The sequence below is a fragment of the Pseudoliparis swirei genome, chromosome 7, assembly GCF_029220125.1.
Source record: "Pseudoliparis swirei isolate HS2019 ecotype Mariana Trench chromosome 7, NWPU_hadal_v1, whole genome shotgun sequence".
Lineage (NCBI taxonomy): Eukaryota > Metazoa > Chordata > Actinopteri > Perciformes > Liparidae > Pseudoliparis > Pseudoliparis swirei.
In genome coordinates, this window is record NC_079394.1 from 5,167,879 (window position 1) to 5,312,057 (window position 144,179).

General features: G+C 42.7%; 7 protein-coding genes across 17 annotated transcripts in view; 3 read left to right on the top strand and 4 right to left on the bottom strand.

The window, feature by feature from the left end:
- The window catches only part of adrb3a (adrenoceptor beta 3a), a 13,009-nt gene extending 9,025 nt beyond the window's left edge, over positions 1–3,984 (top strand). The window contains exons 2-4 of one of the 2 annotated variants that reach the window (XR_008832331.1): positions 1–804; positions 2,388–2,462; positions 3,814–3,984. The exon at positions 1–804 is cut by the window's left edge and continues 673 nt beyond it. The gene's annotated coding sequence lies outside the window, so the exon portion shown is untranslated. Of the gene's footprint in view, positions 1,166–2,387; positions 2,463–3,813 lie in introns of those variants that run through there. The other variant, XM_056419234.1, reaches the window with a different exon arrangement.
- Positions 3,985–6,582: 2,598 nt separating this feature from the next.
- On the top strand, positions 6,583–16,145 carry got1l1 (glutamic-oxaloacetic transaminase 1 like 1). The gene is made up of 8 exons (XM_056419235.1): positions 6,583–6,757; positions 8,109–8,290; positions 8,910–9,033; positions 9,713–9,930; positions 10,036–10,186; positions 11,784–11,949; positions 12,204–12,346; positions 12,617–16,145. The coding sequence occupies exons 1-8, from the start codon at positions 6,583–6,585 to the stop codon at positions 12,754–12,756; spliced, it is 1,299 nt and encodes a 432-aa protein (XP_056275210.1). The 3' UTR covers positions 12,757–16,145.
- A 3,201-nt stretch (positions 16,146–19,346) lies between these two features.
- prlhr2a (prolactin releasing hormone receptor 2a) lies at positions 19,347–26,917 on the top strand. Its single transcript, XM_056419172.1, has 3 exons — positions 19,347–19,458; positions 21,972–22,452; positions 24,690–26,917. The coding sequence occupies exons 2-3, from the start codon at positions 21,992–21,994 to the stop codon at positions 25,315–25,317; spliced, it is 1,089 nt and encodes a 362-aa protein (XP_056275147.1). The 5' UTR covers positions 19,347–19,458; positions 21,972–21,991; the 3' UTR covers positions 25,318–26,917.
- A 1,595-nt stretch (positions 26,918–28,512) lies between these two features.
- rab11fip1a (RAB11 family interacting protein 1 (class I) a) lies at positions 28,513–47,008 on the bottom strand. Of its 3 annotated transcripts, none has more exons than XM_056418149.1 (5): positions 46,352–47,008; positions 38,408–38,844; positions 37,404–38,274; positions 32,647–32,749; positions 28,513–28,719 (listed from the first exon to the last, which is right to left on the bottom strand). In XM_056418149.1, the coding sequence occupies exons 1-5, from the start codon at positions 46,699–46,701 to the stop codon at positions 28,525–28,527; spliced, it is 1,956 nt and encodes a 651-aa protein (XP_056274124.1). In that variant the 5' UTR covers positions 46,702–47,008; the 3' UTR covers positions 28,513–28,524. The 3 variants fall into 3 exon arrangements, with proteins under 3 accessions (XP_056274124.1, XP_056274123.1, XP_056274122.1); XM_056418148.1 differs by lacking the exon at positions 28,513–28,719 and adding an exon at positions 30,494–32,201; XM_056418147.1 differs by lacking the exons at positions 28,513–28,719; positions 32,647–32,749 and adding an exon at positions 33,643–35,363.
- A 3,057-nt stretch (positions 47,009–50,065) lies between these two features.
- Positions 50,066–92,785, bottom strand: adgra2 (adhesion G protein-coupled receptor A2). Its single transcript, XM_056418146.1, has 19 exons — positions 91,802–92,785; positions 75,374–75,445; positions 62,122–62,193; positions 60,524–60,595; positions 60,368–60,439; positions 59,356–59,519; positions 58,766–58,979; positions 58,408–58,572; positions 58,134–58,329; positions 56,168–56,317; positions 55,904–56,065; positions 55,016–55,216; positions 54,692–54,881; positions 53,956–54,164; positions 53,735–53,862; positions 53,521–53,644; positions 53,050–53,198; positions 52,242–52,331; positions 50,066–52,122 (listed from the first exon to the last, which is right to left on the bottom strand). Exons 1-19 carry the CDS (start codon positions 92,104–92,106, stop codon positions 50,715–50,717), a joined length of 4,143 nt encoding a protein of 1,380 aa, XP_056274121.1. The 5' UTR covers positions 92,107–92,785; the 3' UTR covers positions 50,066–50,714.
- A 6,074-nt stretch (positions 92,786–98,859) lies between these two features.
- Positions 98,860–128,799, bottom strand: pdlim2 (PDZ and LIM domain 2 (mystique)). The gene is made up of 10 exons (XM_056419820.1): positions 128,549–128,799; positions 122,694–122,820; positions 120,967–121,118; positions 118,568–118,637; positions 117,957–118,108; positions 116,570–116,633; positions 106,257–106,375; positions 101,150–101,298; positions 100,408–100,519; positions 98,860–99,938 (listed from the first exon to the last, which is right to left on the bottom strand). The coding sequence occupies exons 2-10, from the start codon at positions 122,784–122,786 to the stop codon at positions 99,746–99,748; spliced, it is 1,104 nt and encodes a 367-aa protein (XP_056275795.1). The 5' UTR covers positions 122,787–122,820; positions 128,549–128,799; the 3' UTR covers positions 98,860–99,745.
- Positions 128,800–132,101: 3,302 nt separating this feature from the next.
- The window catches only part of sorbs3 (sorbin and SH3 domain containing 3), a 24,135-nt gene continuing 12,057 nt past the window's right edge, over positions 132,102–144,179 (bottom strand). For 5 of the 8 annotated variants that reach the window (XM_056419347.1, XM_056419348.1, XM_056419344.1 and 2 more), the window contains 17 exons: positions 143,870–144,003; positions 143,623–143,686; positions 142,565–142,603; positions 142,391–142,478; positions 141,544–141,652; positions 140,029–140,082; positions 139,760–139,867; positions 139,036–139,091; positions 137,105–137,175; positions 136,458–136,519; positions 136,246–136,292; positions 135,938–136,052; positions 135,728–135,853; positions 134,368–134,913; positions 134,141–134,244; positions 133,925–134,031; positions 132,102–133,413 (listed from right to left, as the gene is read on the bottom strand). In XM_056419347.1, coding sequence (XP_056275322.1) covers positions 133,352–133,413; positions 133,925–134,031; positions 134,141–134,244; positions 134,368–134,913; positions 135,728–135,853; positions 135,938–136,052; positions 136,246–136,292; positions 136,458–136,519; positions 137,105–137,175; positions 139,036–139,091; positions 139,760–139,867; positions 140,029–140,082; positions 141,544–141,652; positions 142,391–142,478; positions 142,565–142,603; positions 143,623–143,686; positions 143,870–144,003 — 1,892 coding nt within the window. In that variant the 3' untranslated portion in view covers positions 132,102–133,351. The remainder of the gene's footprint in view (positions 133,414–133,924; positions 134,032–134,140; positions 134,245–134,367; positions 134,914–135,727; positions 135,854–135,937; positions 136,053–136,245; positions 136,293–136,457; positions 136,520–137,104; positions 137,176–139,035; positions 139,092–139,759; positions 139,868–140,028; positions 140,083–141,543; positions 141,653–142,390; positions 142,479–142,564; positions 142,604–143,622; positions 143,687–143,869; positions 144,004–144,179) is intronic. The other 3 variants (XM_056419351.1, XM_056419349.1, XM_056419350.1) reach the window with 3 other exon arrangements.

The window sequence follows — 144,179 nt, forward strand, 5'->3', positions numbered from 1 at the left end:
ATAAGATCAATCACACACTCTCACATGTCCTAATCAACATCAACAGCCTCAACATCATCATCTGTTGCATTGAGAAATAAACTATTATAAAACTGTGGAACATTGGTCAGGTGTGCTCTGTGTGCAAACTCAGCACTATGACATACACAAAGTCCGTAATGATGTAAATCATATTAAAAACTGAGTCCACAATGTTGGAATGTAAAGGCCAAAGAGTTTATCGCATTGCATTATTCTGCTTTGAACTATCGCTGAGAGAGGACACGGAGAGCAACAGTTCGCTCTCAACAGCAATGGCGGTTGCTGGAGAGGTTAAGGTCGATGTTGCAAAATAATTCATTATTTCAGAACCAGACTTTTTTTTTTTAAAGAAGAGCAAAAAATGTCAGAACCAAAAATTACGCTGGCGGCTTTTCTCAGTGGAAAATATATCTCTGTTCTTCTCCCAGACTGTGACAAGCGTTTGATAGATTGATAATTAGTGTGCAATCAATTACCAATCCAATGTATTTTTGGAAAGTGCATGTCCTTTTTTAAATATCATCCAACAAGGGGTGGAAACAATTATTCTGTCTGAGGTAAAGACACTTTTCAAAGTAACTTTACCCCGGATAACCACACGCCTGATATCAACCCTTGTGACTGTTATGTCTCTGTACGTGTGTTTCTGGATTCAACGTGTTGTTTGCCTGTAAAGGACGACTGGGCAAACACAGATGACTGGGCACGCCGCAGATAATTCAACTGCAGACATAATGCAGTGTGATGGGAGGAAAACAGATCCTGCAGTCGACAGAGTGGAAGGTACATGTTTTAAAAAGCACTTTTGTAGACACTGTTGTGTATTTTCCATGACACAGGATGCCAGTTATCAGAATCTGTAGGTCGGAGGAAGTGCTGAGCCCAGAGGGTTACAAGGTCTCTGTGGTGAGGGGCTTGTGTGTGGAAAGTGATCATGTGAGGAGGGGGCTAGAAGCCCGCTCCAAGCCCTCCCAACTGAGGTGGCCGGCCTATAGATTTGAACATAAACGCCTCTTTCCTTTGTCTATATAACATGTAGCAAAATGCCATATCGTCAGATTTTCTCAATTCGGTTCCTGAAAGTCTCCAGTTGTTCTAGGCGTCTGTTTTTGACCTGGATCTTGTAGAATAAACTTTGTATTCTTATCAAGTGCTGAGTCGCTCGAACTTTTCTTCTCCATCATCATCTCATCACGATTTGCCGGTCAACAAAGAAGAGACAACAACACTCATCATTCAGTACTGAAGTTTAACAACCACCCACGGAAAGCCTAATCTCTGAAAGCTGCACTGTGAGAAGTAACACAGAGGATGAGGAGAGCTGAGAAAAATATTTTTTCTTGAATTAATCTTTCCTAATTTACTTCTGGTCGGCTAATTGACAGGACGAACTGCACGGATTGGTCAGCTACTGCCATCTAGTGCAGTCATTTGTGACTACCAGCGAGTGGACTACAGACCTTATATCATGTGATAGCTGCTAGAAGATTCCCTTGATTCTGGTTTGTAATAACTGGGAGAGTCTCTGCTACTTCTTCATCCACATGAAATTGCTGTTCTTTAATTATCATCCCCAGGGGAACATCTCTATTTCCCAGAAGTCTGATCAAAAATAGTGTTTTTTTGAAACCGAAGGATCATTACTCTGTCTGGTTGTATCTTTTCCTTGGCATCTGAGTAAGGAAGTGCAATTTGGTGCACATGCACATACAGAATAAACTCTGCACGCATTTGTTTGATCTCTACACATTCTAGGAGGTAAAAAAATAAAAATACTCTATCAGTACATACATGTAGCCTAATTGGTCAGTGAAATCCTTTCCAAAATATGCAGAAGTATGGCCAGCCCATGTTGATTCTCCACACACAAGTGAACCTGCACCTAACTGTGTAAGTTAATGGTCCTTCATTAATGTAAGGAGGCTACAGGTCTTTTGTAGAACCAGCAACTCGACCCGTAATGAGGAGCAGACGGAGCTCGCTGAGCTGATGTGTTGTCAGTGTTAAAGACTGAAGCCAACACATTGGGGACTGGACTCGCCTTCCCCGAGACTCATCCCTTCATGTTCTCACTGGCTATGGTCTGTTTGATGATAGATCACAATGATGGTAAAAGTAAACTCACCAGACCCACAAATTAGGGAGTGATAAACTCATCCATCACCGTTGCCAGGGTGACAGTCTCCAACTACGTGCTGTAGCTTGGTAACAGTGCCCAAACAAAAGGATTGCAGCTTGGTGGCTGATTTGCCTGGCTGGGTTCAAGATGAGCGGACCCGGCTGCAGCCCAAATGATAAAGTGGTCAAGCACAATGGAGCCCCAGGAGAACCCCTCTCTGAGTTTACCAATCCCCACGTATCCGCAGGGAGTCCTGCAACAAGGCTATTGTCCGCCTTCAAGAACGACACTCACACCAAGAAGGCTTACCTGGCCGGGAGAGGTAAGTCTGCTTGTACATTTATCATGATTAAAAAAACCTAACATAACAGAGGAAGAGGGAAGGGTTTTTCTTACAATTTGCATATTATGTTTTAATTAATTGTGACTTTGTTATCTAATGTTAGTTGGACTGTTGACTTATGCAGAAATTATATTGTGCAGTCAAATTCCTCTCTTGGAAGGGTATCTAAATGTATGCTAGATATAGTTTTCATGGTGCAAGAGGAGAAAGGAATAGGAGGCTATCTTCTCATCTTTAAATCAGAGCGACAGTGGACACAAGTTAGTACATTTATATAATTACAGACTCAATCTGGGGGTCCATAGAAATGTTTATCCTTGTTTTAACATCCTGTTCTTTGTTTGTTTACTATATTTTATTGTACATTTTCATATTTTCTATTTTTAATTATGTCGCATTGTTGCTGTGCAACATCCACCCTGCCAAATTGCTCGTATGTGTAACATAATGAGCAATAAACTAAAAAACTAAAACCTAAATATTTCAACCCTAAGGAACTGGAGCAGCTCAGAGCTGTGAGGACCTGAGTGCTCTTGAAATACCTGAAAGCAAACTCAATCCTAAAATCAGCCATCTTTACATGTATAGGAAAAGCCTCTTTGAGATAAAAAAATCTCCTTTACAAGAGTAAATCTTCACATTTCATTATCTTCTTAATAGTTCTATAATGTTCAAACTCTTTACCTTGACATATGCAATAAACTAAGACAATGACAAGCATATTGTCAGCCGAGGGCTTGACGGCCTGATACCACTTTCAAACCTTTAACCTGATTTGTGCCACCTACAAATCACACATTGAAACTGAAAAAGCATATATTTTACCCTCCTGTTACCTTCAAATTTACTAACATCTTTTACCCCTGGGGTCAATTTGACCCCAGCAATTAAAACCTCCAGAAAAAATTATTAGAATTTATATTGTTTCCCAAGTTTGAGTGTGAGGTATGTTTGTTTGTTTGTTGACTAACTAAATAGCCCTTTAAATAAATAAAAAAGTTGATCTTTCTTATATGTTTTACACAGTGAAAAACAGCCTGGGGTCAAATTGTACAGGACATTGAAAACATATCATCATGTGAATGTTATGTTTACTCAGTTGTCCCCAATAAATTAGGAAAAGTCCTGAAATATGAATTTAAAAAAATTATGTCAATCATTTTTTTAGAGACGTTAAACATTGAATGGGGTCAAATTGACCCCAAAGGTAATAGGAGGGTTAAGAAGTGGTCCTTTAAATTCCATTTCATGGTGTGAGTATATGATTTTTCACAGCTTGAGAAAGTTTCTTGTTGGATGAAAAAACGTTTGCAATAACTGTCTCCTGCAGAGTGTTACAGCGAGGAAGGAAAGACCTTTGAACTGCGACTTGTTCGAAAGATAAAACAACAGCAAAGCACTGATCCCACTTCTCGTCCGGAGTATCCATCCTCTCTCGGTTTGACAGAATTCACCAGGCGAGCCACGGAGGTAGCTCTGGGGAAGAGCTCTCGCGCTATCATGGAGGATCGGGTAATATCAGCTGTACACGAGCCCTGTCCCAGTGTTGCCAGGTCCGCGGATTTCCCGCGGAATTGGGCTACTTTTGAAGTGTTGCCGGGTTGAATTTTTTGTCCGCTGGTTCGGGTAGACCTATTTTGCATGCAAATTACATGAATATCTTTAAATAAAAATCCATATTTTAAATGAAATAATTTATTTATACCCAAATCCTACCAAACTGACTCCAGATCAGCACGTACACACATGGACATGGACTTTAAAAGCAGTGTATATGGTTTGGCACGGGCATATTTTGAGTTCTGATATTGGTCTGGTTTTGATTGGCCATTGGGCTGGTTTTGTCACACAGACCTGGCAACCCTGCCTGTCATTGATTGTAGCGTAGCTTTTCACCCAAGCCTGAGTTCAATTCAATTCAATTCAGTTTATTTGTATAGCCCAATTTCACAAATTACAAATTTGTCTCGGAGTGCTTTACAATCTGTACACATAGACATCCCTGCCCCAAAACCTCACATCGGACCAGGAAAAACTCCCAAATAACCCTTCAGGGGGAAAAAAAGGGAAGAAACCTGGAGGAGAGCAACAGAGGAGGATCCCTCTCCTAGGATGGACAGATGCAATAGATGTAATGTGTACAGAAGGACAGATTTAGAGTTAAAATACATTCAATGAATATGACAGAGTGTATGAATAGTTCATAGTAGGCATATTCCACGATGGAGACCTCCACGATCCATCAGGCAGATGGCGGTGGGGAGGAGGAGTGGGCGGAGTCACAACAGGACAGTGGCGTAGTCATGAGCAGGAATTCCACGACCCAGACGATCCATCAGGCAGATAGGATTATGCCGTCTCATAGGGTCCGATGACCCCATGAGACGAAAGTCAAAAGGACTTCCGGGAGAAAGCAGAGTTAGTAACGTGTGATTGAGAGATGAAAATTCATCCTTAAGGAGAGAAAAAGAGGAGATAGGTACTCAGTGCATCCTAAAACGTCCCCGGCAGCTATAAGCCTATAGCAGCATATCAAGGGGCTGGACCAGGGCAAACCTGATTCAGCCCTAACTATAAGCTCTGTCAAAGAGGAAGGTCTTAAGTCTACTCTTAAACGAGGTGACTGTGTCTGCCTCCCGGACTGAAATTGGAAGCTGGTTCCATAAAAGAGGAGCTTGATAACTAAAGGCTCTGGCTCCCATTCTACTTTTTAAGACTCTAGGAACTACAAGTAGTCCCGCATTTAGTGAGCGAGCTCTCTAGTGGGGCAATATGGTACGACAAGCTCCTTAAGATATGATGGAGCATCACCAATCAAGGCTTTGTAGGTTAAGAGAAGAATTTTAAAAGTGATTCTTGATTTTACTGGGAGCCAGTGCAGAGCAGCTAGTGCAGGAGTGATGTGATCTCTTTCTTAGTTTTAGTGAGAACACGAGCTGCAGCATTCTGGATCAACTGGAGAGACCTAAGAGATTTATTAGAGCAGCCTGCTAATAAGGAGTTGCAGTAATCCAGTCTCAAGTAACGAACGCTGAACCAATTTTTCTGCATCTTTTTGAGACAAGATGTGCCTGATTTTGAAATATTACGAGATGAAAGAATGCAGTCCTTGAGATTTGCTTTACGTGGGAGTTAAAGGACAAGTCCCGATCAAAGATAACGCCAAGATTCTTTACAGTGGTGTTGGATGCCAGGGCAATGCCGTCTACAGAATCCACATCACCAGATAATTGATCTCTGAGGTGCTCAGGGCCGATTAAAATTACTTCAGTTTTGTCTGAGTTTAACATCAAGAAGTTGCAGGTCATCCATGTTTTTATGTCTTTAAGACATGCTTGAATTTTACAGAGTTGGTTGCTCTCCTCTGGTTTTATCGATAAATATAGTTGAGTGTCATCTGCATAACAATGAAAGTTTATGGAGTGTTTCCTGATAATATTGCCCAAAGGAAGCATGTATAAGGTAAATAAAATTGGTCCAAGCACAGAACCTTGTGGAACTCCGTGATTAACGTTGGTGGTTATCGAGGCGTCATCGTCTACAAATACAAACTGAGATCGATCTGATAAATAGGATTTAAACCAAATTAGTGCCGTGCCTGAAATGCCAATCGACTGCTCCAGTCTCTGTAGCCTAATTGGTCAGTGAAACCTTTCCAAAATATGCAGAAGTATGGCCAGCCCATGTTGATTCTCCACACACAAGTGAACCTGCACCTAACTGTGTAAGTTAATGGTCCTTCATTAATGTAAGGAGGCTACAGGTCTTATGTAGAACCAGCAACTCGACCCGTAATGAGGAGCAGACGGAGCTCGCTGAGCTGATGTGTTGTCAGTGTTAAAGACTGAAGCCAACACATTGGGGACTGGACTCGCCTTCCCCGAGACTCATCCCTTCATGTTCTCACTGGCTATGGTCTGTTTGATGATAGATCACAATGATGGTAAAGTAAACTCACCAGACCCACAAATTAGGGAGTGATAAACTCATCCATCACCGTTGCCAGGGTGACAGTCTCCAACTACGTGCTGTAGCTTGGTAACAGTGCCCAAACAAAAGGATTGCAGCTTGGTGGCTGATTTGCCTGGCTGGGTTCAAGATGAGCGGACCCGGCTGCAGCCCAAATGATAAAGTGGTCAAGCACAATGGAGCCCCAGGAGAACCCCTCTCTGAGTTTACCAATCCCCACGTATCCGCAGGGAGTCCTGCAACAAGGCTATTGTCCGCCTTCAAGAACGACACTCACACCAAGAAGGCTTACCTGGCCGGGAGAGGTAAGTCTGCTTGTACATTTATCATGATTAAAAAAACCTAACATAACAGAGGAAGAGGGAAGGGTTTTTCTTACAATTTGCATATTATGTTTTAATTAATTGTGACTTTGTTATCTAATGTTAGTTGGACTGTTGACTTATGCAGAAATTATATTGTGCAGTCAAATTCCTCTCTTGGAAGGGTATCTAAATGTATGCTAGATATAGTTTTCATGGTGCAAGAGGAGAAAGGAATAGGAGGCTATCTTCTCATCTTTAAATCAGAGCGACAGTGGACACAAGTTAGTACATTTATATAATTACAGACTCAATCTGGGGGTCCATAGAAATGTTTATCCTTGTTTTAACATCCTGTTCTTTGTTTGTTTACTATATTTTATTGTACATTTTCATATTTTCTATTTTTAATTATGTCGCATTGTTGCTGTGCAACATCCACCCCGCCAAATTGCTCGTATGTGTAACATAATGAGCAATAAACTAAAAAACTAAAACCTAAATATTTCAACCCTAAGGAACTGGAGCAGCTCAGAGCTGTGAGGACCTGAGTGCTCTTGAAATACCTGAAAGCAAACTCAATCCTAAAATCAGCCATCTTTACATGTATAGGAAAAGCCTCTTTGAGATAAAAAAAATCTCCTTTACAAGAGTAAATCTTCACATTTCATTATCTTCTTAATAGTTCTATAATGTTCAAACTCTTTACCTTGACATATGCAATAAACTAAGACAATGACAAGCATATTGTCAGCCGAGGGCTTGACGGCCTGATACCACTTTCAAACCTTTAACCTGATTTGTGCCACCTACAAATCACACATTGAAACTGAAAAAGCATATATTTTACCCTCCTGTTACCTTCAAATTTACTAACATCTTTTACCCCTGGGGTCAATTTGACCCCAGCAATTAAAACCTCCAGAAAAAATTATTAGAATTTATATTGTTTCCCAAGTTTGAGTGTGAGGTATGTTTGTTTGTTTGTTGACTAACTAAATAGCCCTTTAAATAAATAAAAAAGTTGATCTTTCTTATATGTTTTACACAGTGAAAAACAGCCTGGGGTCAAATTGTACAGGACATTGAAAACATATCATCATGTGAATGTTATGTTTACTCAGTTGTCCCCAATAAATTAGGAAAAGTCCTGAAATATGAATAAAAAAAATTATGTCAATCATTTTTTTAGAGACGTTAAACATTGAATGGGGTCAAATTGACCCCAAAGGTAATAGGAGGGTTAAGAAGTGGTCCTTTAAATTCCATTTCATGGTGTGAGTATATGATTTTTCACAGCTTGAGAAAGTTTCTTGTTGGATGAAAAAACGTTTGCAATAACTGTCTCCTGCAGAGTGTTACAGCGAGGAAGGAAAGACCTTTGAACTGCGACTTGTTCGAAAGATAAAACAACAGCAAAGCACTGATCCCACTTCTCGTCCGGAGTATCCATCCTCTCTCGGTTTGACAGAATTCACCAGGCGAGCCACGGAGGTAGCTCTGGGGAAGAGCTCTCGCGCTATCATGGAGGATCGGGTAATATCAGCTGTACACGAGCCCTGTCACCAGTGTTGCCAGGTCCGCGGATTTCCCGCGGAATTGGGCTACTTTTGAAGTGTTGCCGCGGGTTGAATTTTTTGTCCGCTGGTTCGGGTAGACCTATTTTGCATGCAAATTACATGAATATCTTTAAATAAAAATCCATATTTTAAATGAAATAATTTATTTATACCCAAATCCTACCAAACTGACTCCAGATCAGCACGTACACACATGGACATGGACTTTAAAAGCAGTGTATATGGTTTGGCACGGGCATATTTTGAGTTCTGATATTGGTCTGGTTTTGATTGGCCATTGGGCTGGTTTTGTCACACAGACCTGGCAACCCTGCCTGTCACTGATTGTAGCGTAGCTTTTCACCCAAGCCTGAGTTGGGTTTAGTTTGAACAGCAGCGAACGCAAACAGATGCAGGAGTAGCCTGGACTTCGTCATCCGATCAATCAGCATTGTGCAGAGAAATATAATCATACAGTCATGGATTTATGTCCACCTTCATCCTCAGAATAAAATCAGTACAAGATTAGTTCTCAAATGTTTTCTCTTTAGTCATATTAATACTAAACTCTTGGTGTTTTGGGACTTTGGTCGCAGGTGCTAGGAGTCCAAACTCCTGGTTTCACTGCTGCTGTGCGTCTCGGGGCTGAAGTCCTGAGACGCTGGTGTGATGTCCGTGCTGCTTGGAGCGGGCCGGTCTACCTCTCCTCCCCCTGTGATGGTGAGCAACACCTCACCTCCTCGTCTTGCCAGATTAGATTATGCTCTTGAAACATAAATACCACACAGCATGTAGCTAATAATCCCGATGCGGCGACTGCAACTGCATACATGACTCGTTTCATCCTGGGTGTATTATTATGACTAGAGGACTTATATTATATTTTTGCCAAAAGTTCATGAATGAATCGCTAACAATGGACAGAAGCTGTGTCCATAGCGACATATACTGTCAAATAGGTACCAAAAAGACTGTATGCAGCTCAGACTAGAGGTTAAAATGTAAAATAATTCAATCATTAAAGAAAAAAAGAACCATACCATAAAAAATATCACAAGATTGGGCATTGAATTATGAACATGTTGGCATTAGTTGCATGCCAATTGATACAAATTGAAAGAAGATTTGACCTTTCCATGACCTTTGACCTTTGACCCGATTGATCCCAAAATCTAATCAAATGGTCCCCGGATAATAACCAATCATCCCACCAAATTTCATGCGATTCGGTTTAAACTTTTTTGTTATGCTAATAACGCATACAAATAAATAAATAAATAAACGGCGATCAAAACATAACCTTCCGCATTTTCAATGCAAAGGTAAAAAGGTGTTTTCCCTCACGTTGGTGACTAAAATGACACACTTTGGAGTTTAAATGTTTTGATCCCTCCTGCAGACTCATTGGCTGGTATCTTCCAGGCAGCAGGGATCCAAGATATCCGTGAGTATTATTACTGGGATGACGAGCAGCGGAACGTTTGCTTGGAGAAGCTTCTGGAGGATCTGGCGAAGGCTCCGCAGCAAAGTGTTGTTGTTCTGTCGGCATCTGCCCACTATCCTACCGGAGCAGACCTCTCTCAGGATCAATGGACCGCGATTGCAAATCTCATCATGGTAACATATGTGTCCAGCTCTGCTCTCCAACAGGCCCTACACTACAAACAAGTCGCTCCTCACTCCGACTTGAGATCATTTGTTGTCTTGTCCTTCTTTCGACAGAGGCGGAGGCTTTTCCCTTTTTTCTTGCTGCCTCCTCAGGCGCTCTGCTCTGGAGATTTAGAGCAGGGCGCCTGGCCTGTTCGGTACTGTGCATCGCAGGGGATGGAGCTCCTCTGTGCTCAGTCCTTCTCCCACTGCTTTGGACTTTATGGTGAGTAAGAGACGTTAGGAATACCACTCAATTCATCGATATATATGTTTCAACCCGCGAGTCCAACCAAACATGATCTGTGATGTTGTATCTGTACAGCTCAGAGCTGTTTGAATGTTAAAAGAAAACACAGAACGTCAATTTGAATTTGTATGCCAGAAAACATATGCTGAGTTTCGATGGAGTCACAGCTGCCTTTCAGTTTGGAGCTTTATACAGAGGAGCCCTCTTAAAGTGATCACGGCTGGCCGGATCACTGGTGATCACTATCATCCGTTTCTACTGGATTATCAACACGTCAGGCAGATTGTTATTGTGATCGTGGAGATAGATCATGTGGGGCAAGACAGTCGGGGAATGACATGCAGACGGTCTTTCAATTCAATTCAATTCAGTTTATTTGTATAACCCATTTTCAAAAATTACAAATTTGTCTCGGAGTGCTTTATAATCTGTACACATAGACATCCCTGACCTTTGACCTCACATCGGATCAGGAAAAACTCCCAAACAACCCTTCAGGGGAAAAAAAGGGAGGAAACCTTCAGGAGAGCAACAGAGGAGGATTCAATTCAATTCAATTCAGTTTATTTGTATAGCCCAATTTCACAAATTACAAATTTGTCTCGGAGTGCTTTACAATCTGTACAGGATCCCTCTCCAGGATGGACAGAACAATAGATGTCATGTACAGAAGGAATCATTACACACAAATGAAAACACAGTAACAACACATTCAATGAATACGACGGAGTGTATGAATAGGTCTTGCTAGCAAGCCGGAAATTGGACCGGAGACTCGGTCCTCGGGGCCTTTGAGCCCTCACCACTCGCCCCATATTGTGAGTGACATGAGCTTGCTTCTGTAAGACTTGGGGAAGAGAATCGAACTGCTGTATTTCAATTTCAGACTTCTTCAACTTCATTTTAATATCAGAAACATCAGAGAAAGTGAGTGTAATATTACACTGCTTTAGCTGCAACACAGCGTTTCTTGTGTCCTACTGCACACCTGAAAAGATATTATATAATGTGAGAGGGAAGCAGGCAGCCTTTGGAAAAATCTGGGGCCCCTTCATAGATATTCTGCCATCTCTGGACTCGGCTGATTGTGGTGGTGTGAGACCGGCGTCAAATTAAGTCAGCTGCAGGTTATTTATTTTTTATTTTGGTTTTATTTTGTTGTGAGTGCTGTATTGGTTTGTGTAGATATAAATGTGTACGGATGGGTGTAGGTAAACTGTGTAGAGACTGTGTAGATGTATAAATGAAAGGAAACTGAGAGCCATACAAGGGGAGGGGTGGGATGGGGAAAAGTTTGTGTAATGTTTTTGTTTTGTTTTGTCTTGTTTTGTTGTTGTTGTTTTTTCTCCTTGTTTTCATCTTATGTTAAAAAAAAAACCATCATCCTTGTGTGGTGATTTCTACAAGGTTATACATTTGTATATTTTCTTTTTGTAAAATAATATTTTCAGCATAACAAACTGTAAATGCTATTTCACTACAATTTTTTTTGTTAATAAAAAAAAAATCTTTAAAAAAAACAACCCACAGCGTTTCTTCACATCACACTCATCTTCTGCTTCCTTTCCCAAAGGTGAGGCTGTCGGGCACCTTCTGTGCGTCTTGAAGCAGAACTCCCTCTTGTTTTCCATGGAGTCTCAAGCTGACAAAATAGTGAGGTCGCTCTGGGCTCAGCCATCCGCAGGAGGAGCACGTGTTGTTGCCACAGTGCTCAGTAACCCAGGCCATCTTGCTGAATGGTGAGTAACGCTCCATTTGCATGTATAATCTAGTATGTAAAGAACGCTACTGTTTCAGTAGATGTCCATGTAGTTTAGTGATGGCTGGACTGTTCCAGGCCTTCCCACAGGCATGCAATGCCTAACAAACTGGTGATGAAATCCTTCATTTACAAAAATGAACCTTTTTGCTCACCAGATTTTTTTTTGCAAATCCTGAATTATTAACTTTAGGTATCGTTTCCCAATTTCTGCCTACTTTTTCTGTTTCCCAGGAAAGAAGAAGTAAAGTGCATTGTGGAGAGATGTATGCTGATCAGAGAACTTTTGAGAGAACGGCTGAGGCTTCTGGGAACTCCAGGGTGCTGGGACCATCTGACTCAGCAAGGTGGACTCTACTGTTTTATAGGCTTGAATGGTGAGTAGCCGACCGCACCGTTTCTGCCATGTTGGACTGGAATTAATTTTTAAAAATTGTTGGTGTTCACACTATACTTGATTAGATAACAATAGAGATGACTGTTAATGATACTAATTTACATGGATTACTGTAATGATTTTTTTGCATGAACATTTTGATTAAATACTTCCATTTTCTTATTTTTCGTGACATTAAAAGAAACACGAAGGCCATGATATCTACAGATGTGCTTTCAAAATATTTCTTGTTTTTTTTGTTTTATTTTAGGTGAGCAGTTAGAATTTGTGTCCAAGAAGAGACACGTGTATCTGTTCGCCAGTGGCTGTTTAAACGTGAGCGCAATCAACGGTCGTAACTTGGACTATATCGCAGAGTCCATTCACCTGGCTGTGACCACTTCATTCTAACCATGTGGCGTTCGGTCAAGCACAAAAAATCAGTCAAAGTGGCTTTTCAGTCGGACTGACATTCAATTTAAATCAATAACTTTCATGTGTCACAGTTTCAATATTACTGTTATTACAAATGTTGGTTCAGCTTTGCAAAGTAAATCTGGTAAACATCAAGAAAGCATGTCGAACATCATATGATTCCTTATTATTATTGAATTGCCCCAGTCTTTTCATGACAGAGTCTATCAGCTCACCTGATCGTCTTCACGTTTGGAGGGAGTTTAGCTGGGGACCCAAATGTAGTGCAATAATGTAGTGCAATAATGTAGTGCAATAATGTGGTGCAATTTTTGACTTGCGACACGTTGCAGTTTTCAAGGCCCCTGTAGCGGCTCCCTTGTTGATGATCACAGAGATTTACAAACAGGCATTGTTTGGATAAACCAACCACATATTGGGAATCAAAAGGGTTAGTTTCTCTCATGGAAACACATGATAGACTAATAAAGTGACATTAACAGGACTCAAATCGTTCTTTCTAAAACTTCTTCAGTCAAAATTCTACATTCATTTGCGAGTGAAGAGTGAAAGAGAAGAATCAGCACAGTGTACAAGATAGAGCTTTCAATTTATAATGCTGGATAGTTAAATTAATATGAATTCCTGATATTTTAATTCCTATATATTGTGTTAGTAAAATCTAGTAACATGTGTCTGTCAGGTAAATGAGTTAGTAGATAAATACACCAAAGAAGTAGGTGAGTTGCATATTTTGCTTTGGGAGCCTTTTGTGAGTTATTTTGGGGTACAATAAATTAGTATTTTAACAGACTTAAAATATTTTTCATATCCAAACAGTTTGATATATTTACAATTTAGTTGTTTACACTTTGACTCATATTGTTTCATCCACACACACACAAATGTTAAATGAAATGCAAAAATATGAATTTGTTGTTTTACAGGTGTAAAAAAAGTGTTTGTTTTTATATGGATTAATGGTTACATTACATTCGTACAATCTGGCCACATACACCAAAGAAGCAGCGGGCAGCATTTCTCCTCTATATGTGGCTCCTTACAATCTAAAGTAACTGTCATCGGCTATTTATTAAAAAGCCTACGAACTTATAGCTTGGCAAGAATATGCAAAACTCAATGACACTGTTGAAACTCTGAGAGCTGGTCAAAATAACCCTGCTGTCTTATGATATGTACATTGTGGCTGTGGCCTATAGTGGATATTGGATGGCATCCTAAGTGTCGAGAGAAGAACAAGCCAAGTGACTCACTCCCGCCTCTCGATGAACAAGTGGTATTATAATTCCACCGGGGCCAGCTGGTTAGCATGCTCATGTCAGGAGATGTTTCATGTCTTTGACACAACGCTATTCCTTTACATTCTGTTGATAATGCTAGTTAATTTTTTTTAATGTTTGAGAAATGCCCGCCACGTTTTACGCAGTGCACCTTTAAACATGTTAGAATGGTATCGCATTTCTCACTGAACTCTTGGCAAGAGTATGAATACGTGTATTTCCCAAAATGTCAAACTATGATTTTACGTATGCATGTAATCTACACTACCGCTCAAAAGTTTGGGGTCATCCAGACAATTTCGTGTCTTCCATGAAAACTCACTTTTATTTATCAAATGAATTGAAAATTGAATAGAAAATATAGTCAAGACATTGACAAGGTTAGAAATTATGATTAATATTTGAAGTATTAATTTTGTTCTTCAAACTTCAAGCTCAAAGGAAGGCCAGTTGTATAGCTTATATCACCAGCATAACTGTTTTCAGCTGTGCTAACATAATTGCACAAGGGTTTTCTAATCAGACATTAGTCTTCTAAGGCGATTAGCAAACACAATGTACCATTAGAACACTGGAGTGATAGTTGATGGAAATGGGCCTCTATACACCGATGGAGATATTTCATTAGAAACCAGACGTTTCCACCTAGAATAGTCATTTACCACATTAACAATGTATAGTGTGTATTTTTGATTAATGTTATCTTTATTGAAAAAACAGTGCTTTTCTTTGAAAAATAAAGACATTTCTAAGTGACCCCAAACTTTTGAACGGTAGTGTGTATGTTAATGTCATGAAGGGGTGTGAGTAATTCAAGTTCACTGAGTTGTTCTATAGTTTGCATTTTGTAAATAAAGGTATATTATAATCTTTGTGTGGCTATATACTGCACTCCAGACATTACTCACCAGATATATTCAATATAAGGGGAATCAAAAGCTTTTCAGTGCCCATGGAAAATCTTCAGAATGACTGGCCTTATATAAACAGCATGTATTTGTGACTGAATTCAAAGAAGAGGATTAAAAAAGGTTGCTATAAATTGAAACCCATGCTGAGTACACAGCAGAGCTCCGCTGCCTTTGTGATGCAACCGGGTTGGAGGCCACTGCTTATCTAATGCACCCAGAAGCTCATTCAAGGAGCGAGGAAGGACGCTTCACTCGGAAGGTCTTTGGTTACAGCACCAGCCGGGTTTTTTAATCAATTTTTAGATTTAGCATCTCTCTGATGTAATATATGTTTCAAATGGCATTTTATGGAGTTATTGATCAGATGTAATGTGTTTTCTGTCTGTTGTGCACTGTGGGAACTATGTCTATTGTTTGTATGAGTTGATTTGGTGGCAAGTGAGTTTCCCCTCGAACGCTTTCTCATCTAGTCGACAACCTTGACCTAAACAATGTCACAAACATTTGCGCTTATTGTGTGAAATATATGTTTGATGTATGTCAGTTCCTGATTGTATCCAAGTATAAAAAAAGGCAGGGCTGGGCAATATCAATATTATATTGATATTATGATTTGAAACTAAATATTGTCTTTGATTTTGAATATGGTAATATGTCATATGTGTTGGATTTTCTTGGTTTTAAAGGCTCAATTACAGTAAGAGATGTTGTTTACTGAATTTACCAGACTGTCCTTGATGTGCTATTATTTGCCGACTTAGTCATTATCCACAATACTGATGATGATGTGTAAATATGTGGTGAAAGCACCAATGGTCAACACAACAATATTGTTGCAAATTCAAATCAAAAATGTTGTGTCATCAATAACGACCATCATATATGAATGGTGGAAGAATAATCAAATTAGAGAAATGAGAAGATAAAGGATTTTAATTTTAATAATGTAAAAAATGATATGCTTGATGCTGCATTTCCGAGGTTGGGTGCTTCCCAAAGAGTAACCGTCCTTCTAAAAAGAGTTGTATTTGTATTGGACTACTTGGGTTTTATTCTGCAAAATAATATTATTATTAGCATTTCCTTTCAACTGAGAGGCATTTTCAAATGATGTGAACATATAATAAAGCAAGTCACTGCTCATGTGGAAACATCAATGAGTAATTCCCTCCTCTATCATGCACGTCTTTGTGGAGACACCTTTTCGGAAAACATACTGCTTTTATCAAACTAACTTCAGACCCTCTTTTCTTTTGAGAGATATGCCATTACTGTACTGGATAATGTGTCGTTCTGAGAAACAGATTATCACCAGGTATTTAATGGAGGTAGAGATCTCATTCTTTTCATTTCAGTGACCCTGGAAACAACGAGGATAATCAACATCCACCATCATGCAGAGTGTCAGCCATTAAATGCTGTTCGGAGCCCTTTGATTTGCACTTACTGACTGTTGCAGAAACTCGTCCACAGTTTTTAAATGTACGATAAGTTGCTTACATGCATCCTAATATTCCACAAAAGGAGTCATTTTTGACTACTTTGATTAATTTTGGAGGGGTCAACTTTTTTTAACATTTGCACTAAAAAGTATCAACCCAAAATGTGTGCAACAACTGTTGATACACAAGTTCTATAAGTTTACTTTCATCATAATGTTCTTCTAGCTAACACTTTAAACATTTAGAAAAGCGCCAAACCAAATGACAATGTTTATCACACACACACTTGACACACAGACACTTTCAAATTGATTTGTTATACAAACTATAATTATATCATCTGGCCGCATAGTCAGAGGGCACTGGTTGAGTTCCATGGTGCTGCTGATTGTGTGTCATCCATTTTGTGTTCAGGTGTGTGTCCTGGCCTGCAGGTGCTTCAACACAACACCCACGTGCTTTGCATTCACTGGACAGATTACCGGTGTGTGTCGTCGGAGACCTTGTTTGGATGCTTTCAGTCGCATCTTGCATGAAGCAGTAACCAGGGAAACTAAAACTATGATGTATACTCAATTTAATTTTTTTGGTGAAACATTTTCAAACTTTATAAATGTTGAATACCCAATACACAATTTAAATTCACCTTACAAATTGATGTTAGTATAGAATAAATACATTTAGAACCATGACATATCAAATTCAGTCGCTATAATTCAAAGTAAAAAGTAACTCGAAGTCAAAACCACACAAAGGGTTCATATAATTAAAATTCCGGGTAGTTGTAACTACAAATACATCCAATAGCACGAATCAGGAGACAGAACTGCACATAATGATCTTTACTCTGAGAATAATCAGGAACAGAACATTCAGAAATATACCAACAGAATATGTAACGCACGAGAGCTTGGGCTGGAAAACACAAGACAATCTGGCAGAGGACAAGAGCAAGTGAGGGGACGTAAGTAGACAGGGACTAACGAGGGAATGGGCAACAGGTGAGACGGGCATGAGGACCAGGTGAAGGGAATGAGGGACTAACGAGGTGGGAGTGGTCAGAGGCAGGTAAGAGAACAGGTGAAGGGAGTTGAACTAACGAGGTGGGAAGCAGGATCTGGAACGACGTGATAGTTGGTGAAACAGGATGGAAACAACAAATAAAAGGAAGGTGTGGAGCTAAACTGTTGCACGCGGCGATAGTGTGCAATGTGCCATTGTCAGATGTATCTGTTGCAATAAGTTGAATGAATGAACAAAAACATGCTTGTAAGTGTGCCGTAACATAGATTACACCTGAATGAAGTACACAGTAAACACTTTGATAAATATCTGACGGATGACAGGAGATGTTACGGTTCCACTACACTGAAGCTCACCATAAAAACCCGAAGAGAGCATGTCTTTTTTCAACAATAATAGGGTATAATTTCAAATTTCTCTTCTGGTTATCTTCATCTTCTCTTCTTTTGCTGAGAAAAAAATATCCTTTTCTGCCACTAATACCAAGTTTCTAAAAGAGCTCCTTGGTTATGAGAGACAGGAGATGACTAGTTTGTGCTGGTTCTTTCCAAATAAATCACATTCAACAGTTACACAAACATGTCAGTCGTATTTTCGTCTCAAAGTTGAGTGTGAACTGTAATTTAGTTGTGATTGTAATGCTGTATTTTTAACAGTTTTGACATCTTCTAAAGAGCTTAAGAAGAAGTGATGGCTTATTCTCGTCTTAACAGATCCCGCTGACAGAGCACCGAGTAAAATGATTAGCTGCATGCCGGAGGAAGAGTGAGGAGAGTTAACCTCTCCCGATTACAACAAATGTCTTATAGCTTCAAATGAATGTGGCGAAGGCGCAGGCACACCGAGTACGACTTTCACTGTGAACGTCACCGTCGGGATCTCCTCGAACCGGCTCGGTCATTTGGCTTCACACCAGGCTATCGATCCACGACCATCCCGGCGTATCACTGGTGGTGTTGTCTCTCTCTACCCTGACTGGTTTAGGAGGAACTGAGAGTCAGTTTGCACAAATTAAACACGATGCCTCCATGGCTGCAGCTCGGATTGTCCTCCTCACAAAGGACTCTCAACATGCAGACATCACATCACGTCACCTCCTTATCAGTCTGCCTCTTGGCCTCTTCTACAAATATTTGTGACCGGTGAAGGATGATAGTTCAAACATGAGAGCCACAGCGAGCTCAGATAGCACCGTGACCTGTTGAGCAAGTGTGCCTTCATTAATTCAATTCAATTCAGTTTATATAGTTTGTATAAACTGGGAGTTTTTCACAAATTACAAATTTGTCTCAGAGTGCTTTACAATCTGTACACATAGACATCCCTGTCTCAAAACCTCACATCGGATCAGGAAAAACTCCCAAATAACCCTTCACGTGGGAAAAAAAGGTAAGAAACCTTCAGGAGAGAACAGAGGAGGATCCCTCTCCAGGATGGACAGGTGCAATAGATGTAATCTGTACAGAAGGACATATTTAGAGTTAAAACACATTCAATGAATATGACAGCATCCCTAACTCATATTAGAATAGTCACAATTTCTCAATATGACAATAGTAATAGTCATAATGTTTATCAGATTGTCAGACACTGTGCACTATGTCATACAGTCCCTAGTGAAGAATAGATAGTTGAGACCCTAAAATGTAGAAATGTAAAAACCTCCAACCTAAATAGATTTCGTGTATGGATGGTTTCCAGTTGATTCTATGGAGACTCTATGTCTTCCACGTGCGTCAGACTTCAGTCATCAGAGCCGTCCGTCTATTTTAAAGGCAGATATAAAAGAGAGCCATCCCCGGCAGCCACGTGTTGATCGCCAGGGAAACACGCGATTAACACCGAGAAACATTGGCACACAAGTCCTCGCGATCCAGATCGATACTGATGCGCGCGCGCGTTCCGGCTCCAACCAGAGCACCTCAGCGCACCACGCGAAGCCGACATGCGCGAGGAGCGCACCGGGCTGCGTGCGTCATCTCTCCGGTATTCATATCCTGCATCTGAAAGGACCAACACTCGGTAGGTGTGATACTTTTTTTCTCTCCAATTCCAAACGCAAAATGCGGCGCATGTTATCCAGCCCACATCGAGGCTGTAACTTCAAGTCAGAGCAGCACGTATGATTTAAAAAAAAAAACGCTTTTCTTATTCGAGGATGCTTGAGTTGAGAGGATCGATATGTTCGATAGAGACTTTTTAGTTTATTATTCTTATTGCAACGCAGCATTCCAAGTCTGCTTGTCTTTTTGAGATAACCAAGATACAGTGAATGTCTTTTAATGTCTCGATGGTTGTTCAACTAAACAGTTAAAATAAGATTATATCACTATTTAGTCTGCTTGGCAGAAGCATAAACCAATCATACTGTATATCTTTTTTTTATAACCATATTTAATATTTTCAGTATTATTATATTCTGTGAATAAAAAGTGACAGTTTTCCTCTGCCTTATGATGTATACAGGACTGTCTCAGAAAATTAGAATATTGTGATGAAGTTCTTTATTTTCTGTAATGCAATTCAAAAAACAAAAATGTCATGCATTCTGGATTCATTACAAATCAACTGAAATATTGCAAGCCTTTTATTCTTTTAATATTGCTGATTATGACACAGCTTGAAAAAAACTCATCTATCTCTCTAAATAAAGAATATGTGAAAAAGTAATTAAACAAATCACTTGAATTGTTCAATTAACTCTGAAACACTGCAAGGGTTTCCCTTTGACAAACACTCAGCTGTTATAAATCTTTTTTTACTTGGTCTGAGGAAATATTAAAATTTTATGAGATAGGTTTTTAGTTTTTTTAACTGTGGCTTCCATAATCAGCAATATTAAAAGAATAAAAGGATGTAATATCATAGTTGATTTGTAATGAATCCAGAATGCCCATGTTTTTTTTTTTTTGCAGGTTGCAATATTTCAGTTGATTGTGACTGAATCAAGAATGCATGATTGACAAAATAAAGAACTTTATCACAATATTCTAATTTTCTGAGACAGTCCTGTACATGCATTGTGTGTGTATCTTTATCCGATATTGTCCGTAGCTGCTGAGCATCCTGCGCGACGATATAATATCTGAAAGTGATTTTAGACTTCAATTATCGTGATCAATCAGAGGGAGCTTATAGAGACAATAGTTTAGAGATAACATAAGAAATATCCACAAAAAACATCTTTACAAAACTGCACATGTGGTCCTGAGTCGGTTGTTAGTCGAAAAAGAAACACCATTTATACTGTAACGATTGAATTCATCTTCAGTTTTAATTATGATTGTAATATATCTTCTACTGGTAACTTCAGGGCTGTGTATTTACTGCCATCTGGTGAATATTGTGCCCATTTCTGTAATTTTTTTCTTCGTTTTTTTTGGGTCAATTCTCACAAACATATAGTCTCGACCTGAAATTCAAAATGCAACAAGTCTTTGCAGATTGCGTCACTGCTGAGTGAATTCATTATTCCTCTGCTCAACATGTATGCATTAATCTAAATGTGTTCATACATTCAAGCTGCCACAAGCTAAATATTATTGCATTGAAATAATGTAAGGTGCAGACCATACCCTGTGTGCGATAAACACTCCACACAGGCTATATGGGGAGATAATAGCCCGACGGAGCACAATTTGCTATACATATTCATCGTTTTTTGTAACTTCCAAAAACTCTAATAAAATAGCTGAAAGGCATTTTCTATGCGTCTCACTGAGGAAGACGATGTAATAATCACATTTCTAATTTTAGACTTCAAACTCATCAATTAGTTCACCATGGGAGACTGTACAATACAAGTGTTTCCCCTTTGGAGCTACAAGACTAAAACAAGAACTAGAAGAAGAAATTGTTCACTAATCTGTAGATCTTATATCAGCACTCAAAAGGGACATTTACATTGAAGACAATTAATCGACTGTAGATAGATAGATAAATACTTTATTAATCCCCAAGGGGAAATTTGTCGAAGCAGTAGCAGCACCAATAAACTAAACACACGAGAATACAAAATAAAATATAAAATATAAAAAACAGTGATGAAAGATAGAAATGTATACAAGTGAAAGATATAGATGTATACAAGTATACAAGTAAAATATGAAATAAAATATATATGTATATATACAACAGAAATGTGTCTATACAGTATCATTTATTCAATTCAATTCATTTTATTTTATTTGTATAGCCCATTTTCACAAATTACAAATTTGTCTCAGAGTGCTTTACAATCTGTACACAGACATCCCTGACCTTTGACCTCACATCGGATCAGGAACAACTCCCAAACAACCCTTCACGGGGAAGAAAGGGAAGAAACCTTCAGGAGAGCAACAGAGGAGGATCCCTCTCCAGGATGGACAGGTGTAAGAGATGTCATGTGACCAGAAGGACAGATTAGAGTTAAAACACATTCAATGAATATGCTCATCAGTCATTCAGTGTATTCGTGGACTGACGGAGAGTTCCCCGCGTGTGGTTAAATACCTGCTTTGTATTTTATTATAATCATAACTTCCCCCTCCAAGGTTGACGTCAGCCCTTTGCGATGGAGGACGCAGGCAGCGGCTGGGCAGCCGAGCTCACCTCCACGTGCGCGATGCACGAGGTCCATGGAAACGACACGGGTCCGGCCTTTGAGGTGGCGCTGCAGAACGCCTCCTCCGGGCGCAGCCCCCAGTTCGTGGACGTGGAGCTGTTGCAGTCCTTCAAGCTGCTCATCATTCCCTGCTACACTCTGGTGGCTCTGGTGGGCGTCTTCGGCAACTACCTGCTCCTCTATGTCATATGCCGCACCCGTAAGATGCACAACGTCACCAACTTTTTTCTCGGAAACCTGGCCTTCTCGGACATGCTGATGTGTGCCACATGTGTCCCCTTCACACTGGCCTACGCCTTCAACCCACGCGGCTGGGTGTTCGGCCGCTTCATGTGCTACCTGGTGTACCTCATCCAGCCGGTGACGGTCTACGTGTCGGTCTTCACTCTCACCGCTATCGGTGTGGACAGGTAAGACCTATACGGACAGACTGGGAACATGCCTCATACCGCCGGAGCCCCCCGTGTTGTGAACCAATAGAAAAACTAGAACGGGCACTCGGTAGAGCGCATACCTTCGCATATCACAAGATTGGGCATTGAATTATGAACATTTTGGCAATAGTTGTAAAGGAGATTTTTAATCTCAATGAGGCATTTCCTGGTTAAATAAATGTAAAATAAAATAATAAAAAAATTGGGAATTTATTGCTTTCTATGGAGGTTTTTGAGGAAACAGCCCAGCAAGCAATATTCATTAATTCACTTGTGTTTGACTGTATTTTTCTCCCAACAGCTGAAAAAGAGAATACAATCAAACTCTGTGTAGTGGCACTCCGTATAGTTCTGGGTCTTCTGTACCACAATTTTGAGTTCAGTCTTAGAAACTATATATTGACATGCGAGTGAGACGAGTAGTTCTTCCATAAAAAATGTTTACGAGAAAACGTAAAGTTACATGTTCCCACGGTCAAAAAACTATGTCGCTTCCAACATCTGAGCTCAAATCTGGACCGACAGTCCAACACGCAGGTGTTATACTGACCAGTGGCGGCTGGTGAAATTTTTTTTTGGGGGGGCGCAGTTGGGCGGCGCGGTTTAAATAGCACTCCACAATGAGAAGAAAAGAGGTTTTGAGTAGAATATTGTAACAAAGCTTTATTTCAAGAACACAGTGCTCAACACTGTCCACAACAACGAAACAAACGAAACATTGGATTCAGAAAGAGATGAATCACATTGTACATTGGCCCCACTACTTGTAAAGAAATTTAGCCCGCCTCTCTTTCAAGTTGGCAAACAAAACAAAAATATGCCCGTGCCAAACCATATACACTGCTTTTAAAGTCCAACAGCATTGCTATCATTGCCAAATGTATTGTAATATCTACAAAGTAACAACATATGTTTAGTTTGCCAGCATTAAAAGCAGTTTTCCCTCAAGTTATTTCACCTAGGTCCTAAAATGGCCTTGTGTAATTAGATACAGTATATTATCATAAATAAAATGTGTGTACGCTGATCTGGAGTCAGTTTGGTAGGATTTGGGTATGAATAAATTATTTCATTTAAAATATGGATTTTTATTTAAAGATATTCATGTAATTTGCATGCAAAATAGGTCTACCCGAACCAAGGACAACAAATTCAACCCGCGCAACACTTCAAAAGTGGCCCGATTCTGCAGGAAAACCGCGGACCTGGCAACACTGCTCTATGGGCTGAGGGAACATACGGGTCTCTGATCTGCCGAATAATCCAATCGCGTGCGCACATTTGTGCGCACCAAGATTCCCGGTTTCATCCGCCAATGTGAAGCCGGTCATTGCCAAAACGACTGAAATGTTGTATCGATGCCGTACACACACGTTAGACCAGCGCCCCGAAAAAGGGGAGGGGCTTCTCTCCGTGATAATGGCGATATATTATATTTTTTCACATTAACTTAAGTGGTTGTTGACAGGGGCTTACGGTCTCCCACACACATTTAGCGCGTCAACACGGTATATTTACTATTTAAATGATTTGGCATATAATGTTTTTTGACAGGATTTTTTTTTTTTTTTTTTTTTTTCATCTCCAAATTTTAAGAGGGGCGGCGCACTAGCGCCCCCTATGGACGAGCCGCCACTGATACTGACGTAACGTCATCTGATGGGAAGCTTATATTCTGACAAGTTATTCAGCTTTTAAATACAATACTAAATTATATATGTTAACCTCAATATTCTTTCAAATCATAATGAAAAAGATTTATCTTCAATTACCTTTTTTAATCTTTTTAAACTAAATTATTATAACAAATGAAACTAGAATGGGCACTCGGTAGAGCGCATACCTTCGCATATCACAAGATTGGGCATTGAATTATGAACATGTTGGCATTAGTTGCATGCCAATTGGATAAAAATTGACCGCGCTATGGTAAAAAGAAGATTTTGACCTTTTCGTGACCTTGACCTTTGACCCGATTGATCCCAAAATCTAATCGAATGGTCCCCGGATAATAACCAATCAGCCCACTAAATTTCATGCGATTCGGTTTAATACTTTTTTAGTTATGCGAGGAACACTCATACAAATAAATAAATAAATACACGGCGATCAAAACATAACCTTCCGCATTTTCAATGCGACGGTAACGATGCATTTGGCTCTTACACTCTGGTAAAAACGAATGCAGGCCGATCTCTTCCGTCTCTCCATAGATACTACGCCACGGTCCATCCTCTGAAGAAGCGCATCTCGATCTCGGCGTGCACCTACCTTCTGTCTGCCATCTGGCTGCTGTCCTGTGGTCTGGTGGCTCCGGCCGTGGCGCACACGTACCACGTGGCGTTTAAGAACGAGGGCTTCACCATCTGCGAGGAGTTCTGGATGGGCCAGGAGCGCGAGCGGCTGGCCTACGCGTACAGCACCCTCTTCATCACGTACGTCCTGCCGCTGTCGGCCCTCTGCATCTCGTACCTGTGCATCTCCGTCAAGCTGCGGAACTGCGTGGCCCCCGGCCACCGCACCCAGAGCCAGGCGCAGGCCCAGCGCGTGCGCAAACGCAAGACCTTCCGGCTGGTGAGCCTGGTGGTGGCGGCGTTCGGCGTCTGCTGGATGCCGATCAGCGTGTTCAACGTGCTGCGCGACATCGACATCGACCTGATCGACAAGCGCTACTTTCTGCTCATCCAGCTGCTGTGTCACCTGTGCGCGATGAGCTCGTCCTGCTGCAATCCTTTCCTCTACGCCTGGCTACACGACCGCTTCCGCGCCGAGCTCCGCAAAATGTTCACGTGCCGCCGCCGTCGCATCGGATTGTCGGCCAATCACTGCGCCACGTTGTGAAGCTGCCGTGTTTCGGGCGACTTGCATAACTGCCGCCGCTTTGGACAGAAAGGCAACGCAGAGTTGTTGAGTTGAATAATGATCACACTTCAAGCAAGGTAGCCACATTATGAGGACCATAATTCAGTATCGCCCAGTATTAAAAAAACATATTTTAACTAACACTAACTCATTTAACCCTCCTGTTACCTTCAAATTTACTCACATATTTTACCCTCGGGGTCAATTTGACCCCAGCAATTAAAACCTCCAAAAAATTATTAAAATTAATATTGTTTCCCAAGTTTAAGTGTCACTTTATGTTTGTTTGTTTATTACCTAAATAGCCCTTTAAATAAATAAAAAAAGTTGATATTTCATATGTTTTACAGTGAAAAACAGCCTGGGGTCAAATTTACAAGTCGTGTACAGGACATTGAAAACATATCATTTGAATTTTAGGTTTTCTCAGTTGTCCCCAATAAATTAGGAAAAGTCATGAAATATGAAGCAAAAGAAATGATGTCAATCATTTTTTTAGAGACGTTAAACATTGAATGGGGTCAAATTGACCCAAAAGGTAACAGGAGGGTTAACAGTGCACAGTTTGAAATGATTATGATCAATGACTTTCTTTTTTTCTTTTTACACACATTCTTCTCGTCAAAAGCTGGCATCTACATTACCCACAATGCAGCTCAACCTCAGTTAGGTTGGAGTTTCAGGTGTTACTTGTTATGACAAATGATCCCTTCAATGGCACGCCTCAAGCAGAGGTTACGAGCGGGCCAGAGAGGTCGGCTAACTTCTTTCTTTATCCTCTCTTACTTTTATTTATTGTTCAAACTTGTAGTCTTCAGCACCAACCAGCGTTGCCTCGAGTGACAACACTGGAGCAATATCAGATTACGAGCAGCTTCCTCTGGAGCCAGAGCAATCGTAACATTCTTTCATCAATGCATATGTAATATTAATAATAATATTTTAGATTTATATAGCGCTTTATAAAAATCTCAAAGACGCTTGTGTACTCTCCAAGAACTATAAACTCGCATAGATGTGTAACATTGTTGGCGTTCTCCTTTAAGCCTGAACGGACTGCCATGTGGTTGTACTGATACGATTGCATTGAGTAGCCTCACATTTGTAAATTATTAGTTCAACTTGTATATTATGAAACATATTTGTTAATGCACTTCAAGGATGAGGCTCGTAACCATGATTTATATTGTTATTTGTCAAGAGATACCATGAAAAGATCTTACCAATCATCACGTTCATGTCTTATATTACTTTTAAAATACAACGCAATCAGTTAATTGCTTCTCTCCCCCCTTCATTTCTCATAGAATATAGCCAGACATATTCTATAAAAAAAAAACTATAGTGTGTTCTGTATTTGTATTTCCATTTTTGACATGTCTGTCCTAATTAATTTTTTAATTGGAAGTTTAGATTTTTTTTTTTTATAATGATTAATTCTTGATAACATTTACGAGACACAAAGTTCCATTTGTTTTAATCACCATAAAAAACAAACACGCTCTCTTTCCATGGCAACATATTCGTAATATATTATGTGAGAGCCACTGGTTTGCTTACTTGATAGATAAAGTGAAAACTGTTGTAAAGCATGATGTAACTTGTTAGAGTGCTTGTAAAATGACAATTATGGTCAATACTAATGAAACTATGTATTTAGTTACCTATATTTCCAACTGTACAAATAATAATAATCACAGATACAAACAATTTAAATAATGAGTGTCTTTATTTAAAATAAAACCACATTTTTCTCAGTGTCACATTCTTCAGAGGTTTTACATCGACTGTAGAATTATTATTACATCAGGCTGCATGTGAGACTACAGACGCTCGTGCATCAAGCTGCACATTATTTGAGCTCTCGCTCCGGTACAAGAAGAGGAGGAGCCATCAACTGTCCATCCAGACACACGACTCATTAAGACATTTTGAAGGCACAACATGTACATTCTCAGGATTAATATTGCTATGACTGCCAAAAGATCAAATAATATTGTCATATAAAAAAATATATATATGTTCATTTATTAGTTTGATTCAGTTACAAAGACAAGGCTGGTTGGTTATTACTGATACAGAGTCAATTACAGTGTCTCTGATCATTTCCTTTTGATTATCTTTTGGTTTTCAATCAACAATCACAACACAAAGACTACAGTGATCATCAAGCTCACATTATTATCTACTTGCATAATATTTTCAACAATGTGCACAGGCTTCATGCAATCACATGTATGAAAAGCCGATATACCTGCCGCGTGCATTTCAATCTATGCACAACACATAGCAGCTGCTTGCTTTATTTATTGCTGGTATTCTGAAAAACACCTCTCAGAAACAGAAGGAGCCACATTATTTTTTAGGGACTGGACGACCAGCTCATTAGGTCTGTGGTGAGTTCTAATGTGCAGGAATGTTTTTTAATGAAGTCAAAAGGTTCAGCGAAGGAAACACAACAAAAAGAGTTCAGTGGTAAAAGTCGACGTGCCCCTGTTACACAAACAATCTTAATCTTGAATTAGGATGGTCGTTTAAGGTTATGTATATCATTCATTGCACAGAAATAAGTTAAAGACCAGTGTAAAGAGATAAAAAGGCCAGATAATAATAATAAAAGTAATAATATTTGAAAAAATAAAAAAATGGTATCTACATCATTAGTACATAAAATAAAGCTCCACCCAAGTAGAACGATTTTAAAAGCAAATCCCAGTACCATAGTGTCAAAACAAATACATTCACTTGCTCAGATAAAGATGTGTTGCTTGTTATTAAAGATGCACCGATACCGATGATGATATCCGATATCGGTCCGATACAGACTCAAATAGCTGGATCTGTCATCTGTGACCATGGGCCAGTCTGCTACCGGGTACCATTATTTGAATACATAAAAACACACTACATTTATATCTATGTATTAATTTACAGCTTGTTCATTTAACACTGGTATCTGACCGGTACTGCACGGGCATACCCAAAGATATCGGTACTGAAAAAGTTACATCTGTGCTTCCCAGCGGTTAAGTGTTATTAAACATCCAGCATTCTCCAAAAAATGTGACCGAAGCTAAGAAAGTGCATTCGCTTTAAGATGAGCTACATTGCTCGGCGACAACAGGACGTCACACAACAGCCACGCCCGCGTCCTTGAGAGCGACTCCGCCCGCAGCAGCCGTTACCTTACGCCGGTTTATCAAACTGCAGGATGCCCGGCTGCTCGTCGATGACGCGGACCAGCAGGTTGTCAATGTACTCCTCGAGCTCCACGATCTGAGATTCCTTCTTGGACAGGTCGGCTTGCTGCCTCACCACCATTGTGATCAACTCCTCCTGGGTCAGCTGAGTGAAAGGACCAGTATTCACCGGGTTGGCCACCTGGAGGGGATGAGGAAAAGAGAATTCAGTCCGAGCGTTCTATGAAAACATATTGATCGATTCGATACATATTCGACCTTCAAAGGGATGGTTTGACCTTCCTGACTTTGAGCAAAACTTCCCTTGCCGAGTGAAAAAGGCAAGAGGACCTTGTGGTAAGAATCATTTCTCATATTTCTATTTCCACGGTCAATAATTAAACTTCCAAGTCAATATTTAATTATAGTTTCAGAATCGACAGCAGAGAAGAAGAAAAAACATTGACGCTGCCTGTAATTTTTCTTCATGAAGTTGGCCCCAACCGTGGTCAGTCAGTGCCCAACACAGCCATGAGGGCGTTGAATGACTCTCAGTGAGCCTGAAGTCCACCCTCATGTCACTGTGGCCATCACAGTAACGCCAGCAGTGGCATTGCAACATTGATACGGCAGGCGCCGCCTGGGACTGGGTGGCTGCTGTAGAGTGTGTGGAGGAAGGAAGGAAGATTATATTAATATGTAAGTCATTTTATCAATAAAATGTTGTCATTGAGGTTTTGTAGTCTTTTATTGCGTTTTCTGATTTATATTAGAATTGATGCATGTTTGTAACAATAATTAATATGCCTGTGTGTTCAATTGCTCATTGATTCCTGTATCAGGGTAAACTTCACTACAACAGAGATGTGTATAAAGTACAGTCAGTCAAAGTAGGCCTATTACTGTGTGAATTCACCCAGATGATGCCTATCATTTCAGTGGATAATTCTTAAAACTAATTGGAATCTAAAGACAAACATGTACAGAGTTGTCATGTTTTATTTCCATATGGTGTGTATGTGGATTGCAAAGAAGAAGGCTACTTCTGACAAAGATAATTGAGAATTTAGCATACCTAGCGAGGAGAATTTAATTGCAACTACTACATGAAGCTATGCTGTGAAGGTAAGGCAAAATCACAATTAAATGTACATATACCATCTCGACTTCAGCCAGAAGGCGGAGGCTCCTGCCGCGATTGTGGAGGTATCGCAGTTTCCACATGGGGTGGAGAAAGGGGTAAGAAGTGCATTCATTTTGTCACTTTAAGGGTTACGGGATCGCAAGAAGATTTGCATATGTCACTCCCGGCTTAATTTCGCGGGTGCCGTGAACAGATTTGCGTCCGTCACTTCCGCCAAGTGGTTAACGGTTAAGTGTTCCATTTGAGACAGCACTTCATCAGCGACGCAGTGCACTGCAATGCAGTGCACTGAATTGCAGTGCACTGCATTGCAGTGTACTTCGTTAAGTGCGCGGTAGTAGACACAGCCATCACGTTCATGTCTTATATTACTTTTAAAATACAACGCAATCAGTTAATTGCTTCTCTCCCCCCTTCATTTCTCATAGAATATAGCCAGACATATTCTATTAAAAAAAAACTATAGTGTGTTCTGTATTTGTATTTCCATTTTTGACATGTCTGTCCTAATTAATTTTTTAATTGGAAGTTTAGATTTTTTTTTTTAATAATGATTAATTCTTGATAACATTTACGAGACACAAAGTTCCATTTGTTTTAATCACCATAAAAAACAAACACGCTCTCTTTCCATGGCAACATATTCGTAATATATTATGTGAGAGCCACTGGTTTGCTTACTTGATAGATAAAGTGAAAACTGTTGTAAAAGCATTATGTAACTTGTTTGAGTGCTTATAAAATGACAATTATGGTCATTACTAATGAAACTATGTATTTAGTTATTTTTATTTCCAATTGTACAAATAATAATAATCACAGATACAAACAATTTAAATAATGAGTGTCTTTATTTAAAATAAAACCACATTTTTCTCAGTGTCACATTCTTCAGAGGTTTTACATCGACTGTAGAATTATTATTACATCAGGCTGCATGTGAGACTACAGACGCTCGTGCATCAAGCTGCACATTATTTGAGCTCTCGCTCCGGTACAAGAAGAGGAGGAGCCATCAACTGTCCATCCAGACACACGACTCATTAAGACATTTTGAAGGCACAACATGTACATTCTCAGGATTAATATTGCTATGACTGCCAAAAGATCAAATAATATTGTCATATAAAAAAATATATATATGTTCATTTATTAGTTTGATTCAGTTACAAAGACAAGGCTGGTTGGTTATTACTGATACAGAGTCAATTACAGTGTCTCTGATCATTTCCTTTTGATTATCTTTTGGTTTTCAATCAACAATCACAACACAAAGACTACAGTGATCATCAAGCTCACATTATTATCTACTTGCATAATATTTTCAACAATGTGCACAGGCTTCATAACAATCACATGTATGAAAAACCGATATACCTGCCGCCGTGCATTTCAATCTATGCACAACACATAGCAGCTGCTTGCTTTTATTTATTGCTGGTATTCTGAATAACAACTCTCAGAAACAGAAAGAGGCACATTATGTTTTAAGGACTGGACGACCAGCTCACATTCGTCTGTGGTGAGTTCTAATGTGCAGGAATGTTTTTTAATGAAGTCAAAAGGTTCAGCGAAGGAAACACAACAAAAAGAGTTCAGTGGTAAAAGTCGACGTGCCCCTGTTACACAAACAATCTTAATCTTGAATTAGGATGGTCGTTTAAGGTTATGTATATCATTCATTGCACAGAAATAAGTTAAAGACCAGTGTAAAGAGTTAAAAAGGCCAGATAATAATAATAAAAATAATAATAAAAGTAATAATATTTGAAAAAAATTTAAAAAATTGTATCTACATCATTAGTACATAAAATAAAGCTCCACCCAAGTAGAACGATTTTAAAAGCAAATCCCAGTACCATAGTGTTAAAACAAATACATTCACTTGCTCAGATAAAGATGTGTTACTTGCTTGTTATTAAAGATGCACCGATACCGATGATGATATCCGATATCGGTCCAATACCGACTCAAATAGCTGGATCTGTCCTCTGTGACCATGGGCCAGTCTGCTACCGGGTACCATTATTTGAATACATAAAAATACACTACATTTATATCTATGTATTAATTTACAGCTTGTTCATTTAACACTGGTATCTGACCGGTACTCGCCACCGGGCAATACCCAAAGATATCGGTACTGAAAAAAAGTTACATCTGTGCTTCCCAGCGAGTTATTAAGTGTTATTAAAACATCCAGCATTCTCCAAAAAAAAATGTGACCGAAGCTAAGAAAGTGCATTCGCTTTAAGATGAGCTCGCATTGCTCGGCGACAACAGGACGTCACACAACGGCCACGCCGCGTCCTTGAGAGCGACTCCGGCCCGCAGCAGCCGTTACCTTACGCCGGTTTATCAAACTGCAGGATGCCCGGCTGCTCGTCGATGACGCGGACCAGCAGGTTGTCAATGTACTCCTCGAGCTCCACGATCTGAGATTCCTTCTTGGACAGGTCGGCTTGCTGCCTCACCACCATTGTGATCAACTCCTCCTGGGTCAGCTGAGTGAAAGGACCAGTATCCACCAGGTTGGCCACCTGGAGGGGATGAGGAAAAGAGAATTCAGTCCGAGCGTTCTATGAAAACATATTGATCGATTCAATACATATTCGACCTTCAAAGGGATGGTTTGACCTTCCTTACTTTGAGCAAAACTTCCCTTGCCGAGTGAAAAAGGCAAGAGGACCTTGTGGTAAGAATCATTTCTCAAATTTCTATTTCCACGGTCAAACATTAAACTTCCAAGTCAATATTTAATAATAGTTTCAGAATCGACAGCAGCGAAGAAGAAAAAACATTGACGCTGCCTGTAATTTTTCTTCATGAAGTTAATAATCTAAATCCATGAATCATTTACGAGTAACTCAATTATGATATAGAGTAAAATGAGAGTTTATGTATCGTGTCCCAGAGTTCCTCCAGTGGGGGCCTATGCGGATGTTTTTTGGTCCCAGTTTGTGATAAATGTCAAGAGAACTGTACCTGAACCTTCCCTGGCGCGCTCTTGCGGACCTTTTTCTCTTTCACAACAGAGCTGCCGATTGGCTGCTGGTTCTCTGAGTTCATGGGCTTCACAGGATGAGGCCTGTAAAGAGAGCACACCAATTATTGTAACACCCTTAAAGGGATTACTGCAAATATGTACAACAGTCACTTCACAGATTTTGTTTTCCCCTTCATTTTCCACATCATTCCATTTTAATCCAGGTGCAACATTGAGAATTAAACTCGAAACGAAAAAAGTTGCCTGAAAACCACCAGCTTTCCAAATAGTCTCACCCAAGGCAAATCCCAACACCGTATTAGCTTCCCCATCCAACCGCAGCAAGCCAGACGCCATATCCAAAAGCCAAGATAAACAGTCCACAAATGCATTCTTTGTAAATTGCCTGTTCAATCTCACCTGCGTAGAGTTAAGGCTAGCCCACCTCCATTGCTATTCTGAGCACTGACAGGCTGAACATCCGAAGGGGAGACCCATGCCTGCAAAGACGCCTTTCCCCCAGAATAACCTCCCGTGGGAGAATCTGGTTCCACTTCCTCCACATGCACCTCGAGGGGTTCCTTCAACGTAGAGCGCAACGGTTCAGCTCCACATTGATCTTTGCTTCCATAAAATGCATTATGTGTTCTCACGTCATCTGAAGACTTCTGTGTTCTGGACCCATTCCTCGCACTTTTTGCGGAGTGGAATGGATTAGCTTCCGTTATGGTTTTTTCTTCTTCCTGTACGGGTTCTTGTGGAGACCTGGAAGTCTTGTTATCCAAGAGAGTTGAGGACGGTATACTTTGTCGTCGTCTCTGTGAATTTGCATGGAAAACAGGACTGACATTAGTTGGGTCTTCATCTTTGTTCATATCCTCGGTGTGTTTGTTTGATTCGCTGCTATTAAAATCAGAAAATAAACCTGTCTGTTTCTTTTGACTAAAAATGGTGTCTAGATCGTCGGGGGTCATTCCGCGATCCTCAACTGTCTGCTCTTTGTGTACACTGCCAGAGGAAAAGGGATCTACTTCCTGGTTTGGCTTCAGCTGTGCCAATGGGTTTTTTGAGAGAAGCTCAGAACTGGGGAATGGGTCAAGCTCCGCCTGCCTGCCTCCTGTGACCATGCTGCCTGCTGATACCTGAACTAGGTGATGATTGGATGGTTCTCTCATCATCTGAAGACTTCTGTGTTCTGGACCCATTCCTGACACTTTTTGCGGAGTGGAATGGATTAGCTTCCGTTATGGTTTTTTCTTCTTCCTGTACTGGCTCTTGTGGAGACCTGGAAGTCTTTCTATCAAAGAGAGTTGAGGACGGTATACTTTGTCGTCGTCTCTGTGAATTCGCATGGAAAACAGGACTGACATTAGTTGGATCTGCATCTTTGTTCATATCCTCGGTGTGTTTGTCTGACTCGCTGCTCTTAAAATCAGAAAATAAACCCGTCTGTTTCTCTTGACTAAAAATGCGATCAAGATCGTCGGGGGTCATTCCGCGATACTCAACTGTCTGCTCTTTGTGTACACTGCCAGAGGAAAAGGGATCTACTTCCTGGTTTGGCTTCAGCTGTGCCAATGGGTCTTTTGAGAGAAGCTCAGTACTGGGGAATGGGTCAAGCTCTGCCTGCCTGCCTCCTGTGACCATGCTGTTCATACCTGAACTAGGTAATGATTGGATGGTACTGTTCATATATTTGTCTGAGACCACTGGTGTCACAGAAGAGTCTTCTTGCTTTGCTGGCTCTTTTAAACTCGCCCTCTGTCTGGGTTTAGCTGTGGGTGCCTCTATATTTACATTGACTTGGGCTTCTCTTTCATCATGTGGTGTTGTTGTTGTTTTCAAGTCCATTTGGCTAGCTGGTCTGGCTTCATGTGTTGCTCCAGTTGGTGGGCGTAACGCCCTCTTTGGTCCAACCCTGGAAAACTCTGAGAGACTTTCTCTTCTTGCGTTTACAGGTCCTGGGACCGTGGGCAGATTAGACCTCAAGAGAGATTGGCTGGCAGTATTCTGGCTCTGTGCTGGACTGGAATCAGCTACCGATGGAGGGTCTGGACGCGCTACTGATTTCGGGGGAGCTGGGGCTGGTGCTTTTTTTGATGACGCAGGAGTGGTTTGCTGTAATTGTGATTGGTAATGCTTCGGTAATTGCATAGCAGGACTCTCGTGTGGGAGTGAAAACCCGGGTTTATTCTCCTCTGGGTCATCCACACTCATCTCTGCAAAGTCCCTGTGTTTCTGATTGACCTCAGCAATGATATGGTCCCATCGAGTGTGGCCTTTCACTCCGTGTCTCTTATCAGGAAATAGGCTGTTGTAATCAGGAAGCGGTAGAGACATTTTTCTGACTGGTTTTGAGTCATCTTTCTCTACATATGCAGGGTTAGTGATCTCTCCGATAGGACCGGTATTTCCTCCAGTTTTGGGCCCATGTGGTGTGTACAAGTGTGGTACGGAGGATCTTCTATTCTTCTGTGCCATGAGTGAAGATTCCACGGATCCGGATCCTGTGGACAAATCCTCTATGCTGCCACGAGGAGAACCGGACGGGCTTTGACTTGTGTTTGGTGAAGCCAGAGATGAGTTGAGACTGGAGAAAGTGTCAGGGGAGTCAAACTGGACACTAGCGAGGTTGGATTCAGAGGTGGTTGGGGGAGGACACAGCTGACTGGGGGTTTGGCACTCAGCAGGCTCAGACTCCAAAGATTGAGTATATCTGCCAAGGAGTGAAAACAAGGCCTACAGGTCAGTATGACCGTCACATTATCTAAAGTCATTTCCATCAATGTACAACCCATCACCAACTTGACTAGCATCTCGCATGGCAATAAAAACTATGAAATAACCATCTATAAAGACACATAATTTAGCCCTTGGACAGTTCACATATAGTCTTAACTACTTTCCTAAACACTGTTATTGGTTATGAAGAAGATGTACACTACCGTTCAAAAGTTTGGGGTCACTTAGAAATGTCTTTATTTTTCAAAGAAAAGCACTGTTTTTTCAATAAAGATAACATTAATCAAAAATACACACTATACATTGTTAATGTGGTAAATGACTATTCTAGGTGGAAACGTCTGGTTTCTAATGAAATATCTCCAGAGGTGTATAGAGGCCCATTTCCATCAACTATCACTCCAGTGTTCTAATGGTACATTGTGTTTGCTAATCGCCTTAGAAGACTAATATCTGATTAGAAAACCCTTGTGACATTATGTTAGCACAGCTGAAAACAGTTATGCTGGTGATATAAGCTATACAACTGGCCTTCCTTTGAGCTTGAAGTTTGAAGAACAAAACTAATACTTCAAATATGAATCATTATTTCTAACTTTGTCAATGTCTTGACAATATTTTCTATTCAATTTTCAATTCATTTGATAAATAAAAGTGAGTTTTCATGGAAGACACGAAATTGTCTGGATGACCCCAAACTTTTGAACGGTAGTGTATATGAAATGGTCCACTGTTCAATCTTTATGGCCAACCTAGAGACAGAACTTCTTTACGTCACGTGTCTCTCCCTTTCAGTTTTTCTTTCTACCTGTGACTTGCTCATATTGAAAAAAAATGTTTGACTGTCCAATATGAAAACGACGACAATGTGACATTTCTGCTTTAAGATTATTCTACTAAGTATACGAAGTATTCCAACATGGCATCAAAATATCACCAATAATCAACACAAGCAACTTTAAATGCCTACGAATATTTGTCATCTAGCGAACATTTTTTTAAACAAGGACTACCGTTACATCAATAACAATAACAAGAACAAGCCCCTTACCATTAGACTCAAGAATAAAAGATCCAGTCCACAAACTACTATAAAGAAAATCTAATTTCCAATCACCGTAGACTTCTACAAGGAGAGCCACACTGCGGGCCAGTCACTCCTAGTGAGCTCTGGGGAGTCAACAACCTGTTCCTCAAAAACCTAACAAACACAGGCCACGCCCACATTCACATCTGCACCGAGACAAAACTGGTCTGACTGGTCCATCAACCGTTGCACTACGTTTTGGTCATTCAAGACAGTCACAATGTTGAGTCTACAGCTACACACACACAGACACACAATCCAGGAACATGTGGGATTCCCAAGTGTCAGTGTTAAAGTGACAATCTCATACAAATGTGCCCCATCCTTGAGTATTGTTAACAAAGATAAGAGAAAACTCTTTTTTTGTATACACATGCTGCTTTTGCCATGTCATGATTGCGACAGTGAATAAAGAGGAACAGCGCTGTTCCTGAATCTGTTTTTCTTCTGCATCGACCGCCAGGTGATGTGGTGGTTCACTCTTGATATCTTTATCTTATATCTTTTAAAACAGATTTAGCTGCAGAATCAGTTTGACATCTTGGATAAATCATTCAAACATATATTGTAAACCCTTCTGTCTGCTTCTCTCTGAAATAGCTTCTTTTTTTTTTTAAGGTATTCAGGGAGTGCAGTGAGTGACGGTACTTGCTCTATGGTAGCTGTGAGCTTAAAAGGAGTAGCAGCAGGGGGGCGGGACTTGGCAAAGGGACTGTTAGTATCAGGCCCTTTTGGGTTACATAAAATGTACATACCAACAAAAAGACAATAGTATGTGTAATTGCCGATTGATGGTAGTATTCCAATCATAGTCATGCAAGTCAAAGAATGGTGTCCCTCCAAGCAACCAACAGTAACCCCAGTGTCATAACTGACAACGGTTCATTACGAACGCTAAGTGCAGAGTAACTTGAGGAGAAGGCCTACCTGGGTTTGACTGCAGACACTTTAGCAGTGCGGTTGAGGAGGAGCATGGCAGAGGGGGATTTTGGGTTGCCGCCGGATTTCTGGCGATCCGCTGGTCCATTATCATCAACGCCAGGATCTGTGACCTCAAACGGATTGGCTGAGGGGTGGGGGCTCAGCACATCGGGATCTCCTGAATTGCTGAAAGGAGCCGTTATGGGTAGCGCCTCTTTTTTCTCCTCCTTCTTTCTGATCATTCCAAACAGAGACGTGAGCCTGTCGCTCATGGAGGCCTCCTCCTGGCGCTTGAGCTCGTCAGATCTGCGCCGCTGCTCCTCGAGCTTTCTCCTTTCCTCCTCCTCTTCATCCTCCTCCTCTCTCTGTTTCTTCCTCCTCGCCTCGTCGTCAAGGAAGTTTCTCTTCCTCTCCTGTTCCTCTTGACGTCTGTGCTCCTCTTCCCCCTGCAGCCTCTTGGCCTCTACCCTGTACTTCTCGTCCTCCAACCTCTTGGCCTCTGCTGTGCGCCTCTCTTCTGCATGCCTTCTCTCTTCCTCCTCCTCCTCTTGATGGCGCTGTTGCTCCAGTATGGCCTTATCTGTTGACTCGTGCTTTAAGGAGGGAACTGGTACACCTGTAAAGGCATCTGCAGAGACGTCGGAGGTGTGTTTGCGGATGTCCTCCACGGATCCTTGGCCCGAGCTGTTCAGACTGAGAGTCGATCCGCTGTTGGGTTCCGTGTCCTCTTCGTACACATGGCTGCCATTGATGCACACACTGTTCAGGTCACTGATGCTCTGCTTGGAGCGACCCAGAAGAGAGAACGGACCCAGAGAGTGCTTGCTGTCAGAGCTGCCTGTTCGCTTGTGTCCCAGGAATTTGAATTTCTTTTTCACTGTGGGAGGAGAGACAAGGAAGCATGATTTCATTGAAGACACGAAAAACTCCACTATTTAACTGGCACCGTGCTAGAGGCGAGACAGAACTGTGAACATACAAGAGCACACGGTACAGAAATATGAAGTTACCGTCAGGAGAGTCCACATTGAGGCCAGATGAGCGGCTGCCGCTGATGGATGAATTCTTCTCTGGAAGAACCCCCAGCGTAGACATGGACTGTGAGATCTTACGGTGCAAGTTGGATTTGGGAGCAAAGAGGCTCTTGAGTTTAGATTTCTTTTTCACTCCTTCGGACTGATTGAGGGACTGCGTGTCGACTTCTCCCTCGCTGTCAGTGAGGACCTTACTGACATGGGGGACGATAGCGGAAGCAGAGTCGGAGAAGCCATCCTTTTTCTTCCCACGGACTTTGTCTTTCAGCTTGGAGATGCGGGAGCGCGGTTTGTCCTGCATGGAAAGGTCTAACATGCTAACTGACATGTTGTTTCTCATGAATTGGATATCTAGCAGCAACTCGCCTCGCGCCTTGTCATCTTTTCCACTCTTATCAACCAGCTTGAACCAACTGCAAACAGAAATAATGAATCGGATCATTAGGATTTCAAGAGAACAGGTGATACGCTTTTTACATTCTAAATGTTATAAATATCTTGTTGCTATTTAGACCATCTCACTGTAAAATAAACTGTAAATATTCCAAATATGTCCCAGTTTATTTCCTGTTGCTGTGTATGTGACCGATATAAAACTCATCCCATCATTTAGCCTCACATTCGACTCTCAATTAATTTGTCAATAAAAAAATAAATAACACATGGCAAAGTGGAGATACATACTGTATGTCTATTTCAGATAATGAGACATTTATCCAGATAAATAGGTAATGGTTCTGAAAAAAAAGTTGATTTGTACAGGGACTAGTTGCAAGTGAATTCGTAGTAAAGACCTGTTTGATGCAGGTAAAGTGTAACTTCTAATTAATAGTTTGTTTGAACAATTCATGGATACATGTTGAAACTAGAACGGGCACTCTCATTGAAGTACATACCTTTCCCCACATTTTGGCATTAGTTGCATGCCAATTGGATAAGAATTGACCGTGCTATGGTAAAAAGAAGATGTTGACCTTTTCATGACCTTGACATTGACCTTTGACCCGATCGATCCCAAAATCTAATCAAATGGTCCCCGGATAATAACCAATCATCCCACTAAATTTCATGCGATTCGGTGTAATGTTATGCGCAGTACAAATAAATAACTAGAACTTCGACGGGCACTCGCTTAAGCGCATACATATCACAGTTATGAACATTTTGGCATTGGCATTGGCCAATTGGATATTGATTGATGACGATGGTAAAAAAAGAATTTTGACTTTTTTTCAGACTTGACCATGACCGCGTTGTCGAGATCGATCCTAAAATCTAATAAAATGGTCCGGAACATAATCCAATCATCCACACATCGTAAAATCGATTACTTTTTTACTTAAGCGAATAACACGCATTCAAATAAATAAATAAATACACGGCGATCAAAACATTACCTTCCGCATTTTCAATGCGAAGGTAATAAATAAATAAATAAATGGCGATCAAAACATAACCTTCTGCATTTTCAATGCGACGGTAATAATTAACTGGTTCTTAATAGCTCCAACTTCAAATGCTTAAATCGTGTGTCATGTGAGACATTAAGGCATACAGCTTGTTCCAGTTCCTGTCGAGAGGAACATGCCATTCACAGAGAAACCTGACAATTACAGCCGCCTGGCTCACCTCCGTTGCACAGGATCATCACTTATCGGTGGCAAGGGGAAGGTAGGAGTGTTCTGAAGAACTATCGCACCATTACATAGCGACACGTGGACAAATGAAGCCGTGTCCTTGCTATTATTAGATAATGCAGAAGAAGTGCCCATTATAACAAGCTTTTCCACTTGGAACTCTGCTCCACAGCAGAACCCTCCAACAGTGTCACTTAGTTTTACACATATCTGGAGACTAATTTACTTTTTTTCTAAAACAATTTCAAACTCTTTACCGTCATACTACAATTAATCCAACATCCTGAATGAGCTGAAGCAAGCCAAACACATTTTTTTAAAACAGGGAGCAATACAATATGCATCAATACTGTCCTTATTTCTTTGGTTTGAACGAAGATTATACTGCAACATTTAAAAAATTTAAAAAACGTCTTTAATACATGGATTGTGCTACCTTCCAGTATATGGAGGACTTAAAATGACTTAAATAAATAAATGAATAAATATAGGAATAAATAAATAAATGCATAAATAAATCCTGTTCAACAATGAGGTTCGGACCGCCCCAGCTCAATTGAATATAAGAACACGTAAATGTCACGCATAAATAAATGAAGAAATACGTGTGGACACAAATAGACATAAATAAATGAAGAAATACAGAAGTGTAGAAATACATTTATTTAATGACGTCCTGTTGAGTTATAACTTATATTTATTCATACCTGTATTTATTTATTTATACATTCATTCTTTTATTTATTTATTCCTGTATTTATTTATACATTTATTTATTCTTGTATTTATTTATTTATACTCAAGTCATTTTAAGTCCTCCATACCAGTATGTCACAGAAGCTAATAATAGCGGCGTCACGTCCCCTTCTCTGTCTGCTGCATTTCTTTGGCATAGAGTAATTAAAAGTGCACACAATAAAACTAAAGTAATTCCATTAATGTAATGCAAACTGTACATTGATATACATATGCGTATAGGATAGCTGCAGCTTTGGGGCTACTGTAGCCGATGCCCGGCTCCGATAGCCCATGTCGATGTGTGAATGACGTCATGTAGTGTTGAGGAGATTTGAGTGGTTGGAAGGCTTGAAAAGCGCCGTACAAGTTCAGGTCCATTTACCGCTTACAAAATGAGAACTACAATTGTACCAAGCCGCCCTATCTTCTGCATTTGGTCACACGTCCTCATCCACATCACCGACTGGATACTAATTAAGAAGCATCATACGATTTACAGTTCATTTTGTATTTCTTACATGTAGCAGATGAGTCTAATTAGTGGTAATATTGTGTTACTTTAGGTTTTAAATAGTATGCAAACATGTGGAGAATGGACTGTAAATAGACAGAGATTTGATGGTGGTGGTTGAATTTGAGTGAGAACAGTCATTAAACTAATTTTGAAAAAAAAGGTAATTGTTTTATTACCTTCGCATTGAAAATGCGGAAGGTAATGTTTTGATCGCCATTTATTTATTTATTTGTATGCGTGTTACTCGCATAACACAATAAGTATTGAACCGAATCACATGAAATTTGGTGGGATGATTGGTTATTATCCGGGGACCATTTGATTAGATTTTGGGATCGATCAGGTCAAAGGTCAAGGTCATGAAAAGGTCAACATCTTCTTTTTACCATAGCACGGTCAATTTCTATCCAATTGGCATGCAACTAATGCCAACATGTTCATAATTCAATGCCCAATCTTGTGATATGCGAAGGTATGCGCTCTACCGAGTGCCCGTTCTAGTTTCCTCTGATAATTCGGTAGAACATGATGTTGGGTCCTTCTAAGGTTCAATGTAACTTTGTAGAGATAATCTGGAGGCGGCTTAGTGAAGAAAACCATCAATTTAAATACAAAACATCTGAAGTTCATGGAGTTTACCACTGCGACATTTACTCAGCGTCATGCCCAGTAGCAGACCGCCAGACCGACTCTTCAGTCAGGAAACAAGCATGAGAGTGAAGTGAACCGACATGCCTCAAACACACAGGCGGGTGCAGCGCGTGATGTAGTCGATGTCGCACGGAGCCCGATTCAAACATTTCTCATTTTCATACCAAGTCAATTGTTAACTGGGTCCAACCACAAGGACGGAGAGCTCGCCCTCTCAGGCCAAGCAAGGTGCAATTCTCATCTTGCCTACATCTGATACAGCAGGGAGGGCCACATAGCTGGCAGGGTGGAGACAATGCATTTTTAAACAGATGGTCAGGGTGTACATGTTGTCCTATTTGCATAGAAATACAGCGCCATACCTAATACACGTTCTACCCAGTCCTGCTGGACAGGTTCCTCCGTTAATTGTCAAGAGCGCTTCTCTTTTTTTCGTGTCTAATGATTAACAAGAGAGACGGTATGTATTGTATGCGTGAGTGGATTCAGCCCATGAAATAAAGAGGTGGCAATACTGTAAAATATACATTTCCCCAAAATATCCAATCATGTGGATAAAATAAGTGATTCGAAGAAGCTATAAAAATGATCTGAATTTAATGATGGGCCTTCGTGTCTGATGATTTGTGATAATAAACGACTCCTTTTCTCATACAAGCTCAAATATACGGCACTCTATAACCTATTTTCTTCTCGAATGCACCGTCTTGTGTGCAAAGCTCGCTTTCAGCAGGACAACAAAGTCCTCAATGTCGCACCCTTTATTAGCAGACCAGGCAAGCAGGACAGTAATCCAACACCACCGGCTTCAAGGCGAAAACAGCAGCATCCAGGACCCGCATATCGGATCCTAAAGGAGACGGAGGGATCGAGCCGAGTCGGCAGAGCGAAGGACTTCAGACGTGGACAGGGAAGCTAAAGGAATGAACTTTGCCATAAAAGTGTCTCAAACTTACTGAGCAAACACAAGATAACATTTCAGATATGACGGTACAATAACTAAGCGAATGAGGTCATATAAGGGCTGTATCAAAGCTGAGTGGAGTGATAACTGGGAACCAACAACCTCACTCAGTAGTTACAAAAGGTCACATTTGGAAGTCAGAGTCTACATTAACCCATATATATATATATATATATACTACCGTTCAAAGGTTTGGGGTCATCCAGACAATTTCGTGTCTTCCATGAAAACTCACTTTTATTTATCAAATGAATTGAAAATTGAATAGAAAGTATAGTCAAGACATTGACAAGGTTAGAAATAATGATTAATATTTGAAGTATTAATTTTGTTCTTCAAACTTCAAGCTCAAAGGAAGGCCAGTTGTATAGCTTATATCACCAGCATAACTGTTTTCAGCTGTGCTAACATAATTGCACAAGGGTTTTCTAATCAGATATTAGTCTTCTAAGGCGATTAGCAAACACAATGTACCATTAGAACACTGGAGTGATAGGTGATGGAAATGAGCCTCTATACACCTCTGGAGATATTTCATTAGAAACCAGACATTTCCACCTAGAATAGTCATTTACCACATTAACAATGGATAGTGTGTATTTTTGATTAATGTTATCTTTATTGAAAAAACAGTGCTTATCTTTGAAAAATAAAGACATTTCTAAGTGACCCCAAACTTTTGAACGGTAGTGTGTATATATATATATATATATATATACACACACACACACATATATATATATATATATATCTTTAAAAATACTCTTATATAAAAAAGGGTGTGTATATCCAAAATCAACAACAATGTTTTGTTTTTATTCCGGTCACACCCGTAGGACGTCAAAGCACATGTCATCATAAAAAAATATCTGGGTGTGAGCAGACGCAATTGTTAGCGATTAAAGCTAGTGAGTACCCCCGGAGGAATGTACAAGATTAACCGCAGCAATGTGAGATGCCAGCTCTCAGTTATAACTCATCAGACCAATTCATGAAGTAAAAGTCTCAGTAAAAGATTTGTGTTGATTTCACAGAGAGAAAAGACTTGGGCTGTTTACCCACAATCTACATAATTTTCTGTTTTTCTTTTAAGACAATAGGAAGAAGGGGAGGGAGGTTCCATCACATTAACATTATAGGGTTAATTGTGTTTTTCATGACTTGTTTAACCCTCCTGTTACCTTTAGGGTCAATTTGACCCCATTCAATGTTTAATGTCGGTGTTCTTTGGGGTCAATTTGACACCAGGCTGTTTTTCACTGTGTCAAACATATAAGAAATATCAATTTTTTAAATATTTAAAGGGCTATTTAGGTAGTCAACAAACAAACATAAAGTACCTCACACTTAAACTCGGGAAACAATATTAATTCTAATAATTTTCTGGAGGTTTTAATTGGTGGGGTCAAATTGACCCAGAGGGTAAAATATGTTAGTCAATTTTAAGCGTATTTTTAGTAAAAAAGGTGTCATAAAAAAACTGCATCGTTCATTTGTGTCTCTACTTGTTTATAAAATAAGACTTGGCTTGATTAGATTCATTAGAAGATCAATTCTAACTCAAGGATGGATGGATAACTTACTGCTCATTTCAGTTTATGCATATGTGCAATTCAAGCAATGCTCCTATAGGATTGACCAATTAACAACTAATTTTCAAACTCAAAGATATATTGTCTGTCTCAACAAAACATACATAAAAGACTAAACTTGCCGCTGATTGCTCTGAAGAACTTATTGTGTTTCATACGTTGGATTACCATTGCTCTATTATTATGATGAAGGTATGAGCCAGCTACGTTAAAGTTTTATAAAGACTAACCTTACGGGTTAAAAGAAATTAGATAATCATTCACACTAACACTGAGGCGGGTTTAGCAGGACTTGTTTTGAGCCATCTTGCTTCTTCCCGGCCTGCTTAGCAATAACCCCTCTTGGGCCATTGAGCATGCTCAAGAGAAGCCCACAATATCCATCTTAAAATTAAAATTTTAAATCAATAAAACCCCGGGGATATGGTGGGGTTAGGGGCCACCTTACAGTGTGTTTAACCACCTATGTATTTCCAGATTGCAGTTAACCGTTGCTTTAAGTTAACTCCAAGTCGTATGATGTGCAGACATACATTTCAGTCAGTGGACTATGTTGGTTGAGTAAAGTTTCAGAGATGTTCTGGATGCTGCTGCACTGTAACCAAACTGGAATAAAAGTTGAAGCTGGAAGATTATTATAATAAAATAATGCAGACAATGTACAGAGCTAAAGCAAAGTCACTGCCAGACTGTGTACAAAGTTTATTTTCAATACATGAGTGTAAATATGATTTGAGAGATGTTTGTAAGTTCACGGTACAAAAGGGATTAAAAGAAGATGCATTTCTGTTGTCGGAGTCCAATAATGGAATAATGTTGAAATGGATGCAAAACTCCTTTTTGGTTTTCAAGGGAATTATTTATAAAACAATTCTTGAGTTATAAATGTGATTAAAAACGTATTTATATGGAAGATGTATGTGGTAGTATATATAAATATATTTTGTTTTTTATTTTGTTTGTTGTTTTTTCTTTATATTAATTTTCTTATTTATTTTTATTTAAATTTAGGATAGGAATTTATAAGCATGTTTTGCTTCCACCTATACCTTCTCAGTCTTTCTCTTTTGTATATTATATAGAATAATATTGTATTGTATTTGATTTACTGAATAAAATACACAAACAAAAGAAGAAAGAACAAATCCTGCTTCGTTTCCTTGAAGTAGAAGGAGACTTCTGTGTAAATCATGACTACCACGAATAATTAATCCAGGGGACCTCACCCTTTCCAGGCCTTTGTGGAACAGTTTACAGGGTTCGTACATGTTGACCAATGGAATTCCAGGACTTTTCCATGACTTTAAACCAAATTTCCATAACCAAACTGATATCTCGGTGTGTACATGAAAACTTTTTTTAAATGTAGTATTCAAACAATGAGAATTACAAAGCATACAATATACCTTAAATGAAACAAATGAATTAGAGACAATAGTTTGATTATAAGAATAAACATTACTATACATGTTTATTCTTAGAAACACTTATATAAATGTGTATTTTTTTAATCAAACTATTATCCTTTATGTGCAAATCTGTTTGGACTTGCCGTATGCCAATTTATAATTTGAGTCTTCCTTTCAAAAACATGAATTATTTTAAACTCGACGTAAATTAACATGTGAATATAACACATTTCCATGACTTTTCCAAAACTTTTGTGATTTAAGTATTTTCCATGACTTCTCCAGGCCTGGAAATGACCATTTTAAAATTCCATGACTTTTCCAGGTTTTCCATGACCGTACGAACCCTGAGTTTAAGAAACACGAGACAGTGTGACGGGAGCCGGGCGAGGCCCACGCCACAGGAGACACTTACTCGGTCTTTTTGCGAGAGGTGTTGTCGTGCAGATCCAGTAGGTTCACCACAGCTTGACCCAAGAACTTGTCGAGTCCCACCTGAGCCCGGTGCATTGCGGTGACGTACAGCGTGCAGTGGTCGCCGTTGCCCAGGTGGAAGAGCGGCAGGTCGAACGACGCCTCTTCTTTCCACACCGGATCGACACATTTCTCAGACACGGAGGTGGAGAACTTGTCTTTGGCCACCTGGATGATGGCGTAGGCGTCGTTGGTGCCATGTTTCCCCTTGGCACGCAGGTTCCGAGCCTGATGGACCGTTACCTGGACACTCGTAGGGAACCACTGCTGGCTCTGGTCGCCCAGAGACATCTCCGAAGCCCGTTAATCTTGACCAAAAGTTAATCCAAACTGTTTAATTAAAGAGTTTACTGCGCCGGGCTGTTGGCTAACCTTCTGCTGAACCCTTCCTAGGTTTAGGTTACCGAGCTGGACTTCGGTTCAGGAAGCTCAGGTTGAAGTCGTACTCATTAATGCTATTCGTAACGCGTTATCGAATAACACTTGAGTTGAGTTAAAACCGAGTTAACCAACTCACCGACCGACCAGGAAACCACTGCGGTGCGACTAACTAATTTCTTTGGGAGGTTCTTTAATAAAAACTGTTCACTTGTTTTGCCTCTGCAATGGAAAACACTTCACTTCCCTGATGTTAGGAGGTCCCGCCCATACTCTGAATGGTGCCGTTTGATTGGCTAATATTTCAGCTCGTTTATTTTAATGACCGTCAGTGATTGGACGGTGGGGGAGGAGGCGGTCGCTGAGACGTCGTTTACTCTCGTAAAAGTAATAGAAGACTTTAAAGCAGTGGTCGCCAACCCGTCGATCGCGATCGACCGGTCGATCTCGGAGACGTTCCCTGTCGATCTCCAAAATAAAATGAAAATAAAATCAGAAACACATTGTTCCTCGTTCTCGAACATTTTCTGAAGTGTCTTCTGAAACGTTTTCTTCCTGACTGGAACATCGACGTCAGAAAAGATCTCCGCCTGATTTTAATGAACGCCTGAAAGCGGGTTCTCTGACAGCCGTGTTGTCAGCTGTGCTCCCCGAAAGAGGGGAGCGTACCACAAGTGAGGCGCAGGGGAAATGCAGAAAGACCTTTATTCATAACTTTACATATTACACAAGTTCAAAGTACAAGGACATACAACTACGTCATCAATAAATAAATGTTGTAATGCCTGTACCTTAGTGTAAATGTTTACGTTACGGCATTTACAGGTTACGCCTGCGCATGCGCAACTGCGGAGATTATTGGCGATTTGCCAGGTCTTACCTCCGTGAGATCGGCTTTTCTGCTTTTGTCCTTCAAAACAAAAGCTCAACATTGAGCTTTTTTTCTTGTCTGATGGAGCAATCTGGTTTACTTGAAAGTGATTGCAATTATATTTATTCTATTATTTGAAAAAGCACAGATGCAGGAGTCACAAATGGTGATTCTCATATTTATTATTATTATAATTATTTAAATCTGAGGATGTCTTTAGAGCTGATGTGAATGTATTCACCAACGGGCTGACTTCAGAACTAGTCCCAGATGATAAAACTTTCATGAATACCACATTTGCCCCGAAAAACTCGTCAGTGAAGTTGAAAAAATCACCAAATCAGAGACCAGGAGCTGGATTACTGACAGCAGCTCACAGACGGCCTCAGACTGTCTGTCTGTGCTTATGAACTAACTACAAGCTCACAGACAGAGTTCAGTCACAGCCATCACACTGACTGGAGTCACATGACTTGATGGCATTATGATGAGAGCTGAACTTACATGAGTTGCACTGACTGATCATGTTGTCAGTGTCGTGTTGTAATGTAAATAAATACAACATTTATATTGGTAGTTTATCCAGCTGCTCATTGAAATGTGTTTTTTCTTGTTCATATTGTGTGTGGTGAACAAATATCTTACTTTTTTTTTGCACTTAAATTCTGTGTTCCTGGTCTCATCAATTTGAAAGCTGGACCAATGTGTTTTGATTTCATTCAATTAGAATTAGGCCAAATAAAAAGCCTCAAGTCATAAGTCCAGTCTGGACCGTCGTTTTCTCTCAACGCCTCAATAGGTAGATCTTGCCGGTCATGAAGGTGGAGGTCAGTGATCTTGGGCTCAAAAAGGTTGGTGACCACTGCTTTAAAGGGACAACAATTGACATTGAACTGAGTTCAGTTAACTATTTCAGCACTTAAAGAATAGAGGATGTCCGGACAGATTTGTTTGTATCACTTTATTTTGGGTCTAAAATTGTAAGTCATCCAGAACGAAGCAGGGGGAAATCACTTAATCGTGTGTCTCTCACCGTCATCTTATTATCTACATCCTGATCTGTTCACCGGCTTGTGTAATATGAAAAAGTAGCTCGCCGACTCAATGTCATACTAGAATATACAGGACTGTCTCAGAAAATTAGAATATTGTGATAAAGTTCTTTATTTTCTGTAATGCAATTAAAAAAACAAAAATGTTATGCATTCTGGATTCATTACAAATCAACTGAAATATTGCAAGCCTTTATTCTTTTAATATTTAATATTTTTTAATTGCATTACAGAAAATAAAGAACTTTATCACAATATTCTAATTTTCTGAGACAGTCCTGTATATACATACATATATATATATATACATATATAATAATAATAATAATAATTGTTATTATTATTATAATATAATAGAATTATAATAATACTGAAATCAGATGTGCACAGAGATGAGAGTAAGGACTCCAGATGCATGAAGTACCTGAACATTATATTAACATAAAAAATGTATACTCAATCCTGGACAGGACAAGTCTATCTCAATTGTTGTATCTTTTTTAGGATGACAATAAACATCCTTATCCTACCCTCAATGTGTATATTTGTCAACGAGAAGTTCAATACAAGTTCCTGTCACAATAATTAGATGATAATTGTCATGTGTACATCTTGAATACATCCTGATTGGGGCTGATCAAAAAGCCTACACTACATACAGAGTATATGCTCAACAGACTGACAACACCTGACACTAACAGCAACCAACAAGTCCTTCTCTGGATTCCATGAAGACTTCCTCTCAAACAACAAAGGAAAACAACAGTGACAATGAGCTGCATTTAGAAACACTATTTCCTGTTAATGTAATTTCCTGAATTGCAAGTGTATCAAACTGACTTACAAGCAGAAGTACGGCCTAAGCATCTGTAAGTCTACTCAAATATGAAGGCAGTATTCTGATATGCTTTATTCAAAGCTTATGATCAGCATGCTGTGATGTTCTTTGGGCAGGCCTCTGATGCGTGAACAGTATTTTATGGATTGTAATTGAGAATTATTCATAAACAATAACTCGGAATAAATAATAGTGTTATAGCAGTACAGGTTGGACACATGTGTCTTTGAAAAACCTGCAAGATGTGTCTGACTTGCAAAGTAACACATTTCAGATCCCTGACAATAACTGAAAAGTATCTCTGCCACCCAGGAGGGGGCAGTCCTTCCTGCGTTAGACCAGAAAAGGACTTCTGCTGCAAGTGCACATGTAATCAAGTGACTGGGTAAAAAAAAAAAAAATACTCCCCCCCCTGGTTTGTATTCATTCGAACGCATTAGTTAAGGGGAGCTGTGGCAGTGCTGATGGGAGCTGAGCAAAACCAAAATACGTTTAGCATATATTCAATAGTCAATAGTCTCAATAGTTTTTTTAATTCACTCAGAGATTCTGTACAGCCGCAGATATGCAATTGCTCTCCTACTATCTATTTATGCATGCATGCAAACAAACATACATACACACGCACCCACGCACATACACGCACACACACACACACACACACACACACACACACACACACATCATACAAAAGCATGTATGAACCCACACAAACAATTACTTGAAGTAAACGAAAGGATGAAAGGTTGTCCACAGATTAAATGCATATAGCTGTACTTTGGATCTGGATCATCTTGCATTCCATTTCATGCTATAGTTGATATGCATAGAAAAAAACTAAAACAGTAAAGCTTTCATTAGACATTCCAAAATCAACATCATATGCCAATTCCAGAGATATCTTGTAATTTGTGAAAATATAAAAAAATTAATGAGTATCTAAAATTTGAAAATGACAGGAAAAAAACCTGCCTCATTTATTTTTGTACTATTTCACAACTCTTTTAATGCTACAGAGGCGAAAAAGTACCAGTTTAGGGTCCTGGATGCCTTCATGATTTTACATCTTAAATTATATATTTATTATATCAAGAGACCAATAAAACATAACCCAATCATTTTAGTCCATTAAGGTCATGCATAGAAGTTCACATATAAGTATAGGTTACACTGTGGTTTCACTTTTCCACAAACCACTCTTCATTCCAACGGAGGTCTGGGATTGGTCCGTACCACTCATATCTTGTTCCAGCTCGAGCACAGACTTTTTGATGGTGCCGTTCGGGGCAGCGGCCCCAGGCACGGTGGTGGTGACACTGTTCAACGGGTAGGAGCAGCGCTTCGTGTCTCGCTCTAATTTCAAATTGTCTCTGCTGGCGCATCGTCTCTGAGTGCTGTGTATGGCCGCTCTGCTGGCCATAGAGGGCAGCAGGGGGAACGGTTTGCGACTCCCGCTGCTGCCCCCATCACTTCCCTCTGAGGGACTAGTTGGCACTGACTGTCCAGCCCGCTTCCCGTTGGTGAGCGGACTGGCCTGGTTCTCTGAAAGGCTAAGGTGGATGCTGCCATTCTCACTCGTGGCCTGTTTGTGAACAACATGTGAAGAACTGAGGTGCTCGAAACCAGTGGGGCCTAAAGCTCCCAGGCTGCCTCCACCACCAGCAGTCCTTAGAGCTTTGAGACGATAGTGACCTCTGCCCTCACTCCGATGGTGATACTGGCTGCTTCCTTGTTTAGTTCTGCTAATCACTTTCCTTCTCTGGGGATGCACGGGGGCTGCAGAGTTAATGATGGGCAGAACATTGTTTGTTGGCTTGGCGTTGTTGTCGGTACTGGCGCTGGTGTTGTTGCCGGCAGGGGCACGTGAAGTGTTGTTCGCATTGTCTTGTGCCACCTGCAGCAGGTTGGTGAGCTTGCAGGGCCCGGGGCCCACACTGCTGATCCCACTCGGCGTGGATGACGACCGCGCGGACGAGGAGTTATGAGAGTCACCTGGTGGATGGCAGCCGATGAAAAGTTGTGATCCCTGCTCAGAGGTCTGCGCTCCGCTCCCGGTGGTACAGGTGTGCGTGTAAGTCGAGATGGGATGCGAGCGGCGATAGCCTGGGCAACACACCATCCACGAGGCCTGCACATCCAGACGTCGAAAGCAGTGGTGCACCACCAGAAACACCCCCAGGACTGTGGCGGCTATCCCATAGAGACAGCTAAACAACAAGCTCATGTGCCCTGTCAGCCACATTGCCATGGCTCCACAACACCACAGGACCACAAACAGGAAGTGGGTCGCCACCAGCACCAAGAACTGTGTCTTCAGCGAGTACTGGTCCTCCGGCACGACAACGGCGTTCGTAGGTCCCACCGCTGAGTCCGTGGAGAGGAGGCTCGTGCTTCCTGCCAGCGCCGGCTGGCTTTCAGTCGCAGAAGTGGAGAGGGCGGTTCCTGTGCATTCTTTGGATACACGGTGCCTCAGGCGAAACACAGTGCACAGGAAATAGATCCAGGTCACCAACACTACGAGGCCAGCAGGGACAAAGAAAGAGCCCAGACTGGGGCGCCACACCAGCCAGCAGCTGCAAGAGGCAGAAAAGGAGTCAGGAGGGTCAGTGCAAAACAAGGACGCGTCTATGTGTTCGACATATCACCCGGAATGATTCGCTTCAGCACCAAAACAACACGGAGAAGCACTTACTAAAGGCTGTTGTCGCCGTAGTTGTTGACATTGACAGCTGCAGTGATCCCACAAATGATAAGCGGAACTCCACCGGCTATCAAATAGAACCTTGAATCATAGAGAAAAACGTGTCAAACACAAGTTCCCAGCTGCAGTTTGAGAAATAAAGAGCAGTTCTTGTTTGTGCCATCAGATGCGATGTGACCTTTGACTGCGACGATGTCTTTTAAAGTGTGCATGTCAGTGTAATTTTCCCTTTTCTGTTTGAATGTCTCTCTGGCTCTCTATACTCTGAACAGAGCTGTGTGATCCTTCACTCTCATAGTGGGCAGAGTGTTACCAGGGTCAGTACAGGCTGCAGAAGCCTGTGATTTATTGCAGCCCGATCCCGTGTGACTGAGTGGGCAACAAAGGGGTAATGGGAGGGTCAGCGAGGTCAGCGTATGATCGCAGCTTCAGGATCACAGGGGGAGGAGAAATAGAGAAGGCGATATTTGGAAAGACAGTGCACCCCCTGAATCATCCTGCTCAGATTTATGACGACCCATCTGCTCCTGTTATGTTGGTTTCATACATTCCTCCCCTCCTCCACTCAGAGTTCATGCAGGCTTATAGCTTTTTTTTTTTGCCTTACAGCAATACTCTCTTCTGTCCCTCAAAGGTTTCCTCAAAAACAGAGGGACTTTAGTTGTTGCGCACAATGACCCACTTAGATGGTGCACAGTTTGGGTGGCCATGCAGAAGCACTCTTGCGTCTGTATAAAACATAAACCATATTGACAGCAACTAACAGTCTCATCGTACAGGAAGCGGCTTTCTCACTGACCTGAGCATCGGTCGCTGAGTCGGGGGAGCAGGAGGATCTCCCTCCGGCTGCCGCGGTATTCTCCACATAGCCTCTTTGTAAATGACCCTGGCACTGACTCCAATCCACAGCAGGGTCGACAGCGATGAGTAGTGCAGGGCGATGCCCACCTTCACAGTTTCACAGTCAGGTAAGACATCAAGATTAAACACACCACAAGTCAAAGTGAGGGGACTGTTTTTATATTTAATTTAATTTGTCATTAGTATTGTGTATTGTGTATGCATATATGTTATACATATACATATATATTTTATTTTATATTTTACTTTGTATACTCCTATATCTTTCATCCCTGTTTTTTATATTTTATTTTTTATTCTTGTGTGTTTAGTTTATTGGTGCTGCTACTGTGACGACAAATTTCCCCTTGGGGATTAATAAAGTATACATCTATATCTATCTATCTATCTATCTACATGCATTACTTACCGCTTGACAAACCACTGGGTAGCTGGTCAGGCTTATGCCTCCTGCGTAGATGGCTGTCGTCATGGCAATGTGGAAGCAGGTATTAAGTAACGTGTGCCAGCTTTTTCTTGATATGTGAATAGAACTGTAGGGGCGCGGAGCAAAAAATAATCAGGAAAAGAAGCCAATAACAAGGAGCAGCAACAAGTCTGTTTCTGCATAAAAACTGCAGTACCTGTGGTGTAGTATGTGTGTGATGATGATGGTGAAGAGGCAAAGGAGCAGCACTGTAGTGCAGGCATAGACCACGGGGTGAAGCACCTTTACAGAGATGGGTGTGGAGTTAGGGAAGTCCGGCACCTCCTAGAAAAAAATCACAAATAAATCCAATTAAAGTCTGATTCCACCTTGTCGATCCTGGATAGATGGTGCATTACATACTCATGACTACCATACCTGCAGCACAGCGTAGTTGCTAAGCAGAGAGCAGCGCATGGTGGAGGTGCTGCTGTCACTGTGGACCAGCTGACAGCCCTCCTGACTCCAGCTTCCTTGTTGCTCCAGAGCCCTCAGGCTCCACTGGGCTGCCACAGCATCAGTACCAGGAGACAAGTGCCGCAGCGACACCCAGATGGGCTCCGAGTGGTTCCACCTGCTGCAGCCGTCTGTCAGAGGAGAGGAAGGGGAACGGTTGAGATTTTTTTTTATATTAGTCAATCTGAGATGCCCATTCTATGTTCCCTTAGCTTGTCCCATTTACTTTCATATTGCTTGAAAAGTTTCTACAATTCTAAGATGCTGTTGGAAGGGAAAGTGGCTTCCCGCTCCCTCTTCAATTGATCTTTCTCTAAATTCAAATAGTTGGAAAAAAAAAGTTGACCTCAAGACATCATTGTTGATGTTGAAGAATGAATCTGCATAGTCGCAGCACTAAAAATATTGTAACATCAGAAACAGAATCGGAATATTTTATTGGCTCGTATGTTTTCACATACAAGGAATGTGTCATGGCGGGTGGACAATAACATCAAACAATCTACAACAATCAACACAGTGCAAGAATTGAAACATTAAATAACATGATGTCATATCGTACACGGCCATGTACAACAAGACTGAACAAAAAAGTGTTTTCTAAACTGTATTTTTAAACAAAGACGGTTTAAAAAATTAATCTGACAGGCTTTCTTACCGAGGCCAACAAATATGACGGGAGTGTTGACGCTACGTCGGCGAGAGTGTTCCCCAGTGTTGCTTGAGTTTCCAGAGAGCGGGAAAAACCTGCCGGTTCTGAAGGCTACAAACTGCAGCTTACAGTCCGCAGGAGCATCAGGAGGAAACAGAGTCGCCGGGAGAGTCACAGAGGCCAGTGCGACTGAATTCTGAAGAAACAAAACACACGCAAATGTTGTATTTCAATCCACCGGTAACCCTCAATAACTGTGAATGCATGAGACGGTTAATGATGGCACCGTTTGCAGGAGTGTGGACACGAGAACGGGTGTTCACACCCTACCTTGAGGGGGAAATTGTTGAGGGAAGTGTTGTGGGAGCCGGTGCTGCAGTGAAAACGAAGCTGCTGCTCACGATTGGATTCTGACGTGTCCATCCCCGAGCTGCCCGTTAAGTCATCGCGACGCTGATAAGCGGTGCAGGTTATGCCAGTGAAGTGGGCTGGTCGAATGAAGTGGGCCTCCATCACAATGTTTCGAGACACCTGCACATATCAAGATCAAACATAAATCATACACAATAGAATATGGCTTAAATTCTGTTTCTACATTTTCTGGACATCCCATTGATTACCTTCGCATTGAAAATGCGGAAGGTTACGTTTTGATCGCCGTGTATTTATTTGTATGCGTGCGTGCGTGTTATTCGCATAACTCAAAAAGTATTAAACCGAATCGCATGACATTTGGTGGGATGATTGGTTATTATCCGGGGACCATTTGATTAGATTTTGGAATCAATCGGGTCAAAGGTCAAGGTCAAGGTCACGAAAAGTTAAAAATCTTCTTTGAATCGCATGAAATTTGGTGGGATGATTGGTTATTATCCGTGGACCATTTGATTAGATTTTGGGATTGATCGGGTCAAGGTCATGAAAAGGTCAAAATCTTATTTTTACCGGTACATTTTTATCCAATTGGCATGCAACTAATGCCAACATGTTCATAATTCAATGCCCAATCTGGTGATATGCGAAGGTATGCGCTCTACCGAGTGCCCGTTCTATTTTTTTCTGTTTTACATGGCAACATCATGATGAAAATATACGATATTACTCCCAAATTTCATAAACTACAGATTCTCTACAAGCTCTATTTGCTCTGTTAAAAAAAAGAAGAAGTTTGTGATGAGATTAAAAAAAGGTGACACAATGCAGGATGGTCGTCCCTACCATGGAGAAGTCCTGAGCGTGGCTGTGTAGCTGAGGCCAGGCCAACGTCTCGAGAGAGTAGACGATGGAGCTGCAGGCTCTCTTCTCTCTCTGGGCCAGGGTGAGGATCCGGTCGTCCACCTGCATCACGTTGCTTCCCATCTCGACCATCACCTCTGACAACTGGAACACACACATTGACATTTTACAATAAAAAGGATAGTAATGTAAATACACACGTATTTGCATTTAGCCATTTTAAATATGGAAGGCAATATTTCTCACCTCTCGCAGCTGTTTGACATAATCCATAAACTTCTCCATCATTTGCGCCACGTACAACACGTCCACTGAGTCAGTGAAGCCGGCCGCCTCCAGCGTGTACGTGCGCACCTGATGTGCCAAGGTGACAGCGTTGGATGCATTGATGGGCCTCTGTGGAGAGAGAGAGAGCAGCGAGGTTAAATACATTGCGTTTACTGAACAGGAAGTACACTACCGTTCAAAAGTTTGGGGTCACTTAGAAATGTCTTTATTTTTCAAAGAAAAGCTGTTTTTTTCAATAAAGATAACATTAATCAAAAATACACACTATACATTGTTAAAGGGTACCTGTAGTGCAAAACAACAACGTGCTACATCCATTCGGCGCATCAAATAAATCATATTTACCCCGCCGCTATTGTCAACAAGTCACGCATAGCCCGAGGATTTACATTTCTTTGTCAACATTCCGAGTCCGTAGGCGCAGCCATTTTGCTAGTTATTTACTCCAGCTCAAAGCTAACTATGACGTAGAGTCGTTGAAAGGAATTCAGCCCATCCGGAGCCACTTCTACACGCGTTGCTTCTTGGGATAGATCGGTGGCCTCAAGAATTACACAATCTATATCAGGGGTGCTCAATACGTCGATCGCGGCGACCTGCCAGTCGATCGCGGCGTAGTATTGGTAGATCGCATGACATTAAAAAAAATTGGGCTGCCCCCCTGTCACTTTCTCTATAGCGCCACATTACAGCAGCAGCATGTCATTTCTGTCTCTACGTGTTGCGTTGACAGTCCTCTGCCCGCCGTCTCGTGTGCCGCGGAGCTCCCGACACCCGGTTTGCGCGCATCGGGACGGACGGAGCAAAGAAAAGTCACTAGCACCCCGAACATGTGGGCCGAACATTGCATCAATGAAAGACATCTCCAGCGCTGGCTTATGCGCGATGTAGCTATCAAGCTCACTCTTTTGTGTGAAGCAGATGAGGTCTAATGACACTATATCATCGGACATAAGTTTGTGCTCTTTACAACAAATGCACTCTGTCTGTTTTCTGTGGCACACATTTCCCACAACTGCACCAAACGTCCGCCGACTTGCGTGCACGGTCCGCACGGTGAAGCATCTGGACCGGCGGTCCTTCGGCATCAACTTCATCAGAATCATCGCTATCATCGCTGTCACAATTCACTAAATGGGGATAGTCTGCTTTTAAAGGTTCAAACAAGTATCCAGTTGCTGAATCAGACAATTTCATCGTCCATATTATCAATCTCTCAGCATTTGTTTGCGAGCGCTCGACGTTGTTTACATTGGTTTCTGAACACATCCGCTGTGGCTGGCTGTCGATCTCTCAACGATTTGACGTCACACCACCCGCGACATATTCAAGCTCCAGTGCAATGTCGCATGTCGGAGTTGAGGACTTTGAACAGCCTAAACTACGTATTGTTATTGAATACTGGACCGTCAGTGCATGAATAACCTTTAGAAACACATTATCTTTTGATCTGGCTACATATTGTTTTGCACTACAGGTACCCTTTAATGTGGTAAATGACTATTCTAGGTGGAAACGTCTGGTTTCTAATGAAATATCTCCATAGGTGTATAGAGGCCCATTTCCATCAACGATCACTCCAGTGTTCTAATGGTACATTGTGTTTGCTAATCGCCTTAGAAGACTAATGTCTGATTAGAAAACCCTTGTGCAAGTATGTTAGCACAGCTGAAAACAGTTATGCTGGTGATATAAGCTATACAACTGGCCTTCCTTTGAGCTTGAAGTTTGAAGAACAAAATTAATACTTCAAATATTAATCATTATTTCTAACCTTGTCAATGTCTTGACTATATTTTCTATTCAATTTTCAATTCATTTGAGAAATAAAAGTAAGTTTTCATGGAAGACACGAAATTGTCTGGATGACCCCAAACTTTTGAACGGTAGTGTATGTCGTGTAGTAAACCTAAGAACTGCTCACCAGGATGAAGGTATGCAGGACCCGGGTGATGCCGTTCGTGTAGTGACAGTCTGAATAGTCAGCCTCCTGCCAGTTTCCAGAGTCACAATGCCTGGAGGCTTTTTTCTGTCCAATACCTCCCTCCATAGACATGGAGGGGTAACGTAGCTGCAGGCAGTACTGGTGTGAGGTGATGCCTGCCAGAGTTCTGGGCCACCTGGGGATTAAAACCAGAGAAGAGTAAGATCTCTGGATCTTTACGCATGTACTAATAATGAGTGGAAGTGTAACTAACCTGAACTCCCCACGGTTGTTGACGACTTTATCCTCTGGACAGAAGGAGGCACTGTTCTCCAGCACCAATATTTCAACACTGCGAGATGCATTTCCCCGCCCAGTAGAAACCACACACTCCCACTCTCCCTTGGCCTCCACATGTACGTTGAATAGAATAAGCTCACTGGATAAAGAGGATAGAAACAGCTGAATTCAACGCATTATCGCCACATGCTCCATTGTGCGTCTGAATCATTTTAAGTTCATCAGATCACTTTTCTTTGCGCAATAATTAAAGGTTACACCTGCTTAAACAGAGACCGCATAGAGGACAAAAGAGAGCAGTCTGATTGCTAAAGTGCATGACGTTCCTGTACCTGGTGATGAAGGTGCAGTCGTGCAGCACACTGTTCTCCAGCTGGACACCCATCTCTGGGTCAGAGGTCACCAGCTGCCCGTTGTGACGCCAGTGTAAAGCGGTGATCTCGTCCACCAAGGTGGCGGTGCAATGGAAGGGCAGCCGGTCACCTTTGAAGACCACCTGGCGCTGGGACGGCAGGAGCAACAGGGTGTGCAGCTCCAGAGGACCGTCTGAGCAGCACAGCGGGAACAAGCCGAAGACACGACCGTTACTCATCGTCACTCCGAATAGTTTCTGCTGCTCTCTCATTACTCGACCTCAGCTCAATGTTTCCACAGGAGCCGTTATGAGTCTGCTGTTCTGGAGCAGATTAGATGCAGACACAGCACCAATTCCTAAATGCAACCCTGAGGATTAGTTGTCAACGCGGTTCACTGATATAGAAATGCGTCCCTGCCGAGCTTCTGGGATTTTAATCCCATTTGGTGGAGTGATATTTAAAAATACTGAGACGATCTCCTGTCATTGTTATTCACAGGCCAATGTTCCCTGAAACAAAGCGGGGAACCGTCTCGTTCATATGCCTCGCTCTCGCCAGGCTCTCACCACAGCTCAGCTGGCTTTCCCTTAGCCCTCGCAGGGGCTTCCCCTTCAGGCTCCTGGGATAGGCACACAGGGTTTCAACCCCCAGTCGGGCGGAACTGCTGCGAAAGAATCCCGGGACCCAACGCAAGCCGCAGTCACACGACAGGTAGTCGGAGTTGAAGTTCCTGGAGAGAGAAGGGATGGTCATTTTATCAATATGTTCCTTCTACCTGGCTCAGATAGGCTTTCACCTCTTCGTCATCTCGATGCTTGACAAACAAATATTTAATTCTCGTGTTGCAAATTTGTCAAATGACAACAAATGTGGAATTACAGCTGCACCCAAACACGACGTCCCAGATTATTGGCAGTGTAATGAAATCAAGCAAATGTTTGTTCAGATTTGAAATGTTTAAAGAGAGACTCATCTTCTATCTTCTTTATGGCTGTCTAGGAATTATGGGGTTTTCTTCTACAATTAATACATTGAGGAAATAATCCAAACTATGTGTCAAATAAATCAGCATTTCGAAATCCTCAGTTTTTCTTCAGACTTGAAACCGACGGTAAAATAAATATTAAGTTAAAATCAACATTATTTTGTCAAGAATATTTATTGTTATATTTACCTTCGCATTGAAAATGCGGAAGGTTATGTTTTGATCGCCGTGTATTTATTTATTTATTTATTTGTATGCGTGTTATTCGCATAACTCAAAAAGTATGAAACCGAATCGCATGAAATTTGGTGGGATGATTGGTTATTATCCGGGGACCATTTGATTAGATTTTGGGATCGATCGGGTCAAAGGTCAAGGTCATGGAAAGGTCAAAATCTTCTTTTGACCATAGCACGGTCAATTTTTATCCAATTGGCATGCAACTGATGCCAAAATGTTCATAATGCAATGCCCAATCTTGTGATATGCGAAGGTATGCGCTCTACCGAGTGCCCATTCTAGTCTTATATGGAATGGTTTGCCGTCAGAGCGAATTGGTTGAGGTTATAATGCCGACATTATCTAATACTCACACAAGCTTGAGCGACGGCAGCTCCTGAAACACTCCCGGGTCCATGGTCGATATGATGTTGCCAGAGAGATTCCTAGCAGTACACACAAGTAGATATTAACTCCATAGCTTCCCACTACGTAGAAAGTCAAATATTTTCATGAGCTCGGTCTCTTACAGTTTGGTGAGATTGGTTAACCCCTGGAACATGTCTGCAGCCAGGCAGCCAATGCGGTTGTTGGAAAGGTCGCTGAAAGTGAGAAAAGACAAAGGAATGTGTCGATTATTTCTGAATCCGGAGGACTCGTGAGTCACAGATTGTGATATCTCGACTCTTTCAATGTTGTTTTTGTGATATCAGATCAAACGCTACATATCCGACAAAGAAGGTAAAACCGTGCCTTTCCTAGTCTTGTATATAATCAAATAACTGAAGATTTTCCACAGCTAGAAAGCTTTCGAAAATTAAACATCAGCATGCGCACAGTCCCCGCCACTTTCTTTTATCTCTCCTCCATAAGACCCGGTAAAGGTTTATCACTGATGGGGTAGAAGCAGGGCCCCTGTCCCGCCGTCCACCTCCAAAGTGTGATGTATAGCCACAGCCAGAGAGGGATCTGCTCCGTTGCACCTCTGACACTACCCAGTCGAGAGCTGTCCAGAGCATATGTTTATCTCCCCCTGTTTGTTTTGAAAAGCCCCAGACCTTGCAGGGAAAACACAAGTAGGGGGAGGAGGGAAGGGGAGTCACGCGGTGCAGCGCCGACGACCGGCTCCGACCCACGCCACAAACAGACCTCGATGTCCAAAGGCACGGTGAGCGGGCAGCTTGTCACTTCTAGTGACGTGTGGGGAGAAACGCCGTGGCCAGGAGTTTCCCACCGTGATGGACGCGAGACACCAGAGATGACATGGCAGAGCCCCGGAGGATCGGCAGAAACACTTAGTGAAGGAGGCCTTTATTGTCACACTAACACCAGGAGCTCAATATAACACATGACATCTGCCAAGAGAAATGAGTTGATAGATGGGCCTGGCTCTTTCAGCAACTACTGTGAATAGTGCTCGTATGATTACCAAAAAAAACTACAATGTGCAACCATGGACGGATTAAGAAACCACGGGCCCCTGGGCCTGGACGTGTCAAGGCCCCCCCCCCACCCGCAAAAAAAAAAAAAAAAAAATGAAGTAAAACAAAAAAAATACAATTAAATGTAAAAAAATGTAAATATACTTTTTTTTTTAAACATCGCTAACAAAACAGTCCGTATGGAACAACGATACCGGAGCTGAGCAGACAACATAACGCGAATTATATGACCATGACATGAATGACTTAAGCCTAGCATATACCGGCTCTGGCGCATCGTGTCATATCATCATATCAATACAAAGTTAATAACAGCGACTTCACGCAGAGGCTCTGGCTTAGGGGCCCCCTGAGCTCACGGGCCCCTGGTGCCGGTAGGCTCGTTCAGTTATCCATCCCTCAGTAGGACTATTGGGGCCCTGTTACTGACATGAATGACTTAAGCCTAGCATATACTGGCTACGGCGCATCGTGTCATATCATCATATTCATATCAATACAATGTTAATAACAGCGACGTCACGCGCGGAGGCTCAGGCCCAGGGGCCCCCTGAGCTCATGGGCCCCTGGGCCTGGGCCCGGTAGGCCCGTTGGTTAATCCATCCCTGTGTGCAACATTCAAAGCACGTTTTTCTAATTTCTGTTAATATGTTTGCTGTATCAGAATCACGTTAGTGTCTACTTACAGTTTCCGAAGCTCAGAAAGACCCTGGAAGGCTCCAGGCATGATGGTGCTGATTAAGTTGTGCTTGAGGTCTCTGAGGAGAGAAAAGATATTAGGTTGATAAGAAAATGCTTCTCGGGATAATGATGAAATTGATATGTCAAAATTAATAGTGTGAGACATGTTGAGAGATAATACGTTCGCTTCCTCTTCCTACCAACACCTCTAAAGCTCACTATTTAACATATATACATTTTTTTTAATTTATCCAATCCAAAACCGAAATTTACAAACAATATTTTGCCATTTTTGTCACCTTTGAACAGGGCCAGGATAGAGGTTTCCCCTTGTCTCCAGTCTTACCGCTAAGCTAAGCTAAGCTAAGCTAACCCCCTGATGGCTGTTGCTCCAAACTTAACAGAGAGAGAGAGTGGTATCAATCATCTATGTTATTTACCTACATGTTTAACTATTTATTGAACACAGACTTCAAGACAAGGTTTCTCTAAGTTGAAGGGTGTGGACTGGAGACACATTTCCTAAACCTGGCTCCTCCAGTGGGACACAGCTTGCTATTTCTGCACACAGATAGGAAATCTTATCCCATCAGCCACCTGGGCCGGAGGTTAGCAAGATGCAGCTACTCAACAAAATTAGATATTGGCCAGATCTGAAATTGCCGGTCATTTTTCTTCTCCTTTGAAATTACTCTTCTTCTGATAATGTCGGCCATTACAAGGAATATGAATTCCTTGGCCATCCTTCAAATTTAATACTATCTGTTGCACTTTTCTCCCCTGTCTTCTCATTCCGCCCCCCCCCCCACCCCCCACCCATGTGTTTAACTATTCAGCAAGATGCCCCTCTCCATCAGCTAACCTGTATTTGATTTTGAACCCAAGACGTTTTTTTCTTATTGGTCAGGAGGGAATAGCGAGGTTCAAACAGGTCAAGAGCCGGATGGGTTTCGGCAGGACATACACTACCGTTCAAAAGTTTGGGGTCACTTAGAAATGTCTTTATTTTTCAAAGAAAAGCACTGTTTTGTCAATTAAGATAACATTAATCAAAAATACACACAATACATTGTTAATGTGGTAAATGACTATTCTAGGTGGAAACATCTGGTTTCTAATGAAATATCTCCAGAGGTGTATAGAGGCCCATTTCCATCAACTATCACTCCAGTGTTCTAATGGTACATTGTGTTTGCTAATTGCCTTAGAAGACTAATATCTGGTTAGAAAACCCTTGTGCAATTATGTTAGCACAGCTGAAAATAGTTATGCTGGTGATATAAGCTATACAACTGGCCTTCCTTTGAGCTTGAAGTTTGAAGAACAAAATTAATACTTCAAATATTAATCATTATTTCTAACCTTGTCAATATCTTGACGATATTTTCTATTCAATTTTCAATTCATTTGATAAATAAAAGTGAGTTTTCATGGAAGACACGAAATTGTCTGGATGACCCCCAACTTTTGAACGGTAGTGTATGTTGGTTCAACGTTGGCTGGAATGCGATGCATGTCCCTACAGCAGGCCTATTCAACTAGCGGCCCGCGGGCCGGATACGCCCCGTTTGAGTTTAACTCTGGCCCGCAAGACTGCCTGCAAATCAGTATAGCTTGGTAAGAAAAAATAAAACTGACGGACACGCCTCTTTTATACATTGAGACATCTAACCCAGAGCCATTGAGTTTCACTGTTGCCTCAACCAAACCTGTATGGTTACATCTTTATGTTACGCACCCGTGTTGGTTGCCGGTGTTACACCCCTCCTGGTTTTCAAACCTACTGGTTTCCCTATGAGTGCGTTGTGTTCTCTTCACATCTGCAGCGGGGCTCTGTCTCGCTCACCAGATTCGTCACACATTCACAAACATATTGCTGGAGATCTTTAAGCCACCGTTCATATCCATTTCGGCGATTACGATTGTATAAGTGAGCAGCGCATCACAGCCACGGATGAAGAAATACATTTTAGAAAAAATAAAAATAAAAAGATCGCCCGACCTGGTTTCGATCCCTTTCACGCAAAAGGAGTCTGCACTCAAAGACATGCAGTCTGTGTGCTGCACCACCAGATATTAGTTTCATCTCAAGTAATTTATATATTGATGCATTAAGTCACATTTCTTATGTTTTCATGAGAACAGTTTGGTTGAAGGGATCTAAAACAACTGGTTACCTTGAGCGGATATTTACACTTTGAAACATGTTTATAGTGATGTTTGTTCGCAACACTTTTGCCACACAATACCGACGCATTTTCGTGTGTGACTGTTTACCTGTGGAAATATTCATTACTGTTTTTCATTTTTAGCCATTATTTTATCAATATTCTGTGCGGCCCTCACACCCCCCGTGATTTTCTTATTCGGCCCACTTGCTACTGAAGTTGAATAGCCCTGCCCTACAGCATGAAAAAAAGCCTGCTGCCATTGGACTGGTCACAGAAGATGATTTAAAAAGTATCAACAGTGTGGCTGCATTTTTGTCTAATTCACTTTTACCCAAGAAGCCACTGTGGTAGGCGAGACCTCAGGGGACTTTCTGGTCCCTTTTCCCACCAAAATGATCTGTCACTGCTGCTCTGACCACGCTGCCTCACACCATATAGAACCTCAGGCATCGCTTAACCATTAGCTCGTCCGCTTTCCATGAGATGAGCTATTTTGATTAAACTAAGGCAGGAACATCGTTTTAGAAAATGGCTTCCAGTAAAGAATTAGAATGTGCAGCATTGCTGGGAGAGACTCAGAGATCAGGGGTTTTGCTGTTGGTTCACACACTAGCTGAGCCATCGCTCACATCTGCATTATAGATGGGAGACAGGTCATAATGATGGAGCAAAAGCAATCTGGCCAGTGGCCTCAGACGTAAAGGCTGAGGTCTGTTGTGTTTGTCTCAAAGAGACCCGGACAGCTCAGTGCAGCTCTTAGAGCGCATGCCAGCTTCTCACTTTGCAACAACTTCCATCCTAAATACTTCATACATTACATTTCCACCTATGATTCAGACAACAAAAATCAGCTTAGAACTATATGTATTTCACTAATCAAATGTGTGTGACAGAGGTAAATAATACTCTCCAATGTGTGTGTGTGTGTGTGTCACAATGTATGGGGCAGTCTTTGTGTGCCTATGCGTCCCACTATTAGTGAAACCTTTCTGGATGTCAGTAGCTGTATTGGATTTGCTGACCAGACAACAATACTGCAGTTTTACAGTCTGTCCCGGGGCTCATTAGTGCAGCGATGAGAGACGAGGCACTGCCCACTGTTTCCTCTCTCTGATGACCGTCACTCCCTCCCTGTTGGTTCTTTTCACACTCATACACACACACACACACACACACACACACACACACACACACACACACACACACACACATGCTTTTTGCTGAGTAAAACTGACTTTTATGTATACTGTAATAAATTATTAAGACAATCCTTCAAGTAAACAAGAACGCATGGACAGCAAATCCTGATGAGGGTACTAGATAACGATCTCACTTTCTGACCTCATGTCTAAAAAGACTAAAATGCGATTATTGGATTTAACTTGTTTCTCTTGTCACATTATCTATTGGTGGTATCCTGCTTTCACAGAAAGTCCACTCTCAAAGAAGTTTATGATCAACTGCATAATATTATGCAAAGTTGGTCATTGGCGTTTGCCTGTGTGACCTGTAAACAAGTAGGTTTGTCCTGACTCCTTATCTATAAGAATCTCATATACTGAAACTTACTGCATTCTTTTTCTTTGAAAAACTATCGTCCATTTCAATAAAAATAAATCCTGGACCAGATCTCAGATCCTATCTCTGTTTAAGGGAAGAGAGGCTCGAGGCTACATGAGCACAGTACAAGCATAACATGCCTGATCACCAATCAAACTGTTGGTGTTCGAGTTGCTTTGTGGGGAATGAAGACAACCGGCTTTGACATGAAAAAGAATGAGGGAAAAAAAGTTTATCTGTTTCTGCTGCTTTTATGTTGATTTTTTTTAATGTCCATCGGAAATTCTTCTATGTTCAAATTGATCAGTAAATGGTTGATTGATTCAGGAATATCTGTAATTTGTTGTCTATCAAACCCAGTGGTCCTCAAACTTTTTGTGTCGCGTCCCACTTCGGAGGAAGGAAGATGTTCACGCCCAAACAAAATTGTAACAACATGGTCCATGCTGAATTTGTATTGAAATAACAACTTTGCAACCACTTTCAATTAAACCAGATTTCTCCATCAGACAACAAATTAAAACATTTTCAATCGCTTTATTATTATACAACTACAGGTCTATCTGTGCAAAACAATAACTAAAATTAGGCAAAAAATAGCTTATTTTGGCTGCAATTTAACCTGTTTTGCACTGAATATCTTTTCAAGATAATAACAATTCAGTGCAACCTGTGAAAAACTAAACAAAACAAGTTAAAATATTTGGCAATAAAGAGTTTTACTGAGTTTTATACTGCATATCTTTTCAAAACAATAATAAGTAAAGTATATGTAATATGTAACATTCTCAATAAAGGTCTTGAAATAAAAGAATCAGCAATGCCTTGGCGCTCCACAGTTTGAGAACCACTGATCTAACCAGAAAGAACAAGCACACACAGGTGTGGATTGGTTGAGCTAATCTCAGGAGACATTGGGTAACACTCTTTGCCTGGACATTAGCGGTAAACTAACGCATAGTACAGGCATGATCCAAAATGGGAAAGCACACGTTGGTACACGCGACTGATAGTGACTAGTTTATGAGCACCTCAAACTTTATGAAGATAAACCTTTTTATAAAACCAGCCATTGATTTCCAATAAATAAACGAGTATCACAGATTAAACATTTCAAATTCCGACAGTCTGCTCCTTTATACCCGATTTGAGAGCTTACAGTGCCGTGTGTGCTTTGGCCTGAAGAGATTCAGCAGTCCACTTCTTCTGATACACTCTCTTATCACCCAGCTGGGGAATGTGGAGGAGCTCACCAGAGTCAACAGGACTTGAAGCACTCGCCAAGCGCTTACCCCGACACCTTAATCCAGGCTAAATCTCGCCTCCACTCTCAGATGTATCTCCAGCTTGAGTTCAGACGTACGGTCCAGTAGCTCCAGCAGGCCTCGTGCTCGGGCGATGACTTGTCGGTGTGCCCTCTGAAGTAGACGGCGCCCTCCCTGACAACAACTCCACAGCTGTGGCCTCGACACTGATGACAACAGCTGTCACCAAGCAACAGGATAATCGCGGCGACGAGAAATACTTCAAAGCTTCACGCTTTGCCGAGGATGAAAATAACAAAGTTGAAAAGGTTCAAAGTTGCAACTTGTATTCCCTTTTCATTATCTTCAGTAGGAGCATACTTCTTCAATCGGCTTCACGATACGTGTTGACACATTATTATTATTAGTTGTGCTTTGTAACCTTGGAAGTGCATTACTTCATCCTCATCGCCACATGCGGCCTGTGGGGTGGGCGCGCGACAGACTCCGGCTCGCCACCGGCCCAGAGGGGACCATCAGCGGCTGCCCCCCCCCCCCCCCCTATCAGGAGCACAGCGACAGGCTCTGGAGTGCTCCACGGACATTGTTTAGGCCATGGACCCGGAGGGAGCTGGGGGAATGGCCGCTCGTTACCGCCCGACTGGAATCAACGTTCTGTTCCTGGAGCTTGTAATGACATTACAGCGCCAATTTTTCATCCTTAAAAAAATCATATTTATATCTTGTTGCGAACGTAAATAACAAACTGCCTGAACACAGAAATAACTATATACACGACCGTTCAAAAGTTTGGGGTCACCCAGACAATTTCGTGTCTTCCATGAAAAATCACACTTTTATTTATCAAATGAATATAAAATGTAGTCAAGACATTGACAAGGTTAGAAATAATGATTAATATTTGAAGTATTAATTTTGTTCTACAAACTTCAAGCTCAAAGGAAGGCCAGTTGTATATCTTATATCACCAGCATAACTGTTTTCAGCTGTGCTAGCATAATTGCACAAGGGTTTTCAGACATTAGTCTTCTAAGGCGATTAGCAAACACAATGTACCATTAGAACACTGGCGTGATAGTTGATGGAAATGGGCCTCTATACACCTCTGGAGATATTTCATTAGAAACCAGACGTTTCCACCTAGAATAGTCATTTACCACATTAACAATGTATAGTGTGTATTTTTGATTAATGTTATCTTTATTGAAAAAACAGTGCTTTTCTTTGAAAAATAAAGACATTTCTAAGTGACCCCAAACTTTTGAACGTAGTGTATGTTGATAGAGGAATTAAAGGTTTGTTGGAAAAAAATAAAAAGCAAGGAGGGGGGGGGGGATAACTTGCACCGTGGTTCCTGACAGAGGTCGGCGGAGACCATTTTTGTGCAGCGTGTCATTTCCTGTCTGGTTGGCGTCTCGAGCAGAGGCCCTTGCTCGTTTATTTTTACAGTTTCCTTTTTCTCGTTTTTTTACTAGCTAGCTTTCCCCTGTAGGGAGGGGCAGGTGGGTTCGGGGTTTCAGGACAGCGAAATGGTCCCTGCGTATGGCCCCGCATACCCCACCTCCCTTCTCCTCAATACACTTGCTCACAATGGGGTCTCTGTAACACTGGCCCCAAACGTACTTCTGCCTTCCCCCCAAAACAGGAAACCGGGATCTGCCGAGCTCTTGTTTTTCTACTAATTTCCTGCTTTGCTGCCCCTTCCCCAGATTCTTTTTTTCTGGTTCCTCCCAGATGGGTTATAGCTAATTAACTTTCATCTGGAAACCAATTTCGTTGGTGCAGCCATGAAGGTAAGAGAGTAAAAACAAACTATTACATTCATAAAATTGTATTTGGATTACCATTTTACCCACACACTAAAGACTTCCTGTCAAATCTGGACAATCACCACCTCGTCATCCACTGCCAATACTGTGCTGTGGTTCAAACAAATAAGGCTCGGCTCATGACTGACAGTAACATAAACTGTGGACCCAACTGCACCGAAATAGCAATATACACTTATATTTGAAGTGTAAAATGTCCTAAATTGATTATATGTTTCTATGGCAAGACGAGTTGGAGATTATTCTGCCAAGGAAAACTCTGGAACCACGGACTGTTATTGACTTCAGTTCTGGCTTCTGGAGCGGCAGAGAGAAAGGGCCGATGCCCGACTTGGCAGCTTTGTTGATTTTCTTGAAATCTACCAGCATGCACAGCGGTCAGGAACAAAGAAAGCGTATGTTTTAATGGGACAGTCAAAGGCAGCGAAATGCCATTTCCTCTCTGTTGTTCCACTGATCTTCATCATATTTCTGAAATAATATTAATTATATTTGGTCAAAGTGAGTCATTTGATCTGAAAGACCTCAAAGCTTCACAGATCATCTTTTCCAATAAGTTACTAGACGTAGAATTGAAACAATGTACACATTATAACTGGGAAGGAAACAGGAACAAACGCCTTTCATTCATATCATCAGCGACTCGAGTCCGCGAGTGAATTTTCAGCCAGTAGGTGGACTACAGCATGTCGAGAGTGGGAAGGGGGAGGAACAGCGAGAGACCCTGTGAGCCGGGAGAGGGGAGATGCAAAAATAAAACAGAAAACAAACGGAAGTGGGGGGAAGTAAGTCTCGGGAAAGCTCAAGTTCCTCTGGAGGGAAAAATGCCATTGAAACCATATCAAGTTTGCCGAGTGAGAGTGCGAGAGAGAGTTACTGGCGTATAAAGCGTACAATTTGGTAATGGTCTTATGAGGGGGCTCACTCGCTGTTTCAATAAACCCCCAGAGCCACGACTGAGCTCGGCTCGCAATACAAACACACCCCGTTCCTTCAGTTTATCTGAAAGACACATCTGGAGTCTATCAACTCCGGCAGCACCCCCCTCTCTGTTTCCACTCTCCAGCACGCTTAACCCCTTCCTCACCCGCTCCACCCCTTAATGTCATGCGCTCTCATTCGGTGACTGTTGCCTAACTGGGGGCCACTCAATGGCGTGTGCAGGCAAAACATACGAACGTGAATGTTAATGTTTCTGCGAGGGAGAAATGAGACGTTCGATGAGCAACCTCCACAGCTGGCCTCAGCTCTCTTCAGAATGGCGGGCTACAATCTGAACCGTGTCTTTCCCAGACTGGTCTAGACAGGAGGGCTTCATGCCATGTCCTCACATTTTGACATGCTCAAACGCAGCCCACTTCGGCGTTGTTCCCACTCATCAAGGTGATTTGCTCAGCCTGTGTGGAAATAACCGTCAATCTCCCACGAAGAAAAACAAGCCCAGATTTATAGAAGACAAACTGCAGGAGTGTGCTTTCCCTCCCTCCCTCCTTCTCTCTCCCCAGCCACCATACCATCTTTAGCCATCTTGGCTCCACTTCCCCTGTGTCAGATGGTAAAGTTGTTTAAGTTGGACAACTTCCTAACCCCAGCCGCTCAGAATGGCAGAGGCGATTTCAAGGTTGGTTTCCGAGAGGCTGAGGCAGAGACCGAGTGGCCCGTCTCAACGTTTGTATCACAGATACTATCAAGTGAAAATGTAATGAATGAGCCGTAGCATTCGTAACCCTAATGTGATAATAGTGTGTACATTTCCTGTCACGCAGACATGCATACGCAACATCTGCACAGTATCAGACCCTGTGTGACTTTGGTCACCAGTTTCAGTGTAAACTTCCCTTAATTGTTTTTGCTCTACAAGCATGAATCACAAACAACTCCTTATTTCCTGCTGCTGAATGAGCTTATAAATCAAAATGAGTTTGTTTATATATTTCCTGCGCATACTCTTCTGTAGCGCAACAAAAGTAAAAATACAGTCATGTCAGCTAGATTCATATTGACGGGATTATTTTCAGACTCTTTTGTTGACAAACGGCTTTGAGCCTCTGACCAGTCCGAAGCACGAGCCTCACTCCTGCCTTGTAGGCCTCTTCACTGCAGGCGACCCGCTGCTCCCTCATCCATCATCACCGCTGCCCTCTGCTCTTCCCTCTGCTCCCACGCAAGCGGTGGGGTGAGCAGACCCTGTAATGAGTGCCCCTTGTGCCCCTTGTCCTGCCTGTCCTGTGTCCCATGGTGCAGTGGAGCCCAGTTGGACAAGAGCCAGACTGCCTCGACCCTCTCGTTGCTCATTATTCTCATTACCTCGCCTCAAATCAGTGCAGGACAGGCTGCTGGGATCTGTCCGCGACTCAGAAAGGGTCCCTTCTCGTTAGAGGAGCAGCCAACATCAGCACCCATCGGGAAGGGCGCGCAAAGAGGTGGAGGTGCTCAATCAGGTACACAGGTGCAGTATGGAAGGCTGGGTGTGGTGACTCGATTTACATAAAGCGGGCACCGCCACAAAAGTCAGGGATGATTCAACGTCTCAAAAGCTGGAAAAAAACGAGGTATTCCAAGATTCAAATGTAGCTGTTGGATTGCGAGCCGATTTAAAAGAGCTACAAAAACACAGTAGTCCAGCAAGAGGGCAAAAACAAACAAGGCTAAATTGCTCCTTTGCACTTGGGTGGTTTGGCGTGTTATGAAGGCAACAGCAGCGTAAAGGAGGTTTGTCCCAATGAAAGGGCCAACTGTGTAGATTGCTGCAGTGGAGGAGGGTGGCCCGCTCGGGAGCTGTATTCTCCGACGAACAACGGCAGATCAGACTGCATTCAACTCTGAATAGATGTCTGGTGCGAGCGTGTGGGTTTGAGTGTGCGTCTGCTGAGAGAGTTACCAGACCCATGTGTAAGGACTGGACAAGACGCGAGGGTGCCCATACTAGGAAGCACGCTCTGAGTTTCAGGACGCACTCGGAGTCACAACAGAGATGGGCCAAGGGTGAGAGTGTTGGTGTGCAGGAAGGGAGCAGACAGTGTTTATCCTTGTCACGTAGGGGAAGGGATGCAGTGTCATTCCCCCGATGTGTGTTTACTCGGGCCGAGTGGGCTGAACTTTGATTACAGCGCCGACCACATAATATGAGTAACTGTTCACAAGTGCTCCAAATGAGAAGCACATGTAGACGCTAAACTGGAAACAATGAGAGGACCTGAAGAGCGACGGCGGGCCGAAGAGACCAAACCAAGCTGAGATCTCACAGAACGAACAAAAAACGATCTAAAGCGTAAACCGACTTCTGGATTCATCCCTTCCACTGAAACGGTTCATTTAAATGTGGCATTTTTAACATCGGACGGCAATTTAATTTCAACCGTGAGCTCAGATGTAATTATAAGCTGCGCGGCGCTCAATTAAAGGTTGAAGACGTCAGAGTGAGTGAGCAGACCTCCGCCGCTGTGTGTCAGACAGCCAGCAGAAGCTGGAGCAGAGGAGGGAAATGAGGCCTGCGTGATTTATGTTTTGTACTCTCCTCACACCAGACACCTACACCTCCCTCTGTGGAGCACATCTGTGTGTGTGTGTGTGTGTGTGTGTGCTGTTTGTCTGCCTGTTCTGTGTCTTTCTCGCAGGTCTTTTCGCTATAAGGCTGGAGGACAGCTCCACCCTGTTGCCCCCTGCTAGTTTTATCACTGCTTCAGCTACAAGGGCCAGTTATTGCGTAAGCTCAGGTTACCCGAGCCACCTACCCTACGGCGCGACGGGGAAACCTGTCCGGCACTTACGAAAACAATCAACATCATCTCATTTTACGTCAAACATTTCAAGCTACAGATCTTCCTCGACTTTACTTTTACTACCGATGATTCTTCCACGCAGAGGGTCTCGGTGTGGCGTCTTCCCGTCAACAGCTTCATCCACGACTTTGGTGTCAAACATTCGAGGTGAGAGACGAGCATTTGACCGTGGAACTGTTCTACTCACCCATGGCGTTCGCATGCCAGACATAAAAAACGTACACTACCGTTCAAAAGTTTGGGGTCACTTAGAAATGTCTTTATTTTTCAAAGAAAAGCACTGTTTTTTCAATAAAGATAACATTAATCAAAAATACACACTATACATTGTTAATGTGGTAAATGACTATTCTAGGTGGAAACGTCTGGTTTCTAATGAAATATCTCCAGAGGTGTATAGAGGCCCATTTCCATCAACTATCACTCCAGTGTTCTAATGGTACATTGTGTTTGCTAATCGCCTTAGAAGACTAATATCTGATTAGAAAACCCTTGTGCAATTATGTTAGCACAGCTGAAAACAGTTATGCTGGTGATATAAACTTTACAACTGGCCTTCCTTTGAGCTTGAAGTTTGTAGAACAAAATTAATACTTCAAATATTAATCATCATTTCTAACCTTGTCGATGTCTTGACTATATTTTCTATTCAATTTTCAATTCATTTGATAAATAAAAGTGTGAGTTTTCATGGAAGACACGAAATTGTCTGGATGACCCCAAACTTTTGAACGGTAGTGTACATTTTAGCACATGTGACTTTTGTTCTCGACCGGCATGTCTGCTGTGAGCTCGAGCAGGTTGGTACTAACAAGCTAACAACTACAGCAAATGACCATATTTGTCTTGCTTTCAACATTTTTGAGAGGCTGGTTAGCTTCATGGGTGGCAGCCCTGAGTGGCATGTGGAACTAATATCCCTTCAGCGGACCCACCCCCTCTCTAACAAAATAAGTATGTCTGCCAGACTACAGTATCCAGACTGAAGTGGCTCCACGTGTGTTGTTAGCCACCAGGACGCTATAAAGCTTTACTGGGATGCTCTGTAAAACAACAACACCTTGGTGGGAAACTCATACTAACATGCTAACATGCTCACATGGCAATGCTGCCATGCTGATGCACAAGTGTGCTCGCTATCATGACATGCAAACAATTGCCGATTGGCACGTGTGCAAAGAAGATAGCGTGACCTTTTGACCTGGTGATGGTGCTAGATGAAGTTGGGAGATCACAAAATGAGTACAATTCAGCTTGATTGTAATTTATTTTGTATCTGTATCTCTATCTAACCAAATCCATCCTATATGTGTTGAACTACTTCAGTGAAAACCCAAAATGTCAACGTCATAGTGGCTCTAGATGTACAGGCAGGGGATCAACAAAGTCATGAGGATTCATCATGTATGGATGAACAGGGCAATCCATCTCATTACATGACATCACATGTCATTTAGCAGACGCTTTTATCCAAAGCGACTTACAATAAGTTCATTCAACCTAGAGTACAAACTAAGAACAACAAGAATATAGAAAGTAACATTTCCTCAACATAGTCGAACTACAAAAGTGCCATAAGTAAGAAAGTACCATAAGTAAGAGACATTTAACCCTCCTGTTACCTTTAGGGTCAATTTGACCCCATTCAATGTTTAATGTCGGTGTTCTTTGGGGTCAATTTGACCCCAGGCTGTTTTTCACTGTGTCAAACATATAAGAAATATCAACTTTTTTATATATTTAAAGGGCTATTTAGGTAGTCAACAAACAAACATAAAGTACCTCACACTTAAACTTGGAAAACAATATTAATTCTAATAATTTTCTGGAGGTTTTAATTGCTGGGGTCAAATTGACCCCGAGGGTAAAATATGTCAGTAAATATAAAGGCAACAGGAGGGTTAAGTGCCACTAAAGTGCTAATCTGTGTTTCAATCCAGATATAGTCGGAAAAGATGTCTCATATCTCATATTTGTTGAGATATTTCAGTCTGGAAGTATTCAACCAAATGACCGACAGACCGACACGTCCATCGTGTGGCTAAGAAGGAGCCGGGTGGTAAAGCGAGCTCTGTACTCTCTACTAGGAGGCAACAGTACCCACTAGGGTTCTTTTTCAGTTTGTCACCAGAACTGGTCCGATGCGAGGTTTTGGGGCAGGGATGTCTATGTGTACAGATTGTAAAGCACTCCGAGACAAATTTGTAATTTGTGAAATTGGGCTCTACAAATAAACTGAATTGAATTGAATTGAATTGAACTGCGGTGAATTCCTTTTCCTCGATCACCAGTCCCATACAGAGAGATTAGGATGCTACTAAGGAGGGCTAGAATATCTGCAACGCTGCCAACACACACCTCCTCCCAAAGCTATCTCTCTTATCTTGACCTGAGGAGTGGGGTTTACCTGATAATGAAGGCCTGGAGTGTAATTACATGAGCTTTTCAACATAACTCTCTGATAGCCAGTCTGAATGAATCATCCTCCCTGCTGGACAGAAGCCCATGATTGGATAGAATTGCATGGAGCTGCTCAGATCTCACTGATACTCTGTATTTCTCCACAAAGGCACTGAGGCTCACTTAAATAACAGCTTACACGTGAAGACATAAAATATGTCATATAGACAATAAAAAGTCGGCTACTCACAGTTTCTCCAAAGCGTAGAGTCCAAAGAAGGATCCATTTCTCAGAACTCGGATTTTGTTGTGGCTCAGTATCCTGTAAAAAAGAAACAATATTGTTTGAAATATTCCCACTCAGAATGAACTGAAGCACATTCTCTGGTGCTGAGTTAGTATCTTGGACATTGGCTTGACGGAGAGTTTAGGTTTAACCAAACACACAGCGAACGGGTCACAAGAGGATAAGAGCCAAGTGAAACGTCCACTTGGCGCTGCAGTCACACGCCATTATCCTGACCACAGACATTAGCTTAAGATGTTTCCAATTAATGTTAAATACCGACTGGAACATCAAGATTAGGAGGGAAGCTGCAATCTTGATAATCATTTTGCATACATCAAAAGGATGTCTTTCCACATCAAACAAACAGCGGCACAGGCCATGTTAATTATCCCTTTCCCTACCGGTGAATCACTTGGCTCTTTGGGCTCTTATCAGACCTGAAGGCAGAAGACCACGGGACACAATGGAACGACGGTGGAGATTGCTTTGTCTGGCTGGCGATCATGGGAAATGGATATTTTACAGTAATCACTTCGCTCTGAGGGACTTGCCATTGTCAAAGTCAGTTAGGTGAGACTTTTGCATGGAATTTTTAAAGGAATGGTTTGACTTTTTGGGAAAAACGTTCATTTGCTTTCTTGCCGACAGTTAGATGAGAAGGCTGACACCAACCAGGAAGCTTCAGCCAACAGGTGGGGAACAACTCCCCTGGCTTGGTCCACAAGTAAAACAAAGTAATCCAATAATATATGAAAGAGTAACTTGAAAATCGTCTTTGAGGATCTCCAGTGGTCTAACTGCCTTGCTGTCGTGATGTCGAGGTGGACTCAGGACCCCGTGACATCACTGTTGGGTGTGTTTGCTGCTTTTCAGCTTCATATTAAGTTACTCTTGAACAACTTCTGCTGTGTCATTTCATGACCAAGACTCCGTTCATATTACTGACATGAACAGAACAGCATCCGTCCCCGTGTGTGAGTCCTCGTGGACGGCTGTCACATTCTAAAGCAGCCTCCTACCAAATATTGTGTTCTGGATACTGATTTACTCTGCCTGTTGCTATCTGTTGCTTTCTGTTGTCTTCAGTGTCTTTTTTAATATTTATCCTGCTTATTTGGAATCTTGTAAATTACGAGATTATGAGAGTGTACGAGTAACTGGAGTCAATTTACATGTATGTGCACATATACGTGGCCAATTAAGCCGATTCTGATTCTGATTCAAATACTCTGAAGAAATCATAACTGCTGCCTGGAATACATCCACTGGCAATGTTTTTATTTTTTATTCAGGGGGTGTGACGTTCCTATAGTTCAACAGAAATAGAAGGGAGGACGGTTGGGCCTACAGAGCACATGATGTTGGCACCAGAGGTTACATGGGGCATCCCATGTTCAATTTAGGCCACTAAAGTCCCTTTGTTCGGGATAAATATGATTTTCTGGAGGCAAGGTTCAATGTTGACACAACCATCCCTGTGGATCCACAGGCCTGCCGCAGTCCTCAGAGCAAGAGCTCGGGGTGCAGCGGGAGCCCTGCGCTGGCGACGGACCGCCATCATTAACACACCCTTCGGTTTCACATCGACTCCGCCTCTACCACATGGTGCTTATTGGGCTGGTTGCAACATTAAGTGTGTTCTTAATCGAGAGAGTGGAGCTGTGTGAACGCTTTTAAAAGTGGGAGCGGACTGTGGAACACTCTGTGAGATTTACAGATTCAGCAGCAGCAGTCGGCGCCCCCCACTCCCCGCTTCCTGCCACATCAATAAAAACATCGCCTTCAGCTCTGCACCTTCCAACTCACTTAATGACCAGATTTAATCATCCGGTCTTGGGAGGACAAAACCGGCCTGACTTACGTCTTCACTTCAGTAACTTTATTGACAGCCACAACTACCCGGAAGATTTGAGGACAGAAAATTTGCACACAAATGGAAAGCCAACATGGAAAGAAAATCTTCTGCTCCTGGACACCTCAGTGAATATATTCCTACAATTATCTTCTAAAATTAGAAACCAGAGAAATATATTTATAAACGGGGAGGCAATCAAGAGACGAGAGCTGCTCCACTGATAATGACTATAATACTGAAACCGAGGCCACTTTTACTGTTTTGCTTAGCATTTAAACCAAAATCATCTTTATTTTAGGATTTTCCTTGAAAATGTACATACAGCCTCATTTTTCAAACGTCAAGCCTCAGAACTTGACAGTCTTATTTATAGCTTCAGAAACTAAATTAAAAACATGTCATGTTCGCAAATCCACACTGAATTGTTGAAATAAATCACGGTTATTAAATCAAGACCTTTTTTAAAGTTAAGCGAGAGCAGAGTTAGTCATCTAGTGGCGTAATAAGTCTGTATTTGAACCACTGGGCCTTAAGGTGACTCACTTGACTTTGGGCACAGTATCTCTCATGTAAACTGAACGCAGCTCTGAGATGAAAGCTGCAGACGATCCGGAAGTGCCGGAATAATTCAATACAGATAGGAGAGGAGAGGAGAAAGTCACATCTGGTAAACAAGCACGCCATTTAATTCAATGCAGCCCGTTTTGACACAGATTGTTTGTGACATCGCTTATTAAGCGTAAACAAACAGTGTGCATCATTCTGATAAGTGCTGATATCAATGCATTTTTTTATTTTTAAATCCAAAAAATAAATCTAATTTTGAAGCGATTTGAATGTTGTCTTTCTTATAACCTATACTTATGTGTTTATGTATATCTTGTGTCCGTGCACATTTGGGAAAACAAAATGTCATGTGGTATCCTATCATAAAAATCCACATTTGTCTCAAGTTACGACATTTCAACACACCATATTTCAATTGGCTTGCTACTCTGTACACCAGTACTTGAAAGTTGACTTTCACAAATAAACAAAGACCACAAAATGCTCTGACTGAAAGCCTCCCACAGACAACAAAAGGCACAGATTTCCAGGAACGTAGGGGAGTTGCAGAGGCTGGGCACTACTGTATAGTCCCTGAAGCCTGATGTTTGGAGCACAGTTGTCGTGAAGGACATTGTTCTTTCATAAACAAAACAGAGAGTACAACTCGGAGGAAGAGAGAGAGAGAGAGAGAGAGGCAGAGCTCTGTAAACAGACAGAAATAGTCAGCGTTCCCATCAGGCTAAACAGGAAACCCGGCCAATTAGCTGTTTATTCAGAACCCGGTTTCAGAGGTCAGGGGTTGTAGTGAGAGCACTTCCCGGGCAGCCGTCACACAGATGAAGCCGTGTCTGGTGGCAGGTGATAGCCGAGGCATATACGAGTTCATCACTTCATCACTGGAGTATACAAAGGTTAACTGAGCTTCACAAGCAAAGAAGAGGAGTAGCTTCTTCATCATAGAGGTCCACTACATGGAGGCCGATAGCGTCTGCTCTGTGTTGCTATATTGAGGCCGTACTGTAACCTGTGGCTTCGTGTCCTTTTGCATAACGTGACAGATCAAATGGCAGATTGAATTAATCGGCTTTCAAGAGCAATAACTGGATGGCACACGGCACGACAGTGAGATAACTCAGTCCAGATTGAGGATGGCATCTCTCATTCACTTAACCCTTCACAGAGGCCTCTGAGAAATCAGACGGGCTAATTTAATCTATGAGAAAAAGAAGAAAAAAAACATCCAGGGCCACATGTCAGGCTCCAGGATCCCATTCACTCATTTCATCTAATTAATTTACATGAAGTTCAAACAGCAAGGAGGTCATATTAAAAGAGTTATAGGTCAAACAGAAGCTCAGACAGCAGCCCTTCCCCTCGTGTTAAACAGGGACACAGAAGACATGGGAAGCACATTTATATCACCACATCACGTCATGTGCTGCTGTGTTTTATATTGACGTGGAAAATGAATACAGAAAAAAGTCTCAAATTTCAGAATGCAATTGTGTTTTACTACAAAGGTTCAAAATATTAAATATATATATATATATATATCGATATGTGACATAAACCCAGAGTGCCCTTATTCATCGATAGGAAATCCTCCGCATCTCTGAACCCAGATGTTACCAGAGATCTATCCAAACAAATATGCTTTTCTCAAAGCAAACTTCATCTATTTGTGCAAACACATGCATATGAGAAATGCAATATCCTTTGTGTCAATTTCAATAAATGATTTATTAAATCAAAAGTATGACTGCGTTGACTATGCTTGATGTGTCCCTATCAAGGGCTCTAGCTCAGAAAGCTTCTGTTTTTCCCTGGTGCACGACAGAGTTTGAACAAATGAAACCGTACAAAGAGTCTTGTCGTTAACCACAGCGGCTCCTCCCTGCACCGTGTCACTCACTTTGTCGGTTCGCTCAATTTGTGCTTCCTAAACCCACAAAGCATCAAAGCCTCCGAGGGCCACACGGGGGGCAGGACAGCATGTCGCAAACCGTATTTGCTCCCTGATTTACTTCTGCTCTTCCCACTGACTCCTGACTGGAGGCAGTGTGGCTGTCAGCGCCGCCGCTCCCATAACGCGCACCACGCGCTGTGCGTAGGGCACCGAGTCCTGAGGGGGCACCAACAAAATAGGCAACTAAAAAAATCATCATAGTTATAACTAGAATGGGCACCCGGTAGAGCGCATACCGTCGCATATCACAAGATTGGGCATTGAATTATGAACATTTTGGCATTAGTTGCATGCCAATTGGATAAAAATTGACCGTGCTTTGGTAAAAAGAAGATGTTGACCTTTTCATGACCTTGACATTGACCTTTGACCCCATTGATCCCAAAATCTAATCAAATGGTCCCGGATAATAACCTATCATCCCACCAAATTTCATGCGATTCGGTTTAATACTTTTTGTGTTATGCGAATAACACGCATACAAATAAATAAATAAATACACGGCGATCAAAACATAACCTTCCGCATTTTCAATGCGAAGATAATAATTATAATGCCGATACTATTTCAGTATAGAAATATTCGGCACCTTTTAGGCATGTATATAACAAAACAGGCAGAACAAGAGAGATATTTAATTGTTCAAAACAAGTTACGATGCCCCCCCCCCCGCGCTCGCCGTGGGTGCCCTTTCCTATCTCAGGGGGGGGGCATCATGAAGGAGTTATGCTTAGGGCACCAACATGGCGAGCAGCGGCACTGGTCGCTGGAGCATACTTCTTCAGGTCTGGGGGAAGGCCGGATGTGTGTGTGTGTGTGTGTGTGTCTGTGTATGTGTGTGTACACATCTGTACCTGTGTGTGTGTACACATCTGTACCTGTGTGTGTTATGAACTCTAGCTGTCTGTGAAAGGCAGCTTGCTTCCTAGAGCTGCTTTTCGTTTCGGGGGTCATTGTCAACCAATAATTTCACAGAGGAATCATCTCTGTGGTGGAGTCGGGAAGGCTTGCTGTGTGGTGTACAGCAGGCAGCAGCTAATCACTCCTTTCAGCTCTCCAGATTGCAGCTTGGTGCAGAGGGAAAGACGGTCTGTCCTCACCACAGCTCGAATGCTGCAAACCCAAACTCAACAGGATGCCCCGTTTGCAGTCACCAAAGGTTTTGTTTTCATATCTTTGCGCCCTTCATCCCGTCTGCCGGCAACGCAACACTTAAATCGTGCGTGTGTTCGTAAGTGGGAAGCATGCAGGAAATGCTCCATCCTGGTTTGGCATTTCGGTCAGGCCATGAATGTGATACATCTGAGTGACAAGCGCTGATTCCACTTGGCCTCTGTTGCCCTCTAAGTATTCAGGCATGCTGGACTCTATCTACCGAGCTCTATGTAGCTGCAGCCCCTCCGCAGAAAACCACAAGCAGAATAGGAGTCTTTCGGATGGATTTATATTTAATAAGAATACATCTGCGGGCTAAACTGCCCGCTCTTATTACCTTCGCATTGAAAATGCGGAAGGTTATGTTTTGATCGCCGTGTATTTATTTATTTATTTATTTATGTATTTATTTATTTATTTATTTGTATGCGTGTTACTCGCATAACTAAAAAAGTATTAAACCGAATCTTATGAAATTTGGTGGGATGATTGGTTATTATCCGGGGACCATTTGATTAGATTTTGGGATCGATCGGGTCAAAGGTCAAGGTCATGAAAAGGTCAAAATCTTCTTTTTATCATAGCGCGGTCAATTTCTATCTAATTGGCATGCAACTAATGCCAACATTTTCATAATTCAATGCCCAATCTTGTGATATGCGAAGGTATGCGCTCTACCGAGTGCCCGTTCTAGTTACTTATGTATGATTCTTTTTTAATAATATCTACATTTCGTTTTCAATAGAGAGCATTTCTGCTGCATCAGCAGCAAGACCCCCTGGAGCTTCTGCAACGTGACTGGATGTTGGTCGTTGATGAAACGGTGTGCAGAGCGCTGATGAGATGCTTCGCCTCGTGTTCCAGCCCCGAGCGCTGATCGAGCGCCTCGAGGCCAACAGAGACAGAAGGACGTGAGTTCAGCGTAATGAAGAGAGTCAAAACTAGCCGATGGGCCACTGTGTAAACACCATTTCACTTCGGATAGGTCTCTTAGCCTCGAGGACCACACGCAAGGTGAAAGACAAGAACCCTTGAAAGAGATTGGGTCATGTGCCATAAATCCAGTCCCAAATCGTAGACCAATGGGAGCCACATAATGAGAGTGGTTTTCAATGAAAGTCTTAGAGCGTCCTTATTGAATTAAGCCTGGTTTAATTAGCATGCTGACTTGATAATGCACAAGCTGGTGTGTACAGCAGTGCTTAAGTTCATATAAATAAAAAAGAAAATAATTTAGCCTTGAGGGAATTTTCCTTCGGGGTAATTAAATTCTGCTGAAAGCAATACGATTATGTACTTTTACACAAACGGCGCAGCATTGTGCCGGAGCACTTTAATTTGTGTATCTTACAGCCGAGAACACTTTCATACCAAGCCTTCAGTGTTTTATTGCATTTTCCCTCTTCGCTTTCCATCGGAGCAGCTTTCCGCCCGCCAGAGTTGCTTTTCAAGTGTGCTGCGTGTTCAGAGAGGAGCACTAAGTGGACATGGCAGCGTTTCTCTTTACATACACATCACGGACACTGCAGTCGGAGTAATGAGGACAGACGGCGTGGATCAACACAATGTTGTGGTTGAACCAAATTGTTGGATTAAAAACAGTATTACTTAATTTGGCTGTTACCAACTTTTCCGAAGGCTGCTAACTTCATCCAAATGCCAGGTCTAATAGATCAGAAGCCATTTGGACACGGCAGTGCAGCTCAGGCTCAACAACACGGAGATGGCCTCAATCAAACAGCTTCATTTCAGGATGAGGGCACAACCATCAGAACGGATATAATAATCCTACCTGTGTTTTATGACCAGTGTTGCCAGGTCCGCGGTTTTCCCGCGGAATTGGGCTACTTTTGAAGTGTTGCCGCAGGTTGAATTTTTTGTCCGCTGGTTCAGGTAGACTTATTTTGCATGCAAATTACATGAATATCTTTAAATAAAAATCCATATTTTAAATGAAATAATTTATTTATACCCAAATCCTACCAAACTGACTCCAGATCAGCACGTACACACATGGACATGGACTTTAAAAGCAGTGTATATGGTTTGGCACAGGCATATTTTGAGTTCTGACATTGGTCTGGTTTTTGGGCTGGTTTTATTGGCTATTGGGCTGGTTTTGATTGGCCATTGGGCTGGTTTTGTCACACAGACCTGGCAACCCTGGTTATGACTCTGGTCTCTTGAAGCGTGGTTTAACTTAAAGGAATAGTTAGACATTTTGGTCAAATATATTTACTTTCATTCAAGATTTAGTTGAGAAGAACAACAGAATCCACAAGTCACTTTAGCCCCAGCCAAGAAACAGTCTGGGGTCATAACTTCCCATGAAACCGCAAATAGTTTTGACAGTTGGGTTTTTGTTCAGATTAAACGAGGGAGTTACGACGTGTTAACTAGAGAGTTTTACGGCTGCTGGTGGGAGGATGTAGTTACCCTTTTGTCTCTGCATTGTCATCCCTCAAAAATAATGGTGTATGGGGTCAAAGATGTGATGTGTGATATACAAATATTTGACCCAAGCCGAGTGGTAACCAGGCTTCAAAATGAACAACTTAGTGCAAGGTGCAACAATATTAAGTGTATTCTCATACACACGAGATATAATTGTATCTTTATAACTTTTAATGAGGGACCGTCGTCTTACACTTACACACAACCCCTCGCTGAGTCGGGCTCCCATGGCGACAGCCTCACAGCAGCAATTAGTGTGGACCTTCGTTAGTGGCTGAGGATTCTGGGTCATGTTATGTCACAGGATGCGTGTGTATGTGTGTGTGCCACTGGTATACATGGTGCATAGCTAATATTATAGAATTTCACAATCACTAATACAAGACTTTAAACACGTGTACATTATGTACACATTACAAACTACTTTTTCACTAAAGGTTAATACATTTATCGGTTTAGCCAATTAATTAGCGGAGAAAATAGGTTTTTCCTAACTATTAAAGAGCTAATGCACAACATACTTTAAATTATGTTTTAGACATTTATCATTTATATTGTTTGAGAGTTTTCACGGAGAGATTCTCCACTATATATATATATAATTTTAAAAAACGTTGCATTATTATGGCCATTATGTGGATGAAAACTTTGCAGCAAGGTTATTTTACAGAAAGCTGAGAAGTCATATCTGAAACCATTTTTAGTTTATTATAAGCAAAGGTGTTCCCATAAACCATGTCCGTGTGACGGTGAGGCAGTATGCACACCACTGGGACCCTGAGATGATGAATTACATTTTCATTCATTTTATAATATGAAAAGTATTCAATTTAACGACATTTCCAGTGATTTTCATCCGTGATTGTTGACAGTTTTTGCGTCAGGCTTCAAAAGCCGACATCAGTTGAACCCGACCCTCGTCTCTCAGTCCCTCTCTCGCTAATGGACACTTTTGCAGAGACAAGAAGAGGAAGGGTGAGGGAGGAGGAATGAAAGAGAGCGTAAGCAGAGAGATCTCTCAGACTGCGAGGTGGCTGTGTCATCTTTGTTACAATAAGTACTTCATAAGAGTCCTCCAGACTGCGGCCTGCCTGATTCAGCGTTTGGGTCCGTCCAAATAGCTTAACCCTTTCGCTGTAACAAGATGGAGAGCGCCGTGTCCCGGGAGCCCCTCGCAGGCTGAGCTTGTCCTCGCAGAGTCACGGCCCTGAGTGCAACAGGGAGACCAAATGTCCTCGAGCACAACGGGCACTTTAAGCAGCAAATGCATGTCAAGATGTGAATGTGCCCATTGTGCCCGGCCCACCGGAGGAGGGCTTGGAGCAGCCACCAGGGAACGCTGCCAAGCTACAAGCTCCATTTAGCGCCTGTCATGGAAAGGACCATCCATGGAATTGCACGCAAAATATTTATTTGCGTGGAATCATTCTCGTGAACCCCCGATTGAGCAATTCGGTCGTCGAACAAGGAGAGAGTGGAAGAGGTTGTTGTCGTCCACGTTAAGCGACGAATGAAGTAACTTGGTGAGTAATAGTACGTGGAGAATCTCTCATTGCTTTGGTTTATGATCATACTTTCCTGCCTTGAGGCTCGATAAGGGGAGTGACCTCCTGCATTGGATATGTGCAACCACTTATTATAGAGTACACTGCATTGTGCTTGGGTAACCAGGCTGGGCCAGGGAGTAAGGCCGTGTGGTTTGTGGTTGTGTGTGTGTGTGTGTGCCGATTTGTGACCTATCAGATTTATTTATACGGCGAGCGTGCACGTTTAACTCAATGTGTGCACGTGTGTGTGTGTGTGTGCACAAGCGGTCCAAAAAGTACTGGTCTAAAATTATAATCTGGGTTTTTTAAATGTCTCTAATTAGAGAGGAGAGGACTGCAGCCTATTTTGAGAGCTAAAGCACGCCCTTCCTATATGTGTGTGTGCAACAGACTCAGGGACTTAGAGACACACACACACACACACACACCCTCTGGAGCGGAAGGTCCACCGCTCGGCGTTTGTGTTTCATTGGGTTCTGCGAACAGGAGCTGTCCGTGAAGCGTGTTTCTGGGGCCATCTGTAAAGTTGGACAACCAGTGGACTTTAACGACGTATTGCTGCCATGAATATTGGCAAACAGAGAGCACGAGTTGAAATACCGCCGCCTCACTGTAAAGCTGTCATAAATGATTGTAATATTTAGAGTCAAAGACAAGTCAAGACAAAGCAAATTGGAAAGTGTATGGCTGGAGAGCAGGAACACAATAGTGTGTTTATTCACTGTCTAAAGTGTTTTTACACATTTAATGAGGCAATTTGGAGAATCGAGCCTTTTCAGACAGTGAGTGGAATGCGGTGCATGCCTGGCTGACATTGTCTCATTGTTCTGTCTCATAACCAGCCTCTGTCTCTCGCTCCTGAGCAAAGACTGCTGGGAAAATCGGACCGCTTTTACAAAAACTGGCATTAATCTTTCTCTCACGGTGTCTTTTAGAGCATCGGTGAAAGGGTTTTGTTTTTGTTTGTAGCTTATTGTATTTCTGTGTGATCGCAGTGTTTCGAGAATCACAATCAGTGCTCACATCGACCCACTCCTCATTACTGCATGTCAAAGAGTTTTAGAAACAGAGTTTAACAGAATTTATTAGACAATGAGTCATCTAATATAAAACGCTGGTAAACCAGCATGGTTTCCAAGGATTGACTTGATTTAGGCTAAAATAATAATTCATACTATATCTTCAAACGGTAGTTTACTCCATCAGCACGGATTTGAATAAAAGCGTGTTGCTTTATTTCACAACTGACAGTGTTCCTTTGATTGGGGCTGTAAGCAAACTCATCTTTATAAAAGGAACACTAGTTTACACTATAGTGACAGATCGTGTGGTTCTGTGACATTGATAGCATGCTAAAAATGTGAGGAAAAAAATATTTGTTGTTGGTTGTATTCCATGTTATTAGAGAATTAAAAGTATCCATAATTTATATTGATAAAGTAAAAACTAAATGGATATGTGAGTACCTTCGCAGCCAATGTTAAACTAGTTGTTAAAATATCTGTCTGTGATTGACTTGAGTCTTTAATTTATGATAAAATAAGTTACTTTATAGATGTCTAAAAGACGTTTAGCAATAAGCTAAGCAGAACGACTGGAAACAGGAGAAAACAGCTCTGTCCTCAGACTTATCCACCGGCAACTTTCAAATTGACTGAGTAACATGATGTATCTGTTTGATAAGAACACAAACCAAAATGTAAAAACAAGAAGTTGAGGTTGTACGAGTTCCCTCTGAGCCAGTCTTATGGTTCCTGACGTTATGCTTAGCTAACTGTCTCCTGGCTCAGGATTCTAAAAAGTGATTTTATTTTCTAGCTCTTGGAAAAAAAAACGTATCAAACATTCTACCAGAATATAAAACTATAATCTAGAAGGAGCTTAAGTGAACCCAAATAGTTCAAAATCATTCAAAGTCCTATGTACTTCCAGCCTCGCATAGCATAACCAGGATGGACAGAATTAACATAACTAAACTAAAATCTAATATTATTGTTTCCTCAATATTGATTTTAACAAAAACATTTCCCATAAGCGGGGGATGTCTGCGTGTCTGACATGAGCAGGTCGCTGTTAGCTCAGATATGTTAGCATCAGCTTGACATGAGCTAACGTGACGGCTAGGTAAACAAAGCTCAGTACCCGCATTGCAGTGCTGTTAATGACAGTTGCAGTTGCTTTGTATGCTGGCAACTTATTTGTCGTTAAACCTTTTTTTATTCTGAAGGTTTAAAATTCCTCACGTGCAAATGCTGTGTTGGATTCCAAGTCGTCTTAAAATACTGATAATCTCTGCGGTCCACTTTTTAAAGACTTATAAAAGAAAAGCTGAAGGAGAGTAATCACAAAGTAACTCAGGAGTCCTCAGATTACACTCGTAAACTCTTGAAATCCAGTAGATGACTGCACTATTATAATGTATTAGTTCTCAAGAGAAAGAATATCAGAAACACACACACACACACACACACACACACACACACACTGAAGCCACAGGCATTCCCACATAGACACCCATTATCTCCGTCTGTAGCCATGTGTTGTCGACGAGCAGGAACTTCGGGGGCCGCTGTGGTCAGACGCAGGGAGAGGGAAGTTAGCGCTGGCAAAGAAAAGTCAAAGTCAGGCATTTTTAGAGTCAGATAAGAAGAAAGCGGTGTGGAAGGAAAAACTAGAATAACAAAAAGCCACTTGGGGGTCGGAGATTACTATGACAACACAGCGCTCTGTTTCTGCTGCGTCTGGAAATATCGCAGCCTATAATCAACAAACACAAGGAGGCGATAAGTGAAATACACATTCATCCTCCATACGGGCGGGCAGCTGTACAGTACGGCCCAGGAGGTGATTGGAGATGTCCCGCTCGACTCGTGTTGACCTCCGAGGGCACGATGGAACCCAGGGCTTGTGTGGCATCGGCAGGTGCTGCAGCTGAGTATGAAGCCCGAAGTATCCCGTGTCAGGCCTTTGTTTGCTTTTTTGATTTATTGCTGACCGCTGCCCCACCTAACATGTGCAGAGGAGAGCCCGCTCCCCCTCCTCTCAACACCTTTCCCCACATAAATAAACCCTATCGCTGCAGGAATGCCTGGTAAACGCTCTCTACCGCTATTGGAATTCTCCGGACGCTGATAAGATGACTGTTTAGGACGTTTCATCGGCATACTCCCATCTCAACACGAATGCAAGGAGCCAACGTAAACCACCCACATATCTGAGGGCCCTTTGGTTTCCCTCCGCACGAGGGCCACAAGTGAGAGACCGAAGATGTGACTCAGAGAATACAATCGTGAAGAAAGGGTTAAGCGTATTGGAGCCAATCGATTCTACGGATGAGGTGAGAGACCTGTGAGTGAACACACAGAAGACTCAAATTCAGTAACCAACAGGTTACACAAGATCACACAGGAAACTGACAAATGTATGTTAAGCGTAAAGAAAAGGATTTCCTCTTCCTCACCAGAACATAAATAAACACATTCAACCTCTAAACCGATCCGGCGGCAGATTCAACTTTGTTGTGTAGTCGATGAGGGATGGGCCATAAGTCAATGTGATCATTTATTGTCTATCATTATAGATTACATCATATATTGCGATATTTAAATACCCAAACATATTGTCTAGAATTAGAATTACTAGTGGCGTCCATCATTTAATCTGAATGCAGGCAAGAAAGCTAATAACTGTATGAACTGTTGCTTTTAAGAGCGAGCCATTGCAGCCACAACCTCCCCGGGATGAATTAAATTTTTTACAACTTTTTATTGGTGACAGTGGCCCTTACTGATAAAATATGACTGCCCTAGTTGGAATATTTTCATCTTGAACACCTGACAACCAGCCAGCAGAGCCCACCTAGTGGGATCAAGTGCAACTGTGGAGGAAGCAACTGTCTTGCATTGCAGCTGTTTTGGGGGCGAGGGGGCATCAGGCCGAGGACCGGCATGCTGACCCCCCCCCACCCCGAGCATCTGTGCCCACTCATTCAGGCTGGCACCCACGGACTCAAAGCCATCAGCCACTGGAAATCATGGCAACCGAAGACGGCAAGGGAGAAGTATGATTTTGACGTTGGTAAAAAACCACCAGCTGTGAAACGCCAGCCTGTTCACGCACAGCCTGCCACTGTACGCTCCCTCGACGCGCCTGCTGCCCATTAAAACACAGCTGCTGGAATTATTGCCGTGTAGTTGGAGACTTAAGGGCTAATGTTTATGATAAATGTGTGCATCTTTATCACCGAAATAACAACGGTTCCTCTTTCACACGGAAGACTAACAATAATAGACGTGGAGAAATGCCTTGGAAGTGAAGATATGCGGCAACACTGCCGCCTCCTCCTCTTCCCTCTCACCCCAGTGTCGAAGATCTGTTATTCAGGGGCTGGGGAGTTTTCAGTCTCCAGGGGCACATCCCTCTGAACCGCCTGCCAAGCTTCTCCTCTCCCTCCTCCATCCTCTCTCTTGCTCTGCTCTCTTTCTTTGTTCCCTCTTCCTACTTCTCCGACTCCTCACGCTCAACTTTGTCCTTCTCTCCGGCCTCCTTTCAACTTCCGTCGTTTATTCCCGCTTGCCGCTCAACAACGGTACTTTTTCGCACTCTTATCTATTTCCCCCCTCTCTCTACCCTTCCGCTCCTCTTCCTCTCCCGGTGATCCAGCTCCTTTGCAGCCGTGCATAATTAGGCCTCAACACAAGCCTGCGCAGGCTCACATCTGGAAGGAGTTTGGACATGGCAGTTTCCGACCAAGACGACTAAATATTTAGGTTGAGAGTTACTGCGTGTGGACGAACTCGTGATAGAGGGGGTGGGAAGGGGAGAGAAACTGGGAGCTGGAGATAAAGAAGTCGGGAAAGTGGGCCAAGAAGGAGAGGAAGGCTAAGAAAAGCATGATGCATCATTAAACTAGTGATACGTGTGAGTTTATAAAAAATGGTGCAGTGTGAAATTTGACATGTAATCAAAGTGCCGCACAGGCATCGAGGAGCCAAAGGATGAGGAGATGATATCAGAGCGACTGGTTGCTCCTTTATGGCTGGCAAGAGCAACAAACAGCTCACTAATAGTTTGAATAAATAAATCCCTGGTGGGATTTCCCATGAGGCTGAGGGCCTCAGCTGGAATGTTCACAGGGGCCAGCTGTTGTGCATTACACGGAGCAGCCGGCCCCGGAAGCCCCGGGCCCGGTGTCCTCCAGGCCCTGGCCGACTCAGCATGGAGAGAGCATTCCTCCAGGCGGCCCCAGGAGACAGGGCAGCGAGGGCTGGCTGTCAGACCGAGGTGGCGGAGGGCACGGGGAACGCTCCCCTGCTGCACCTGGGATACTGTCCTCTGAACTGACTGAGGAATGTCAGGAAAAACACGAATATCAACACAACTTCTCACATTCCACATCTGGAGCTCATGTCATCAGCAACGATGGGAGCACGGGCGCTTGAGCAAATCTTCTGGAAAATGTACTTTCCAGACACCAGAGTTGCCGGGAAAGGTAAAGGTCAAATGGCGGATCGCGGGCGGAATTGACGGTTCCTCGTTCATAAGCCTCGTCAAAGAATGCTAAACATCTGCTCATAAAGAACTGAACCAAAATTAGTAGATGCAGGAATGGAAGATTATTTTCAATCACCTCGACCACTGCCACCCCAGCCTGTATTTTTCCCCTATGGTTTCCAGCAATGTGTTCTCCAGATGTTTATTCTGCCTTTATTAAGGAAGGAACATAAGACCCTATAAATGGACTGCTGGCTGGCTTTGGCTTTCCTGCGGCATAAATACCTTCCTTTACCTCATTTGCAGCAGGGCAGTTGAACACGCTTTTTTTAATTTCTTTTTTTTTACTGTGCCCATGTGCAGCTATAGTATTTCTCCCACCGTACAGAGATAGTAACACACTGTGGGAACGAGGAACTACTTCAGAAAGTCTGAGCAGCTGTGAAGAAAGTGAACCAAAGCACCACCCAAAAAGTGTTCCACTGATAGATTGCTGGTCCATCCATCATGAGAGATAGCATGTGTTTGTCCATGATGTGGCGGGTTGTGTCCAAACACTAAGAACAGTATTTAAAAAAAAAACATTAACACTAAACTACCCCAGAAACTTTGCTCTCCAGTTTTTTCCTCCTCGCCAGAAGGCGATGAGACAGGGTGTAACTGTACTAAAAGTCGGAGCCAAGCCACAAGTAAAGTACAGATATAAAATACTCAGAATGTGTTTTGTTTATTCTAGTTGTGTCGGGCCAAGTCAGCTGGACCATGTGCATATAGGGAGCTGAAGGTGCTGGTGGGAGAAAGAGGGAGCTGAGATCTGCCTCCGAGTCAAATATAAAGTGACAGAGTTGTGTCAAGGAGGCCGGGCCGTGTGATGGCTGCAGTCAGCCTGCCCTCCCACTGCTCTTCTTCATGTTTCACAGGGAGGCGATGCTCAGCCCTCCACCACAGAGTTAAATGACATCAAGATGTAAACTTCTGACCTAACACGCCGTATTACTGCAGCCAGTCCTCAATACAGTTAAACCGAAGGTTCAGAGTCATGGCTGTGTGGGTCTGATGGAAGCACGGTACCCTCACTTTGATTTATGCAACACACCATCACAACCCTGTGGCTCCTCAGCCAATTATAGTTCACACTTACCGTATCTATGCAAACAATTGACCATGATTCATTCATATTTTTTTCTTTAAAAAATCTTTAGGGGATATGATGGGATTCATGATCTCATTCCAGAGAACATACGACAGCATAATGCGTTCTGCTGTCATGTGTTGCCTGGTCATGTGATCTCACGCAGCCTGCAGGAACGTCACAAGACGCGCCGGGCGGATCATAAAACAGTGACACAACATCAGTTGAGTAAACTCACAGAGTGACGGTCCTGTTGGGCAGCAGCCCAGCATCCGGGGGTTCAGACAGCTCCTCTTTGCTGCAGCTGACCCGTCTCCCGAGCGCCTGGACGCCGTGCGTTTTGGAGCGCTCGTCCGTGCAGCTGCAGCCGCTGGAGGAGGCGAGAAACCCGGGACAAGCCTGGGAGAGCCTCGGCCCGGAGGCGGACAGCAGGAGCAGCATCAGTACCAGATGCCCCGGCAGCGGAGGGATGCCAACGCCGGGCGTAGACATTGTCCTTCGGCTGGATCTCACCTCAGCTGCTGCACCGCCGCCTCCAGTCATCCCATAGCTCCACCATGAAGCCCTTCGGAGGGTGGAAGTAGGGCGAGAGGAAACGAAGTGAACTCGGATGAGATCTCGAATGAATTGTACACTTAGAGACTTTGCGCTCGACAGCGGACACGCGTCATCCAGTCATTTCAGAAATATTCAGCACCCTTTGAAATTTCCAAGAGTGTCCCGTTATGTCATGGCAGCCCAGGCGCGCAACTTTCCTTGGTCCAAATGGAAGCTACACACTCAAGGGTCCATAAAAACGTCTTCAACTCCCATAAACAAGCGCAGTAGACTGACGCCAAAAGTTGGAAGTCGCGTGAATTACTTCTGTCTTTTGTGCATCACTGTGGAAAAGTAGCGCTATCTCCCTCTCTTTGCGTTAATCCAGCGGTTGAGGAGATTCTCATCTGTGCGGTCACCTCCAGATCATCTCCATGAAGAAGTACAGGAACAACAGTATATCCTCAAACTTGTGTGAGTTGTGTCGCGTCTTTTAAAAGCTGCTCTCAGTGTGTCCGCGGGATCCTCTCTGTCCCCGAGAAGCCTTCTCTAAAGCGCAATTTGAAATACATTAAAACCTGAGGGGGGGGGGGGGGGAACTGTTCGTTCGGACAAAAAGTGAGTTGGTCTCGATTGGCTTCTGTGTAATTCCCCAAAAAACGAGCGGTTTTGCCTGCTTGCCTCTGTCACACTCCAACTCACTGAGTTACTACCCCAAGTGCGCCCGGTCCGTCTGCGCCCCGCGGTCCTAGCGCCGACAGAGAGAGAGAGAGCGAGAGAGAGAGAGAGAGAGAGAGAGAGAGAGAGAGAGAGAGAGAGAGAGAGAGAGAGAGAGAGAGAGAGAGAGAGAGAGAGAGGAGAGAGAGAGAGAGAGAGAGAGGAGAGAGAGAGAGAGAGGAGAGAGAGAGAGAGAGAGAGAGAGAGAGGAGAGAGAGAGAGAGAGAGGAGAGAGAGAGGGAGAGGGAGACGAGAGAGAGGAGGGAGAGAGAGGAGAGAGAGAGAGAGAGAGAGAGGAGAGGAGAGAGGAGGGGAGGAGAGAGAGGGAGAGAGGGAGGAGAGAGAGAGAGGAGAGAGGAGAGGGAGAGAGAGAGAGAGAGGAGGGAGAGAGAGAGAGAGAGAGAGAGAGAGAGAGGAGGAGAGAGAGAGAGAGGAGGGAGGAGGAGGGAGAGAGAGGAGGAGAGAAAGAGGGAGGAGAGAGAGAGAGAGGAGAGAGAGGAGGGAGAGGAGGAGAGAGAGAGGAGAGAGAGAGAGGAGAGAGAGAGAGAGAAGAGAGAGAGAGGAGAGAGGAGAGGAGAGAGAGGAGAGAGGAGAGAGAGGAGAGAGAGGGAGGGAGAGAGAGAGAGGGAAGAGAGAGAGAGGGAGAGAGAGAGAAAGAGAGAGAGAGGGAAAGAGAGAGAGAGGGAAGGAGAGAGAGGGAGGGAGAGAGAGAGAGAGAGGGAGAGAGAGAGGGGGTTTCACATGGGACTCGGGTAAACCTGAAGTTACTCCACACATCTTCAAATTTCATGCCACAATTTTATGTTTTTTTGTTGGCCTATATTATATTGTAAAAAACAAACAAAAGAAACAACTTGTTTGTTGCAGCTTCAAAATCTCGAAGAGTAAAAATATGTTAATATATTTTGCATCTCTCTCTTTTGTAAGAGAATTAAGACGTATGACCTCATCATGATGTAACTCTTGGTTCGTTCAAGAGAAAGACTGGCAGTGGCCTGTAAACGCAACAACATGCAAACACTAACATGTCATAAAGAGAATAAAGCTTTGGAATAAAGACGAATATGATTATTTTGTGATGAAACATTGTGAACGTTTATAGGATTTACATTGTTTCAATGCCGTGTTGCTGTTGTTGTGTTGCTGATTTGACTTAATTGTCTTTTGACATCCAGGTTGTCGAAGACAAGAATATCTGGATTTCAATGTGCAGCTTCAATGGGAGAGCAAACTAGTTATGAATGAATGCTGAGGGTCTCGTGTGTGTTTCCACAGATCAAAGGAGGGGAAGTAAAGACTTTATAGATATGCTTCACTGGTTTCTATAATGTTGCAGAATACAGAAAGAGTCCCAGCAGCAGAGAACAGGTTGAACATGAACCTAAAATTAAACTGACCATTCATTACTGACCATGGTAACATTTTGATTGATGATTCACATTGGATTTTTAAATATTGAGTGATAATATAACTCAATATTTAATGAGTTATAGTGTCCTATAACTCATTTCCGGCCTAGAATCAATTATTTCATGTCCACTTGGGTGTAATAGCCATCAGCAGGTATACAAATGGCCTGAGAGATACTTTAAGATAAGTATTTCTATTAAAGATGGCCAGTCAGAGAGCAGTGAAAGCGGCCGTAACTCTTAATGCACATTCGCTTTTGCAGTTCTAACAAATTAATCTGCTGAACCATAAAAAGGACTCAAGCCCAATTCTAAGTGAACAGAGGTGTTCTTTGCTTATGTGCATTTTATATTGTAAAACATAATAGCAAGAACTCAAATATTATGTTGAAAGAATATATATTTTAATATAACATTTTCCCCACTGAAAGAATCCCGCTCATTCCCAAACAAAGACAGAGGATCATATAAACATCCACAAGCTCTCCTTTTCACATTTTTGCCTGTGTGTATATGGAAAGTTCCCAAAGTACCCGACTCCATGGATTTCTTTTTTTAAAATACTTGTTGATATACGAGAGGCCCTGGAGGACGCAGGCTGTAGTGATTCAAATCTGGAGAGCATTTCATAATATGGGAAAGCGAAGCAGGAAAGTATTTTTGAAAAGGGACTTTATGAAATTGGGCTTGACATGTGTTCACTGACATATCCCAACTGCATAATGGTCCACTGTGCTCTGACCCGCACAGTGGACCCCAGGTGTGTTATTCCTGTACATGATACTGTACACTGGAGTCAGCGTGATTATTGAAAGAAAGCACAAGGAGTGGAGGGGCGCCTGCTCAGCAACGAAACAGAGGGCTGTTTATCACATGGCTTCAAGTTCAACACCCCCCTCCAACCCCACAAAGCCCAAATCTCTCATCTAAAGAGCAAAGTTTCCATTTAAAACGTCACGTCCCGAACTGCACATTACATCAAATTGTAGTTAATGGAATCCAGACAAACTTTAATGTCGTTCCAACATTTTCTCTCCATGCACCCCGCAGCCTCAACTCGCTCCTTATGGGCCAAAGCAGGCAATCTCTCCTTCTCCCGGCTCCACATCTGGACCGCATTCCAGGTGGGGAATTGAGAAAGGGGAGAACGTGAGGAAGGAAAGGTGGAACGCAGAGAGGCTCAACGAGTAGGAACGAGGACATGTATTTGGGGGATATTATCCTGGAAGTTACGCAAGCTGTTGGGGGTGCATGACGACACCGTTGGCAGCGTGATGATGACCCTTCCTGTTGTCCTCCGGAGGCTGCAGCAGAACGATAGAAGCAACAGGACAATCAGAGATGGATGCAGCCAGAGTGAGGGCTGAGATGTGAGGCGAGTGTTTCTATCTGTGGATAAACAAAAGAAAACTTCCAGCCAGGAAGCAAACAACGGGCCCTCCTCTGTTTGTGAGTGTTTCTCGACCTCTAGTGGCGAAATCACACGAGCTCACGCGAGCTCACGCGAGCTCACACGAGCCGCCCTCTGAGACCAGTCGGTCCTGCGGTGAATGGTTCGGATTAAGGCTTTACTGGGACATTAAACCCACTTCCTCCACGGTTTACGAGGTTATCAAACCATAAAGTGGTGCCATATTTTCCTGCAGTAAATACCTTTGTCGATCATTAATAATTATTATCAGCAGGTAACGGCAGCAGTGGCAACCCTAACGCCGGTAACATTTAATCCAGAATATATATATATATATTGCAGCATTGGCTCTATGATGATATGTTTATAGTCACATCAATGTTATCCGCAGAGCCTCGGGCTTTACAATGTGCGCGCGCACGCACACGCACACACACACACACAATTGAAACATGTCATGCAGTCCAGTGTTTATGTATGCAGAGCAAATACATACTTTGTAATCTGTATCAAAGGCATCGCTCTATACTGTAATAACTACCAAAAAAACCACACTTGACATATTACATATTGAAATAAATGCAGTTGTTGACTGCATGTTTGTAGCAACTAATACATTACAATATAAAACAAAAATGGCTTTTTTATGCAAACATGAATTGTATTTGTGTCTATAAAATAATTATACAGCTTTTACAGGCACTTTTACAACTGGACCAATGCTGCCCTCTCTTGTCAGCAGAGTGAATCATGTGCATATGGTTTAAAGAGATCTTTGTGCAGTATGATTCTAGTTTAAATGCTGTTTCTTAGCACTCCATTCAACATGTAGAGGCCCTAAAAGACAACGCAGGTTAGAACTCAGCCTGCTTATGAGTTTCATAATTGCTCTTCAACTGTCAGATGTTGGTGACTTGTCAAACCGGTCGTGTAAGAACAGGGAGATGCACCGTCTGCTGTGAACGTTCACCAGCAGCCATGCAGAGGCTACCAAGTGTTCAGGTAATAGTGTCAATAAAAAATCAGCTCAAGAAAACAATAAAGTGGGAATCTGAACAGGAAGCAGATTGACGAACAACGTTGCGCAACTCCTGCTCAACAGAGAGATGTAGGTCATTTGTGTTGTTTCCAGTTTGCTTTGCTGGCTGCTGACTGACTGGTTCTGAGATTCTCAAACTTGAACATGCCTCCCTTTTGTTAAATTCAAAAGTGGCATCGATCTAAGCTGTGCTTCATGTCACACTGGAACCTTTTTCCATCAGTTCTGGAAATTTATCGGCAAAATAAGGAGGAAAATGATTGTTTGTCATTTTTATCTTGTGGGTATTTCAATCTTATAATTGCTAAAGTTTTACATTGATAAGTCATTTTGCTATACCAACACCTAATTTGAATAAATGTAAGATAATTAATATCTTCAAATAAATATAAACAACCACTTACTTTTAATTCATTTCATCTTTTACATTCTTTTTTTCTTAAAGCTTATGTACGGTTTGTCACCTCCAGCCGTTTTTAATATTAATGGAGATTGAGATGATTCAAAACTTTTGTTTTTCACTAATTTGTTTCACATGTCAACAACATAAGCTGCTTTGAAACAACACACTTGATGTAATGCGTGTCAGGCTGTGAACCAAGTCATTGGCCTGATGTTAGTCCTGCATGACGCAGACGTTTGTGTTCCAGCTGTGGACAATAGAGACATCTTAAAGCAGAAAGGGGCATTTGAGGTAAAGCACACATCTGCCGTAGCACGCACGAGTCAAACATCTGTCTGGAGAAGCACCAAGCCATGGCCCCGCTGTGTTGATGAGGCCTTAAGTCTTCATTAGACATCCGTGTGATCCTCTTGCACCGCTGTGAGGTGTGTCTGTGTCCTCGCTGTTGGCTCATTCACACGTTTTGATGACCAGTCCGTCATCACTGCACTCCCAAACTCGTGTTACCTCTTCTCTATGGACGCGTGATCCGTCCATGTAACCGTCTTGTTTGTGACAGAACAGATGTAAAACATGTTTCATTTAGTACTGTGATCATACTTTAAACTTTTATTATTAAAGTCGCTAAAGTGAAATTGTAAGAACTTCATTCTCTCCAATTTATAACATTGGTATTTTTTTTAAATACATGCATATAACAAATGAAATGCTGATTAAGATAAGTATAACACAACACCGTACATACCTCTTGTTCCGTTAGCTGTAGATCAAATTAACTTTTTACTCATAATAAATTAAATAAAAGTTGAGATTTGGGGGCCAACCCAGTAGTTGGGTCTCAGGTTTCCATCTATGAGAACGGTCCTCCGTTCTACACCAGTGCTGACAAAACAGACACCAGTAACAACGTACAACCTTTCCTCATGAAGTTTGCAATGCAATTAGTCTTCTAGCATTGCAACAAGTATTATTTGTCTGCCCATTTAACCCTCCTGTTAAATTCAAATGTACTAACATCTTTTACCCTTGGTGTCAATTTGACCCCAGCAATTAAAACCTCCAGAAAATTTGAATTAATATTGTTTCCCAAATTTAAATGTGAGGTACTTTTTGTTTGTTGACTACCTAAATAGCCCTTTAAATATAAAAAAAAGTTGATATTTCTTATGTTTGACAGTGAAAAACAGCCTGGGGTCAAATTGACCCCAAAGAACACCGATGCGTACAAGTTGTGTACAGGACATTGAAAACGTATTATCACGTGAATGTTATGCTTTCATAGTTGTCCAATAAATTAGGAAAAGTCAAGAAATATGAAGCAAAAAATAAGTATGTCAATATTTTTTTTTAGAGACGTTAAATATTGAATGGGGTGAATTTGACCCCAAAGATAATAGGAGGGTTTAAAATAAAAATTAAATTACACAGTAAGACAGATTTTTAACAATTCATCGTCATACATTGTAAGCGGGACCTCTTCACATCAGGAAGCGCACAGCTGGAACTCAACGCGCTGACGATGCAATCATTTATCTAATTAGTTCCACCTGTGTTTTACTGCTACGCGGCAACAACAGCTTGGCTGTTACAAAAGGCCAAGTCAACTCAAAAAGACGAGTCAAACATCTGCCATACTTGTAGAGCAAAGGGACAACAAACCTTTCTGGTTTGAAGTCGATAAAAATACTTTGACAGGGCAGACATCACCAACAAGTAAAGCGCCAGTAAGGATCTGGGAAGACACGTACGCTTCGGATCCCAACAGTCATAACCACAGAAGAAGCTTTAGGTTGTGCGATTTTATTAAGTGCCACAAGTAATGCGAACATTATAATCTCTCCGAATACTGCGTTAACTGGACAGGTGGAGTATCAATTATTTTCACACGACATGTCCTGTGCATACATTATGCATTTTAAATGGTCATTATAGAATACAGTTCAATCACAAAAACATCAAAAATAATTGTATATATTCAATTAATATTAAGTCCCCTCATTAACAAAACGAACCAGAAAATATGTATTTTTACATTATTTCTATGAAATTCTGCCTTCAAAAGAAATAGAAAAACGCGAGGGCTTTTGGCCTGACTAGCACAAAATTCACAAACTCCATTGTATCGGTAATAACTTGGACCCTCCTTCCCTTCTCTCTCTCATATGCACACACACAGATGCAGGAAAGCAAGCAGAAGCCACACTCCTGCATGTGAAGGCAAGCATCCAAACACACAGCCCCGTTTGTGTACAGTACATTTTGAAAATGGCATGCAGTGTGAGATTTTGGTCCCTTTTGTGTCTGCAGGCGATTCAAAGGATCTTCCAGATCCTCGGCGAGCCAGTCCTGTTCAGTTTCTCTAAAGCGTCGGCGTCATCTAAATCTGGCCTGAGCACAACGGGATGTGGCTCGAGTCCATGGCAGCTGTGCAGCATTAGAGCTAAGAATAATCTGAAGAGACCGGCGGACGGGTCGTATGAAAAACAAAGCCCCAATGCTTTATAAGAAAGGCAAGAAAGTTAATCATAATATTGCAAAGTATGGTTAAATGTGATCACAAAAATAAACATCCTCTGCCATTCCGTAGACTCGTGTCCACCTCCACGCCCCATCCCAAGGTCTGGAAGCGAGTCACATGGTGTGGGTCGTCCGGAGCGGGGTGGCGCTCATTGGCGCGGGGACACGGCGGCTTGAGGGGAGCTTCCTTGGCCTTGGTACCTCTCGCTGGCGTGCTTCTCACAGTACATCAGATCGCCGACGCAAAAGTGGCCTCTCATCTTGAGGTTAAGACCGCAATCTGTGCAAGTGTAGCACTCTGAATGGCGGAAGCGGTCGTCTCCTATGCGCACGGCCAGTGTGCTGCGAAGAGGCGGAACACGGGAGCGTCAGACGGCAATCCCAACGCACACTCAGATTTGGAAAAGTTAGCACCGATAAAACCCACGGTTACATTAGTGACAAGACGACACCGTCATTTGCATGTTTGTGTTCTAATGACACTTTCCTAGGATCAAATGTTTTGCCAATAGGACGATAACATTTTTACAATGCAGTGCAACTCTCAAACAGGTGACAATACAGATGACATCTGTACCATGACAATACACTTAAAACAAAACATTTGATCCGCTTCAGAATTAACTAAAACTGCCCCACTGTCACATTTATCTTCGTAATAATCTAAATTATAAACACTCAAGCATTCATAAAATATGACTTGTAGACTCATTTCAGTACATGAAATAACTAGATGTAATGGTCATAACCGGGTGTTATGGTGACATTATTTTAATAGCCCACCCAGCTTTAGTTCCTCCAGTGAACTTACGCAATGCTGGAGCCACATTTCTCACAGGTGTGATTTTTCTTGACTCCTCCCACTGATGTGCTTTGTTTGGGGACGTTGGGCGAAAGCTTCCCTGGGAACTGCAGCGCTGCCTCTGGAGTCGACACACACACACACACGCTAAGTGGGATGTTGGGACCTTCATCTCTGTTGAGCTCATCAATCAGTCTGCGTCTGCGTCAGCGCAGCTCGTTAACGTTTCCCACTCGTCGTCACAAGCTCATCACCCATGGGACGCGCTCCACGGCCGTTAACACGTCATGAAAGAATGTCCGTGCTATCTGGATGCACTTGTGCCGCCATTTATCAAAAGCAGAGGGCTGGGAAAAGGACATCGGATGCATTCCATGATGCGTCCACAATCTGAACTGTACACTGGAGAGCGTTCCTCTCCTCCTGCACAGCTGGTGGCCATATGGCAACAATGCACTTTTAACAGGGGTGACTTCGAAATGGAGGTGTATCCAAAACAATCGAGAGATATCATTCTACGTTGCATTTGACAGAATAACTGAATCCTGAGCAAAAGGGGTTAAGATAAAGATCCGTTTGAAATGTTAAAACAATTCATGCAATCCTGAGAAGCTTCCCCATAAAAACACATGAATGTACTCGTATCACACATTATGCAGGATAAAAACAGATTTTAAATTCACAGTATATGAATGAGAATAGTCGACTATAGATAGCAAATCTCTTTTTATCTGTGCCCATTAGTTCTAACCTTTCTCGTCAGCCTCCAGGACCTCTTGCAGCATTTTAAAGGTGTTGGACTGACGAGGCGCCGCGCGGGACTCCTTATTCTCCTGAATCATTTTGTACACCTCAGATTCCCTGTCGAACTTCTGCATGGTGAAGTCAGAGCTCGAACTGCTGTGGAAGGACCAAATATAAACGTTAAACGTTATCACGTTCCTGAAAGTCATGCCGTGACATCTCGGCGACGTGTTCAGCCGAAAATGTACATTTATGAAATAGTCGAGTCTGGCTTCACTGAATCCAGAGGAAAAGAAGAAAGAGGCGGCGGCTGGCTCCGAGACGTTGACCTCGACGCATCAAGTAGAGGCCAGACAGTATCCAACCTCACATCATTCCCCCAAACAGGACCCCATCATATCCCCGTACAAGAGCCACCGTTCCCGATATAGACTGCGACATCTTGGCAATATAGGAGCGGTTAAATATTTTCAGAAACCGTTGTCGTATCTTCTCGCCAGCCGGAGGATGATGATGGAATTGATGATGAAGAAAGGATCGCTCGAGAGACACTGCACTTTAAGAGTATATAGTTTATTCTCAAAGGTACAGGGCAGAAACAGACGTCCGGACCATCTGGAGATTCTCAGGATGCCGAATTGAGAGGAGTCTAATATTCATGTCTTCAGCTTCTCGTTACCCAACAGTCAGGAGACACTCATTGATCCGACCCTCAGGGTCCAATCAACAGAGAGGCAGAATCTCCACTCAGGCAGGTTTTTGTTTACACACCAGGTTGTTGTTTTGGACTACGTAGGTTCGAGCCCCAACTCGAGGCATGTCATATGATTCTTGAACCTTGAGCGCTGATTTGTAGGTTTCATATAAACTGATATACAGTAGATGAAAATATACTACACTGTCAGCGTAAATTAAATTAAGTCCCACTGGATGGCCGCATGATGGACAATAACGGACTTTAGCGTTGTAGCTTGAGCTGATGCTACTAAACAGCCACCAAATGACTTCCTGTCAATGAACAGGCGGAAAGAGGAAGCTTTCACCGACCACCAGGAAATGCTGACAGTTCATTAAACAACAGCGGCTCTCTTTACAAGCAACTTATTTATCCCTGGCCTGGTCTGGAGGAAAAGCATTTATTGTTCACAGCTTCAAATCACTGCTGAAGAAATGCATGCATTCAAATCCAGACCGCAAGTAAAAATAAAAAAAACGCCCACAAAGAATGTTCTCCTGTCAGCGTTTGTCTGGAGGAGCTGGTGAGCGTTCAGTAGGAACCGGTTGGCCCGGTACTCGAGCCAGGTGTGGTTTGATTTCTTCCACCTGTGCCTGCTGTTGTCACAAACAACCCATCTGCCCAAATATTTACTCTTTAGCCAACAGCTGTGAAGAATCTGCTCGGAGACAATGACCTAAACTTCCATCATGTGAACTGTTGTTGTGACTTAATATGTAAACCTTTCGGCTTCCCTTCACTAAGAGTTACAACGTTGTAAAGCTAACCAAAAAAATCAAGAAGCTCGACTGACGGATTTTTAACAAACAAGTTGTGTTGCGTCTCTACTCTTGTTCCCTGGATCTGAAATAAGTATATTGTATAAGCTTCATGTTGGCCGAGCAGGGGAGGAATAGTGGTGCTTTTTACACCATTAACCACTTTACTGGAAGAGATCGTTTGACAAATGAAGTCGCATCACATTTGGTTTCAAAGCCTTTGAAGTCGATGATATTTATGAACCGCAGACATGAGCCGACTTGTGTTCTCTAGTGATACTTGGCCAGATTTGTGCTGCGGCAATTTTCACATCTTGCTTGTTTTAGGCTTTTGACTTCAATCCGTCAAACACAAGCACACATGTGGGCGGCTGCAGCTCAAGGGGAGAGGGTTCGATCCCCACTCTCGCCATAGTTTGCAGGTTGAAGTGTCCTTGAGCAAAACACTGACCCCCCCAGTTGCTTCACAGCAGCCCACTGCTCCTACGGATGAGTTACATGCAGAGAACACATGTCAAATATGTAATATGACAATACAATAGGGTTTTCAGGTCAATTAAAACCTTGTGTCAGCGTCCCTATCATTATACGCTGCATGTAAAACGACATCTCACATGTTCATAAGCGTCACGCTTGGCCGTGTACGTGTATCGCTCCTGCCGGCATTTCAGCTCGAGGATTGCCGCCAAACGGACGTAGCTGAAACGGGAGATGGCAAACAGACAACGCACGACCGAGAGAAACGCTCAGCCCCGGTCCTCTGAATCACGAAACGAGGTTCAAATTGAAAACAGACCTCTAGCACGCCGTCCAAGTTCTCCACATGCTCAGCAGCTCCACCCTAAGCAACGCATTTCCATTTTCGCCTCGCTATCCATCCCTCTTGAAATTGCATTCTCACACCAAATGGAAGGAAAACAAAAACAGAAGTGAGGGGGAGAGGGGACGGCATGCATCTGAACTAGCAGTTGGGTGCACACACACACACACACACACACTGGCAGAGGAAGCATTTTCAAAACGTATCATGCATCAGTAGGTCATCTGAGAATTGTGCAGTACAATGTTGTAACATCTACACGATGTAGATGAATGTGTTTCCATGCACATAGCTGCAATGATCTAGTCGAAGCACATGAGCTTAGCCAAAACACATAAGATCACAACCAAACTTCAACCACATTTCTCAAACTGTGTAGTACAACAACTAAACCACAGCTGGGACATCCTGACGAAAGAAATCAAAATGACAACTGAAAATGACAAGACTCACCTCAAACGGAACAAAGAAAGAGAGCTCAGCTACTCTTTAGAGGAAGTGTCTCTGTATTGTAATGCTGTACAAGCGGAGAACAAAACCCTACATTAGATGCCCAACACGCACCTCTAGCTTCACCGGACGAGACGGAAAAACAAGAATCTTAACTGAAAGGTGTGCCTCTGGAGTAAAACTCATTGGCCATACGACATGAAGGGAGTGGACATATGGGTGTCACCGAGTCTGTGATTGGCTGTGGAGCAGCTGGGAGAGGCTGGGTGACTGAGGTGGGGGCTCAGACTGGAGGCCAATCAGGGGGGGGGGGGGGGGAGTACAAATATGGGGTGTTTTGATTACGACTGCAGTTGCTGACATGTCATATCACTAGCCGTGGTAATCCAGGGGAACTGGGGCCAAAGTCAACCATCCCGCGCTGTGAAAACACAGCGCCGGCAGAAGGAGTGGACACAGGGGATTGTGTGAGACTAAAAATATTTTTATTTCTGCAGAGAGAAGAAAAAAAAAAATGTTGGTGAGTGAATCCAAGAAATGGTCAGATGGCAACACCTGCCCGCTATGAGCTGTCAAATGACAGCTGCAGGACCTCAGAGGGGGCGAAACAGGAACAGCAAACTGGAGTGCAGGCAGGGGACACAATAGTGTTTCCCAAAGGCTGAAAGTTAATCTGTTGTTGTTGACTCAGAGTGCAGCTGCAAACCACTCAGAGCACCGGTGGTCAGCTGCGACACAGCAGTGAAGTCACAAGCTGACAAACAGTTGTGCACTACAGGAGTGCGTTGTGTATCAATCCATCGGCTCTTTCAACTGATTTTCCACACAGAACTTTTGAAAGGAAGAACAAGTATTACAAACATACAAAGGAATGTTTCCAGAAGAGATTTGCAACGAACGAGCTGAATTGCAAAAATGGGCAAAACGGAGCTGATCATAACTTCATGTAATACAGCTCAATATCCCTACAATGAAACATACCGTCAGCCTGATGGTGACCGCTTCATATGGAAACAGGGAGAGAGATCGACGTAACCATAGTGGAGGTGCAAGTAGATACCATTGTGTTGTTGGAAGAGATTATCACTTCCATATAATAATTCAGCAGTAAATACAGACTCAAACATTAACGGAATGCATTTTCTTTACGGAAGGCAGTTATTACTGAGCTTTTAGTGAAAGCTTCTTATATTGTTTTCCTTTGTGTATGAAATGATTATTCATTTAAAAGTCTTCTCCTAACCTACAAAGCCTTGATTGGTGATGCTCCATCATATCTTAAGGAGCTTGTAGTACCATGTTGCCCCACTAGAGAGCTGCCCCACTAAATGTGGGGCTACTTGTGGTTCCTAGAGTCTTAAAGAGTAGGATGGGAGCCAGAGCCTTCAGGCATCAAGCTCCTCTTCTATGGAACCAGCTTCACCTTCAGTCCGGGAGGCAGACCGTCACCTCATGGAGACTCAAGACATCCCTCTTTGATGATCTTACAGTTATAGGGCTGAATCAGGTTCACCTGGTCCTGCCCCTGGAGATGCTGCTATAGGCTGATAGGTTGCTGGGGGACGTTTTAGGATACACTGAGCACCTCTCTCCTCTTCTCTCTCCTTATGGATGAATCGTCATCTCTCCATTGCACATCATTAACTCTGCTTCCTCTCCGGAGTCTTTGTGACGTCTCATAGGGTCCATTGGACCTGGCTGGGTCTGATGCCATGGCGCTGCTGATGCCCCGCCCTCCTAGGTTTCTTCCCTTTTTTCTCCATGAAAAAGGTTTAATCTTCTTCTTGGGAGTTTTTCCTGATCCGAAGTGAGGTCCTGGGACAGGGATGTCGTATGTGTGCAGATTGTAAAGCACTCCGAGGCAAATTTGTGATGTTGGGCCATATAAAATAAACTGAATTGACCTATTGGCAAGGACCAGGACATGTGGATTTGTAGGCTTGAACCTGTGAGTGTAACTAACCCCTTCTGGCCTGCAGATGGCACTGAATGTCTTTCAACAACATACACACTTAGGACACCATCATGGTGCTGTCAACATGTGGACACTTTGGACTGTGCTTTACACTTCTGAAGAGTGACTGGTTTTATGAACTAAAGAAAGAGAACAATATATTGGTAGATCTGCACGTTGAGTATACTTTGGAATGTAAAAGCATGTGGTTGTTAGAATTCAAACATTTAATTGACGTATGTGTGTCTTTTTCCCCACTATTCCAATAGTTACAGTCCACACTGATACTCGGAATAGCTTGTTCATGATTCATTGCAAGAAAAGATTAGAGGTGTGTATCCATAGCAGACCATGGTGCTTTCGTCATATTGGTGTAAAATTGTGAGTGGCCTTTACCTGCGACGAGGGGACACGGGCACATCCTGATCAACGGGGCTGTGGGGCGAGTAGCGGCCCGGTGGGGTCGAGGTTCTGCTGGACACGGAATTATTCACGTAGTCTGAAGGGGAGAGGTCCTGTGGAGGAAGAGGGAAGCGTCAACAACAGAAAGAGACCGAGCGAGCATGAGCATCAAACATGCAGCAGCTGAAATCAAGTTTGTAGTTCAGAGTTGAAGAATCTATTGAGAACGGGTTTAAGTGCTGGACCATGAAAAAAAAAGTTCAATAAGAGCTCCAGTGTGATCTGTAGAGAAGCAGGAATTCACCAGCAGTAGTTTTGGATCGCGGCGACTCCAAGCAGCGTATTGGCACTGAACAGATGTAGCATCCTCGTTTCAAGCTCTAAATCTGAGGGGAATGCACCGTATGACTAGGATGAATAATTGAGATACTATTGCGAAGGATGTATTCTGTCGAGAGATTTATCCGTCGACTAAAATCAGCTACAGATGAATAAATACAGCATAGATCCATTTGACTTCTTCGTCATCGATGATTCGACTGAAATACTTTCAGTGAAGCATAAATAGACGTGTTCGGTGTGTGATTGTATGCGATGCCCTGTGGTCTCAACGCTTCTATTGCGCGAGTCACGCCCAACATTCCTCTGTCATTCCTGATCAGTCTCAACAGTCACAGCAACCAGCATCATCAGTGTTTCTCCTGATGACAGTCATATCGGAGCTCCAGCCCCTCAGCTGATGGATTGTGTGGCAACAAATATTTGGCACGGGAAAGAAAGAGCCAGCATGAACATCAATGGCTTCCAGATGTGCAAATCTCACAATTATTCATGGTAGTTATAAACACTGTCCATCGCCACGAAATGAGGAGACATTCCACACAGCCAGAACCTCTTAGAGCCAAACTGAACACTTGGAGTAATGTACAAACAATAGTGTAATTCAGGAAGGAAAGTGAAGTTATGAAGAGCGTTTGGCTTTTGACAGCAGAGGGCGCTGCACACCGACTGTACACAGGCTCATAAACTACGGTCTCAGCATAGGGCCAGTGACATCGTTTTATTAGAGCTGTTCTTAGCACAAACCAATAGGCAGGACGCACAGTTACAACACTGCAGGCAAAGGTTAATGTATTCAACTTTAATTACATCATAAATGTGCAGCTAGTGAAAGTGACCTCCGGCACATGTTTACACTAAACACCCGGCGCACCTGGACCAAGTCTGCGCAGCACATAACTCAACCCAGACACTTTTACTGTGAGGAATTCCAACAAACTAATTGTTTTTAACCACAATGCTGTCTGGCATCCAACCATGTCCACCTGCAATACTGACCACTGCCTGAGCACAGACAGCAGAGTCAAACACTGCAAACATTCAATCTAACAAAATGATTTGACGCAAAGTAAAATCCAAACGCGTTCATAACTCCCACTTTGCTGGGAATCAAATCTGTGACTTTATTTTAGAGCCGTGCAGGCCAGGAAAGCATCGAGTTTGAATCAAACGGCCCACAGACGGCTCAGGGAGGAGGACCGCTTCCAGTTGGACTCACTTGAGGTTTTTCTCCCTGAACCGTCACCAGCTGGCACCGGTGTTACACGGGCTCCATCCAACAGGGGGGGGGGGGGGCGTCTCCACCCATGTCTTTCAACTGGTACATGACAGAGTTGGTGCTGGAGCTCCATGCAGACAGTGGCACTGATTGAGTGAAAGATTTGCGTTTCCAATGCAAGCACCCGCTTCCAATTCAGAAACTCTTTGAACAACGTCTCTGTTCTCAATTGAATCCAATTGTCCTCCTTTTTCCTTAGCGAGTGGGCAGATTAGTGGTGCACGCCAGGAAGCCTTTACCAGAAGTAATCATTGGGAGGTCTCCTTGAGATTCCTCTCAGGAGAAACCAAGTAGGATAAACTCGGGATAACCACAGGCTCATATGCTTTATCGTCAGAGTTCAAGAATAGAGACATCCATGTCCTCTCCTGCTGTGAACCAATCACATACAGATACCTGATGGACATGCATGCTTTCTGTATTATTTCAGGAAGTCAGAGTGAAGCCACATAGTATCTGCAGATGGATTCACACTAATGCAAACCAAGCCTTTGTTATACAAGTATCTGGCTACTGAATGTCGATCGTCATGCTCACCAACAGCAGAAGAATTACAGATAATCACAACTGATCTATGAGACTCCAGAGGAATGCAATGAAGTAAAGAGAAACATAAAGGGAGGAGGGAGAGAGGAAACCAGCGCTCCACTGAGATGGTGAGATTCAGCTGTGAATGAGCTTGTCCTTATCAAGTGTTTTTTGTAGACGTGGTCTAGCAGAGCAGTTTCTCAAATCGCCATCATCCCAGTCTCCCGGCTTGTATAGCAGTAACATGCTGGTTTTTATGGCCTTAAACAGGGCTCCCCAAAACATCTGTTCTAAAATCATCACTGCTCCATTGTTAACCATCACACGGCTGATCGGAGAGCTACAATGCAGAACACACCTGGTCAGCTGCACCACTCGCATGCAAGAAGCACACAGGTGGCCGAGGAAAGGCCATGATGTTGTCTTGGTTGGGGGCGTGTTTCACAGATGGGAGAGACCACCAGAGAAAAGCTGCCAATTCTTCCCGTTTCCTCCGGCTGGCAAGAGGTATGCTGTGCCGTGCTCGAGCTGCATAGAGAATACCATATCCAACCCACAAGTCTGCCACTGTGAATCCATGCATCTTGACATTCACACATCACCGTTATGGGCTCAGAAAAACTCAATCAGCTTCTTTTTACTGTGGATGGGGTTAAGTTGGAAAAGGGTGATGTCACCTGTAACTTCCGTGATCCAATTAGGATTTCACAACATTTGAAACCAAATCCAGTATTGTGTTGTTTGCCAATGTTGCCAGGCCACCGTTAAACTCACCCACAGTCCTGGGAAAGAGTTGTTTTGTTAATAAAACCATCGAGTTTTTTCCAAACTTTAACTTTGCTTGTTGAGAGAGAAATGCTTCAATGAGGCTTTAATGTTGACATCTCAACGGCCTGCAGAATGCGAACAGCAAGACATCTGCAGCGAAGATGGCAGACGAGTTGTGGAAGGTCGTGTTGAAGGCTGCAGCTTATTTAACTTTCCATTTATCCATTTTGTATAACTGCTTTTTTCCTGGAAGGGGCAAGGGGGCTGGAACCTATCCCAGCATGCAGTGGGAGAGAAACAGGGTATGCCACGGATGTATGAAGAGAACAAGATGCAGTGTTTATTCCTATGAATGTTGCCCAGTGGCCCATGAAGTGCAAATGGCTCGGCTGTCTGAGGCTCATTCCCCTGAGGGGAGAGAAAACTCTTCATTTAGCCATTAGTGCATTTTACCAACTTTATAGAACCAATGATTTAAATTCTACAAAACTATTAGGGATACCGGCAATAAAACTCATTTTTACAATAAATTTCTTGTAAATGTTCCGTTTCTCCAAGAGCTTTTGTGGATGACTGAGCCTGAATATCATGATGATTTAAGTAAATGATTGATACAGTGCGATTGGCTTATGATCAGGAAAATGGCAGTTAAACTGTCAAAAGGACAATCCCTCCATCACAGGAACAAGCATGTGGCTCATTGCCCACGTCAAGACACAAACAGGAAATGGTGAAGCGCAGTGAGGGCAGCCGTTTCATATCAAGGCCCATGGGAGACGTAGAGGACAGTGCCAGTGGATGAGCCTTTAGTCTGGCTCCAAGCAAGCCCCTCATCATCATCATCATCATCATCATCATCGGCATTACCACCCTGCAGCTTCCATTACAGGGCACTGGCCAGCAGCACACAGGGCTGATGCCTTGGGGAGCTTTCATTTTGGGGCGCTTGATGCTGCCTTAAGAAAGTGGCAGAACTGTTGGCGGGGGGGGGGGCAGCAGACATCCTGGGCCGAGTAATAATCAGAGTGCTGTACAGCGTTTCCTATCCAGCCGTGTGCATCGGTGGAGGTCCCGAGCAGAGGCCCGAGGCTGACTGCAACCTACTCGTTATCCACCGTCACTGATGGACCCTGCCTTGTAATTATGTCTGAGCGATGGTGCATCACCGGGTCCATGTTCTGTAACAAATCAAACACGATTGTTCGACATCAAAAATCATTAACATGCTTCAGCTTGCTTCAATTGCCTCCCATCACACTGCAGCTGCTTTATGTAAAGCGTGACACTAAACGAGAGGACCACAAGACAAGTGGACGTAATACAGCTCCTATAGAGGCTGATTCAAGCTATTTTACAAGTGTGTTCAAGTACAACATTTACTATACGTAGGAGGGGATCTAGTTTTCCAACCTTCGGGCATGCTTAGCTGAACATAAAAAAATAGGGATGTAATATACTCTTCATATACAGTACCCAGTCCATACAGCACAATCGAGCTAAATCCTCTTATTGGCCCCGACTTACACTGCAGCATTCAATAACATGGAATAAAATGACGGATGTCTGTGATGCCAGTGCTAATACCTCCCCCCCTCTCAATTTGTTCACCATGGCCACACACACCGTCCGACTGCTGCAGACGTAAACCACATGTACAAGATTAGAGGCCAAAGAAGCAGCAGAGAGACGAAGACAACAGGATGACTGACGATACAGTAATTCCCTCTGAAAACTCAATGAAAACGCACATTGAAGAGTTTTCCAGGGGTTAGTTAGAGGGAATATTTTGAGAAAACAATCGGGTCAAAGTTTTTCTGAACCGTAATGCCACGATTGCTGCAGGTCAGCACACGATAAATATGAACCCAATTGAGTGCGTGTGAATTTTAAATGGCACCGAGATTTCTGAGAGAAGCCAAAGCCTTCTCGTGTGATCGTAGTGTCGGTGGTCAGAGGGAGACGCTCACATGGACACAGCCACCAAATGCCAACGACATGATGAGAAATGAATAAGAGGCTGAGGATTTATTTATCCACAAAGGGTGCTACAAGCAACACATTTCTCATCCCCATTAAATTCTCCACAAGGCCCCAACCAGAGAAGCTCATCAAGCTCATTAGACATCTGCAATTCATTAGGGCTGCACTGAACGCTCTGTGTTTCACGGTACTTATAATGTATAGTCACCAGGATGAGTCTTCTCAGTTACTTTTGAATGTTTTAACAGGTCACCGGTGGAAATCCCTCCATAAAAAGTGAATGCGCTCCAATGGTTAATGAGCCTCACAACAGCACAACTGCAGTAATTAGATAGAAACCACCTGGTACGTCTCACTCTGGTTTCAGAAGTACAGTAAATATACTTAGTAACAATACTGTGACTTACAATGCAATAAGATACTAATAAACTCATATTTTCATGGGAATTGCTGTGAATGGCTAAAACATCAATCTAGAATGTCAGCCATACATGCATTTATCGAGTCCGAGTGTAGTAGCTTAACAACTATGATTTATGACAAATAAATGCAGCATTAGAAACCATCACACTACTGTAAGTCTTGTCCTGTACATAACAAAGGGGATATACACTATGCCGACATGTCGGTTTTTGCTGGCATGAACACACAACAGGCAGTTATACATATCGTTTCCTTGACAACATCTGGAATGTTGACACACTGTTCGACGACCTTCGTAAACAGCGCCAACTAGTAAAAAGGCCCATCTCTCCTGGCCAACATTTCCCCATAAAACTTGCAGGGCTTAGTGTCTCCACGAGTGCAACCGGGGGCCGGAAAAAAGCTCAAAAGTGCCCCAGTTTGCTTTTCCACTCGAGGGGAAAGAACAACAAGGAGAGCTGATCCGTCAGTGGGGTCGAGGAGAGGCGTGCCGCCCGTGCACTGGCCACAATGGACCCCAAGCTCAACGCTACGAGTCCATGTGAAAAGGGCTCACACTGTCCAGTCACAGAGCTCACTGTGCAGAGAGGAGGAAGACGAAAACATCGCTCGACTGACCGCGGCCGGCACCGCTCCCCTGACACCGGCTTGGCACAGCGGCGGCCTGCCAAAGCAAACAGCCCAACTCATGTCAGCCCTGAAATACGACATCAGTCCAAGAAATCATCGTCAAGGAGGCGATACGCAAGTCTGTATTTAGGGATGGAGGAGAAGCCACCAAACAGGTGAGGTGCATTTATCTCAAATCCTGAAGATAAAGACTTTCTTATGAATTAAATCCTAAATAAACAGTGGTGCATTATAAAGTTTTACATTTTGACTCGATTCAAAAACATAAACTTAGTTCTATTCCTCCATGCCAAGTCTCCGTCGCTGCTCCAAAAGGGATGACCGCAGCTTTGCACTCCAGTCCACCACAACCTCCAGAATAGAGCAGGACATTGCCAGCGGCTGGCATGCAGGCTGCAAGGAGAGTAGTGGACAGACTATTGTAAGGGGTGGAGGATGTGTGGAAGGAGACTTACCCTGCCCTCTCTGGATAAAGAGATTGGTGACGCACGTCACACAGCCAAGGCCACAGCGCCCAGTTTAGCATAAAGAGGAACGGGTGTCACCCTGCAGGAGCTGGCCATCCTGCACGAGGAGTGATTTATAAAGAAACCCCCGATGCCAGCACAGGATCAGGCAGCCCACGAAGGCAACCCTCAAGAACCTCAGAGTGCAGCAACTGCAAAGCCAGACGTGGAGCCTGGTCCTAATGGCCCGGCGGTGGGTCACGTCTGGTTTGGGCTCTGCTCATCGCAGCAGAAATCTCATTGTGGTCATTCCTTGATATAAGCAGATGCTCCGAATCCAACGGTGGCCAGCCAGTTGAGATACAATCTCACGCCGGCTGCCAGGAGTCTAGGATGCCCTGTCTCCTTTTGTAATAGAGTAGATATTAAGGTGCATGAAAGCGACCGCATCGTGGCATGACAATACAGAACTACCAACTAATCATGTGGATCAATGCCACCTTATAAATCAATTGAACTGGAGGAAGATGGGCACTTAAAGCAGGATGAATGCTTCCTGCAAGAAGGACACCTTTTGATTAAAGGTCACTTTCCTGACTCAACAAGCTACCCTTCAGAGCTCTTGGATATGTACTGTATAGATTTCCTGAAAAACAGTCATTCAAGTGGCCGATTGCGTCTCGTTGTTATGGGAAAGGTCAATACAGACACTCGCCCCGAGAGGAAATGGTTTTACAGTCAAGTTTTAAAAGAAAGGTAATGACAAATACAAACATTGGACCACAAACAAGAATCTACTTTTTCCCCACAGACAGTCCACATGGACAGGGATGTAAAATATGGAGAATATGGCGACATTCTTCCATGAAGTGTATTCGAGCAAAATGCTTTTGTATATGAGAGACATGAAGTGCAGTAATCATTTTTAAACGTACAAATCAAATCTTACCAGCAACACACGTGTGACTAACTAAACTCCATGATGAGGCCCAAAGTACGCTGCTGTGTTTGAGGAGAATGTTGTGAGGCCTTAAGTACGGGTTGGGAATGTCATCAGGTTGGCTGGTGTCCACCCCGCTCAGCCCCATCTCTCCCAGCTCCCCATCACACAACGACGGGCCTTGTGACGCGAGGGAAAGAGCAGCACCAGTTCACCACAGCTTCTGCCATCACAGCCACCATTGTACACGGGCTTTTTCCCAGGATATCCAACACCCTGGAAAATGGTGGATCCTGTTGCGCATCCCACTCTCCTCACCCGGGGAGCCAAAACAAGGGTGGAAAAGCTTTTCTGAGAGGCTGATCACCTGATACAGCAGCACTCTACACCTCTCAGGCAGGACAGAGGCCCTTGTCATGGAGGCTCCAGATCTTAGCGCTCACTGGGCTGCTGTCATCCTGGCAGCATAACGCACCATGTACTCGTGAAGGGCCTCGGTCCCGGCCATTTCCCCAACGAGAAGCTCTGAAAGAACTCCACTCACTAATCACAGAACTGCGGCGGGAGGTTTGTCACCACTTTAAAGCCAGGGCAGACATCCCGTGGAGGATGGGGTCAGCCAAAACCCCAAAAATCTCATCCACTAGGCTGGATGATGGTAAACACTGAGGCCGTCAGGCATAGATGGCAGAGCAAGCACATCCAAGTCGGCTTTAAAAGACCAAAACAAGTCGGAAATGGTCGAGCAAAGCAGTGATTAAACATCTCGGATTATTTTCAAAACATGTAGTTTGATATCGATTCACCCATACCGAAGGAACAGCTAATGAGGCCAAGTTGATATTGGAGAAGAGGACGATGGAAGGAATGCAACATCTCCCAGAGGATATGGATTCCAACATCAGGAAAAAGAAAAAAATGTAAAAGAATGGGAGCGCAGGAGACTCCAGAAACACCACAACCACGCGACGCCGTGCGTTCATTCTCAAGGACGCGGACGGAGCCCTCAGCCGCAACACGGCTCCGAGTGTCTCGTTGTGCCAGTCAATACAAACAAAACAATATTATACAACTGTTACAGTAAAGCTATTTTACTTCCAGGTGTAAGAACTTGACACTAGACATCATCATCTTCAGTCTACCATCTGCCGTGGGTGTCGCCGTCCCATTGAACATGACATATCGCGCTCGTGTTCGTCGGATCACAGACACCCTGCACACCCTCCCTGCCCTGAAGGAGACGACGTGCTTTGTGGCTGCGCAGTCACAAGACTTTAGTTATTAGGCCCGACTGCTGGGCATTTCTAAAGACTATAATGCATAGTTGTCATGCCTGACAGAAGTGTTTTAGTTTGATAAACAAAAAAGTAATTACGGCACTCTCAAAAGCTCCAATTGAACCGCACTTAAATCTGGCTAGACTGGTTCATCTTTCTCCCAGTGAGAACGAGATCAACACGTCTCACGGGGCGGACGCCGCTGGGAGCAACATGGGCATCTGAATCCCGTTTGACATGTAAACATTGAGAATCACACATTCCGTTTCAAAACGAACCTCCTCAGCAAGCGGCCTCTTCCCAGGAACGATTCAATGCTTCAAAGTTCAAACCTCTGCATATTTATCCAACTTTATGTAAAGTCCAGTGGTGTAAAAATTGCTGAAATTCCTTGCGCCATTCCAAAAGGTCGTGCGTGTTTTCTCCTGCTCGGTCGTCTCACACGTCCTCGCAGTGGGAGCCACGCTTGAAATAGCTCGTGAAGAACTTTCCCACAACAATTTCTCCCTTTAACTTACTGAAGTATTTCCAGACGCAGAGTCCTCTTCTTGGCTTTGTTGTTGGAATGGTAAACAAGCACAGCATCGTGGAGTTGCCGTCTCATGATAACACACGTCTGGGTTTTACCACAGCTCATATTTCACTGCTCGTGATCCATTTACACAACTCAAGGTTTAGGCCATTGTTTTGACGGAAAGTATTATTATGTTTCCCTGAATGAAACGGCTCCAGATGGGTGTTCATCTTAATGTCAGATCCTTTCAAAGACTGACCTTTGGAGTTTATACACTCCCTGCTATAAAAATGTCAAACCTTCCGTTTCTGGCCTTTACCGTCATACAGTACACTTGAGCTCACAGATCTTTTGTTGGGCATCAGAGAGTAACAATTCAAGAGGAAAGGCGAAGAAGTCAGACGTGTTGTTCTTGCCGTGGAAATAAATACAGATCTACAGACGAGAGAACAACCTTCTGCTGTCCCGACTAAAGGAGCTGCAGCCCAAAACTGCAGCTACAGATGTATGGAGGATTAAGGGATAGTTAACATTCATCTCAAATGTGCATGTATTAGTTCAGTATACTGTACTCTTCCAAGACCCATATGATACAAAGGAAATACTCATGTAAAATTACTGGGCACCCCCTCCAGTCTGTCCCTTGGAAAAATTTGGCGTAGCAAATTTTTTTGCTTTTAGTCTTTGTTGTGAGATCCCACTAATAGAGTGACGGACTAGCAATATATTAGATTTGCATGAAAAATACATTTGCAGATTGAGAAGAGCGAACAGTTGTAGAAGTGTTGGATTAGAACTTAATCTATAAACTATTAAAGGTGTACAACAACAAATATGTTGAACGATAAAACCTCATGCAAGAACACGTTTTTTAAAAGTGATAATTAAAATGAATCTGAAGACCTTTCACAGACGCCTGGCAGAGTGCTTCGAACCCCACTTTGACCATCACTGATTTAAGTATGAAGTAACATATTTTTACAGCAGTGTTGGTAGGAAGACAGGAACACAACAATCTTTTGATTCTGGTTAGAGGACAACGTCATGTCACGCTCACCAAGAACCGCTTGCTTTAGCGGCTGGACGGTTAATGACGAAACAAGCCAAGCTGAAAACTTCAAAAGCAGCACTTTCAAAAGGAATGAATAGAGAATTTGTCTGGTTTAAGGAAACAGGAACCGACCTGTGACAGCGGTCTGGACAGCCCATGGCTCTTCTCCTCTGGAGACCACGGACGCAGCTGGACACTGCAACAGATAGATAACCGTACATGTGTGATTTCGGGGTCGGTAATATATTAAATGACAGACAAATCCCTCTGGGATGCTTTCCAATTGTTAATGTGGTACTGAAGGTATCCCTTTAACCCTCTGAAGCCAACAACCTGGAGAGGTTAAAAATTACACCATTTATCATAGACAGAATTCTGTAATAACAGAAATTATTAACTGTTTTTTCAAATGTCCCACAGTAAGACAACTAATAGGGCTATGCTGGGACATTTAGCTAAATCAATAAGCAGGACAATGTTAGATTCATTTTTACTTGAATTGAGTAATGTACAACCATGGTAGGTCCTCCATGGGGATCTGTACAAACACCGTTGATGTGACAGAATACTTTATTTTGAAGAAGGAAATGAAGCACAATTCCAAAGATGACTGCTGTATTAAAATAATAGATTGACGTACTGCTAAAATGTACTCATTATATTGTGCTGTCATCTTAATAGAACATAATGGTACATTAATAACACTTTACATTCTATTTATATTAAATACACGATGGACATCACGCAGCCTGGGCAGGAAGCTTCATCAATCCAGACGAGGAAGGGTATCCAAGTTTTAACTGACCTACTAAACTTGTCCAGGAGGAACTCTCATGACCATGCAGCGAGAGCGGTGCAGTGAACGTTCCACATTCTGCCTTTTGTTGACGTGAATGCAAAGGGTGGAATGTGATATCCTGTGCATAACCTTTGTTACTACAGTACAATCCCATGGTTCCACTTTGTTATGCCCAAACCTATTGACTTGGGGCCTGTTGTGGAGTCGAGAGAACTTGTCACAACCCTTTGTCCACATGCAAGCCTATTGAAGTAGTGAATGGATGGGTTTATGAGAAAACACCCACCTGTCCATCTGAAATGTAAAACTTAAAATACCTAAGGACTTCATCCTAGACCGTGTTCATGCTGAAAGGCTGACTGTCTCAAATGTAATTTGCAAGTAACCAGATCACATGAGAGACTCCAGACAGGATAATCCTTTGCTGTTGTTACTACATTGGTAAGTAGGGTAACAATGCAAGAGTGAACAAGCTGGCTGAAGGTTCAGTATCTGTCCAACAACAAAGAGTTCCTCGTCTGTGAAGTCTAAACTTTGTGGTCCAGAGTGGATTCTTCATGAAAGGAGATAAACTTGTTTCTGAGGCAGATAACGCCCGAGTCAAGCTAGTCATAAATAAATACGCATTTCAGTCAATTAGTTGGACTAATGTCTATCAGAAATGCATTGAAACTCAAATAGTTTCTGCATACTTCCACAACAGCAGATCAAGTAAGTTACCCCTTGTTAGTGGTCGGTGTCATCCTCTCACTCTTCCTATTTGGGGTAGAAAAAGGATCTGGAGAATACGGTCCAGGGGACAACGATGCAGGGCTGGAAATGGTGTACTCTTTGTAGTTCTGATTCTCATCTCTACTCACCATCACTGCCTCCTACAAAACATCACAGGAATGTTGTTATTACAGTATCACTTGAAAGTACCTTGATCTTTACCGATGCATTTTTCTCAAACTAACAAACGGCCTACGCGAGACACATAATAGAAAGGTCTGCAGACGATGGACTCGGTATCACTTTGCATTAGAGCGTTGGGATTCATTATGGTCTCCATCCAACACAGGAACAAGTACTAAATCCCCACAACGTCTTATATTGCTTCCATCTTGAGGACAGTGAATGAAGCAGATAGGTAACAAACAGTTGTGTCACACATGCATTAGTAGAAATCAAACAGCATTCCCTGTGTAGTCAAAACAAGACATTATCCACATAAAACAGGCCCCGAGCAAGCTGGAGAAAAGAGATGGAGCATGCTGCTCTGAGCATCAACTTGCCAGTTGATGCTCAGTAATCATGACAAACAGTCGACAGATTGAAGCTGCAACTCTGACCTGGAAGCGTCCGGTGAGCTGCTCAGGGGTGCTGATGCCGTTTGTCTGTCCAGGATTGGGAGGTTCAGGTCTTGAAAGACAGAAAACCACAGAGATCAAATGTCTGAACACTGATAATATCCAACGACACAAAGATGCAGTCTCTGGAGCATGGGGGATAAAGTCTGACCTCATCGCTGCTGAACTAAAAAAAGACAATCAACTCGGCAGCAAGGAAGTTTGTGTTGAATAAATAAGCAAGGCATTTAAAACTTGTTCAAGGGACATTCTGGACAAGCTGTTACAGACACAAGTAGGAAATATATTCAAGAATTTTCAAAAAAAAGTAATGACGAAATGAAGAAACTTTTAAAGTCTGTAAACAAAAAAACAAATATTTGACATCACTTTTGCTGACGTACTAGCAGGCATCCATCAGCATGTTCCCATGAATCTTAGAGACTCCTGCGGGAGAGGAATACTGCAGATTCTGTCCCTCTTTTTAAAATAGTATCCCGATGGATCTCATCTTTCCAACTCTTTTCCAGCTTTACTTTCTTAAATAGAACACATATTCTGAAAGCAACTCTATCACTGAATTTGGAGGGGGGAATCTGGCTACAAGTGCCAATTCAAACACACAGTGCCCCCCTGGCTGCGCGGCCAGAGGCCGACAGGCTTTTGGTTGAGCCCGGGGTAATGAAGCACACAGGAAGGCCTGGATGCCTGTGGTAAATCAGCCAGAAACACACCTCTTGTGGCCTGAGCTCCACATACCGAGTAGAAGAGATGAGAAGACAAAAACTGACACAGCCGCCATAAGACGAGTCTTCCCGTAGCAAGAAAGGCTTGAAAAACTAATTGTTTAAAGTTCTGCGATCAGATCTACTGTTCATACGTCCAACAGAACAAATAATGTGCTTCTGGTGAAAATGATAACTGTTACTTTATCAAAGAGATGCCAAACTGACATACATCAGCACGTGAAACCCTTTGCGGATACGAGCTGTGAACAGCTGTCATCAAGAAGACCTGCAGTTAAATTGCCTGAGGCAGATTCAAACATGTGCATTGTAAGACTACCTCTCCATTATGAGAACTAAAATAAGAAACAAGGTCATATTGACCAGAGTTCAACAGGATTCATATCCACAAAAAGCTAAAGTTGAAGACTTTGTGTCAGGCTGTGGTAAGTGTTTAGGACGAGGCGAGCCACGACGTGGGCGTCGTTTAATACTTCTCGTGCTCGGAGGAGTTAATGTTACCAAAGCAACACCTACATTTGTTTTTGACAGTTTCTGATTTTAAAATAAGTAAACAAAACCAAACAGAACTTATGAGTTAGTGTTGTGAATCGTTGATGAAATGAGATAATGATGCTAGCTGCAAGGTGCACACACACACACACCAGCAAAACCTGCATGCACAACACAGCTTCTCAGTATCGAAGAGGAACCATTATAGCCACGTGTTAAAACTACACCCACAAGGCGGAGATGGCCAACTCCATGAGAGCAACAAGATCTCAACTGCTCCGGTCAACATGACATCATCAGCCAGGGCAGCGATGGACAATGACGTCCAAACAAATAGCCGTAAACAAAGCCAGACGACAGCTTTCGGGGTCAGTGACAAGACAGTGACGCTGCAGTTGCTTTGTTATGTAGAAATAGCCCCAGTTAGCTAAAAGTAGGCCGAACATGTCGTTGAATGCGTCGACAATAAACCAGTGCCTCTGTGTACAGGAGATAATCCGTGTTAAAACAAGAGCCTGTGAGGTAGTTAAGTGCCTTGATGCTGAGGACCGCTGACAGTCAACAGAGCGGGATTAAAGACTTCAGGACTACACAGTGGCATTGTCCTGGGCAAGAAGTAATGGTGTTGTTTCTGGCTTGGTGGGAGACGTTCGGTCAGCAGGGAAAAATGCACTCGCAGGGACATCCAGGGAGGAAGTTATGTGAACGTACACGTGTGTGAGAGTGTGGCTACATGTTTGTGTCTGCAGAGTCTTTTCAGAGCAACAGTGACAATAAATGAGAATTCAGGGAAAACATTTAATCAAAATGCCAGCCAACAGCAAGCCTGGCTGAAAGGAAAACCTTTTAAGTCGCCAACTCCCCATCAACCAAACAAGGTCTTGGCAAATCTCAAAACAGGGTTTATAAGAAGGGAAGGGAACACGGTGGGTCTTGTACAAGCTGGCATTTCCCCTGATTACAATCACTGGCTGTCGTTTGTACAGTGCCCGCATGATGTTAAAACAATATAAATAAAGTTGGAAGCTGAGGCAACTGTGGTCTTAGCACAGACAAGTAGGGATATCCATATGGGGAATGATGCTGCAGAAGGTTACATGGGAATGTATGCATTGCATGTCTGTAAATTCAACATGTGCAGCCTAACACCGCATGTCAGCTTACCTCTCCACTGCAAGCTGCAGCTGAGCCTTTGAGTTCTTGATCTTGTTCTGGGCCTCCACGTTCAGCATGTCTGCCGTGTTTTCCCCATTGATCTCCAAGATAATGTCACCGGGTTGCAGATCAGCCTGCTCTGCCTTGCTGCCCCCGTTGACCTTTTGAACGGAAGAATGAGCCCCAGTTAGGTCCTCGTGGCCCCAGGTGCTGCTCTGAACATTACCCTCTATGGATGCCATCCTTCTGGCAAGTACAGACAGCTCTGTATATTTGGGCTGTGTGGACAATTTTTCAGTGAATGACAAAACGTTAATAAATGAGTAGATGAGAAAAGGTGTTGATGTTGCCTCAGAGGTTTCTAATGAACCAAAAATGCAACCGCCTCTACAACTCATAACCTTCACAGTGAAAACAATCCCATGCCACAGCGTTTCACACACATGGATCGAGAAAGTGCCGGTCCCCACCGGACAGATTCATGACACCCTCGGGGAGAAGTTATTAGTGTGACACGACTTGATGTTTGACTGGGCCTGACCTTTGCAGCCAGCCTCAGCGCACGTCAAAGCCAATGCTATACCGCCCCATCAGAGGGAATTCCACACTAATGGGCTGAAACATAACATTGCAGTCAGCGCTTTCAGCTTTGTTCCCGTCTCCAGCACACACAGGATTACTAAAGCAAAAAGTCAAAATGAGGAGGCTAATGCTCCTCAATGCCAAACTTCAGTGCATGTATGACATTTGCAACAAACTGTGCTCGCGTCACGATTAAAAACAGAGGCAATAAAACAAAGAATGCAAATCAAAACAAAGAAGAGCCACTCGGAGAGGATGAACGACCCCGTCTTACATCTCCAGAGGAAAATATGGATGCAAAAAGAGTAAGTAAGAAGGCAGAGGGGCAATGTCTGTGGGCCCACAGTAGTGCGTGCCTTTTATGATCAGGACACGCCTGGTTTCACATAAACTAAGAGCAGCCGGGGTTCTTTTCTAGGGATGGTGCCCGAGGGGAATGGAGGCAAGCTATCTTTCAGGCCAACAGGAATAAAAGAGGGCATCCATGTGGTCTCTGTGCCAAGTGCAAACCACTTAAGATGGCCAACTCTGTGGTTGCTGAACTGCTTGGGGGAGGGGGGGGGGGGTAACACAATCAGATTTATGATCAAGTAAGATTTCAAGAGGGGGCAAACATTAAATGCCTTTGAAGTCAAGGTCTGAGTGAAGTACTGGGACCCCGCCATGCTTCAGCAATACTTCTTCTTTTATGGTGTGAGGAGCTACTGGGGAAGTCTCACTGGTAAAAACGGGTGATGTCAGACCTGATTTGGGCAGAACTGGCATGCAGAAGGTTCCCGATGGCGTTTACAGCGCCGAGGTTTCCACTTCTTCGATTCCATCTCCCTGTGAATGGGAACTGACTGACGCACGTGGTAATGCACGAGAGCCAGCAAAGAAACACAAACCCACACTCTGGGATCAGGAACCCATCACCCCCCACCTCAACTTCCACTGTAATCAGTGGTTTCCTTCTTATGTAATCTACTTCCATTCTATTCCAACTGGTTCAGTAGTCAAGGAAATGGGTACGAAGCGGCCCTCAGACACAAACAAAGACCAGAAAAGAGACGTAGCGAGGAGGAAGTTGACTTGGCATGACATTGCAGGCTGCAAGAGGATATGATTTGATAGGCGTGACGAGGGTCAGCGACAAGGCGGCTTTTGACGAGTACCTTCGATACAGTTATGGCCTTCTTGAAGTCCCTTCCTCCAAATATCCTGAAGCCCCATGGTGAAGGACCGATAATGTTCACCGTCAGCGCCATTGAGTGATCAGGTCAGCACACGCGCGTCAAAACCCTGAGAAAAAAAGAGGGACACAGTGAGCATAAGAGTGAGAGTTTGTGTCCCATGTGGGACATTAATATGTGCATGTCAACATGTGTTTCTGCCCGCCAGACTTATTAGATCAACAGGTGAACATTTGCACGCTGCCTTTCATCTCCAGCAACAGTTCACTCCCACAGGCCTGAATCAGGGGGCTTCTTTGCTGACCGACATGGGACACATCCCTAAATCTGATTAATATTTTGCAATCGGCAATGTTGATTATTTTAATCTATCACAAAGCTACATAGCAGAATCAAAAGAGAGTCAAGGAAAAGCACCCCGAGATGTAGCTCTTTAAAATGACTGGTGAGGATTGAGCTTTCAAAATATTAAATTAGCTAAATCATAATTGTGATGCCAGTGTGTTGGGTGCTACCGTCTGTGGCATATATACAGTTCAGGCAGCTCTGGAACAGTTAATCTGTGTCGACGTACAACAATAATTGAAGAGAGTAAATAAATGTGAGGTGCTAAAAGCGAGGCTCTCTCAAGGATCATTGGCTATCAGGCTTCATGTTGCTTGACCAACGGCTCAAAACGCCCGAATGTGTTGAAGCTTTACTGCCAACAAGCTGCTCCAAGTCAACTCTTCCTCGATAGTGCGACATGAAGACGATGACAGGAGTCACAGCAAGATAAGATACTGAACGGCCCAAAACATGATACGAATATTGGCAATAAATACATTTCAATAAACCGATAAAAGTTAATTATCTGCCTCTGGTTTTGATCCAAGTTTCCAAAACTCACTGATAACATTTACAATATCTTCTACAATGTTACTGGGCCCAAGCAGGAGGAGAATGCGCCTCAAGACAGATAGTTATGCCGATGATGCTTTTTCCAAATTGGGATAACCTGCGATTTAATTGCCAGTTTACTCAGACCGCCCACAGCTGGAGATGAAGCTGGTCTATTGAAGGACGGCCCGTGGAGACACAAGAGCTCTGCGGCGTTCAGTGATGATGGGACGCACCTACAGGTCCGTAAACATCACATCAGCACAAAGCACACACACACACGCACAGCTGCTGCGCCTGACACAGCATTTATTTGAGCCACATGGTGTTATAGTAATATATAGGTGCACATGTAGACAATGACATAAGCTATTTTAAGTATAGATTATTCTGCACTCTTTACAAAAATTTTTTTAAAAAAAGGTCTACACCCAAACATTTTTAAATCATCTGTTGCTTAACTCAAACGAGGCTTCAACCTCTGAAAGTAAACGCAGGACTTAGACCCAATAGTGACCGTTGCTCTCTACAGACACACAATGCAGTGCTGGGTTTGTTTTTCGTGGTCATCAACTCAACACTGTAATGTTGACCTTTGGGCCTTATATTTGTTATCACCAGTCATAACCATTGTTTTAAAGTTCAGAGAACACTGCACACATTGAACTGAATAGATAGTGTCAAGTAATTACAGTCGCATCATGGTTTTGTAACTGAATACATACCATCACCATATCAGTTAATATTTAATGATCTCAAGACAAAGTTCAGGTTGACCTAAGCCACCGCTTACCAGACAAACTATATCGAGATATTGAATTGTTAAGAATCTAACTCAATGTCTATAAATAAAAGTGATAGGTCTGTCAATGATTGAGAGTTCAAAAAGTAAAAGTGGATGTAGAACAGCAGCCACATCACTCCTCTAGATCTCACTGGCCCATTCGCTCAGCTACACATTCCACAAGTGTTTGGGACACGCAGCGCCGACGCAGTAAGCCACAGTCTGGGCCAATTAGCATGAAACCAACGCTCACCATCATTAGGGTCTTTTAATTGCGATGGCCTCCAGAAGTAAGTGGAGTTGTAATAATGACAGGGAGCAGCCGCTCAAAGTTTCCCAGCCGCTGGGGGTGTCTGCTGCTACTCCTCTAGAGCCCCATGCTCAGTCCCTGCGTAAATGTTGCCCGTTAGCGTCATGAAAGCGGAGTGGTGGAGAATGTCAAAGTGAAAGGATGGTGAACATCTATGTGGCAAAGGGGACAAACGGCAGAGAAGAAAAACAACAATCTGTGGTGCTGGTGAGGATAAGTGGCTCATGGGATGTGCTTAATGGGGAACTGATGAGGTTTTAGGACTGCAATGCTGCTCACATAAAACAAAGTGCTGAACACGAAAACTCACCATCACACAAAAGTACTGTTGGGGAGCTAAAGGTGAATTATGTTCTGGTGGCATCTCGCTGCCTCCGCTGGCCACGCCAGGCAGGCAGCACAATGCAGCACACTGAAGAACTCGAGTCGTGAGCTCCTTTCTATTGTTCAGGTCAGCATCAGCCACACAGCCGGCCGCCAGCGTGAGGAGAATAGAAACTGGTACTACAAGGTGCATGGAGTGAAATACTCCAACATCCGGCGAACACAATGGACAGGTCTACGACGTACGTTCCGACATACCAACAAACGGCACGGTGACGAGTTTGAGCAGCATCCAAATTGTCTAGACAGTTTTATCCACTGGCTCAAGAACGCAGTTACAAGTTTAAATGGGTTCACCTAGCTCAATGTAATCTTGAATAGAACAGTATTATAGTGACATTGTATATTCAGTTTAGGTTAAAGTGTTTTAAGGAGGTGTCGATTCAACCGTTTGTCATTTTGAAGGCTTTAGAAGGCCGTGCTGTTGAGATGTATAGCAAGAGGTCAAAAGATATTTAGCTGGTCTAATCGTTGGTATATTTTCACCCCGGCCGATAAATGTTGAGGATTTACTGCTTTTCTTGGTCTTGTGATGTAAACCACATATCCAAATAGACATTTGGTCAGACAAAACAACTTAAGCTGTCCCAAATTTTGTGTCCACATAATATTATTTACGGTTATAATGTAATATACCTCCACAAATTTGTATTTACCGCATCTAACAAAGTGTTTTTGGCAGGTGGGCAGTGGACACGTCACCGCTGAACTGGAGCAGAGGATCACTCTGAAGCTACTGGTGTGTAATCACTGGGCTCCTTGTCGTGTTGCACACAAAGAACACTTTAGACTCAGTTTCCATAGGGGACATGTTCACCCTCTGGGGGAACTCGGAGCCAGCCATGTATGCTCTTTTTGTTAGAGGCCTTTTGGCATGGCCACATCTCTGGGAGATCGCCCCCACAGGCAAGAGAGATAGTGGAGGTATGAAGGGGAAGAGCAAGCCTCTCCGAATGTTGGCTTCAAGGCTCATTGCTCCAACACGCAGAGCCCCAAGCTGTATTTGCAAAAAAGCTTTCGACAATACACTTTGTAAATGACTGAAAGAACACCACAGTATCGGATAACACAATCGATTAGTGAAGCTAAAACAAATATGAACATTATATTACTAATGAGTTACATTCCTAATTTGACATAATAAATAAAAATTAAACAGTTTACTAATCACTCTTTGTTCAGGATATTATCGTCTCCATGGATTGTAAGTATTATTATTAGTCTGACTAGAAATGAGAAAAGACATAAATGGTACTCGGCTGATTCATGTGCAAGCTTTAATTTAGTGCGTTTACATAACCTAGCATGGCCGTAACACGCAGCTAGGAGCAGTTAGGGCTGAACAAGCAAAACCTGCCGACACAAGTCTGAAACTCTAATGTAGTGCGTTTTAATGACTCGCACCTGAGATTCATTAGCGCTGATCAGCGTGTCACCACAACACAGTGATAGCAACCAGTGGCCGTGTGGACCAGCATTGAACAGTTTAAAGAAGAATGAATTGGATGGAAAGAGCCGGCTAAACATGCAGAGTGAAAGGGGCCAGACTATAAATATGAGCGTCGCAGGAAACCGTTTCCATCACCGTGTTTAGCCAATCCGAAGAAATAACACGTCGTTATTCAAAGGAATGTAACATTTGGAAAAACAAGTTGCTACCATATGTACTGTAGTGCAACTCAAATATTCATCAACTGAAAAGGTATTAGATTCACTGTGAAGAACGCCGACTAAAGTAATAACATATTTGGCAGCCAAAGCTGACCACCACATCACGTTTTGACCGAGAGCGTTTCTCTTCTCCCTGAACTCAGGGCAGAAATCCCCCGGATTGAATGAACCAGCAAGGCGTCGCCAACATGCCAATGGTGAAAGAATGGCTGATGAACATACCAGACGCAGTGCGTCCCACTGGAAGCTCGGGCTGGGCTTTGACGCAAAGGCACACGCTCTCAGAGGATCCGCTGTGGCCGAGGGGGAATATTCCTGGGATGACTCAGACTCGTCTACGCTCTCGCTGGTGGCCATGCGTCAAGTTAAACTTTCCACAGCGGTTGGATGTTGACTCTATTCCGTGTGTCACGCGCTACACTGACAGGTCGGCACCTACCTGGACACACACACACACACTGACTTTAAAAAAGGAAAGGAATGCAATAGCGAGCCTCTCCCTGGACTGAGTGAAATAACATTCTGGGCATTCTCAAAAGTCACACCCATTTGGTCAGATCGCCGCAGTCGCTAGGGAGATGAGAAAATAATATCAAACAACATATGATGTCTCATAGGGTGTTGGTTGTCACGTTTCTGTACTGTCATATCTAGCGTGTATTGATGTGACATGAGTCATCAAAGTAATTATACACGTGTCTTTTGTGCGTTACTCCCAATTCAGTTTTAAGGGTGCACGCTCCCGTAGTTTCATGCGACAATGTTCTTAACAATTGTACACAATGGCATCACAAGACAATGAAACTGGTGGTGCGCTTCGCTCGTCTCCTTCTGCATAGTCATCATCTGGAGATCACGTTACTGCTGTTCACACTCTGCTGCTTGGCAATCAGACCAGTTCACCACATCCTCTGCATTCACAATTAGGTCCTCCTCACACGACGAGACACATCAACCGCCACTTTGTTCATTCCTCGCACGCTCTTAAAATACACTTTTGCAACGGTGCATCTCAGAGCTTTCAGTTTCAGTTTTTTCCTCAGACCCCTGAAACGTTTGTGTCGCACAAAGTTTGATGTAATGTGAAATAACGAACTGTGAAATATCCTGTGATGCCTCTGCTAAAACTGAAAAACAGATTACATTTTTTTTAAATGGAAATCCTTTCATCATTCAGACTTAACATGATACCAACTCCCTGCAAAACTTTAAACGTGTTCATCGCCAAGGAAGGCTGGCTGTTCTAGGCCTTGAACTAAAAAGGTAAACACAACATGTGCCTTACGTCAATTAAAACCTCCCAACTTCAAACTAATTCTCTTCTCCAGTTAAAAAGGTAACCAGTTTTCCCTGTTTTCTTGAAAAGCCACCGCTTTGCTCCATCCAAAATTACAGTGGGCTGTTTTTGGTTCCTGGATGGTTTTAGGTCCGTCGTATTAGAGCAACGCTACAGTTAACGTTCATATGAAAAAGCAAAGGCACCAGGAAACTAAGTGAGAGGAGGATGAAGTAGAGAATGTATTATAGAAGGTACACAAACAGTATCAATCATAATTGCAACACTTTTTTAAATCAATAGATAAGTCTCTCGGGTTTAATTACCCATTATAAATTCACAATAACTGCCAAAAAACATATCACATTAGATAACAGAAAATGATGCCTTGCAAAAAAATAAAAGTGAGATAAGGACAATCCTTCTGCCCCAACAAATAAAAGTGTAACCTCCTTGAGTTCTGATTACTTGAGCTGCATCACAAATCAAATGCAGTGTTTGATTGAGGACCCAATAACGCCATGTTAACTTACCAAGGAGAGTGCGGTGATTTCAGGTGTCCTCTTCTCCACTTGTTAGATATCGGCTCCTCGACGATACACTGAGCACACACCCAGCAGGCGACACTGGTCCCAGTTCAACTCTGGCTGAAACAACACCCGAGTCCAAAATGCGCGCAAAAAAAAGCAGAAAGCAGCGTTTTATTTCGCACTGATGAAGCGCTGGTAGTCCCTCGTCTTCGTCTCTCTGCCGGTGTCTCATATGCGTTAAGGTGTTGGCACGTATGAACACCACCTGTGGCTGCATGCGCAGTGGAATTAGTGGGAAGAGCTCAGAGTGCCATGTGCTATTACCAAAATAAAAGGTGTGTCACAGGCAGCAACACTGGGCGTGTCGCATCAGAGAGGCGGTATGAGAGGAGGGTGCAGCGGTGATAATTGAGCCATTTATTCTAAAAAATAACTCTCGGGCTGCGTTTTGTGTCTGCGCGCGCCACCTGCTGACGGCGCGGCGCTCAGCAGCACGCGATCCAACCAGCGTAACCGGAAAGCGACGTCACAATTACTTGACGTTGGTCCATTAACTCGTGACGTCGGATAGTGTTAATTAAAGTTAACCAGCTGCACCTGGTGTCACAGGTGCACGTAGGTCGCTTATTAGATGATGAGACTTGACTCAATTACTCAACTCGAGCAAATAAATGTAGCAGGTGATTTCACTGAAGCATAAAATAGAATTAACTACTGCTACTTCATTTTTCCTTCAAAATCAATTCCCCTTGTTTTTGTAATTAAATGTATATCTCTCCTCAAGATAGTTTGTAATTTGGGTCATTCCTAGCATTCAGTGCCATTTAGGTCCCCAACACATTATATCATATATTTTGCATGTAAAAGGTCAAATGCTTATTTTTAAAAGCTTGGTTTTACATGTTTATTCCCCTCTACTATAAAACATCAATGTTATTTTCCCAGGATATTCAAAATGCTAAATAATTACTCTGATTTTAGCACAAGTAGGCCAAATTGCTGTGTCCCAAATCATGTTTGCTCAACTTCTCTAACGGATATAAACAAAGAAATCAAACAAATACAAACAAATTCTACATTTGTGTCACTGTTATGTAACCCTTTTATTGATATTCATCACAAAATAAAAAATAAAAATGGTAATTCATTTTTATTGATTAAAGTTTTTTAAAAAGTGTGTGTCCCCTGTTTTAATGTCCCCCCTGTTACTGTGATTTGAATCCCTCTGGACACGCCCCTTTACTATGCTACTATTTGTATGACTCAAGAAGAAGGATACATTTTAGGCGGGAAAATCATCTTCAAGAAGCAGAGTAAGTATGCACTCTTCCTTCAACAATTTTTTAATGTTTTTTACTAACTTAACTGTTGCGGTAAAGCATAACATGTCCACCCTGTTATGCTCATTTTTTGTGGAAACTGATCAAAATGTTTACATTTAGAAAAAAATGTGAATAAAGCTATCAAATATCTTTCTCTGATGTCACAAGTGCTAGCTTGATCATCATCAGACATGTAGCAATAGCCAAGTTTAGCATACAATGTCCACCCTGTTACCGTCCACCCTGTTACTATGTTTCACAGTAACAGGGTGGACATACAGTAAGGGGTTGTTAAAAGGCTAGATGATTAACTATTTCCAGCATGTGCTGTTATGTATTGTTTGTTTAATATGCATATATGTTATATATATATATATATATATATATATATATATTACATTATATATATATATATATATATATATATATATATTAAATTATATGATATCTAATGGTATGAATGTATTTATCAGGAAATGGCAGCGTTGTCTAATGCAGAAAAGCAGCGACGCTACAGGGCACGAAGGGATTCAGACAATGAAAGAAGGAAGCAGTACCTGGATAAAGAGAAGGCAAAGTGGAAGAAAGACAGAGAAGAAGGGAAAAAAAAGAAAGTGTCAGACCTCAGTGAAAGAGAAAGGAGAGAACAGAGAAAGAAGTGGCAAGAAAAGAAGAAAAAGCTTAGGGATAAAGCAAGAGCCAGCGTAATGACCACTCCACCTCGAAGTCGAGACAATGCAGCACAACAAGGGCCCTCAAGGTTAGAATAAAGTTATGGGTTAAATGATTTGCAGATTGTGTGTATCTGGATTTGAATTATCTTACATGATAAAGCAAACCATTTTGTGTTTCAGTGATTGTAAATTGTGACAATAAACTTTTTTTTGTGTTATAGGCAATACGTTGTTGGACGGAACAATGTCAGAAGGGGGAGAAGGAGGCTCCAGAACCAGATTGAAAAACTGGAGGCCACATTGTTTGGAGTTTCTTAGAGAAGCAACTGGGTTGCTGGCTAATGGAATAGATCGGTTGATGTATAGATGGAGAATGTTGGTACTACATATGTATTAACTGTTGAATATGTTCATGAATATTGTATTGGGTGGACTTTTATGGTTGAAGTTTGGAGTATACGTATTTGTCAGGGCCTGGGGATGCGGGCGGGTGGGCTGTTATTGTTAATTATAATAATTCTTGTTAGTATTCTTGGTAAAATGAAATGTAATTAAATAATATATAATATAACATTTTGACACCATTAATTAAATGTAGCCTAATGTTTAAGGATTTATGTTCTTAATTAAATATGTTATTGTATTCACTGATACAAGTCCTCCCTGTTACGTCCGTTTCTCTTGTGTCCACCCTGTTACCTGTGTTTCTTTTTATAATAATTAAATGAAATGAACAAATATGACCCATGTCTTTGTAGTCCTTTGCAGGAATGATTTGACAAAATTAATTTACTAAAACATGCGGCCACATTCCAATTAAATTATGTTTTATTCTAAAACAAATGGGTTGAACTTACATTGTGCCTCAAAATAGTAGTATTTTTCGAAATAATGCATTTTTAAAAATGTTTTGTTAAATTATTTTGACAGGTTAAGTAAGGAACATTTCAGCTGTTAGATAATTAACATTTATAATGATTGTGTAGTCAAAACACTTTTTCATAGACATGACAATGTCTGTAACAGGGTGGACGTTTTGCCTCGTTTGCATCCGATTATTAGGTCACAATTATTTAAACATAATATCCTGAGCTTGACCAAAACCTTTTTCTTATACTTTAACAAGCCATCATTCAGATTAAATAGAAAAAAACATGGAAAATTATGTTTTTTTATTTTTGATCAACCTAGCTGAAATGGCACCGAATGCTAGGAATGACTCATTTATGTCCTTAAACTCATATTCTCAAATGTTTATCAGAGACAACGTAGCTCCACTTTAAATGAACATAATCATTTCACAATAAAATACATATTAAATCAATGGAACACGAAAGAGATTATTAATGAATCTCCTTTTTTCACACTTCTTAGATTTCATATATATGTCCAAGGTGATCAACACCCTTGTCTTTACGTAGAGAAGGACGATGCTGTCGTTGAATGTTTTTTGATTTTATTGTGAAGCTGAGCTGACATTCTCTCAGTCGTTCCTGCTCATCAGCATCATACTGTGTGTTGAATTATATATGACAAGCATTTTACCAAATGACAAGCTAATTTCAGTATCACTCTGTAATGTTTAATGAAAAAAATTACGTACCATACATATGCAATACATTGTTTTATAATCAAATATATATTATACTTTCAATTTGATAAAAGGTCTGTACAATCATGAATATTCATATAAAATTGCAAAACTTATCAATGGTTGCACTGATACAAACATAACTGAATTTAGAAATAGTCAAATGGATAATGTTAATCCTAACATTGTCTAAGCAGAAAGAAATGAGCTGGGATTGTTAAATGGATCATTTAAAAGTGAAAGGTCAGATTTGGCACATATAGCTTTACTTAAAATACTTCCAAAGATCATTCAACCATTTGCTTTAGAATCTCTTTCTCCATTTTTTACTTTGAGAGTTATTCAATGCAGCTGATCTACAATTTACAGCGGTTTGACATTCAATTTCAGAGCAAAGCAACTTCTCTTAGCACATTACATGATAAGTTACTTTAACCATTTTCATTCCACTTCACGGCTTGAGAGAGATCCACAAATAAGCCAAATATTCTTTAATGAATAACTTGCTTGTGAAGACAGTACACACATTAATTATATTTGCTCGTGAAAGGCTGTAAACTTCTCTTGGCATGTCCGAGCCCTCGCTGAGCTTTACTTTGAGCACATACGTTCATGTGGTTTCCTCAAACTTGTCCATGGTATTTTCAGAGATCTGAAAGAAAATCTGAGTAAGATATTTGAAGGAAACGATCAATCGCAGTGCCTGAAACATGTGCCATCCTATTTCACTCATTCTCAGCAGTGGTTTGTGACGGCGCAGTGGTGACACCGAAGGCAGCGTCATACTTGTGCCAGGACCTCAGGAGGAGCAGCACTGGTCACTGGGAAGGAATGCAAATGTCCTGCAGCTGCAAATAGTTGTGGAACAAAAAAGTCCATTCTTTGCATCCGAAACAGTATCATCAGCATTCATTCTTTCCTCTCAAATGGTGCGTGTGTGTGTGAAAACACTCTCCAAGACTCAGTGGCACACACACACACACACACATGCACATATGCAGGGAGGTGAGGTGAGAAACCACTCATTGTCCCTGCCTTCCCCTCTGTTCTGGAAAACAGAGTGAACATGCAGGTCTGACTAGGTTTGGGAGTGTGGTGGGTGTGATGGGACGAAGAAAGGCTAGAGTGTCATAGAGGGATCTGTTGGAGAGAGCCGGGTGAGTGGTCAGTTAAGCTCTTATGAGTCCAGGTGGATGCGGGCAATCAGGAAGTGAGGAGATCAAAAAGGTGCCACGTAATTCCCTGGAAAAGTCCCAAAAGCACGAGTCCGTTCTGACGTACCTACAAAGAACAGAGCACACTGGTCACACAACAGAAACACACGAATGTGTGCATTTATTCTCCCCCAAAAAATGCAATGAATGCAATGTGTCATGATGTCCACTAGAGGGAGGACTTGTTTTGACATTGCACCAATATAGGCAAACTTTTTTTTCCGCTGTCATTTATTAAATGATTTCTTACACTGCATTGTGACTCTTACTCTTATATTTTATACATGTCTTATTCCATGCATTGCCCTTTGTCTGTTGGTGTTTTATGCAAAGCGTAGAATTGCCTTGATGCTGAAATATGCTAAATATAAAACGATATATGGAGCAACTGGTGGGCCAGTGTCTTTCAATAACACCAGACAAGGGATTATATTTTAGGATATTGATGTTCCATCTCTCCAGCAGAGGCGTCAAAACTGTTCTGGTTTTTGCTCCTCTTCAATTTTTCTCTTGTTTTCATATTTTGATATTGAGGAAATGGTTTATTTACTTTGATTTAGACATTAATCATTCCTTACCTACAAACCAGCCATCATCGCATTTCTCCATCACTCTCACAACGTCTCCTTCTCTGAGCTCCAACTCATCTGAATTCTGTGGTTTGTAGTTGTAAACAGCTTTATATCTAAAATAGAGATCAATAAAATAAAAAATAAATGTAAAACACAAATGTCGTACGCCACAAATTCACCAAAGCTGCCAAAATGTGGACAAATACAAATTTGTAGCCGTACGGTTGGCATTGCACCACTGTCGAATCCGGGTTGTTTGGCACTTGTGTTTGTGGCAGGGAGTTAGCGTGTGCATTAAATCGAGCAGCCTGGTTTGGGATCGCACTCTGGAAGAAATAGAAACCTCACATCAGGACTTATGAAATAAAGAATAATAAACAACAGTCCTATAAACACAAATAGTGACACCACATGCAGTGACTCTCTCAGGCAGTGCGGTGAAAGCAGACCTGTGGGGGGCCAGTGTATCTGGGAGACGTGTTGGCTGTGGAAGCTCCTGCTCTGTGTGCGGCCGCCGATGGCTGAGTGGAAGGTGACGCGGCTCTCGCCCCCGAGCTGTGGTCAGCGGAGTGCGTCCCGGTCCAGTGGCTGTTCTGGTTGCCGAGTGAAGCGTTTTTGCAGGGCCACCGATTGGCCGTTTCTTTGGCTACGGGCGACTGGGTGGGGGAGCGCGACTGTGAAACTGGGCTGCCATAAGGCACAGGGGAGGATGGCTTCAGTGGGGAGTGCTCAGGTTTGGGGCTGAGGGAGGTGGGGGTGAGAGGGGACAACGGTGACCGCGGGCAGGGTGAGTGTAGCGGACGCCCTGGACTCTGAGGTGCGGGGGAGCCTGAAGACAGAGGGCCTGGTGGGAAGTCATCAGTCGAGAATCTGGTGCGGGGCATCTTGTTGACCTGGACATAACTGGCCGGGAAGATGCCGCTGCGGGTGGTCCCAGAGATCCTCCCTTCTAACCACTTCTCGTCAACACGCCTGCTTATATTGATCGTCTCACCCTGAAGGAAATAATAGAATTTAGAAAGTTAGATATTACACAGAGAACTAGAATGGGCACTCGGTAGAGCGCATACCTTCGCATATCACAAGATTGGGCATTGAATTATGAACATTTTGGCATTAGTTGCATGACAATTGGATAAAAATTGACCGTGCTATGGTAAAAAGAAGATTTTGACCGATCCATGACCTTGACCTTTGACCCGATTGATCCCAAAATCTAATCAAATGGGATAATAACCAATCATCCCACCAAATTGCATGCGATTTAATAAGATGTTGACCTTTTCATGACCTTGACCTTTGACCCGATCAATCCCAAAATCTAATCAAATGGTCCCCGGATAATAACCAATCATCCCACCAAATTTCATGCGATTCGGTTTAAAACTTTTTTTGTTATGCGAATAACACGCATACAAATAAATAAATAAATAAATACACGGCGATCAAAACATAACCTTCCGCATTTTCAATCCGAAGGTAATAACAAATTATCCAATGAAATGTGTTTGTATATGGCCTATACAATTGTATCATGCCAGTAATATGCAAACCTTCTCACTGCAACACATGTGTACATGCTCTTACAGTTTTTGTGTAGATTAAAGAAACATATACCCTCTTGATCATTAAACTTTAGCTAACCAGCTGCTGGTAGCTTCCCATTTAGCATACAGACATTGGGAGTAGTATCAATCTTCCCATTTCACTGTTAATAAGATTTTTTTTTAAATACATGTGGGCCAATACAAAAGTGAAGAGAAAGCTCCTTTATCATTGTTCCAGCAGCACTGCAACTGCGATACTCACTTTCCGAAAAGGAAGTTCCACAGGTAGGTCAGCGTTGAAGTTAAACAGAGCCACGGCTTCCCCGTAGTCCAACACCTGCAGAGTGGGGGACTTAATAGGCGTCGGCTTCTCGGAAGGAAGCAGAATCTATAGAAGACGGTGGAAAGAATTTTAAGCGAGTAATCACAGGGTTTAGATAACCGGCACAAAGCAGGACACGAAGAAACTCACCTCCACATAGGATGTGGGGAAAATGCCAGCTCTTCCGTGATGCTCTCCTTCAAACCAGTTGGCATCGACCTGCCTGTGGATGTAAACAATGTCGCCTTTCTGCAGCATGAGCTCCCTGAATAAAGGAATAAGATAAGATCATTCTTAACACTAACACAGTAATACTAAAACAGTAAGAATCTACAGTAAGATGATTATTTCGAATGTGCATCATGAAGAGAATTTAGTCTCCAGATTTGACAAATCTGATGTTGGAGCTATAACATGGATGGAAATGGCCTTTCTATCATTTCAGCTCTGTAACTCACTTGGGGGACTGAGCCTGGAAATTGAACTTGGCTCGCGCTGCTTTCATCTGGAAAAACAAACATTAATGCAGCGTTTAGGTAAGATTTGTAGAGATGTACGAACAACTCAGAATAAGTCAGATCACAAAAAAATATGTCACTTAAACCCACATAACAAAATGGATTTGAACATGTCAAGCCTTCAAGGAAACAAGAAAACCTGAGCAACATACCCTTTTCTCTTCTTTCTTGGTTGGGAGCTCCATGGTGTCATTTGCAGGGGAAAGACGATCTACTGGAGAAGTGAAGTAACAGCGGTGTGAGTGGAGTCTAAAACATGCAACTCTTTTGTTCAGCAAATGTTTGTTTTTGGATGTGTTCCTATGTAAAAGCAATCACGGCCCTAAAAGCAACATGAATTCAAAACGGATCTTGGAAATGTTGAGGCTGGCTCTACTCGGGACTAATTTCCAGGAAAAACAATAGGATTAAGCTAATCTTTAATCAGGTCTTCCGAGTTCCACTTCCTATTATGGTGGGCTTCCTCTCCAACCCTCTACAGCACCTTCTAATTCTTGAGGGAAAAAACTACAACAACTTTCCGTGTTCACATCAGCTTCATCGAAAATGTGAAATACCAGAGCACAAAGACAATAGTGGCAATGAAAGAGAACGACGGGACCTTCGATTAGATTACTGAAATCATCAAATATATGCTGCTTGATTAAATGAGTGGCTCGTACATTGAAGGTGCTCATGCATTGTGTTGGGTTCAAAGAAGGGCCAAACACGATCAACTCAAGAACAGTATAATAATACATAATATAAACATCTTAGAATGAATGTGGCACAGCCAAAAGAGGAGAAAGTCCATGTTTACCATAAGTGGGAGCAGATGTCAGGGATGTGCCAACAGGGTGATGGACAGGCGGCCTTGCTGCCGATGAATTGCTGAAAAAGTAAAAGAAAAGTAGAATGTAATGTTTATATTACTGTCACTGTGTCCTCCAAACAAGGGGGTGAGGAAAGGTCTGATGACGTCAAGGTACAGGCAAATACACACACACACACACAGTTCAAATGTGCTCGAGGACAGTGTGTGTGTGTGTGTGTGTGTGTGTGTGTGTGTGTGTGTGTGTGTGTGTGTGTGTGTGTGTGTGTGTGTGTGTGTGTGTGTGTAACGACTTCCCCACCTTCATCCTTCATAGTAGTACTCATCCTGCCTGCCTGCTTAATTAACACTCCTGTCATTCCAGATCCTGTCATCCTCACCTGATTGTCCCTCATTCCCTTCACCTGGCCCTCACGCCTGTCTCACCTGCCTCTGATCACCTCGTTAGTCCCTCATTCCCTTCACCTGGTCCTCACCTGCAGCCCATCCCCTCATTAGCCTCTCACTATTTAGCTCCCTCACTTCCACTTCCTCTGCCAGATTATCTTGTGTGTCATTGCCAAACTCTCCAGCGAATTCCCAAATATTAATTCTGATCTGCCCGTTACGACCTTGTTTGCCTGCCCCCTTTTTGGACGAACCACCCAGTTTTGACCCTGCCTGAATCACCAAATAAAGATCCTCCTCCTGCATTCCTTTCTACGTGTCGTGCTTACAGTGTGTGTGTGTGAGTGTATGATTGGCCTATTCCTGCAGATTCACTGGACAACACATCTGCTGTTTTTTGACACTAAATAGAAAATCTTAATAATGAGACAGTTCGAAGGTCATGCAGATGATACCGTGTGACTCATGGTGTCATCTCGTTTAGGTCTTGATAAGTGAGTCTAGTTCTTTCTGGGTTAATAATGAATCGAAAACCAAAAGATTGCTGCCTGGCCTCCTCTGAAGTCATTTGCATATTTTCGGACGGTGTTGTATGACAGTACTTGCCGCTGGACTCATATACAACTTGCCATATAACAGGAAACATCCCCAAAAAATTCGATTTCTTGCTGCGGTTTGTTTTAATTTCACATGTCCTTAGCAACAGGCTCTTTAGTAGAAAGCCCCTCCCCCCTCCCACCATGCCAGAAAAGGTCAAACCATGAACTCAACTTAACAAACTACAGCGAGAATCGAGCAGGAGAGCATTACGCACATGGAGAGATTGTGGAATGCTGCCTGCTGTTTGGAGCAACAAATATGTACTTAAACCTGTTAAACTTCAACAGCTTTCAAACAGGATCCAGCACATAGAGTCACCTGATCAACTAACAAAACAGATACCCTGCAGAGTATCAATGGTCCTGCTGTCCAATCACAGCGCTGGCTTTCTTAAAACAGCAGGAAGCAATGGCCAGTTACTCCCACCTGATGAAGCAATGTCAGGGTGGATTAAGAGGCTTGTGCTCAGGGGGGGTCTGTTATGTGGGGATTGTGCCAGGCCTTCATATTACCCTGTGCCTCTATTATACAATCCACATATTGAAAATAACACCACAATATCATTTATTTTGTTAACATTAAAACTGCTTTCTTGACATATATATCACTGAACTCTTGTTAGTGAACACATTGCATCACTGTAGGTCACATGGCCACAGCTTTGTGCAAAATTAAGTAAAAGGCAAAAAAACGCCAAGCAACACATAGTATTCCTCGTCAGCATTAAAAGCTCTGAATATATACTTAAACAGTATTATAGATGTGTGTTAGAACACATAGAGTTAAATCTATATTTGAGTGAAATTCACCATTACATAATACAACATATAGGGACAAGTTTGATGTGGAAGAACACTTTTAGTGGTTTCTATTGGAGAACAAGCCCTCTCAAATGATACACATAATCCACATTGCTTTCTTAAGTAACTGACCTGTAGTATGGAGTCTCAGTCTTTGGAGCAGTTACCGGATCCCCGCCTCTGGCCTCCTGAAAGCAGAGTGAACATTAAACACAGTTTGCTCGCTGCAGCCTTCTGTGTCTCACAGCTCAGAGGAAATCTCCCAACAACTCAGACAAAGTCGAGGTGCAGACCGCTCCCGCAGGAGCAAGAAATCCCCTGGGTCCTATCCTCCCCGGCTAACAACAACACCATTCCTGATCGGTCTGAGCTGCCAGTGATTTCAGTCTAATCACAACCTATGAAGCAGATGTAATCACACGAGAATCAGGAGCCAGCTCAAGAATCCAAATCTTTTTTTCGGCATGGGTCACGTCCAAGTTGCTTGGGGATTTGCAAAGGGAAGTTCTTTTCTTCACAGCATGATCAAAAGATACGATTGAAAGGACATTTTTGCAAAAAGAAAAAAAAATTGGCAGACACATTTTCATTTGTGGGGGGCAATTTGCAGGCAGGCGATTAACATAGCAGATCAGTCCAAGAGCAAGGCAGGCAGGCGATTCCAGGGCTGTCATCCGGGTCACAGAGGGGGAAACAACATGACGTGGCCAGCAAGCTAGCAAGCAGTGAGGGCCTCACTGAGACTCAGAGCCTTCATTGAGAGGGGGGGGGAGTGAAGGTGAGGGGGGGTGAGAGTTCTGCTAGGTTGGGCGTTGGGGATGCTTTAGCAGAGAGAGGCGGGAGGGGGGCTCAGTACCTCACCCCGGCCTCGATGCTGCTTCTTCTGGGAAAGACTCCTCTCCAGGCCCTGGATCTCCGAGTCCAGCTCAGCCTCAAACCGACTCAGCTCAGTGACGAGACTGGCCTGAGCCCGAGCAATGATGGAGTTGGAATGGCAAAATTAAAACACCAATACAGTGCACTAACACAACGTTGGAGCTACTGGTGTCCCTTTTTAAATGATTTGAAAAGACAAAACCTCAGTAGAGTGAATTCAGAAATACAAATTCTGTGAGAGCAGCTCACCTCAATTGATGGGGACTTTGCCGTGTCAGGTTGTTTCTTCGGAGATACATGAACCTAAGGACAGAAAAAGAAAATGACAACATTGAACAGAAGTTTCACCACCTAAACTTAATCCAGCCATGCTGCCACCATGCCCCTTCTGTTTAGGAATTTAAAGGGATTGGGGACCAACTGAACAGTTTGCAGCACAAAGATTTGAACCAAATCTGACAGCAATACTACCGTTTCTATCGAGGGTTAGGAGATATCTCTTTTTTATCATGGTCATTTCTAATGCAGTGGATGGAGAAGCAATTGAAAGTAGCCAATTAAAAGTAAAAAACAAAAACAAAATTTCAATGACGGATTGCAAGCTGGATTTCAAGATGCCAGCAGAGATGTAAGGAAACACCCACATGTTCCTTTCATATTATAATAAACTTGATTTCACGACGTGGCCGATACCACTTTCACCCTCTCTTTACAAAGACTTAACACCGAGGGAGCAGCTGATTCAATCAAACATGACTTTAAAAGGCTCTGCTGGCGAGAACCCCGGACCCTCGTCTCCAATCTCCTTTCTTTTTGTAAAAACCTTGGCTGGACGTGCCCCTGTGAACGCCAAGGCCTTTCCCTCAGCTGGGAGTCCTCCTCACTACACAGCCACACACTGTTCTGTCGCTGTGGAGCCGCACAACACCCGATATGGTCCGCAAGCTGGTTTTCTAAACGCCGTCCGGGGGATAGAACGTAGGCCGCTGTCACGAAGAGGAAATGAAATAAGTCTCCGTGCTGTGAGCCGTTATCCACCACAAGAGGTTAATGCCATAATTCGGATCACAAGACACCTCAGCTCCCGTGGGGGAGTGGACACAAAGAATCCTTTTCTTCACAAGCGCAGACACAAGGCACAAAATGCACCAGATCTGGGACATTGTCGCAAGAGCCATTCAAAAAAGAAGAAAAAAGAAAACCTGGAGACTCCCGCTCTATAACTCACCAGAGGTGTTTGAACACAGTGACGCGTACAGTCGGCTGCACACTCCATTACAGCAGCTGGACAGTGCAGAATACACAAGGCAATAAATAACAACCCCGGACTTAAATAAATAGGAGTGTCCCCAGCTGGTAAATCATAGACTTCCAGCACAATACCTGATAGAAACGTCAACAGAGACAAAGTCTTTTCTAGTTTGAAGTACTGAATGAATGAATGTTGGATCCTCAGAATAAGAGAAAAAGCCCATCTGGTGGTAAGCAGCTGGCAAACTGAAATGACCACACTCACAAGTTACCTCGCGTGAGAAGACGAAATGTGAGGATAATAGGCTTAGTCCTGAAAGAAAAGGTGCCCATCCTCAAACGTCAAACCCATTCTTCATCCTCCACTAAGAAAACTGTGCAAGACCACACACATCATTCCAGTGATTAGAGACGGCAACAATAGTGGATAAATCTAGAAGTTAAAAGGATTTTTTTTTGTTTCTGCTCGTGTGGCATTACAGCCGATTCTTAAACGATGACTGAGGTTGTTACCTGGCTGTAGATTCCTGAGGTGCTGCTCTTCCCAGGCTCAAAGTCGAATATGCTCCTCGGTTCAGGGGGCTGCTTTCCCGGGTCTGATACCTTATCTACATCCTCGCTCCTGAAACATAACACCCCGACACGCACACCACGGACAGCAGCTAAATCACGGCTTCATTGTCAGTGCCTGTAGCAACAAATCCAAACTTGTCTGTCCCACACATTTCCCCTCCCCTGTTCTTGGCCTTTTCGATTGGTATTCACATAAGACGCCACCTGCAATGCTTATCTGCTGTGAGGAAGAACTTCATATTGGTTGAAATAGCCTCTACTAGTACTTGAAAAGTAAAAAAGAAAACCTCAGTACACTGTTGAATCTCCTCTATTGCTCAACATTTAAAACAATGTGAAGGTGCACATGGATTCATGTCATTTCTTGTATCTTTAAAGCAGTTGTGATGCATGGAAAGGGAACTTTTGAACACTATAGCTGTCTGGTCTATTCTTTACGTATGTAATATTATTTTATCTGCGCTTGTAGTTAAAACCATATCTGTAAGTTTGCATATTTGATCTAATCTCCGAGAAGTAACTGTGAAAAGGAAGGCTAGTTATTTCCATCTTTTACCAGTCTTTGTGCCAAGATATGCTCCCTGGCTGCCGGCCATTACTACATATTTAGGCATGTTTAGAGTACAGAGGAGAGAGTGTTAACACTCTTCTCGGCTGTGTCTTTGCAAGAAAGCGAGTAAGCACATTTCCTAAACGTCGTACTGTTCCTTTAAGTCTGACTGCCGCCTTTGTGCCACCCTGTGTCCAGTGACCCCAAAGCTGGGACATCCAACCAGTGTAAACTCACCAGTCCGGTAGAGCTCCATGAGGCGTCAGTCTGAAGAGGTTCTTGTCTGCTTCATTACTTTCCTCCGTGTTGGCAGAGAGCTGGAGGCCTGCAGATCAGAGCACATCATTCTGAAGTCAAAACTGATCTGGAACAGGACGGGAACACAATGTGGACTTTGGTGGATTCACTTACGTTCGGCCGACCGCCGCTCCGAATCCTCCAGATCGGATTCTGGTAAACGACGACAGAGAGACTTTTTTAGTTTATCTAGATAAATGAACCCAAATATATTTGTTATCTATTTGCCATGCTCTTGTACTCCTTAACAATATGGCTGGATTTGTCTTAGAGTGAGTCAGTCTTATGAATATTTTAAATCCTTTACTAAGGTAACATGTAAAATGTCCCAGTGTAAAGGTTCTCTGATACAATTAAATCAAACATAACTCTCTTCCGCCTCACATCCTTCATTACAGAATTCAAAACTGCTCTTAAACCCATCACGTTGACTACAATAACTACATCTTATTCGTCATAGATTTCAACTCATCGTGCGGCTCTGCTTTGTTGCCTGTTATGTGCATATACTGTTGACTTTTATTACACATTATATATGATATGGCATGAAAGGTGCCATCAAATAAAAATGTATGAATGAAGGAGAGCGGGCTGGAATCGGAGAGAGAGCGCGATGTAGACCGGATCTGCAGCAAATAAATAAAAGACAACAGTGTCTCTGTGCTGGGGGGTACCACCCGCGGTAACACGCACGTGTTACACCTGTATTTGTCTTCTACCAAAGCTCATCTGAAGCGCCTCAGTGAGTTCTTTGCTAACTTTGTAGCAGTACTCCTCGGTGCTTTGAAATCCAATATCGTTTAAGAACACAAATCACGTGCAGAGAGCTGAAATATTCCTCTAAAACAAAACTCATCCAGAGCGATCCACCAAAACCACCTGGGTGCAATGACGTTGACATTAACCACACGAATAACATGGAATGTGCTTCTATTAAGCAACACGTACCAAATGAATAGCTAGATTTAGGAGGGGCTGAGGTAAGAAGCTGGATTGTTGTCATAGTTAATAAGTAGAGATGAGATAAGGCGCTTTCACCATGTCTTATTGAGCTCCTGCAATAATCTCTTTGCTGGATCACCTATTTAGTACCTGACACTGGCAGAGAGGAATTTACTCTGGTATTGTGTTTGTCAGAGGAGGAGGAGGAGGAGGAGGAGGAGTGTGCTTACCCTCTGGCTTCTTGTGAATCTGTCTGAACATGCTCTTGTACCAGTCTCTGGGCTTGTTCACACTCTGGTAAAGTAAAAGAAGAGGTAAGGGTGCAGAGGTTAAACACATCTGGTGAATTAGACTCAGACAAATGCAACACTGTTGGATTTAGCCAGGAACTTAAAAATGTTGTTTACAGCAAAAAATATAAATGAATATAATTTAATGTTGTTTCATCAAACAGTAAATTCCGCGTCTTTGTCTTACTGATCTGGAGGCAATGGGCATCCCAGTTTCATCCACTGGACCGATTCCCGAGAACTTGATCAGCCTCTCCTCCCGGGTGGGAGTCCAGCTACGGGTTGAAGTGGATGAGCCCTGGTCACCGTTGGACAGGCCACCTGGGTTACAATCACAACCACGCGATGTTGTGGTGAAGTATACAGCCATTGATCTGGTTTTAAACCCTCTCACATCACAGGAAACCAGTCCAACATATCGGGCACCACTTTACACGTCAACTGACATGTCAGCTGCTTCGAGTTCAGCTTCCTTCAGTGGTTGCTCCTCAACTAAT

What these genes read in the sequence shown, in the direction of transcription:
- got1l1 (XM_056419235.1), top strand. Translation starts at nt 6,583, where the DNA reads ATGAGCGGACCCGGCTGCAGCCCAAATGATAAAGTGGTCAAGCACAAT. An exon ending in CCTCTCCTCCCCCTGTGATG is followed by an intron (nt 9,034 to 9,712) that starts GTGAGCAACACC and finishes TCCCTCCTGCAG; the next exon opens with ACTCATTGGCTGGTATCTTC. An exon ending in CCACTGCTTTGGACTTTATG is followed by an intron (nt 10,187 to 11,783) that starts GTGAGTAAGAGA and finishes CCTTTCCCAAAG; the next exon opens with GTGAGGCTGTCGGGCACCTT.
- rab11fip1a (XM_056418147.1), bottom strand. Translation starts at nt 46,701, where the DNA reads ATGTCTCTGGGCGACCAGAGCCAGCAGTGGTTCCCTACGAGTGTCCAG. An exon ending in ACCTCTCGCAAAAAGACCGA is followed by an intron (nt 38,845 to 46,351) that starts GTAAGTGTCTCC and finishes TTCTGTTTGCAG; the next exon opens with TTGGTTCAAGCTGGTTGATA. An exon ending in CAATGTGGACTCTCCTGACG is followed by an intron (nt 38,275 to 38,407) that starts GTAACTTCATAT and finishes CTCCTCCCACAG; the next exon opens with TGAAAAAGAAATTCAAATTC.
- prlhr2a (XM_056419172.1), top strand. Translation starts at nt 21,992, where the DNA reads ATGGAGGACGCAGGCAGCGGCTGGGCAGCCGAGCTCACCTCCACGTGC. An exon ending in ACCGCTATCGGTGTGGACAG is followed by an intron (nt 22,453 to 24,689) that starts GTAAGACCTATA and finishes GTCTCTCCATAG; the next exon opens with ATACTACGCCACGGTCCATC.
- pdlim2 (XM_056419820.1), bottom strand. Translation starts at nt 122,786, where the DNA reads ATGGCGCTGACGGTGAACATTATCGGTCCTTCACCATGGGGCTTCAGG. An exon ending in CCTGGAGGCTGACGAGAAAG is followed by an intron (nt 100,520 to 101,149) that starts GTTAGAACTAAT and finishes TGTCGACTCCAG; the next exon opens with AGGCAGCGCTGCAGTTCCCA. An exon ending in AAATGTGGCTCCAGCATTGC is followed by an intron (nt 99,939 to 100,407) that starts GTAAGTTCACTG and finishes GCCTCTTCGCAG; the next exon opens with CACACTGGCCGTGCGCATAG.
- adgra2 (XM_056418146.1), bottom strand. Translation starts at nt 92,106, where the DNA reads ATGACTGGAGGCGGCGGTGCAGCAGCTGAGGTGAGATCCAGCCGAAGG. An exon ending in GGAAAGCCAGCTGAGCTGTG is followed by an intron (nt 58,980 to 59,355) that starts GTGAGAGCCTGG and finishes TGTGCTGCTCAG; the next exon opens with ACGGTCCTCTGGAGCTGCAC. An exon ending in ATGTCAAACAGCTGCGAGAG is followed by an intron (nt 56,066 to 56,167) that starts GTGAGAAATATT and finishes TGTGTGTTCCAG; the next exon opens with TTGTCAGAGGTGATGGTCGA.